At 51.0% G+C, this 121,896-nt stretch overlaps 4 protein-coding genes and 1 long non-coding RNA gene across 24 annotated transcripts; 3 read left to right on the forward strand and 2 right to left on the reverse strand.

The window, feature by feature from the left end:
- The first annotated feature begins 17,080 nt into the window (after positions 1-17,080).
- Positions 17,081-28,394, forward strand: Tbc1d21 (TBC1 domain family member 21). 4 transcript variants are annotated; one of them, XM_003462193.3, is made up of 11 exons: positions 17,081-18,993; positions 21,495-21,602; positions 21,734-21,837; positions 22,473-22,567; positions 23,014-23,124; positions 23,197-23,297; positions 24,162-24,258; positions 24,549-24,649; positions 25,351-25,467; positions 25,990-26,073; positions 26,401-28,394. In XM_003462193.3, exons 1-11 carry the CDS (start codon positions 18,934-18,936, stop codon positions 26,431-26,433), a joined length of 1,011 nt encoding a protein of 336 aa, XP_003462241.1. In that variant the 5' UTR covers positions 17,081-18,933; the 3' UTR covers positions 26,434-28,394. The 4 variants fall into 4 exon arrangements, with proteins under 4 accessions (XP_003462241.1, XP_063099555.1, XP_063099556.1 ...); XM_063243485.1 differs by having other exon boundaries at positions 23,014-23,297; XM_063243486.1 differs by having other exon boundaries at positions 25,990-28,394.
- A 123-nt stretch (positions 28,395-28,517) lies between these two features.
- Positions 28,518-50,775, reverse strand: LOC134474796 (uncharacterized). Its single transcript, XR_010045641.1, has 2 exons — positions 50,579-50,775; positions 28,518-30,016 (listed from the first exon to the last, which is right to left on the reverse strand). It is a non-coding gene; the product is annotated as an uncharacterized LOC134474796 (long non-coding RNA).
- On the forward strand, positions 47,906-66,818 carry Loxl1 (lysyl oxidase like 1). The gene is made up of 7 exons (XM_003462202.5): positions 47,906-49,376; positions 59,972-60,080; positions 62,388-62,525; positions 62,863-63,019; positions 63,481-63,576; positions 65,128-65,243; positions 66,500-66,818. The coding sequence occupies exons 1-7, from the start codon at positions 48,242-48,244 to the stop codon at positions 66,504-66,506; spliced, it is 1,758 nt and encodes a 585-aa protein (XP_003462250.3). The 5' UTR covers positions 47,906-48,241; the 3' UTR covers positions 66,507-66,818.
- A 9,803-nt stretch (positions 66,819-76,621) lies between these two features.
- Positions 76,622-83,438, reverse strand: Stoml1 (stomatin like 1). Of its 5 annotated transcripts, none has more exons than XM_003462194.5 (7): positions 83,232-83,437; positions 81,897-82,003; positions 80,510-80,659; positions 79,837-80,040; positions 78,165-78,360; positions 77,630-77,866; positions 76,622-77,330 (listed from the first exon to the last, which is right to left on the reverse strand). In XM_003462194.5, the coding sequence occupies exons 1-7, from the start codon at positions 83,362-83,364 to the stop codon at positions 77,137-77,139; spliced, it is 1,221 nt and encodes a 406-aa protein (XP_003462242.2). In that variant the 5' UTR covers positions 83,365-83,437; the 3' UTR covers positions 76,622-77,136. The 5 variants fall into 5 exon arrangements, with proteins under 5 accessions (XP_003462242.2, XP_005000134.2, XP_063099552.1 ...); XM_005000077.4 differs by having other exon boundaries at positions 76,622-77,333; XM_063243482.1 differs by lacking the exon at positions 79,837-80,040 and having other exon boundaries at positions 76,622-77,333; positions 83,232-83,438.
- A 2,063-nt stretch (positions 83,439-85,501) lies between these two features.
- Positions 85,502-121,313, forward strand: Pml (PML nuclear body scaffold). Of its 13 annotated transcripts, none has more exons than XM_005000082.4 (9): positions 85,503-85,749; positions 88,151-88,614; positions 104,029-104,609; positions 105,308-105,378; positions 108,266-108,403; positions 109,040-109,286; positions 110,338-110,390; positions 117,999-118,149; positions 119,013-119,239. In XM_005000082.4, the coding sequence occupies exons 1-9, from the start codon at positions 85,615-85,617 to the stop codon at positions 119,018-119,020; spliced, it is 1,848 nt and encodes a 615-aa protein (XP_005000139.2). In that variant the 5' UTR covers positions 85,503-85,614; the 3' UTR covers positions 119,021-119,239. The 13 variants fall into 13 exon arrangements, with proteins under 13 accessions (XP_012997122.2, XP_023416424.2, XP_012997124.2 ...); XM_063243526.1 differs by having other exon boundaries at positions 117,999-118,136; positions 119,008-119,239; XM_063243525.1 differs by having other exon boundaries at positions 85,504-85,749; positions 117,999-118,136; positions 119,013-121,313.
- Positions 121,314-121,896: the final 583 nt, after the last annotated feature.

The following is a 121,896-nucleotide window of genomic DNA, read 5'->3' on the forward strand; positions in this document are numbered from 1 at the left end:
CAGATATCCCAATAACATCTTTAAAAACACAGCCCAAGATTTAGCTATTATGAGCTGTGCTGGTATAAACATGGTATCCATATATCCCTGCAATACAATGTCTCAACTTTTCAGGAAGAGTCCTAGAAGAGGAATAGCTGGGTAAACTGGAATTTCCTGTTTGAGTTTCTAGTGACCATGGAGAAGGATAAACTTGAGTCATTTTGTAGGAAAATGGATGCATCTTAAAATCATAATGTTAAGAGAAATAAAGCAGACATGCAAGCTTACACATCACGTGGTTACTCTTATGTGAAACATACAAAGGGCAAAAAAGACAGAGAGGATAAAAAGTGGGGAGATAGATCTTTTTCAAACAGAAAGGAGATCAAGGGATGACAGATAGGTAGAGGAAGGAGATGGAAAAGGAATTGAGGTGCATTATGGACATGTTCCAGCTCCCCATGAGGAATGTGATCACTATGTACTACAAATGTGGACTAATGAAAATAAAAGCTGAAACTCAAAAACACACCCCGAGGCATACAATCTCTTCCCCAAATTCCACAGTCATCTACTCCCTCCATACCCCCACTCCTTCAGTCTTTCTTTTGCCCCGTCTGCTCCCTTTTTCCCTTCACCTCTGCTCAGCAGTAAAGTCCCTGCTCTCCCCAGGGCCGGTGTCACCTTCTCCTGTGTCCGCTACTGGGGTGCAGGGTGGGAGCTGGAGGGGTGTGTGGAGCCCAGCATAGGAAGCCACACACCTGGTGTGCATTTCACTCCAGCTGGGTCTTTTCTGACGACCTTGTAGCAGCACGGTCTGTCCTCAGTGACACCAACATGCTAGACTCAGAGAATACTGAATTCAGTCCCAATTTAAGGGCCATCTGAGGGCAGCCTGCTGGCACCAGCAGCTGCTATTCTGGGACTTGGTGAAAACTCTCTCTCTCTCTCTCTCTCTCTCTCTCTCTCTCTCTCTCTCTCTCTCCTGCTTCCTCCTCTTCCCTCCCTCCCTCTCCCCTGCTCCCTCCCCTCCCCTCCCCTCCCTACTCCTGCATCTCTGCTGATTTATTTTTCTCCTCTCTCTCTCTCTCCCCTTCTCCATCTCCACTATCTTGCTAGGCTTTTCTTCCTGCGTGTGCATTTTCTTTCATCTCTTGATTTCTCTGTCTCCATAATGGAGCTCCTTCTAGAGCTCTATTATCAAATCAACTTATCCCCACCTCCACTGCACCAGGGGCTGGGGAAGAAGCTAGGCACAGCCTCCACCCTGCTAGGAACCCTGGGGTGTATTTTACCTCTCTTTGCCTCTCCCCAACCCTCTCACCTGCTCACCATGCCTGGGACCCTGAGATTGCTTTTAAAAGCCAAAAAGATGGATTCTCACTTCAGTAGTCACCTCATGCTCTGGGTGCAACAGGAACCTATGGATTCTGTGCTCCCAAGCTATCGGGTTCCCAGTCCTACTCTTGAGGTTTGGGGACTTCTCTACTGGCCTTCCAGTTCCAGCAACAAAATGGTGGCAGTTCTGGGATGGGTCTGTGGCCAAAAAGGCTCTGGGAGGTCGAAGGTCCTGTTGCCCACCCTCCTGGCCCCAGAGAGACCTGGCCCAGGGCCTGTAGTATGTTTAGCCTCCCTAGATGCTGGGACTTGCATTGTAACTGTTCTTGAATTCTGACTCCTGAAAGAGACACAAGCCACTATCTAGAGGAGCCCTGTTGGGGCAAGAGTCAGTTGTGGGTGGTGTCAGTTGGGACAGTGAGGAAGTAAAGCCAAAATACAGGAAAGAGAAGAATGGCTTACAGGTTCCAGAGGGGCTGGGATGCCAATGGGAGGCTGTTAGTTCAGATGTGGAAGGGGGCTCTTTTTTCTCCCTCTTGCCCCTTTTTCCTCCTTCTTCTAGAGCAGACCACCCACAGGGACCCGAGGCTGGCACTACATTAAGCTTGGGAGGACATCTTACATCTGTCCTACATGGCTTCCAAACCTAACATCCTTCTAGGCCCATCCCTCCTCCCTGGCCATCTCCCAATCTCCTACCCTCTCCCACACCTGTGGAGCTCTGTCCCACACACTAGGCACCCACCGAGATCCTTGCACGGGCCTGCTGGCTGTATTTCACCTGGCCTGTGCTCTTTCATACCCAGGATGAAGCAGAGGGATTCAATGGATTCTCGAAGGTCCTACTCTCTATACCATCCCCTGGAAGATCTTCCCTTTCTGAGCTTCCAGTGTCCTAGGAAGAATGGACCCACGGTAATTCTTATGTGCACTACTGAATTACTTTAATACTCCCCATGTGGGAGGCATTCTGAGGTAGTTTCAGATGTATCACTTTATTCAGTTCATATGCCAGCCTGTTGAGGGCTCTCTCAATAATCCCATTCTAAGTTGTAAGAATGGAAGCCCAAAGAGGTCACCCAAAATCATCAGAGTTGAGCTAGGAACCCATGTCTCCTGATTCCACAGCCAGGACTTGTCTGGAAACACAGCTCTGCCTGTCTATAAGAGGGGAAACACACTTATGTAGGATATATACTGTTGGTGTCAGTACTGGGGGTCAAACTCATGGCGTCATGTATGCTAGGCAAGCCTTAGACCACTGAGCTTCAGGCCCAACTGTAGGAGAATTCTTGAGTCCCAGAGGCCCTGTCTCCTTAGCAGCTGCTTGAATGCTGGACCCAAATATTCAGGGGCAACAGCACACCGAGCCAGACTCAAACCCATGCTCTGTGCCAGGTGGGCACTACAAAAGACAAGTTCCCAGCCAATGGGAGCCTAGGGCTGGGCATGAGTCTTGGGGAGCTCCCCAAGCTAAGGCTCCATCAGAGGCTCAGTGTTGAGGACTCCAGGGCTCCCAGGTGACAACAGGGTGGCGTCCCTATGTCCAGGTGGGAAACAGCAGGTGGGCCCAGAAGGGCTGCCCTGAAGCTCCCCAGGCAGAGATGTGTCTGAAGCTGCTTTGAAGCTGAGGGAGTACAGATCGGGAAGGTGCTTTGAAGCTGCTTTTCCTCAGTGACTCTTTCAAGCCCTCTCTGCTCTCTGTTGGTTATCTGTCATGCCCAGGATGAGGTGGATGATGAGAAGAGGGTGGGGAGGAGGCTATGCCAGGTGGCTGGGCTCCAGAGGGACCAGCAGCCCTGCCTTATTACCTCAGCAGTCCCTGCAGAGTCAGGGACCCTGAGCCTGCACAGAGCCCTGACACCAAGCAGGTCTGCCCCTGTCACCCTGTCCAGAACCAGCCCTTAGACTGTAGAGATGCCAGCCTTGGTGACTTGGCTGCTGTCCCCTCAGCGTGCCACCTGAGATCAGACACACACACACCCACAGCCTGCCTGGCACACCACCTATTCTCATGCTATGCCTTTGCCCACATGATTCCCTCTCAATGCCCTCCTGCCTGCCTGAACAGCTGGCCTCTTCCTATTCTATTCAGCTCCAAGGCCTCATTCACGCTCTGCTTTCTCAGGAAAACCTTTCCTGGCTGCTAGGCTGGGCCTGTGCTTCCTTGGGTCTTCTCTGTGCCCCATGTGTGTGATCCTGATACTTTCCTGTCACCTCCATGGCCCTACAGACCAGCAGTGTGAGGGACAACAGAGCAGGCAGCCTTTCCCCAGCTGTGACATATGCACATGTATGCACGCACACATGCACAAACACAGACACACACAGACAAGGCAGTGAGAACTTAATGAAGGGTTGATCAGCTTGCAGTATTCCCTAGAAAAAAGCCAGAGTTGGAGCTCAGTTCTGGAGGCTTGCTCTGTGCCTACCCAGACTGCCTGTGCCAAGGCTGGGTAGCAAAGGACAGTGGTGGATGGTATTGATGACCCCAGTGTGTCCTGCTCCCACGCTCTTTGTGTTGTCTCTCCATTGTGAAAGGGTTGGCTCCCCCCAACCCTTGACTGTGGGCCCTGTGATGGGACCTGTGCTGGTCAACAGATACCAGCACCTTGAAGTGGGCTTTCCCGTCAGAACCCACCTCCTGGTCCTCTGCTGTCACCATGGGAATGTGTCCAAGCTGGCCTTGGGAGGGCATGAGAATGCTGAGAAGAGTTGCTCCCCTGCCCCTCAATGCAGCCAAGGCCAGTGTAGGACTGGCACCTGTGCCATCTGGCCAGAGCCCATCTTTCTCTCAGCACTACCTATCACCACTGTGTTCCAGCCTCCTGGAGCTTCATGAACCCTATAGGTGCCCTGCGTCTGCACACGACCTGTCCCTTCTTCTTGCACTGCCCATTCCCATCTTGTCCGTGATGAGTTGTGTTTATCCTTTAAAGACCGAATCGTACACTGAAACCTTGAGAACTCACAAAACACAGTTGCCATAAGCATTTTGGGAATAGCATGAGATTTCCCCTTCCTGTTCTGGTGTCCCCATAAAATCCTGGGTCTCTCCCCAGCCTCTGCACGGGGTCTGGTACCCTGTGCAGTGAAGAATCAACTTTCCAGCTACTGATTTTGAAGCACAATATATTGTTTTTAAAAACTGATACCCAAGGATCTTGCTCTGCAATTTTTGGCAGGGCCCTTCCCCTCTCTGAGCCTCAGTTTTCCCATCCATGCAATAATGGGTTATACTGGCTCCTTTCTTGTTCCCTGCCAAAGCCAAGTACTTATGAAGTGTGCTCATGTCTCTAGCACTTGGCCTGCCTCACTCTGGCCTGACTCCTGTTTCTGCTCCCAGGCATGTGTATGAGGCACATGTCAGAGCTTCTCACCCACCTGAAATCCTACACCTGGCCAGTCGTACACAGTGCCAACTAAGGAGTTGACCTGATTTCTTTCTTCAGCCAGCACCTCCCACTTCCAGAACCTGCCTGTAGGATAATGGGGCTCATCTCTTCTGAAAGCTGTGCTGGGACCCACTCAGTCCCTGCCTGTGACACAGGAAGCTCAGCCTGTCCTCAGATATGCACATGTACAGCATACACTCCACGGTCTCTCCCAGAAGCTTTTGCTGGGCCAGGAAGACAGAATGCTGACATGCTGTATTTTCCTTCTTTAGAGGCCCCTAGAGTTTGGTGGGGAAAGGAGAGGAAAATGGGCCAGTGAAAATTAACCAGAGAGGGTCGACCTTTTTACTATGGAAAGCAAGGCTGTGAGATCTCTGAATTCAGGCTGATACATGTTGAATAGCAAAGCTACACAGGACGCAGTGCAGGGGAGGTTGAGGGGACAAGCAGAGGGTCCTTAGCTCGTGGGTCCTCAGGTGATTGGCCTGTGTGCCGTACTCTGGCTTCGGCTCCCAAGTTGCTCAGGCCGTGCATCTCCTGGGTACTGGGAAGGAGCCTGCGCAGCAGTGCACGGGGTCTCCGGCTGCAGCCAGAGGATGCATGGAGGATGTGTGCTGGATCATGAGGCTTCTAGATGTCTCCCTCCACAGCTAAGAAGGGGCTTGACCTTTGCTTCCCCTGCTCTGCCTCCTCCCTCATCCGTGCCATCCCTCTGACAGAGGAGGCACAAAGGAAGCATGGAGAGGCTGTGTGGGTGCAGAAGGGCTGCTCTTTTCTGCTCTGTTATCACCCTCCCTCCTCCAGCCCCACCCTGCAAAGCTAGAGACAGAGATGCAGATATTGCAAGGCAGAAGCCTGAGCTTCCGGGCATTTGCCCTTGGGATCCCTGTGGCCTTGGGGAGTCCAAATCTTCCTTGGACATCTGGGTAACTTTTGTGTGGGTGAAAGGCAGTAATGGCCACTCCATTAAATGACCACAGGGATAGGAAAGGCCTTCTGCCACCATAAGCTCTGTACACACAGGAGATGTTTTCACTGCAGACCAGAGGGTCCCAAATACACTTGCAGTCTCATTGTGGGGCTTCAACCCCTTCCTTTGTGACCTTTTATTTTTCTCGTGGTCTAGGCTTTGAGGAGCACAGCAGCCAGGACCTGGCCTCTGCCCCTCACTTGTACTGCCCTAAGCCTATCATTGCTGCAGGCTCGAAAGTTCCTGTGCCCTTCCCAGGAATTGGCTGCTTGCAAGGTAGAGGGGATGGTGTCACCAGACCTTCCCTTCAGCTGCCTTAGAACACTAAGAGGCCAGAGCAGGATGAAATGAAACAGAAGCAAGTTTGTGGTTGGAGAGGTCCAGAGAGAGGGACTCGGGTAAGGAGCTCAGGATGTGATTGCTGCTGCTACGGTGAGTGACCTGTGGACCAGGTCACGTGGCCCCAAAGGTAAGAAAACCAGACTCCAGGGTTCATTCTTGCTAACCCATCACAACCTAAGGACAGAGTGCCACACATGGAGTTTGGTGTTCAGGGGACCCACAGCAGCTGGCAGGAGCTCAAACAGAGGCAGGGAAGGTGCTGAAAGCCCCAGGAGTCCCCCTTCTGCTTCTGTCGCAGCAGCATTCACTCCAAAAGTGGAAACACAGGGCTGATGAATGGAGGATTCAGCTGCAAGCCTGAGCGCACTGGCAGAGCAGAGGCTGTAGCCAGGCCAACAGGAGAAAAGGCCAGAGAACACGCTCCACATACACCTCCCAAGTCTGGCTGTGCAAATCACCCCTCACAACTCCTCTCCATACCCATGAGCCATTGGAGCCATGTGGAGCCTAGGGGGACAGAATGTGGATTGTCACGTCCAATCTAGGCAAGGAAAGTATGTCCCAGGGATGAGGAGGGACTTGGACCTGGGTCTTGTGAGGAGCAAGTAATATAGGTCATCAAGTGACATGGGTCAGTGTGGACACGTTAACTGGATTATCTGAGGCCAAAGGATCTATTTTGGAAGATGTACACCGTGGAGGCACAAGATGACTGTGTGGACATAGCCCATCCCGGGATGGGAGCTATGCTGGGCAGTTTAGAACTCAAATCTACTTCATGAGTTAAGGATCCTCAGCCCTAAAATTTGGGGATTCTGAGTAGCTTTCTCTGGCCTCTCAGGAGGAAGCAACAGGGCTGCGGACTCAACACCAATCTCTGTGAGGTTCAAGCTCTGTGTCTTTCAGCCACTGTCTGGTGACACAGGACACTATCTGCATCCTAAGCATTGGCCAGGCCATGGTGAAAACAGCTGTGCAGTAGGACAGGAGTTTGGCTTCTCAGCGCCTTTGCCAGGCCCAGTGCCAAGGCCTGGCACCTTGCAATTGGCTCAGAGATGACAGTCATAGTTCTGACTTTCAACTGCACCTAACTCCTGCCAAAAAGGCTGTGGCTTCCCAAGCCCAGTGTGTCACTCACATGCTCCACGCATGCACTGTCTCGTTGAATCTTCACGCGAACGTCCGACGTAGGTCTTTTCTGTTTGTATTTTACAAATGAGGAAAACTGAGGCTCAGACAAGTGAAAGGAACTCTCCAGGCTTCTGCAGTCTACACGATCCACAGTTTAGCAGAAAGAGACAACTTTCTAGTTGTGGGAGGTGCCTGGGAGTGGAGGCAGCAAGCAGCACCCCCCTCATGCAGTTTTTCTGGTATGTACGTGTGTGTGGGGTGCTCACAAAAATCCTATTTATAATCATCTTTTCAGAATTAATATTCGATTTATTAAGGATATGCATTTTAAAACATAGCTTTTTTAGGAATTAAGTTTCACTAGCTAATCTTATAGTTCTATTTATAAATGTAATAAAAGGAGAACGAGAACTTCACTCTTACTTCAATTAAAGTTTGATTAACTCAAGTTGAAAAAACTAAACTCTTTTAAACAATCAGTGCCATTTACAACTTAATTAAATTTTCTTAAACAATTTCAGCTATTTAAACATCTCATATGTTTGATTTTCCTGAGTAATTTAAGTATCTAATTGAAAAAGCAAAATCTTTTCATCATGTACTTGAAAAACTGCTGTAAATCTAATAAATTGCATTTCCAAATACAGTGACTTTCACATTCCCTTACATAGTGCAATACTGTTTGTAAAATTAGTCCCATATCATTCAACATAAAATTATATATCTACAGGCTTCTGATTACAGTTATGATGGAGTTAAGCGCACTTCTCTCTCCCTCTTCGACTGCCTATGAATAAATCCAGTATGAATACATACACTGTCTCAGGGCCCTGGAGAATAATTAATAGCAGGTGTATTGAAGGGCAACAACCCTCAAAAAAGCCAGTACTGTGTATGAATGAATTCTCAAATCCCAGGAACTTCACAGTGGTACAAACAAAAACGCCTCTGAGAGAAACTTTTTCTGCCACAGGACTGTGAACAGGGGCTCTGAAGGCAGAGAGCAAGAGGAGAATCACAGTTTTTTTCTTTCACTCTCCTGGCATACCTCACAGGAAGGAACCAACTGCAAAGCTACACTTCTGTCATGTTAGTGGCACAAAACCTAAAACTCTAAGGAAAAGTCTTCTTTGGCCAAAGGAACTGGAAAAGGGCCTCTGTGGGTAGATGGTAGGAATCCTGTTCATTTTGGCCCCTTACCACCTCCTCTTACCCCTCCCTCCCTCCCTCTCTCTCATCTTCTGCTCCCATCCTGGGGAAACGTGTGACAATATGAGTTTAAATCCCAAAAGATTTCTAGACCAAGATTTAGGAAAAGGGCCAGAGAATGCAAGGGAATTCATAGGGAGCTGGAGAAAGAACTTTCTTGAACCAGTACTTGACATACTGGCCTCATCCTGGACTGTGTTATGTCCAGAACTGACCCAAAGCAGAAGGCAAGTTGAGACTTGTGGTCTGAATCAAACAGGGTTGATTGCATAATATTCAAAATACCCCATGCTAATTCAGGTACAAAGAACCAGAAAAATCTACACTCCTCTCAAAAGGAGAGACAATTATCTCAACTGGCTTTGTTCTGTCTTGTTCTGTTGTACTTTTGCTACATTCAAAATAAAATTTTAAAAAATATGTGCAATGTAAAAAAAGGAGAGACAATTAACAGATGCTGGTCCCAAGGTGATCCAGCTGATGGAATTATCATACAAAAACTTGAAAAGACCTATTAATTACAGTCCATGAAGTAAAGAAGAATGACCTTGAAATGAATGGAAGATAGAAGTTCTCAGGAAAGAAATTAAAACTATTTTAAAAAAAAGAACCAGGTAGAAATTCAATAACTAAAAAATACAATAACTAAAATAAAAATTTACTCAGGTTGGGTAACACAGTAAAAATGACAGAGGAAAGAATTAACAAACTTGAAATAGATCAACAGAAACTATTCTAATCTAAGCAACAGAGAACAAAAGATGGGCAAGAATACACAGAATGTGAGGGATTTTCAAGACAATATCAAAAAGCCTAATATTCAAGTCATTAGAGTCCCAGAGAAAGAGCTTAGGGTGGAAAAATATTTGAAGAAATAACGGCTGAAAATTCCTCAAATTTGGTGAAAAGACAAATTCATAGATTAAAAAAGCCTATTTAATTCCCCAAAAGGACAAAGTCAATCTGACCCAAATATATCTTAATCAAACTGCTGAAAATCAAAGATAAAGAAAAACGAAAGTAACCAGAGGAAAGTGAGATGTTACATACAAGAGGACAATTAAAATGACTATAGATTTCTTGCCAGAAACCACAAGAGCCAGAAGACAGTGACAACATCTTTAAGGTACTGAAGAAAAAGAAATGTTGACCCAGAATTCTATATCCTGTGAAAATATCTTTCTTAAGACAACACAGACATTTTTAGTTGAATGGAAACTAAAAGAGTTCATTGCCAGAATGCCAGTTTTAAAAGAAATATGAAAGGGAATTCTTTCAGAGAAAGAGATAGGATAACTGAAGGCAACTTGGAACTTTATGGAAAAAAGAAGAGAATAAATTACAATAGTAGCTGGTGCTATAGTTTGAATCTTGTGTTACAAAGGCCCATTCGTTAAAAGCTTGGTCACCAGGCTGACACTGTTGGAGGTGGGCTTGATGAGAGGTTCCTAAATCTCTGGGGGTGTGTTCTGGAAGGAGATTGTGGGACTCCAGCTGCTCCTCTCTTGGGCTTTTTTGTTCCCTGGCTTATGACATCAGTTGCTTTGCTACAGTGGTGTGCTGCCTTCCCATAGGTCCAAGACAATGGGCTAAACAGTCATGGACTGGACTCTCCAAAACTGTGAGCCAAAACAAAGCTTTTCTTTGTATAAGTTAACTATCTTAGTATTTTGTTATGGTGATGGAAAGCTGACCAATACATAATAGACTATTTTCTCCTTCTTGGGGACTTTAAAATGTGTAGGTCTATTGGAAGGTAATAGTCCAACATTATATAACAAGGCTTTCAGTTTCCTTAGGTGTGATTCATGTAATAATTACAACATAAAGGAAGCAGAGATACAAGTCTTATGTGTCTGTAATTTTAAGTAGAACATGTCATGTTAGTTATGTATATTATAACCCTAGAATAATCACTTTTAAAACTACACAGAAAGATATAGTTTAAAAGCCAGTGGAGCAATAAAAATGCAATACTATAATGATATTCAAATAATCCAAAATAAGACAGAAAAAGAGAAACAGAGAAATTAGAAACAGAAGGGGGAAATAAAATGTAGACCTGAATCTAATGGTTATGGTTTAGATCTCAAACATCACCCAAACTTTTAATGTATTTAGAAATGGGATGTTCCAAGTGGGATTGGATTATGGGGGTGTAATAGTCATCAGTAGATTAATCCATTGATTGGTTCATAGCTGAAAGTGCCGTTAGAAGGCGGAGCCTAGTTAGAGGAGGTAGGGCACTGGGGCTTGACTTTGGTGTCAAGATGTTTTGTTTCAGCAGTGAGAAACTGATTAATACACCAACCATTTTAATAATTGCATTAAACACTGATGTTAAGGGACAGAGGTTGTCAGATTACATTTTTAAATCAACTCTACCATACCCTATCTAGAGCAAATTGCTTTAAATATAATGATACAGATGATTAAAAATCAAAGGATAAAAATATGTGCCATGAAACAGTTTTTTCAAAAGTTAGAATGGCTACATTAATACTAGGCAAAGTAGGTGCCATAAGAAGGGAATTTATATCAAGAAACTTTACAAAATGATAAAGGAATGGACTAAATGCACAGGCATAACAGTCTCAACTGTGTGTGTACCCCATAGCAGGACTTTAAAATACATGAAGCAAAAAACTAATAGAACTGGGAAAGAGGATGGACAAATCCAATTATACCTGGGGACTTTAACACTCATCTGTCACTAACTGATAGAAAAGCAGAGAGAAAAATAAATGATACAGAAGATCCGAACAGTGCTATCAAGCAGCTTGATCTAACTGACATTTGTGGAGCACTCTACCACCAAAAGCAGAACACGTGTTCTTTTTCAAATCGCTCCAATACGGGGCATAGTCTGGGTCATAAGATGAACTTTATCAACTTTAAAATTGAAATGATGTTAAATCCTATTCTCTGACTCTAATAGAATTAATCAAACATGAATAGCAGAGAGATATAATAGTCTCCTTTTAACCAAGTGGATACAATCAAGACTTCCCTCACCAGTGGGTGCCTGAAACTTGGGGTAATACCAAGTCCTGCATATAGTGATTTTCCTATCCACTCACACCTATGATAAAGTTAATTAATAAATTAAACATAATAAAGAGATTAATAATAGCTAATAAAAATTATAATAATATACTGCAATAAAAGTTATATAAATATGCTCCCTTCTCCACTTAAAATTTATTGTCCTGCCTAGCATGGTGATGCATGCCTGTAATCTCAGCACTCGGGAGGCTGAGGTAAGAGGATCATCATGAATCTGAGGCCACCCTGGGCTACGTGAGTTCAAGGACAGCCTGCACTACATAGTGAGACTCAAAAAAAAAAAAAACTAAACAATTGTTAAAATATCATATTTTCCTGTATGCCAACACAGGCATAATTCACATCTGGGTGGATCAAGGACATGTTTAAGCCCCTACAATCCAATCACCTTCCAAAGACCTCACTTATGATTGCATGAGACTTCAGGGGGACATGTAGATATAAACCATAAGACACACCTATATCTGACTTCCTGTTAGGAAGGGGAACATGATTGGGGGAAGAAGGTCACTAAGGATGTGACCTGGAAGGATTTCTTTTCCTTCTGAGCTCCTCCCTTCTCTCTGCTTCCTGCCAGCACGATGTGAGCAGCCCTCCTTTGCCATACCCTTCCACCTTGACTTCCTGCCTCAGATCGGCCAATGATGGACTAAAACCTTTAGGAAATGTGAGCCCAAATAGACCGCTCCTCTTTTAAATTGCAAGTGCCAGGTATTGTGTCTTGGCAATGAGAAAAGTAGCTAAAACATCACTCTCTGCCTCAGTTTCTCATCCGTGCCATGAGGATGATCTTAGTTTCCACAAGCCAGGTCCTCCACTTGGGCAGAGCTGCCCTGGACAACGGCTGGCATGGAGCTTAAACACTCTGCTCCTACAGCTACTGAGACCCTGGTGGGAAGTGGGGGTCTCTTGTGCAGCAGGACTTGGGGAGAGACCTCTGCGTCCCAAGGAGTGGGACTCCTGTCTCCAGAGCTGCAGTGGGCTGGGTAGGCACAGAACACATCCTCTGTGGAGACTTTGATCAGTAGCGATGACAGGATGGCTTCTGTTCTCTTTGAAGCAGCAGAAAGATCAATCTTCTTTCTTATCTCAGCCTCTCTGCACAGCTGTGTCATGAGCTTCTGCAGCCACTGCTCTACAAAAGACCAAAGCAGAGGAGGCAGTGCAAACACAAGCCCACCTGGCCTGCCTCCCTGCCCACCCCAGGATGAGGGGCTTGAACACAATCTGCTTCTCCATGGCCTGTGCTTGACCCTGCCTAGAGGTTAAGATGGAGCAGGGAAAGGAACACTTCTGTACTAGAAAGGAAGACTGCCTGCAATTCTTTCATCCAGGTTTCACATGGCTCCCCCTTCTGCGAGAGGCACTCCCTCTCTTTTCTTCAAAGTGTGGCTTTAAAACATCACCTTTTGCTGAGATCTAAAGCTCCAGGAGGCAGGATACTGTGTTCTAGCTACAGGTCTGCCTTTGATTTGCTGTATGACCTTGGGCAAGTTACTGCACCTCTCTGGAGCTTCCTTTCTCTGGGGAGCAGAGTTGCTGTGAATGTTTTCAGAGTCAAATAAAAACTCTGTGGTCAAGACCAGCCTGTGCCCAGGATCAGAGTTCTATGTGGCTTCAGATTGTAGAACTGTCCTTGAATTCTGTCCCAGAGGAATTGACCTTTTGACCTTGACCTTATTGGCTTTTTGTTTTGACATGTTTTTCCTTGAAATCCTGTTAGTGTTGGGCAAGTCATGTTCAGAGGGATTGCTACAGACATGTTTTCAAGGTGACTGTGCCCCAGGAGGCTGGAGAGGGACAGAGTAGAAGAGGCAGCAGATCCTTTGCATGCCCCCTGGCTCCCAGAGATAGGGTAAAGGTAACAGGAGCCCACTCCTCCACGTAGACCCATGAGCTGAGAACCCCAGCAACCAGACACATCCTTTCCCTGGGTCTCCCGGGGCACAAGGGACCAATCAGGGAAGAGTGAGGAGGAAGTGTGACCTGCCCTCCTGCTCTGCCTGATGGTGCTAGAGTGTTCCAGGCCAGATCAGGGAGTTTCTCCAGGCCACCAGGACTCAAGAATGTACCCACCTCTTGCCCCAGTACCACCTCAGTTCCTTTCCACCACTGCAGCACCTGGTCTTACCTTCAAGGATGTCCTTATACCCAATCACACTGTCACTCTGTCCCTGGCCTCCTAAATTTGAGGTCTTTCCAGAGAAGAGCATCGTGAACAGTGAGCCCAAGTATCTGTACCAGTGAAGCAAGTATCTCTCTCTGGGTGTGTCTCTGTGTGTGCATGTGTACACAGTGGCATGCAAGTTTTGCATAGATGCAAAGTCCTCCAGATTGCTTTGGTGCTGTGTCTGAGCAGCAGGCAAATGTGGGGATGTAGTGATGAGTTGTGTGTGTATATTTGTATGCACATCATGTGGGGGCTGGGTGTGTGTTTCTGTGTACCTAAAAATGTTGAGGAGTAAATATTGATGTATGGGGTCCTGCCTTTTTTGGTCTTGCGCAGTGCTAAATCCAAAAGGTGCTAGATAGTGTTTGCAGAACGTGACAGGTACCTGAGGGCAACGTATTTCTCCTCTTCTTCTTGGACAATAGTGCCTCCTCTTCTTCATCCAGCAGGGCTTCCTGCTGGCCTTGGTTTGCTTCCTCCTCTGCCCCAGAGGGACAGCTGAGCCCTTGGCATATAGCCCATTTGAGGTCAAGGGTCAGCAGCCACCCCAGTGATCACAACTGAGCCTGTGATCCTTCGCTACCTGGGCCAGGTAGTTGTACAAAGAGGAACTGGCAGAGGCCAGTCCCCTGGCCTGCAAGCCAACTTGGTGGAGTGCAAATAGCACAAACTGTCATGGGTGGCATTCTTGGAAGATGCTGGCCACTGTGCCAGTCATTTTGCAGACGTAATTTAAACCACACAACCAATGTATGCAGAACCCTATTTTACAGATAAGGAAACAGAGTCTGGGAAATTAAATGCCTTGGGTCATATATTAGAAGTCCTAAAACTGGAATCTGAACCTGGGTTTAACACTGAATCTCATCCTTCTCTCTCCCCGTTCTGAGGTACACCTTGTGCAAGAAAGAGTGGAGAACAGAACTCACCTTTCCCAAACCCCTCAGCAAACAGAGCCATTGTCTCACAAAAGCATTCACCTCTGCACCCTTGGTTTAAGGCTCAGAACTCCTTGGTGGAATAAGGGCATCCAGGGAAAATAACAGAGTCCCTGCTGAGAGGAGCCCTCTGGGAGCTGATGGATGAGGAATCCGCACCTGGTGTTCCTGCTTGCATGCAAGGCCCCCGTGGCTTGATCCGGTGGTTTCCATGACAGATGACATAACAGGTGCCTGGGGTTGAAGCACTGGGTGGGGTCCAGGTAAGGCATGCATCGGTGCCCGGGACACACACATGACTGCTCTTTCCTACACTGGGAGCTCTTCTTGATCTTTTCCAGATTGAAACTGCAGGGAAAATGCATTATTTTTTCATTAAAAATTCATTTTGGAATGGGTAGCCTTTCGAAATGTAATTAGGCACGTTATTTCTCTCCATTAGCAGTCCCTGGTGTTTGCTGGAATCTTGTCCTTTTTCTTCTCCATTTCACTCTTTCCAGCTCCCTTATGGGTGGGTTGCTGCACTTCTCCGCTGCCTCCACCCCCACCCTCATCATCACCACACTCCGTTTCCTGACCGAGGGACTACCTCAAAACCTGGACAGAAGGCAGAACCGGTCCCACTCCCCATGAGCTGGAGCTGTAGGAGCCCAGACCCTGCACCACTAATAGGACAGAGAAGGGCTGACACAGAGACACACGACACAGAGATGTCTAGCTATGATAGGGCCGGACAGAGCTAGGAAGATTCTCGACTCCCCACATACTAGCTGGGCAATTCCAGACAGGAGACTTAAACTCTCTAAGTTTCTGTTGTCCTCATCGGCAATGTAAACCAAATGTAAAGCCCTTGTCTTGAAGTATATAGCAGGTGTTCAATAAAGACAGCTGAGGTTAGGATTTCCAGAGGCCAAGTGAACAGGAGATGTGGGCAGGCAGCAGGCAGGACAGTGTCCTGGGCTGGGACAGGTGGCAGGGACAGCCATGAGCACTACTCTGGTGAGCAGTGCTGGGTGTATTAGAGCAGGGAGTGCTCCTAGGAGCTCAGCCTCCACTGCCAAGGCTCAGGCCTCCCTTTTGACCAGAGTGGCTCCTATGGGTCATTTCTGGCATCCTTCACAACTGGCTAGGAGGATGCTCCCTAGGACTTATGGTGTGGTCTACATGCAGCAGTAACTCAGGATGGCATTTGCTACCTCTATGCTCAGCTCTACTCTCTATGCATTCCACCCCCGCTCTCAAAAGCTTGTGATACATGATGTGCAGCTGTCTCCAGCACTGTCACAAGTACCCTGCTCTGTGGGCGCTAGGGCAGAAAGCCTGCTGCCAAAAATCTAAACTTAACTTGGCTCCCCATAAAGAGGGGTAGAGAGGAAACACAGCCTTAAGCATCAGAGATCTTTGGCACTTGGCAATGAGATGGAATCAGAGTGCATGTGATTTCCGTGGAGAGATGAGTGTCCTAGACTTTGGCAGGCCGGTCCAGACATCCTTTGAAGGGTGGACACCTGTTACCAGGGACACAGTTGCATGGCATTTCAGAGCCGTGTCCTGTTGTGTTGACATGAAGGGAGACTGGAGTCATCTCAGTTCCTAATACCAGTCTTTTATAGTAATCCTGGCCCGTCAGATTCCTGGGGACACGCAGAGAAGTAGAAACTGGCAGGCTCGTGGGATCTTTGAGCTTGGATGTGGATGTTACTACCAGGTTTGGGAAGCAGGTGGCTTCTTGTCTAGAGCTGAGTGCATAGGAGGAGATTTTCACAGGGAGGTTTATGGACAAGCCCCAGGCACTGGTAGCAATAAAGACCATGCTGGGGCTAACAGTGCCCATGCACCGGGTATATCTGTGCTCTTGGGCCACACTGGGCCCTTTGCATTCCATGGCTTCTTTCTCATTGGTGCCAGAGGTTGCTTTCCTCTTCCTGGCTCCACAGAGCAGGTGCTGGGACTCAGACAGAAGCAGAGATGGTGTCAAGGCAATGATGACTCGCCCCGCCTCCAGGGAGGAGTCTCATTGTGTGGAGGACAGAAAATGGCATAACAATGCCTGCTGCCAGGAGCAGCAGTCTCAGGTGTCAACCCACTCCATGGTTGGCGGTTGTCGCCAAGGAAGACACCACTCACACAGGCACTGGGTGGAATAAAGCTGAACTCATATAGAGAAGAAGCAGAACCAGGTGAGCTTGGACAGTGGGCATCTGGGCCTGTGGTTAGAGGCCTCAGCCTACAGTCAGCACAGGGCAATGGTCTGCAGTACCCCTCTCAAGGCTGCAGTTAAAGGATTTCCTCTCCCCCTCTCCTGGCACAGACTCAGCAGAGGCCTTGGCCAGGTGCCAGGTGACATGCACACTTGAGCAGAATGAGGAGCACACCCTGATCCCGGAGCTGGGAGCCACACTCCCACCTAGGGGATGAGCCCACTGGCTGAGGGCTCCTTGGTCTGGGCCACTCTGAGGAGGCCGAGCGTGGGAAAGGCTGCAAGCAGAGGCTGGCATAGGATCTGGATTTGAATCCAAATCCCCTAGGCAGTTTTTCACTTCATGGATACCCCCTGTCCCCAGACACCGTTCAGTGCATGTATCTGAGAAAAGATGGGCTGGAAGATTTCCTTCCTCCCAGGACTTCATTAATGCAAACACCAAGAACGGTATCCTACAACCTGGGAGTCCTACCCCCTGAAGAATCTCCATGCACAGAAATTTAAAGCAGAAAGCTGCATTCCCATCAGGGAGAAATGCATAAATGAAGTAATGCATGGGGCTTTAAAGTCCTACAGCAATTATGCACAAAAATGGGTGTGGCAAGGACCATGGAGCCCAGGAAAAAATAGACATGTGTAAGTCCTGCTCACAAATCTGACAAGAAGTGGAGAGGAGGAGAGACCAAGTTGCTTTTGGCCTGGGCGCGGGTCCTGCATTTCTGTTTTGCAGCCAAGCTCTGGAGCCTGAGCTTGCTCATTAATGGGGAGAGATATGACTTCCACTGTGCACATGGGGAGCCAGAGGTTAGAGGAGCATCAGTAGATGATCACCTAAAACGAACTACCATGTTCGTTTTAGAAGCCACTTGTTTAGCACTGAGATTTCTCCAGCTGCCTGGCTGGTGCCCATCTTCCTAGGGAAACTCGCTGTGCCTTCTCTGTGTCTTCACAGCTAATGTGGAAGAACAGAGGCAACTGTCACCCCTGAGAGTGGCTCCCACACTCTGTCTCCTGCCCCCGCATTTGCTTTGGAAACTTCCACAGATCTCTGCATGAGGCCTCCTGACGTGGATGGGGTCTCCTCCCTACTCCGTGCTGCCCATCTCCTGCTCTGTGGAAACCCCGGGGCAGCAGCACCTGCTTATACTGGGGTGGCTGGTGGAGGGGGTGGATTGTAAGGCACACCCAGAGCCTCAGGACAGCAGATCCATTCCAATGCACAAGACCGTGAATCGTATCCACCCAGGACTTCCACAGGGACACTGATTCATTGTGTTAACGAGACTTGAGCCAGAAGTTGACTGTACTCTGATTTCACGGCTGGAGAATCTGTGGCTCAGAGTGGGGAGAGGGCATCTAAATTGGAGGTCAGAATCCAAATTCCAACTTCGAGCTTCTGATTCGCATTTGGTTTGTCTCATTACTATGTGTGCTAATGATCAAGGATGCTTTCAAGTCAGAAGGGTCCTGAGAAATGCCCAAGGTGGAGAGGAGATGGGACATGCAGAAATCTTCACAATGCGTAGTGAGAAGTGAGATGTGATTCCAGAGAGCAACATTTATTCTCATTCCATGAAATCATTCATTCAGTTGGTACCCAGACCAACAGGCTTTATGTTAGACAAGATTTGAGTACTGTTTTAAGGGCTTTGGATATGAAGATAAATGAAATAAAATTGGCCCCTACCTCCAGAAACTACCATAAACATGCATTGCGAGTCCCCCATCCCCAATGAGAAGGACCTCCCAAACCTCAGAAGCCCAGACACTTGTCTGGTGAAACATACCAAGAGTCCAAGAAAGAGCCAGACATCTCCACCGTGCCGGACAACCCACACAGATCCCCACATCCTCCGAATCCAGTGTCCATTGCAAATCCCGTCATATATGGAAATTACCCTGGCTGGCCAGTTCATTATATCTCTTGGCTCCTGCATGTGTCTCTCCTCTGAAGCCCCCATGTTCCAAGATCATTGTGATGCGGGTTCCAGGGGCCTTGTGACACGCAGTTGTCCACTTTGTTCAAGCCTGAGATGTCCATCTGGAAAGGCCAATTCCTCTTGGGAATGCAACTCCTCTCCTAAAGGCAACTCACCTCACCCTGCTCATTAAGCCTCCCAAGGGCTCCAAGCAAGTGGCAAGTTCTGAGTTCCAGTCAGGGGCTGCTGTGAAGCCAGCCCGCAGGGGCCATGACCACCCTCTCTCCCGAGAACAGCCTCTCAGCCAGGCAGTCGGCCTTCTTCATCCTGGTGCGTGCACCTCACCAGCCCCCAGTCCTCCCTCCCCAGCCTTTGGGTGCAGGTGGCCCCCTCCCTCTGCTGGGTGGGACTCTGAGCTGATGCAGCTGGGCCGGTTGTATCCTGGCTTCTCCATTAAAACCACCAATAGTGCTGAGGTTCCTATGACCTCTTCCCCCTTATCCTCAAGCCAGTGCTGCTTTCTTCTCCCAGATGTGTCAATCTGACTTTATTGAGTTTCAGGTCCGCAAGTATACTCCTACATCAGATGCTGATAAATTGTTTGGTGCTTTTGCTAACAATTTTGGTATGCTGCCACCAGGTGGCAGTAAGGCTTTTGTTAGTAGGTGGTTCCAAACCCAGTTAATAAAATGCATCTATTCCTTAGAAGTCGGCTTCAGTCATAAAAATTTTCCATGCAGTATTTCTCAAAATCATAATTACTAATTATAATGGCCTTAACCAATCTCAAGTCTCATTAATCATAGTGATTAAGAATGAAACACACACACACACAAATGCAAAATGGGCATCTCTTTCCCTGAGTTTTAAATGTTACTGCTTTATTATAGATGATCACCAGGTCCTGATTTGAATTTTTTTGTCTTCTACTCTCTGAACACCAACAAGGCTAATGGTAATAAAAATAAGCTGTCACACAGCATTTACCATGCACAATGACTGAGCTGAATGCTTTATTTATAGTCATCCATTCTCATCACAACCTGGGAGGTGGCTGTCGCTGGTATCCTCATGTTATAAATAAGAAAACTGAAGCACAGAGACTTCATAATCTGGTGACAGTCACAGAGCTAGTAAATGGCAGAGCAGGAGCTGAGACCCAGGCAGTAGGCAGGGAAGCCCGAAGATTTGGCAAAAAAAGTAGTCACTGATGGTCACCATTGTGTCACCGTGTCAGGGACACCCTGCTTTCCAAAGGTAGGCCAAGGACACATTTCTTTCTACTTTTTTTCCCCCAGTACTTGGAATTGAACCTAGGGCCTGACGCGTGCTAAGCAAGCATTAGTCACTGAGTCACATCCCTGGCCCTTTACATTTCTTTGTACCTCCCTGGCCCCATGTCTTGTTTTGGTTAAGATAGAGGATCTACAAATTATTCAAGAATGTCTTTCTCAGTCCAATCCCTCCAAACACGCAGTGAATGGAATTATCCCCAGCTGTGCCTCTGGACTCTCATTATTACTTTCCAGGGCTGTACTTCCTGTGAAAGCCCTGATCCTTCATCGCCTACGGGCTAGCAGCATGGTCAGCCCCCCCAGAACTTATGAGGAATGCTTTGTTTTAGGCTGCACCACCAATTTTCAAGATTAGAATCAGCAGGTTAAGAAGACCCTCAAGTGATTTGTATACAAACTTAATTCTGAGTCACATCTGTCCATGTTTAGGGATGAAAGGGGTGTGGGGAGTAGGGTTATCATATGTGTCTCCACCCACCAGCACCTCCCTCTCTGCAATGTGCGTTTCAAGATATACTTCTGTTCAACAGGACGGGAGGCCCTAGGAAGACAGGCATCTCTCCCTAATCCAAAAGGATCCCTAACACCTCGTTATTATTTTGTAAACACTTCAAATTGTTTTGCATATGATGCACTTACTTCCCACCAAATCGTCACACACCCCACACACATACATATCCCCCTCTCTCTTTCTCTCTCTCTCTCTCTCTCTCTCTCTCACACACACACACACACACACACACACACACACACCTTATCTAAACTGGATCCCATTCTTCATGGCAAACTGCTTTACATTTCCAGGAAAGATAAACTGGAACACAGAAGTGTATTTCATTAGTGCTTATCTTATATTTTCTCCTGCTATCAAAGTGCCACATGACAGAGAATTTTGAAAATACAAGAAAAAGGGAAAATTATTTATAATCCTATTATTCAAAGGTAATCATGGCTCTTTTTAGAGAAGAGTTTTTCCCTAGTCTTTTTTTCTAAATTGTTACAGTGATAAATGCCCTGTACAGTAGAGTCATGTGATGCAGCAATGTAACAGACATAGCACATACCTAGGTATTACTGTAAGTACTGTGGTAGGATTATAGAGTGTAATCAACAATACTCTAAATACTGCAATGATGCTACAGAGCAGAGTAGACAGGTGATACTATAAATGCTATCATAGTACTATAGAGTATGGGATGTGGAATACTCAATATGTAATTTTGCATTCTGCTTTTTTTCTGTTAACATTTGTATTTTTCCAGATTATTATTCATCCCTTGTAAACATCTATTTATACAGCTTGCAATGCTCTGTTGAGTATTTATGCCATAGTTACCCATTCCCTTATTGCAGAACAGTAACGTGCAATGAAAATTATGGTGCATTCAGAATTTTTTCTACTTATTTCCAGTAATTTCCTTGCAAGTAGGAGCTGTAAGCTTTGATTCCTATTGCAAAGTGCAGAGGCTATCATTTTAAAAGTTGCTTTAAACTAAAAACAAACCAAAGATACCACCCCCCTACCATCCACACCAGGCAAAGAGAAAACTACCAATCGACAAGACAGAATGGAATGGCTTCTTTGATGAGGATGGTTACTTGGCCAAGTCCCGGGACTCTATTTGTGTTAACATCCTGGAAAGGGTAAGGTCCCTAAGCTCCTCTTGGCTTTCCCTGTGACTGGGGGGCACAGGAGGCAGGGGGCAGACGTGGCACTGGACAGAGCCATTAGGGAGGTTTCTGGAGGGCCCATGGCTTCCCACCTCCTGCACCAGGGCCTGCACCCTGGAGTCAGGACAGAGGCCTGGAAGTTCCTCACCGGCTACTACTCGTGGCAGAGTTCCCAGGATGAGCGACTCACAGTGGAGAGCTCCAGAAGGTAAAATGTCCCAATTTGCTACAGTGCAGTGATGGGGTCACAGGTAGCAGTGGGCAGTGCCCACCCTAGCCTGCACCGAGCAACCCACCAGCTCCATCCCTCTTAGCCCCTGCCCACATTTTGCACTCCCTAGAGCCTGTGCTTTAGGCCTTGAAGCTGCACAGAGCCATTTCTCCCACCTTTGTCTCTGGGCCTCAGCCCAGCCCCCACCACTTCCCCACCCCCACCCATGGCTGAGCTGCCTCCTGGGTCTACAGCTATATCTGCACTGACGAGTATACCTAACACCATTTCATCCACTCCTTCCAACCCTGAGGTGCAGAGGGGCCAGGACTAGCCCCATTCTGCAGACAGGAAACTGAGGCTCAGAGAGGGAAGGTGACAGCCCCAAGGTTTGGCCTCAGCTGCAGATGCCCTGTTATTAAGCTACAGGACCAGGATGCAGGTGCAGCATCTATACTGCAGCCTCCAGGAGGTGCCAGGCTCTCAGCAGAGGTGCTCAGGCCTGGCACAAGCTGAGACAGGAAAAGCATCACAGGTTGGGGGCAAAGTGGGCAAGGCTATCTTGTGCCCCCTTGCACTCAGCAGCGGCTACTGCACAGAGTTCCCCCACCTGAGCTGTGTCATTCTGGCAGGAAGAAATATGAGGCCCTGTGCCACATGTACGAGAAGATTCAGCCCCTCCTGGAGAACTTGCACCAGAATTTCACCGAGACCCAGAACAACATTGGTGAGCAGGGTGGGTAGGAGGCTGGGCAGAGGGAACAGCAGAGCTAGCCTGCCTCCTCCTCAGTCATTTCTGGGGACAGAAGGTTGTAGGATTTTCTCAGCCACTCCTTAGTTAACCCAACCACCCATGTCTGCAGATGCTCTGAGGTTCCCAGTGCCATTTCCCTGCCACTCGCTGTTCTTGCTGCACTGTCTTCCTCTCTTCCTCCCCTGGCCTTGAACCAGACTGGATTTGAGTTGGATGCCAGGGTGGGGGGTGCTCCCAGTAGAGGTCATGGCCTGGTCAGAGGTCCAAAGGTGGAGAGAAGCAGCAGCTCAGGGTGTCCTGTAGAGCTGAGCTCCTTTCCCCAGGAGGTCCCAGGGGCTGCTTTACCGGGTGAGGGATTGACTAGTCCATAAGCCCTCTCCTGGAAGTGGTATGGTGCCACTTACCTGTCCCCGACCTAGCATGTGACATCCAGAAACTCTACGACAAAGACCCACTGGGCAACGTCCTGGTGGACAAGAAGAGGCTGGAGAAGACCCTGCTGCTGAGCTATGTGTGCAACACCCAAGCAGGTGAGCAGAGGGAGGGTCATGTCTGGCCACCACCAGGTGCTACAAGCCCTCTTCACCATGCACCCTTCGCAGAGTACCAGCGGGGCTTCCACGAGATGGTGATGCTCTTCCAGCTCATGGTGGAGCACGATCACGAGACCTTCTGGCTCTTCCAGTTCTTCCTGCAGAAAACAGTGAGGCCTAGGGGGAGCCCTGGACCCAGCCCCTCCCTGGGGCAGTTATGCCTCTCCTCCAGCCCGCAAACACTGCAGCTTGGGGGTGGGGGTGTTCAAGAGGAGGCACTGAAGTGGAGGAGGCCTTGGAATGTGAGTGTTGCAGCCAGGTCTGGGATGGCGCCCTCTCCTGGCATCGCCCTCCCCAAATACTCTGCCGATCCTCAGCCTCCAAAAGAAAATCCACAGCCTCAGCCAGTCCTTCAAGGCCTCCTCTTTGCTCTTGCTTCCCAGTGCTTCATCCAGATGTGGCTTGAGGCAACTCAGCCCTGCCCAGTGTATCCCCTACTCTGCCCAGGCTGAGGGGCTTTGAAGGCACCGCTCCTGGAGCACCCCTTTCCCCAGGCAGCTTTTTCTCAGGACCTAGGAGAGACTGCCCACTCCAAGCCACTGCTTCCCTGCCTTCCCTGCTCCTCCCTTGCCCTTACCCCAACCTCCTCCTCCTCTCCTCCACTCTCCCCGCACTTCCTTTACCTCTCCCTCTCTCCCCACCCTCCCCCACTCCCTGTAATAGTGTGTTGTCTCTGTTCTCACTGGCTCTGGGGCAGTAGTGTGTTGTGTGTGTCTGGTGGTCACTGGGTTTTTATTAGATTTTGAGCCACTTTTCTGAGACATCTCTGCATCTCCATCACACCCTCCTGCACATACATTAAGATGCACAGACACACACACTGTGGTGTACACACATGCTGATGGGCACACCTACACACACACACAGGGACAAGGCATGTGTTTGCCTGCATGTACACACACACACACACACAGTCCCTCCAGAACTGAAGAGGAGGAGACTTAGTTTTCCTCCCTGGCCCCGCCCTGTACCAGGAGAACAGCTGTGTCATCACCATTGGGGTGGACAAGAACCTGGACATGCTCAACCACCTCATCGCCCTCCTGGACCCCACATTTGCTGAGCACCTGAGTGCGTGGACTCCATCTCCTGACCCCTAAGGCCCTGGCCAGACAAGGATGGGGGAGGGGGCAGCTGTCCTTAGTCACAGGAAGAGGGGCAGTGCTGGGGGCCTGTGCAGGCACTAGGAGGAGAGGGCTGGGGTCTGCACTGGTGACCACAGCCCCAGGCTCCAGGGACAGTTGCACAGTCGCAGCCAGAGTTACCTCATGTCCTAAGTGTCCCGCAGGCTCTGTGCATAGGCTTTGTTGGGTGTGTAGTCTTCCCAGGCCCCCAACATTGGCCTGCTTCTCTCCTCACAGAAGGGAAGGGCGCGGGGACAGTGCAGGCCCTCTTCCCTTGGTTCTGCCTCTGCTTCCAGCGTGCCTTCAAAACCTTTGATGACGTCTGGCGGCTCTGGGAGGTGAGTGCTCCACTGAGAACACTGGGGATGCTGAGGACGCTGGGGACAGGTCCCCACACTAAGTGGCCAGTTTTCTTTGTCTTTCCATCATTCCTGGCCTTGGATGTAGCTCAGTGGCTCAAGATTTTCTCACCCTGGCAGCCCTGCCCCTATTCATCCATTCTTCTCTTGCGAAGTTCCTGCAGCCTGAGCCCTGCTCCTTCTCAGTGGGCCTTCTCTGCCTCCATGGTGCTGATTGCACTTGGAGACTCCCTGTCTCCTGTGTCCTCAGGACACTCACAGTCCTTAGGCCTAGGCCATCAGCCCTAGGCCATCAGCAAGTGCATTTCCCTGGGAACAGCTTGCCACCATCACTATACAACTCTCAGCCTGGCATTCAATGTCCACCTGCCTCACACCCTTACCCAGCCTGCTTGTCTTCAGCCCAAGTTCCTGACCACCCTCAAGACTTGAGTGACACCCCTGGATTGTTGGGCTCCCACCTACTCTTGCTTTCCCTGGTCTCACTTGAACCCCCAGTCCTCTCTGCCATGAATTCTTAGAGGCCTTTACCGCTAGCACTGCAGGGTGAATGAATGAATGGATACATCAGCAATGAGGCCTGGGGTGAGCTGGCCCTGGGCACTGGTAGGTGGGTGCATGGTTCACCATTTCAGGGCATCAGCAGTCCAGGCCCACACTCCACCCGCTTCACTCCTCAGGTCCTGCTGACCGGGAAGCCCTGCCGGAACCTGCAGGTACTCGTGGCCTATAGCATGCTGCAGATGGTGCGAGAGCAGGCACTGCTGGAGAGCATGAGTAGTGATGCCATTCTCCTGGTGAGTGGCCACCCTCCCTCTACCGCCACAGGCCCTGTCACTACCCCCATTCCAGTGGAAGGGTCCTGGGCTCCTAGGCTTCCCTACCATCGCAGCCTCCAGGAGGGAAGAGCCCAGTGTCAGCTTTCCACCGAGAGCTTTGGAGGCATGAGCTCATCTGTACCTAACCAGCCCAAAACAGACAGAGGCTCTAAGTGGTTTAACCATTATGCACTCCTGCCTCACAGGCGGCACTTGGCCTCGGGATGCTCTTGCGGTGAAAAAAAAACCTGGTTTCCCAATGTTATAGCAAAAAGGGAAAATATCTTGGTTTTAAAAGAACTTTAGCTGTATCCTAATTAGAATCCAGTCCTCCTTGAAAGCTCCTGAGACATGTAAGAGGAGCCCCAAGACACCCTAGAGCAAGTATGGAAGCTATACTTACCACCACCCCAGAACGTACAATGTCAGCACTGTGTCAGGCAGGTTGAGGACACGCACACACACAAACACACACATATGTACACATTTCTCCCTGCTTAGGCCTGCAACAATCTCATTGATCTGGATGCCGATGAGCTAATCTCCGCTGCCTGCATGGTTTATGCTGAGCTCATGCAAAAGGATGTAAGTTGCCTTATGCTTCCTCCTCCTCCTCCTGCAAGAAGCCTTCCCTGATAGCTCATGGCAGGTACGATCAGCTTCAGAGGCAAAGTCTGTCCCACCAACCCATGGAGGTTGCTCCGCGTGGTCTTTGGCTGCTTCCATGTGGAACCCATGCTTCCTGATCATGCTGTGTGCCGAGATCATGGCCCTTGCCGCTTAACCTCTGTGTCATTCCCAAGGCCTGGGCAGACAGAGGCTCAGGAGATGTCACTGACTGGGTGAATCCAAGAGGGAAAGCAGTAGACCCTATCCATTTGCTTCACACCTGGGGGCCCTCCTCTTCCTCAGGTTCCCCAGCCATTGAAAGATTTCTTTCTCTGAAAACACCGGTGCCCATGATAAACAGATGCCCTGGATGGACAGAATGACCCTGAATGACAAGGTCAGGACCAAGCTGGATGGGGTGTGAGGATGAGGGCCCCAGCAATACAGCCAGCCTGCACGCAGCTTGCGGAGTGATGGTTTGCAGAGGGTGATTTGTGTGTCTGTTGATCCTGGAGCTGCAGGATGCAAGGGGGCTGAGAGGGGCCAGCTGGAGAGCTGCCCACTGTGCACCCAGAGAGGGCACAGGTTGGACAAGCTGGTATGCGCAGCAACTCTCCCGATGGAGAGCTTTCTAAGGCATTGCGGGAGATCTGAGCAAAGCTTTAAGGATAGCCCTGACCTTGAGATTCCTCCAGGTGTTTTGGGAAAACAATACTGAGCACATCTCAGAAGGATGAGTCTGCACCAGGACTCGGAGAGGCAGAGGAGGCTCCCCAGGCCTCATCCTGCCCTGATTCCCAATCATACAAACAAGTCCCTTCCCTGCTGTCTTTGGAAGGACTGGGCCAGTTGACCAGTAGGCAGGTCCTACGCTGGTTTCACAGCTGCTCATAATTGCACCTTTATGTCTCAGCGTACAAGAGTCTCCTGAAGCTGCCTGTGCTATGCAGCCTCACCCGCCTCTCCCCTGGGAATGCAGTGGGCCCTTGCCCAGGCAGAGTCCCCTACCCAGCCTGCCGGTGTTTGGGAGACTCTTTAAGACATAAGGATTGGCCAAAAACATCTTGTCTGGCTGGGTGTCACCGACAAGCACACACACAGACCTGCCCACTGGCCACACTTTTTTGGAGGGCAAGTGGTTAGGAAGGAGGAGCTCTGAGCCTTGTGACAATCTCCTAGCCACAGTGGCCTCAGAGTCTCTTTGCTGCTGTCTTTGCCAGGGCAGGTGTGAAGAATGGGGCCCTGTCCCATCACATCGCTCAGGCCTCAGGAGCTCCGGTGGCTGGGTGGTGGAGCATATGGGCAAACGCATACACCACGCTCTCCTGAGCTTTTTGTTCCTGCATGGATGGTTCTCCAAGAATGAAACTGTGTGTGTATTTTACCAAAGAACCAGAGTAGCAGAACAAGAGGTGTCTTGCTGAGCTAACTTTGGCCTAGGGAAGAGAAGAATCAATAAAACAGCAGACGTGCATTTTCTAATGTTTCTTCTGGCCTGGCAGCATGGGCTAGCCTATAATTTGGGGTTGGGGTACACACACAATGCCAGATAGCTACTGTGGTACCTGGTGTACTCATCATTAATTGGTTCCAGGACGTGTGACAGGTACCGTACACAATGAATGTCAAACGGTTTCAGCTGTAAAGGGACAGACAGTTGTGCAGGAGGCTCCACTGCACTTTTTTGATCATTCTGATACCAGGAATCAAACTCAGGACCTTGCACTTGCCAGGCAGGCATTTATGTCTGAGCTACACCCTTGCCTCTTCACCCCACTATCCTTACCTTTTCTAAGCCCTTTCCCTCCCCAGGAAGCTTGGGATGGTACCAAGTGCAGCCATGCTCACTGAGTATTATTTCTTTTTGTTTTTAAGAGGCATAACAGTAGGGGCTGGGGATTTAGCTCAGCGGCATAAGCTCCTGCTTTGCAAGCAGGCAGTCGTGAGTTCGATCCCCGGTACCGATAAAAAAAAAAAAAAAAAAAAAAAAAAAAAGACTAAAAAAAAGAGGCATAATAGGGAAGTTTATCCAGCAGAAATTAGAGAGTACACTCAAAGAAAATAGGTGGGAGCCCTCAAAACAGGTACATTATTTTCTGGAACTGGGAATATTTGTGGTTTTTCCAGAGGGTGTGGAAGCCTATGAAATTTGTGAGTCTATAAGAAGTTCCCTCTTGGTTACAGAAGAAAAGGATCGACGCCCAAAGACGACAGTGGCCCATGTCGCAGGTGAAATGCATGGGCTGCATCTATTGGTTTTGATTTTTAAATGGGTCATTTTAGATGTTTTGTTTAAAAACATTCTTTGAACTCTCAGTCAGTTCCTTTATCTTAAAATCAGGCTTCTGCTCTTTATCAGTTAATCCAGTGTCTTGGTTACTTTTCTCTCTTTGCTGGGACAAAATACCCAACACCCAAAATGAAGGAAGGAAAGGTTTATTTAGCTCACAGCTTTTGGAGGTTTCGGGCCATAATTGGCTCACTCCAGGGCAGGATGGCATGGCACCAGGGCAATACTTCAAGGCAGCAGCCAGAGCAAAAAGGGGAAAACAAGCCTCTTCTCCTCCCTTATATTGTACACGGCCACCCCAACTCCTCCACTCGAGGAAGGGTATAGCATTCACAAAACCTCTGTGTCCTCCTGTTGCACAGGCCGAGAATATAAAGTAAGGATCCTGGCTCCCTGCTGAGTCTCTCAGTTAAACTTCTTAAATTGACACAATGTATCAACCATAATAGCCCATTTATCAATTTATAGAATCTTTAAGTGATCTAGGGTGTGATGGGCCTGGGAGAAAAGGGGTATAAAACACATCTCAGGACTATTGATATGGGTAATCTTAGGTTACTTACACTGTCCTGAAGTTGCAGACTTTTCAAAAGCACAATTTTTAAATGATGATTTTCTCTCTCTCCTTTCTACTATTTTTATTTCTTCTATCTTAACTCATTCCCACCACCACCAGAATTTTTCCCTTAATCTTAAGGAGGGCAGGGGGAGCTGCAGGTCCATCTTCTTATGGCTCGTTCAGGCCAAGGAGGAGGCGCACCGACCCTACCTAGCCAGGTTTCGAAACTGTCACTCTAACTGATCTAAGGACACAAAGGAAGATGGCTTTTGTTGTTTGATGAGCCAACATCTTTTGATAGTCAGTGTCATAATCCTGATGTCTCTTCATCTCCCTGGAGCTGGCTCACCAAAGGAAATGTCACCAGGCCGAGTCCAAGGTGGTTCCCCAAAGTGGAGATAGGAAACATGAACTCTTCCCATTCACAGGGCAGGTACAGGTCCATTGACTTTCATCGCAAAGAACTTTCAGGATGCACCGGTGAGAGGCGTAAAGAGGTTTACAAGGCAGAAATCAGAGCGCACACTCAAAGAACTAGAGCACAGCCTCTCACAAGAGGCACTGCTGCGTAAAACCAATGTCAGGCTGCTGTGCGCAATGCTAGAGTCCTCCTCCAGCATGGGGGCTGTGCTGGAACTCCGGGATCACACAGCGACTGGGCTGAGGGGTAAGTGAGAGGAGCAGGATGGAGCTGCCAGTGGAGACGTGGAACCAGCAGCAGGAAAGCCCAGGCGGCTGACATGGGTTGAGAGTGTGCAGGAAGGGGTGGAGCTCTGGGGGGAAGGGGAGGAGGACAGCTGTATAGGGCTCAAGTCCTGTCCCTGCCCAGTACCTGAGGAGTCTGCTCTAGACACATTCAATGACCATGACAGGGAGGTGGGGTGGAGCAAGACCACAGCAGAAGGGAGGGAATTTTTGGTCAGTGCCAAGACTGTCCTGCCATAGGCTGGTTGTCAGAAGAATGATCCTTGAGGCCTCGGACAGCAGCACAATGTCGACCTGTTCTGTCTGACATTGAGGCCAGGTGAGCTGTGCTGCGAGGAGTCCCACGCAGTAGCTTTCAGTCTGGGCTACAAGTGAGAAAATCAGAAGAGGCTTTTAAAAATCACCAATGCCCAGGGCCCCCTGATTAAATCAGAATATCTAGCAGCAGGACCAGAGTGCTCATATTTTTAAAAAGCTTCCCAGATAATTACCAAACAGGGATGAGAACTCCTGGAACCTGATGAGTAGTGACCTGCCGGGCTGACCCCTTCCTTCTCCATACAGTGAGTCCCAAGCCCCCTGCGGACAGGGAGGGACTGGTTCAAGGTCTCCCATCCAGTGGACTTTGGCCCAGAAAGGACAGAAGTGGTTGTGCAGGGTACTCTCCTGAACTGAGATGGAGGAACAGAGGGCCCTCATCTGTGTTCGTCCCTCGGCCACTGCAAAGCTCCTGCTGCCTTCCCTATGGGTTCTGGACTTGGCCTCCTCACCTCCCCTTCTTAGAGCTCTTCTGCTGAATGACTCTGCAATCAAGCATTCCAAGCTCCTTCTAAAGCAGCACATAAAAGTATCTCTTTAGGGAGTTAATAAGCACCTGAGTCTCAAAGGCCTGACCCTCACCTGCAGAGATATGCAAATGGTACCCAGACACCCACAGTGCAGCATTCAGGGACTGGGAACAAATGAGATGCAAATATATGCATCATTATGCAAACAAGGGCAGCCCCAGATTAATGGCCTCTGTCCTTCAACCAGATAGCAGCTGTCTCTTTAGGTATAAGCATGACTGAAAGGGAGGGTTGAATCAATTCCTGTCAGAAGCATCTTGAGGAAGAGTCGCCTTGCAGGTCAAGAGGAGGCACTGTTTGGACACCTGGCTTGCTGATTCTCTGCTGTGAAAGGTCTGAATGGGGCATCTGTCAAACAGGCAGGAATGTTCCTTTCTGCTTGGGCTCCTCGTCCAAGTGCCAGGTTCAGTACTAGACACAGCTTTGGAAGAGACCATGGGGTGGTGGTGAGGATGGAGACAATAGACTCTCCCCAACTTTTGATGTTTCTCAATATGATTTTTTTTTTTTTGGTACCAGAGATCGAACTCATGACCACGCGCTTGCAAGGCAGACGCTTATGCTGCTGAGCTAAATCCCCAGCCCCTCAGCATGATTTTTTAAAGAGTGGTGCAAAAGTGATAGCAGGAAAAGCCCAGTTCAGAGTCTGAACTTTGGTCTCCCCTCAGGCTAGCTACCTGCAGTGCCATGTTCGCTCATGTTGCTGGGAAGCAACTGCTAGGCACATGGGATGGCGCGGGGGACACATCCTGTAACTCTAGAGCACATGCCTCGCTCAGCCATGGTGCTCAGCAGATTAGATGCGCTAGGTTCCAATTTAGAGGGTTTTCAACTTATAGTAAGTCAAGGTGTCTGTAGCTATTGCCATCTGGCAAAAGTGGAGGCAAAGATGGTGAACACCCTGGTAACAGCGGATATGTAAACAACAGAAATCATGCTGAGGGGGATTTAGCTCAGCAGCACAAGCACTTGCCTGGAAAGTACAAGGTTGTGAGTTCAACCCCTGGTACAAAAAAAAATCATGCTGAGAGCAGAGGTGAAAATGAGCTTGGAAGAGATGGCAATCATCAAATGACAAGGACAAGTTCAATCTGGGGGAGGTAGCATTGGGTCATTGGATGTCATCTGTGGAGGAAGTGGAGATGACAGAGGTATTGTTAATGTCATTGTGGAAAGGATGCCAATGAAGAGTTGAGGGTGGGAGTCATGAGGAGAAGGAGAACAGGGTCAGTGTGTAGGCTCAGGGCTCTCCAGAGAGACATAACTGATAGGGGATGCACAAAAATATATGCTAGGGTGACTGGCTCATGCAAGTACGGTGACAGGCTGGCTGTAAGTTGGAATGCCTTGGACACTGGTAGCATGGTTCAGGCCAGGTCCTCAGGTCACAGAAGCTGATGTCGGAATTCATTCCAAGGCTGGAAGCCTGAGAGCCATGGGCCACTGGTACAAATCCTGGAGCTACCAGGCCAGCAAGCCTGGTGTCTGGTATCCAAGTTGGCAGAAAAGAGTCCGTGCCAACTTCCAATGAGATCCATTCACCTTCCATACATGTTCTCCCTGGGCCCCCAGCTAACTAGATGATGCCCTTCCACACTGAGGGTAGATTATCGCCACCAAGTGTGTTCAGACTCGCATGCTAATCTCTGTGAGACACTGTTACACACCCAGCCAGGTAATGGCTTACAAATATCAAGGTTTTCCTCAATGCAGTCAAATTGACACCTAGAATTAACCATCACAGCCAGAAGACACTTCAGGAGTCAGGTGAACCTTTGTTGTTTAATCTGTAACCCAAGATGCCACAGCAGAGGACTTCTTAGGACCTGTGGCACCCTACAAGGTGCAGCCGCTAGAATGACCCACCTCCTCCTTCCCTTGGAGCCTGCATTTGCCCTTGACATCCTGCAGAGGGCGCTCCTCCTTCACAGGTAGGCAGGCTTTTCCCAGGAGGGGCAAGCTGACCTGGGTGAGAGTCACTGGACAATCAATCTCTACGCCCTGGCTTTGGAAGACGAAAGGAAGCAGGAAAGACTAAATGCCCAGGCTACAGCTGTTTGGGGGGGCAGGATGGGGCAAAGAAAAGAAACTTGTTCCTCGCTGTCAGAGGTCTTGAGCCCCTTCCCCCCACTCTCTTTCTCTCTCTCTCATACTCACTGTGGCCCAGCGTGATTCACCCTGAGTGGTAACAATCATCCTAATGGCCCATATGATGGCCTGCATCTACCCACGGCGGCCAGGAAGGGCAGGGACCTTGATGAGTCATCTGTCCGAATGGTAATGAGGGCCAGATGGAGAGCAGCCAGGCTCTTGCCTTCTGTCTGGGCCCACTGGCCCCTGCTCCCCATGCACACAGATGTCAGGCACAGCCAGGGAGCCACTCCACCAGCAGGGCCCCTGCCAGCCAAGCCCTCAGCCCCTGCTGGACAAGCCATGGGACCAGTGCCCGTCAGGAGGACTGGAGCCAGATGCACCTCTCTTAGCTCCAGTTAACTTTTCATCTTGAGACAAGGTCTTATTACGTAGTTCAGGCTGGCCTTGATCTCATGGCCCACCTCCTGCCTCAGCCTCCCGAGTGTTGGGATCACAGGTGCACACTATACCTGGAGTCTCCAATTTCTAAACACTGACCGGGAAAGGGAGGAAAGCAAGGGAGTAACCACTGTGCCAGAGACGTGGGCAGGGACACATCTTCTGCCTTCTGCAGCTGGCCAGGGGGCTCGGCCTGGGTTGGGCACTTGGGGTGGGCACCTGGGAATCCTGGGTTTTTCTCCTGGAAGGGTTCTAGTGACTCCACAGATGAGTTCATGGGATCAGGGGCTTCTGGGATAGAATTGTGAGATAGACATGTGTTACTTCCTGTCCCCAAACACACCTCACTACCCCTGTGCTCTGGATGCCAGGGTCTAAGGGCTGAGCTGCCAGCCCTGGGCTCCTGCAAAGCCAGCACGTAATTCCAGAACCATGGTGAACAGACATGGGGCTTTCATGAGCATTAAGCAAGGCTTCCTACTCTGGGCACATGTAGCCCTGAGCAGATGGTACACAGCGAAATGTGCCCAACGTGGGCTGGATTTTAACATTCACTTCCTCTTGGTGAAGCCAACACACAAAACACAGGCTCTTATAGCGGTCCTGTATAGTTCCCAAGGTTGAGAGGAACAGACAAGATTGGAAGAAAGGACAAATCAGACATGAAAACCACAAGCCACTAATGATGAGACCTAAGGAAGAGACAGCCCCGCTCCCTGTTGCTTAGTCCTCTCCCTAGACTAGAGGCCCAGGGCTTCTGCAGGCCTGATGAGGGAGACACAGGTGGGGCAAACTTGTTGGGGCCAGGGGGTTAGAGAAGCAGGGCACAGGCTAAGTGACTTTCCTTGCCACTGGGACAAAATATCAGGCACATACAAGTTGAAGGAAAAATTGATTTTAGCTCATGTTTCAGTCCACAGTCAGCTGGCTTCAAGGCAGGCTGCATAGCAGAGGGGCCTGGTGAAGGAAAAGCTGCTCACAGCACGGTGGACAGGAAGTGGAGTTTGGAAGGAGGAGCCAGGGAGAGAGCTGAATTTCCCAGACCAAGCCCCAGGGGCCCACCTCTTCTCAGCAGACCCCACCTCTCTACAGCACATTTAGCTATAAACTCTCCCAAAACCCTGGACTCTGGGTTCATGAGGTTTGGGGGACATCTAAAGAGAAATCAGAACACAGGCTCAGGTACAAAGCATGTGCACACGTCTCTCCTGGGACAGAGGGAAACGAGAGAGGCAGGACAGATCAGAATCATATTTCTAAAACAAAATCTGAGAACAAAAGTGGTCAGATGACCTGCTCAAGAGCACATGGCTAAGAAACAAAAGTGGGTAAGAAAAGGTAAAATACAGGGAAGGGGCACCAGGTAGGGACACCTAGCCCTGACCTTAGGTGTCTCTCTCTCTTTTTTCTCATCTGTATCATTTTTCTCATCATTTTTCTCATCTGTGAACTAGAACAGCAAAGGCCATTCCCAGGGCTAAAGACAGAAGTGTGGGTAAAATACTCCGTGACAGTTCTAGAAGCTGGGACCAATCCCCTTCTTGCTCAGGAAGAGGAATGGGTGCATCATGGCACTCCCCTGTACATCAGGATGCCTCGGATGGTAGAAAGCTGGCAAAGGACCAGGCCTGGTAGTCCCAAGGAAGAGGCACAGAGAGATTCCCCTGACATGGCTCTGGGCACACTGCACCACAGACCACAGTGAGAGTCTGAGTCCCTGCCTGTGCATGGCCCATGGGAGTTGCCACATCTGGGACCACCTGTCCTGCACAGGGAGCCCCATCCAATGATGTGTGAGTGCAGGAGTCAGACTCTCTTCCCCCAGCTGGGGTGCCGTTCTGCAGGGCACCGCAGCCCAGAGCTCCCAGGGAAGCAATGGCACCTTCATGGCATTTCGGCTGCCCTGGCCCAACTCTGCTATTCCAAGCCCCACAGGGAAGGGGATTCTACATTCACTGTTTGTTTTTTTGAGACAGAGTCTCACTATGCAGTCTAGGCTGGCCTTGAACGCAGGCCAATCCTGCTGCCTCAGCCTCCTGAGTGCTGGGATTACAGGTGTGTACCACACCCCTGGCCCTACCCACAATCTTGTGTGCAAACCTTCATTGCATTCTGCTTTCCAGGTGCGCTGGTTTCCTAACTATAACAAATTGCCACAAACTCAGCAACCTGCAACGACACTCTCTTGTGGTCCTGGAGGCCAGGGGTCTGGGCTGCAAAATGTGGGACTGGCTCGGTTCCTGGGTGCGCTCAATCCCTCTTCCCAGGCTCCTTTCTCACATCCCCGCCTTCCAGCTGCCCTTATCCTATCTCAACTTTCTCTTGACCTTCTGGTCTCTGTCTTGGGAGGATTCGTGATCACACTTATGGTTCACTTGAGTAACCTGGGGTACTCTCTGCCCATTTTAAGATCTCAAGAAAGGGCAGGAGTGAAGCTCAGTGGTGGCACTTGCCTACCGTGTACAAGGCCCTGGTTCAATCCCCAGCACACACATGAAATTGCTTTTTAATCCCCAGCACTCACATCTGCAACGTCCCTTTCAGGAAACAGTCCCAGATCCCAGAATCCACGTGGATGGGGGGGGGCCAGTGGCTGTCATCTTGGCTGACAGCCAAGAGCCTGACTTCCTGAAGCGGCTGCCTCCTGATGGTGGCCCCCCTCACCTTCTGCCAGGCGACTTCTCCTTGACCCCTCCCCAGAGAGGCTGTCTGCTTCCAGAAGACAGCAGGAGGGGCCCCATGTCCTGGGGCTGAATGTCCAGTGTCCAGGAAGGCAGAACAGAATAGATGCCCTCTGGAGCCCCAGGATGCCACCCCCTTTTTTCTGTCACTAAGTGTAGTCATTCTCCAAGGCTCTACTGCTGCTGAGAAATCGTTCCCCAGCCAAGTGGGAACAGCCCCACACCCGACCCTGTTGTTGCCTTGTTATGTGGACAGTATGTACCTGCCCTTGCACACACATCCACCGTTGTACCCCTGCACCTGCCCTGGAGGATGACGTTAGAGCTTCCTCATTTTCTTACCCTGGGTGACGCCTGGCACAGGGTCTACCACCCTGGAAAGCAGGGGCCATGTCTGCTTCCAATCAATCAAATAAATGCTTGCAGAACTGGGTCATGCCAAGCCTCAGAGGAAAGGATGGAAGTACAAGGTGGCAGCGGGGGACTCTGGTTGCTGAATCTGAATTGGGGTGATCTAGGGGAAATTCCCAACTATACTCTAATCCAGGTGAAGCAAGAGGGGGCTGCTCCTGTGGCCACTTGCTTGCTCTCCCTGGCTGGGAGCAACCTACAGCCAGAGCCCAGCATCTCTCTCCCAGGGTCGGGCTCCATCCTGTAGTTCCATGCTTTTCCAAGTAACACAGCAGCACAAGGCACTCCACCTCTGGCTTCTGCACCTGTGTCCCCAAAGCTGCCTTCCCCAAAGCCACCAACAATGCGATGCTGCTCAATCCAAAGGATGCCCCTCAGTCCTTATTACAGAGCCACTGTTCCTGGCTGGCACCAGGCCATCAAGCTTTCCTGGTCTCTTCGCAGGGCAATCTTGCTACCAGCCCACCTCCCTGCATCCTCTCGTGTGTCCCAGGTGAACCCTGTAGACAGTGGGAGCCCCTTTCCTGTCCAGCCTCTGCTAACCTCAGTTTGCAGGGCTTGGAAAAACCAAACACATGATCACTGCCCAGCCCCACACTTGGTGTTGTCCTCATGCTGAGAACTTGAAATTGGCCATGGAGAGCATTTATACCATGGAAACTGGCAAATCCTGCAAACTGGACAGTTGTCCCACTTTCCTCAGAAAGCTCCTCACGGCCTGTGGCCCAAGTGTAATGAGATCCCAAGGCAGCGGCTTCATAGTCCCCGTCCCAGGTCTGAATGACCCTTAAGAGCTGTCTACGTGATACCAGGGCACCAACATGGACGGGGACCAAAGCCAGAGACCAGAGAGCAGCCAGGAGAGAGGGCAATCTGAGTAAGGCGAAGCCACAGGACAGGACTATGAGGACCAAGGGTGGGCACTCACCTGTGTTCTGAAAGGAAGGTTCCAGCCACAAAAGGCTAACTATGGGCCAGGGATAGAGTTCAGCAGCACAAGCAACTGCCTGGCAAATGCAAAGTTCTGAGTTCGGTTCTCATACAAAAAAAATACAAGAACAAACTCCAAGTGACAAGACTGTTGGAGCAAAAGGGTCTGGAGGTGATCTGTCCAGCTGCTGTTGACAGTGGTCCTGCTTCTACAGCATCAGGGACCACGGTAAACGTGGCAGCCTGCAAGAGAGGCCTAGCATCCACCTGGGACGAGGTCTCCTATGTCCCCTGCCCCAGCTGTCAAGTGATACTTCCTTAGGTGTCAACCAACTCTTTTTAGAAGCAAATGTTTGCTTCCTTGATTTAGGCATTAAATCCCTGAGTAATTCCATAATACATTGCCCAATTACTCACATGACGAGTGCTTTTAAATTAGGTGAAAAATATTTAGGCAATTAAATTGCTAAATGTTTTGATTGTTTCTTGAAAATAAAAAATTCTCTCCTAATGCTCCCTTGAGTCTTTTTAAAATTCTCTTTTCAAATGAACTTGGGAAGGGGTATACAGATCTAGGGGTATATTGGTGGCTCTGCCCTGCTGAACTCAAGACATTCTTGAGGTCAAGATCCTTAATTCTGGCCCTCCCCCTTGCCTGGCCCTAGAGGGGGAGAACTGGCTGTCCTGAGGTGCTGAGGTCAGCTGACACTGGCGTGGAAAAAAAAATCAAATTTGCACAGCTTTTCCCAATCCGATGTTCAGTGCCATCATGTTGAGAGTTCAAGATTTGTCACGGTTGGGGAATGGATGCCGTGAAAATTAGAAAGCCAAGGTTTTTCTTTTCCAATTTGAAAGCCACCGTGGCCTTCACATCCCTCCGTAAGCCCACCAAGCTGTGGTACCTCACAGGATGAAGGCTGATCAGGTTTGGGGGTGTCTAGTATTTGCTCCAGTTCCCAGCTGAAGGGGCAGAGCAGAATCAGTAGCCTGAGGAAAGACAGTTACACTAGGGTCCTTTCCTGCCTTTGTCTCCAAGTCCTGGGCCTCCCCATCTAGGCAGAGTAGATAAATGTCAGGGGGGTCCCAGACCTCTGACAGGCAAGGACAGGCTCCTGGCTACCCACAGTATGGGCAGGGTGGCCTAAGTGAGTCCCCTGGGATCCAGCTGGGTGTCATTTCTGAGTCTAAGCTACGCAGACACAGAGAGGGAAGTTTGTCCTGTGCTTCAAAACAGAAAGGCCTTGTGTCTATGAATTAGTGATTCCTTACTGCCTTCTCAGGAAACTGAGTCCTGATCAGTTGGTGGAAGGCTCTGTGCCATCCACTTTGAAGGACAGGGAGACAAATTAGGAAGTGGAGGAGTTGGGAGGCAGGAGAAGCAAGGATCTACGGGGGAGAAGTGGGGAGAGCCTGGGGAAATGATCAGACCCTTGCTTCATCAAGTGGCCCTACCAACCACGGTTCCAGGCAAAGAAAAAGGACCGAGATCAGGCAGAGACAGTTAGTCACAGTGCTTCCCCCCCATGGTGGCTGTTTACTTCCCAGCAGCGAGCTTGCCCATAGCAAATAGCTAAATAGAGTCCCCTGTTGTTTCACTCCCAGCAATCAGTCATGAACTGTCCATCAACATTAACTTCTCAGATCAGCCATGCCAGCCACAAACCCGCTGCTCCTCCTAGGCTGCCCTCAAGTCCATCTTCAGTGGGGTCTGCCCAAGAGAGCAATGTTAGAGGCATAAACCTGGCATGCATTTTGGAATCAAAGAGGCTAGTGTTCAAATCACTTTCTAGCTGTATGGCTTCAGGCAAGTTACTAAACCCCTCTGAGCCTCATCATCCTTGTCCGTATAGTGGGGCTAATGTCACTTAGCTCATGAGACTGCTCAGATGGCCAACCAGAATGACAGACTTAAAGCTTCTGTCCAATGCCTGGACAGAATCAGCGGCTTTTTGGGCTTGATTTCTGAGAAAAGCTCTCCATATATAGCCCAAGCTGTCCTCAAACTTAAGCCAATTCTCCTGCCTCAGCCTCCAGAGTGCTGGGATTATGGGCATGCCCCACCAAAGCTCGGTAAATTAGTGGCTTTTAATAGACGGTGTCAGTCCCTGTGCCCTGACACTGACCTCCTTGGACAGTGTGGTGACCAGATGTGCTTCCTGGGGGAGCCAGACATTCTCTCTCTCTCTCTCTCTCTCTCTCTCTCTCTCTCTCTCTCTCTCTCACACACACACACACACACACACACACACACACATACACACACACGCGTGCGTGCATGAACACGTGCACACATACACACACGGGCATGTGCACATTTGCTGCCGCCTCAGGTGCAGGTGCAGAGACCCAGTGGTGAGGAGGCCCTAAAGAAGAACTGGCTGTCCTGAGACTGGCTAGCTTTCCCCTCCTGGGCCCTGTCTGGCCATACGGTGGGAATGGGATTTGGCGCCCTCTGCTGACCACAGCGCAGCCTGCAGCCCCCATGAAAGCTGGAGCTGGTAAAGCCTGGGTATATCAGAACAGGGGAAGGAGGTGAAAAGTGAAGAGGAAAAGAAGAAAAACATAAACAAAAATCCAACGCCCTCAAAAAACTAGGATCTATTTGGCCCTAAAAATACCAGGATGGAGGATTAGGTCATGTGGCTACTCATTGACCACAGCAGCTGAATACAGCTGTTACCTCCCTGGGAGTTCTCTGTGACTCTGGAGACCCTACAGTGGCACAGGCTCTGGGAGTTTCCCAGCTCCTTGACAGAGTGACAATGGATCAGGGTTTTTTTCTACTTCTCTGGAAAGGTTGCAGTCTGGCCACATCTCATATGTTCTCCAAGCCAGATATACACTTGTGTAAGTAGTCCCTTCCTTGAAATCTATTTAGCTAACCCATTTGAGGCAGGTGGGAGTTTCTTCTCAGAGTTCTGACTCAAACACTTCTCTGTTCTATTTGTAGAGTCAGAATAACCCTGATGCTAAAACCTGAAAATGGGACAGCGAAAGAATAAGTGAGTCACACACATCTCATTCATAGAGATCGTCAAGTCCTAAGAAAAACTTAATCTGATGAAATCCAACATATGTCCCACACTGCATTAAGAGAACACACCACAAGCAAATATTGCTGGAAGGCATGGGCAATTTTATAGCAGAACTTCAGTAAGGAGATTCTCCATAGCATTAGGTCAAAAAAGAACATGATTGGCCAGGAATTTAGCTCAATGGTGTAAGCGCCTCCTGGCAAGTGCAAGGTCATGAGTTCAATCTCCGGTACAAAAAAAAAAAAAAAAGAACGTGATCATTTCATAGGCCAGATGGACAATTGGTAAAATTCAACATTTCCATGGTGGAGAGCAAGATATACTTACTTCACATGATGAAAAATAATAAATCTCAGCTGAGTGTGGTGGCACATGCTTATAACACCAGCTTCTTGGGAGCTGGGGCAGGAGGATGGAAAGAGCAAAGCCAAAGTGGACAACTTAAGGAGATCCTGTCTCCAAATAAAATAAAAATGGCTGTGGATGTAGCTCGGAGGTAGAGTACTTGCCTAGCATGCATGAAGCCCTGGTTTCAACCCTCAACACCTCACAAAGAAGATAATTAATAATAATAATAAACCAACAGCCAATGCCAAGGTAGTACATGCATAAAACAGTCCTATTAAATATGAGAATAAGACAAGGGTTTAAACTATCATCTTACTTAACATTGTTCTAAAGATCCTAGCTAATACAAATAAAATCAAAGAAGAGGGGAACAAACTATTGTACATATGTTTGTTGTGAAACTGAGATTCTTGGCCTTTACCCTTCCTGACATACAATGCCTAATATCCTCCAAATCACCAGAAGGTTGTCTTTTACATGCTAATGAGTTGACTCTTGGCCAGGGCCCTTAGATGGGGGTTGGTCATAGAGGAACTGAGGCAGGATTAAAGGCTTGGGATTTTAAGCCCCACATGCCCAGCCTTGTGGGAGAGGACAGGGACTGAAAGCTCGGCCGATCACCGGTGGCCTATGTAATCAATCATGCTTGTGTAATACAGCTCCCTTAAAAACCAAAAAAGTCTGGGGTTCCAGACAGCTAAACATGTGCAGAGCAAAGGTCATGGAAACCCTGATTTAGAGTCTTGCTCAGAATTTCCAGAGGTCCAGATGTGACTGGCATCTTATAGGACTGAGCCTTCAACCTGTAGGATCTGACACTATAGACAGACAGTGTCAGAACTAAACTGAATTAGAGGGTACCCAGCTGGTACCCACTACAGAACTGCTTGCTTGCTCGCTGTTGGGGCACGGGGAACCCCATACCTTTGGTCACAAAAGAGTTCTGCATTGTGAGAAAACAGCAATAGAAACTAAGTTTGTTTTTGCTCTACACCCTCAGCATCATCTTCCCAGAAAACCTAAGCAAATAAATCTGGTACAAAACAACCAAAGTTGAAGAGCTTACAAAGTGGTCAGTTAGAAAATTACTAAAGAAATGTTAAATGTGCTTTCCATGCCCTAAAGACTTGCTAGAAAAAATTATGGAAGAAAAGGTTACATGGGATGTAGCTCAGTGGTACAGTGCCTGCCTGGCAAGCATAAGGCCCTGGGTTCGATTCTTGTCCCCCTCTAAAAAAAAAAAAATATATATATATATATATATATAAAGAAAAGGCTATATTAGTTACCGACTGCTGTATAACAAAATATGTGGAAACTTGGCCATTTAAAACAACAGCCTCAAAAAATAAAAATAAAAATAAAATAACACTCTCTACCGCCTCACAGGTTTTGCAGGGGAAGAGTCCAGGCACGGTGAGGGAGGGGTCTCGGACTCAGTCTCTCCCAAGACTATCACCAAGGGGTTAGTCAAGGCTCAGTTGGAGAAGGATGTGCTTCCAAGCTCAGCCCTGGGTATTTCAGGGTGAGGTTTCTCCCCAGTTTAGAACTTGAGTTCCTCGATGGCTGCTGACAGGATGCCACCTCAGATCCTTGCCACAGAATGGCAATGGATATCCTCAGAACAGTCAACCAAGAGGGAAGGAGGGGCTGAAGTGCTTTATGACCCAATCTCAGAAGCAACAACCCATCATTTCCTGCCACATTCTGTCCATTGGAAGCCAGCCATGAGATAGAGTGCACACACAAGAGGAGATGACACAAGTGACTTCCAGAAAGCAGAGCTCTGTGACAGCTAATTCAAAAGCTGCCTGGCACAAACACCATCTGTGACAGTAAAGCTGGTCTGTCTATATGATTGGGTTGAGAGTCACTTAAGAGATTAGTAAAGTATACTTATGTGTCTAAGTAACACAGGTGTGACTTTAGGGTCTATATATTATCCCTGGTCCTTCCTTTCTGGTTCCGTCTCCCTACTCTGGTTCCCTAACCCTAACCCTAACCCTAACCCTAACCCTAACCCTAACCCTAACCATCAGGCAACCAAGCATCTTTGCTGTGTAATGCCATTCCGCCATGATGGTCCAGCCTGGAGCCAGCCTACCATGGACTGAACTCTCTGAAACCATGAGCCAAATAAACCTCCTCAGAAGTGGATGTCAGGTGTTTGTCCAACAATAGGAAGCGGACTAACACTCCATTCCTCAGCTTCATGAGAGTGAGCACTAAGCAGATACCTTCTTCATCTATGGAATAAAGAACTATAATAAAAAGATCTTAACCATAGTAGAAATATACACCCTTTGGGGAAAACACACTCCATGTTGCAAAGAAGCTGATGAGCGCTCACTTCGGGTTCAGTACTGGAACAGGAGACAAGGTTCTGATAAAGTGAGGGGCTGAGGCTGGGGCCAGCTGCCTATTCCCACCAAGAGGGCATCTGAGGAAACAAAGGCCTGACCTGCTTGCATCTGAGGATAGATGTGAATATTGAAAATAGGTCATGGCACTTACCCTGACACCAGAAATTCTCCAAGCTATTATTACACAGGCTGTAAAACGACGTATGTGACGTGAACCCATTATCATTAAATGAGTGGGGACAAGAGCCTGGAACACTGGTGTTTTTTTGGCTCACAGTCAGAGCTGTTTCTTCTGTTTTTATTCTGTATTATAAACTTCCTCTAGTTAACATGTTTCCTTTGCAATACAAAAATTTAAATTTATTTAAAAATAAATAAAGGGGAGGAAGAGATTGCTGATCTCTACTCCTCTCCTATCGCCCTGCAGACCTTTCCTCTCCCAGAACTCAGCCAAGCAAAACCAGTCTCTAGCAAGGATTCCTGGGCTCAGGGGCAGGGAGACTAAGGAAATATCACTAGTAAGAAACCACACTTTGTCCAGTGATAGCACACAGTAGGGCTCAACCCACTCCATGTGACTCTCATCCCAACTCGCCTAAGAGCTGCCTGTGAAGGGACATGGTGCAGGGGACTCCTTGCTCACTGGAGCACAGGGTCCTGGTGCAGAACTGTGTCCTGGAGATGGTAGCCCTGTCCCCAGCTGTCCTCGCTGTGGGGAGGGACAACAACCTGGATCTTCTATTGCCCTCCCCACTCTCACCTCGCACCTCTAGACCTTCAGCTCCACCATGCCCCACCCCCAGGGTAACAAGCAAACTGTCGGTGTCCCACAGCTAGCAGAAAAAAGCCACCTCACAAAGATGACACAAAGTAGAGTTGTTGGTGGACAGAGATGAATGACCGGATGGACAGACGGACCAAGAGAAACAGAATTGCCTTTCAAAAGTTTCCAAGAATCAGGGCAAGTCTTTATCTTCTTCACCATCCACCCCCAAATCACCTTCAATAGACTGGGAGCTCTTTGGGGTCTGACAGGTGTGCGCAGGGTCCCAGGGGAACACATCCAATGTGAGTAAACTCATACAAAAAAGGCTGGAAGAAACATCAGCACAGTGAGAGAGAGAGAGAGAGAGAGAGAGAGAGAGAGAGAGAGAGAGAGAGAGAGAGACAGAGAGAGAGACAGAGAGAGACAGAGAGAGACAGAGAGACAGAGAGAGAGAGAGAGAGAGAGAGAGAGAGAGAGAGAGAGAGCCCAGGATGGGAGGAAGGGAGACCAGATGGAGACCTGGAGATGCAGAAAGGGCAACGAATGAATGGCAGGGAAGATGGAGATGGAGGAGAGTGCTGGAAACAACAGTTTAACAAGAGAAACTGCAAGAGAGCCAAGTGAAAGTTACAGATACAGTGCAAAAACAAAGGTGATAGAAAGGACTACCCTTAGCCTGCCACAGTCTTATTTATCAGAAACAGTGAGTTCCTACCTCAGTTTCCCTGCTAGTTCTGGAGGCCATTATGGAGCCCTAGCCTCAGGGCCTGACACCCTCCTTGATTTTGCAAGGAATACTGTGGCCTCCTTGCTGTCCCTGTATACTGGCTGAGGACCACCCCAGAGCCTGACTGTGGCCTGCAGGCCCTCCCATCCAGCAGCCCCCAGCCACCAACTCTGCAAAGTCCTTTCATCCTCTGGAGTCCTTCCTGCAATACCAACCACCCCAGCCCTGCTAGCTTGGCCCTGGGTGGGGTGCAGTGCAGACAGAGACCATCACTACCTCCCAGGCTCTAGGGAGGAAGCAACCTCCTGCTTTCCCCAACCCTGGTCTTCCAGACCTGGACTGTTTCATCAGAACAGGCCTTTCCAATTTCCTAAGAACCTGGGTGACCCCCAGCTCCTGAATTCCCCTGGGTCCCCTCCATGCCTCACCTCCCCATCTACTCTGACTTCTGAAGGCTCTGACTTCACCTACCCTACTTGCAGTCTTCTCCAGACTTCCAACCCCCTGCTAGGCCCCCTCCATGGCTGCCTTGGCTCTAGGGATTGAACCCCGCCCCCCGACTACTGCTCCAGATGTGGCTGCGGGGAAGGGGTGGGCGCTGGGCCCAGCTGGCAGTGGTCACTTGGTGGTCCCATCCCTGCAGAGTCAGCGCTTTCCATGCCAGCTTGTCCGGCCTCCTCACTCAGCACTTCCTCCAGCCCACTTTCTGGAAGCAGCTGGGTCCACATTGGCCGCTGGCAGGGTTGGGCTTCCATCCCCAAGTCAACACAAATCCCAACAGTGGTGGACTCTGCTGAGGACTCACCCAGGTGCCCCAGCTGGGCCGGCAGTGACCATGGTGTGCACTCAGCCAGAGGCCCCATGGCCCTCCCTCCACCCTTCCCGTCAACCACAGAAACACTGGTCCCAAAGTCCTTCCTGTTCCCCCAACCTCTGCCGGCCAGATCTCCGCACTCGTTTGCTGGTGGCTTTTCCAGAATCTGCAGGTGGATCTCATGATCACAGTAGGCGCATTAAAAATTACTGCAGTGGCTCTGGCAGATAGCTCAGTGGAACAGCACCTGCCTGGCAAGCACAGGGTCCCAAGTTCAATTCCCGGTACCAAAAAAATAAAAAATAAAAGTACTGCAGCATCCACAGCTCTTTCAGTTGTCTTCATCACCAGCCCTCCAAGGGGCCCTTGAGACTAGTTCCTAATACCAGGAGCGGAACCCACAGGCCTGGATCCTAAAGCCATAAGTGCGAGTCCCAGCCTGTAGGGACAGGGCCAAGAGAGGACTTCTGTCTCCCCAGGACAACTCTAGCCCCAGTGAGTCCAGGCTTGCATTTGACCCATGCCCTGCATCCTTTATACCTTGCCCAGGTCACTCTGAGGCCTCCACAAGGCCTCTAAGGGTGCCAGGTGGCAAGACATGCCCTGCATGTGGAGAGGCAGGCACCTAGACAGGAAGCAGAAGGAGGTGGGACTCAGGGAGACAGGAAGGAAGAGGCCTGGCCCTCTCTGCACAAGCTTCACTCTGGCCAAAGAAGGATGAAGACAGGGATGAAGCATGAAGGAAAAGGAGAAGGGAAACATGGGGTACAGGTGCCCTCCAGAGATGAACCCCCTCCCTTAAGCATAAGAGGAAAGGCAGAAAATAGGGGCCACATGTCTGGCACTATGCTGGGTGCTTTTTATAATCCCCTCATTCCAGCCCCAACTCTGCCACAAGAAGGAACAGAGGTGAGACTGGAGGGCTGCGAAGCTTAACAGCTTCTCTGGGGAGTGGCCGAGCCACCAGGCTCCTGGCTCAAGTCACTCCATGGGCCCTGGCTCCAGCCTCCGCAGGGCCGGCTGGCAAGGCCACAGTGCTGGAGGCCCAGCTCCACTCCAAGGAGAGTTTATTCAAACAGAGCCTAGCAGGAAACTTGGCTCTTCTGACTCACTGTGATTCGACCTTATTAAGAAAAAGAAAGAGGAGTCAGAGCCAGCACCGGCTAGGGTTTCACGCCAAGAGCTGGAGCACGCAGAGCAGCTGAGTGTGATGGCCATGCCCTGCCTCTCCACCCCAGAGCCCCAGGAAGCAAGCGCCTGCCCCTTGTCTGGCTCATGGAGAGGGGTCCTCCCTTGGGCTCCTCTACCTCATGCCACCCTCCACCTTCCTCCATTCCCTTGCCCATCCCCTCCCTGCCTGGGGGCACCCTGAGGCCTGTTTCCACTTCTCCTCCTCCTCTCTGCTGCCCATCTGGCTGGCGGGAGGGCCCTACAGGACCCCAGGGATTCCAAGCAGCTGAGGCCAACACTGCAGGGGGCAGCAAGAGGGAGGGAAGGCTTAACCCTGCAGGTTCCAGCCCTGGCCATCGGTGAGCCCACACGCCAGACACTCTTAGCAGGAATCCTGGCCCAGCCCTATACCAGGGAGCTAAAGTGCTGTGTTGAGCGACAGCTGGCCAGGAATGGATTCAAAGCCCCTACCTCTCTCGCTGCATTATGAGCATTTAATACCCAGCATCACCTGAATCCAGCCTCTGTGCTGAAGAACAGTTCAGTGCATGAATAAATGCTGCCTGGCAAGGATGGGGCTCAGAGGGCCCCTTGTCCCCAGTGAGTGACACTCTGGCTGTCTTATCCCAAGGTGGGTTCCAGGAGCTAATGGTGCAGAAGCCTCATACCTTCTTAAGGAGTATAAGAGGAGCAGGCCAGAAAAGGCAGCCTAGGCCCTGCAGCACACCATTTGGAGTATGATTTCTTGGACACCAAATAAGGTCAAATTTCTGGGACCCTTCTTATCGCTCTTGTTTCCAAAGAAAACAGAATTCCCCAAAACAGCTCTTAAGGGACCACATGGGCTAACCCTCCACTTGCATGCAGCCACCAGTTCAGAGAGGGGGAGAGTCCCACCAAAGATCACCAGCGGCTTTCTCAACCACAGTCTTCCTGTGAATCCCTTTTGGCTGTTCTATGCTTGCAGGCCTCTTTGGCTCTCAGAGACAGCTGCTGAGGTGCATTGTACTCACTTATATGTGCATTCCCATGCTACGCCCAGTCCAGGCAGAATCAAGGGATGCAGGACACAAGCCCCACGGGATGTATGAGGAGCTGGTTTCTCCTTTGGGCTCACTGGCTCTGTTCTGTTCTGCCTAGGGACACTCCTCATTCTACAGACACGGAGAATAAGGCCAAAGAGTTAGAGGAAAACTAGTTCCAGCAGCCTAGTACCCCTGCTCAATAACTGCAGGACCTGGTGGAGTCTAGATCTAGGTCGGACTCTGTTCTATATCTGCCCAAGGAGCTCCAACAAAAAGGAGGGTGTCTCTGAGCCTGAGTTTCGCAGAACAAGGGACAGGGGATCCAGGAGTCTAGGAAGGGAAGCCAGCAAGCAAGGTGGAAGACCAGGGATGCCCTGTGTACCACAAAGGAATGGGCAGGCTGGAGTTGACACTGTCCCATTCCACAGGCTGCAATCCCCAGGGCCCCCACCCACTCTGGGCCCCAATCCTTTCCTCCAACGCAGCTCTGCGGCTTGGCTGGGAGCGGTGGACCAGGCCACATAGCTAAAACCCGGCGGGCCATAGGGCCCCGCGGAGGAGGCCCCTGCAGGCAGACGGGCGCCTGAACCTCCCGTCGCCGCTCACAGCCTGTTGCTTATTCATTCAGAGTGGGAACGCGCCAGCCCAGCAGCCGCCAGCGCGGGACTGGCCATGTAAGGCCCCCAGGCGGTCCTGAGCGCCCCTTGACCCACGGAGAGCCTCGCAGCCCGGGCACCACCCCTGCCCTGCCCTGCCCCCTTGGCCTCGAAATGGTGTCATCGGAGGAGCCGTCCCGCTCGGGACCAGGCCAGCATGGACAAAGCTAGAGCTGGGGCAGGCAAGGAACCGTCCTGTCCTCGAGGCCGTGGGAAGAGCACCGCGCACAGGGGCGCACTCCAAAGAGCCTGTCTGTGCCCCAGGCCTCGGCAGAGGGGCCACCATGGCTCTGAGCCGCGCCGGCTGGCGGTTGTGGGCGCTGGTGTGGGGCATGTGGCTGTGTGTCCTGGTGCGCGGGCTGCAGGCTCAGCAGCCCAGGCAGGGTTCAGACCCCAACTCGGACCAGGGGCGCTGGAGACAGCTGATCCAGTGGGAGAACAACGGGCAGGTGTACAGCCTGCTCAACTCGGGCTCCGAGTACGTGCCGGCTGGGCCCCAGAGCGCCCAGAGTAGCTCGCGGGTGCTGCTGGCCGGCGCGCCCCAGGCCCCTGCTCGCCGCAGCCAGGGAGGTCTCCGGCGTCGCCAGGCGCCCTCGCTGCCCTTGCCCGGGCGCGTGGGCTCGGACACCGTGCGTGGCCAAGCGCGACACCCATTCGGCTTCGGTCAGGTGCCGGACAACTGGCGCGAGGTGGCCGTCGGAGATAGCACGGGCATGGCCCGGGCCCGCACCTCCGTCTCTCAGCAACGGCCCGGGGGCTCCGCCTCCTCGGTCTCGGCTTCGGCTTCGGCCTTCGCCACTACTTACCGTCAAGTGCCCTCCTACCCACAGCAGAACCCCTACCCACAGGCGCCCTTTGTCGCCCAGTACGAGAACTACGACCCAGCGGCGCGCACCTACGACCAGGGCTTCGTATACTACCGGGGCGGGAGCTCCGGTGCAGCTGCCGTGGCCTCGGCAGGGGTGCTGTACCCTTTCCAGCCCCGCGTGCGCTACGAGGAGTACGGCGAGGAGCAGCCCGAGTACCCGGCCCAGGGCTTCTACCCAGCCCCCGACCGTCCTTACGTGCCGCAGCCGCAGCCGCAGCCGCAGCCGCAGCCCCCCGACGGCCTGGATCGCCGCTACGCGCACAGCCTGTACAGCGAGGGCGCAGCAGGCGCAGAGCAGGCCTTCCCGGACCTAGCGCCCGACGCCGCGCAGGGCCCGCGCCTCGGCTGGTTTCCACCCTATGGCAACATGCCCCCCGAGGCCTACGCCCCACCGCGTGCGGTAGAACCCCAGCCCCCCTTCCGCGTGCTCGAGCCCCCCTACCTGCCTGTGCGCAACTCAGAGGGGCCCCAGCCCGGGGCCGATCGCAATGGCGCCCAGCAGGGCCGCCTCAGCGTGGGCAGCGTGTACCGACCCAGTCAGAATGGGCGAGGTGAGTACCCACCCCTAGTCACCAGTGAGCCTCACCGGGGCACAAACCTATCCTCCGTCCCACACCTGAGGGTTCCCCGGGGCTGCCGGACAGACCCCCCCCCACACCCCCATCCAGCAGCCCCCATTGTGCCAGGAGTTGGCAGACCTAGCCTCTGAGCCTGACTTGGGTGAGGCAAGGGCTGGAAGGATGAGCCAGACTGGGAGGAGGCACCTTCCAGAGCCGAATGGGTCATCTAGGGACAAAGGGAAGGAGCCCTTTTCCCTGCCTGGCCCTTGCTTTTCCACTTGAGATGCCTCTATACTAGCTCACGTGGTGAGGCCAGAAGCACCAGAACCCCGAATCTGCAGGGTCTGAAAGGACTTAGGGAAGGCTGGGGAGTAGAGGGCAATGGGGAGCCTTGTCCCAAGCAGGACTCTGGACCAGTGAGCCTGAACTCCCGGGGTGGGGGGGGAGGAGGGCATCCAGACCGGGACTGGTGAGCCTAAGGAGGCCCTAGCCTGGGTACTCAATTTAATAGGGGATGCAAAAAGACTCAGCAATTGAGATAAGTAATACCTCAATGCGTTTGAGGGCTGTTGAAATATCTATACGAAGCAAATGCACCAAGGTTTTAAATAGAACCAGTAAGGATGCCATAGCCAGCCTGAGGTAAACTGAAAAACTCAGTGTGGATCCTGGCTTAATTTGAGATTTAGATATTGTTCGTTTCAGGATTTTGGGGGGGATTAACTTTTGTTTTTAACACTATTACTTTTTTTTTTATTGGTACTGGGGATCGAACTCACGACTGCCTGCTTGCAAGGCAGGTACTTATGCCGCTAAGCTAAATCTCCAGCCTCTATACTATTACTTTAAGGACCAGGGATGTCCTTCAGTGGTACAGCCCTTGCTTAACATGTGTGAAGCTCTGGGTTCCATTCTCAGTACCCCTAAAGTAGCATTGAATATTACTTAGCTACCGAATTTTTTTTTGGTGGCCCCTCCCAATGCCTCCTGATGTCACTTACCCTAGTCCTCACCCTAGCACTGTCCCTGGAGAGAGTCCCAGGATAGGCCACTCTCTGTCTTTTCCCAGGGTGATCATGTGGCCTTTTGGGGAAAGGTACAGCTGTCTGCACATGAGAACATGGAGTGTAGAGGGAAGCAGATTTCCTTTGTCAGATGGTAGCCTCCACACACGCCCTCAGAGACCGGCCTACCTTGACAAGGGCTGGACACCCTTGCATCCCCTGGTTGCTTCTCTGCCTGTGGACATCAGCTCCACAGCCCACCCCTTCCCGTCTCTGCTAGCTGCCATGACCGTCTCCATCTGGGGTTCTCTGCTCCCCACCTTGGTTGCTGAGCCAGGCCCATCAGGTGAAGGTTGAGCCTTCAGTGAGCCCCACTAGCCGGTGCCATAGCCTGGCCTCTGTCCATGCAGGGACACTGCTGTTCTCCAGCCAAGATGGCTCAAGGGTGATGCCAAGTCCCACCTCGAGAAGGCAGGAGCTTAGGACAAGTCAGATAGGGACCTTCTATGGTGTCACGAGAAATGTGTCCTTTCTGTCTGGTCACCCTTAGCATCTCACACCATCCTGTCACAGAACACAGGAAAGCAAACTGTGTCTGGCTTTTGCGGCATTTTTTCTTAGAATGCAAGACCTCAGGGTAAGCTCAGCCAGGAGGGCCCCACCCCTGGGCAGAGAAGACCGAGGCCTCAAATGCCACAATGTTGGCACAGCCAGGCCTGAGACCAGGCTTGTGGGCTTGCAGCTAAGGGCTTGTCGAGGGCCAGAGATGGGGCAGAACAAGGCCATGTCAGGAGGAGGAGTGCTGGGAGCTCAGCAGAGCCTCTGCCCACTGCCGCAGTGCCCAGGCCCACAGTTCATTTCAGGTCAGAGCCACTTCACCCCAGCAAGGCAGTGTCCCAGGTGCAAGCTGAGCAGGCCGTCATGCCCCAAGTCCAGGCCTCCCTTGGGGGAGGACAGCTGGGAGGACAGTTCAGCCCTGGCACTGGGCAAGAGGCTCTGGGACTCGGGGAGATTCCACAAAAGGAGGGTCAGTGACCCCATGTCCCCCAGGGAATGGTCATTAGCTCCCCTGAATTGTGGAGAATGGGGTGGGAAAGTGGGGGTCCTGCATAGTTTGGGGCCCACACAGAGGCCTCTGCTTCCTCCCTTCCCTCACCCTGCTCAGCTGGGATGGTAAAAAATCCCAGGGTAGAGATATCCACGCCTTGTTCTTGAGATCAGACCCCCACGCCTGGTGCGGGAGCGCAGGGTGGATTGTCTGAGGCTGACTTCATTGGTCCTGGCCACACACCCAGGGGTCTGAGACCGGCCTGGCAGGCTGCGTGTGGGTGTGGGCATGGCCGCCAGCTCCCAAAGGGCCTTACCCAGCCAGTTCAGCCTCGGCCACCAGCACCCCTTTCCTTCACTTAGGCCCAGAGAGGGTCTCATCCAGTGCCCATTCAGCAGCACGTTCTGGTAGAGGGTGCCCCATGTCCCCTGCTCTGTGCCAGCTCCCCTGGGGTGTGCCCTTTTCTGATGCTCAGCCTCCTCTCCTGCCTCACTCAGCACCTCTTCTCTGCTCCCCTGGGTTTAGTCCTCCCTCTTCACTCTCTTCTATATGCTTGCCAACTGACTCTCCTGCTCAAGAACATTCTGTGGCTCCCCAGGGCCATAAGGACCAGATCTCTAGCCTTCAGCCTAACACTGAGTAGACTTGAGTGTCCACTCTTCCCTTTCCTTTCTCCTCCCTCTCTCAGGTCTCCACCCCCTCCCATGGATGCCCTTCCTGGGCCTGAAATCACATTGCCTTCCCTACATTTAAGGACATTTCTAGGGTTTACTCCTCTCTCTCCAGCCTTAGTGTCCAGCCTCAGGCCAGACCAGGACGTAATCCTGGAGAGCCGGCCTGACCGCAGGTGTCCTCCCACCTTTCCGGCTGCCTGTGCCTCCTGGTCACCTGCCCTTCTGCCTTAGTGTGGCTGCAGGGAGGAACAGAAGCAGGCTCCACCCAGAAGCACACGGACTCAGAACCCTAAGGCAGGGATAGTGGGGACAGCGATGACCTTTGGCTAAGCTTTGAGACTTCCATATACATGTATGCATTCTTCAACTTCACAATCTTCTGATGACAGGAGATTTCAGGCAGAGGGGGTGTCAGGGCCTGCATCAGCTCTGCCTGGGCCTCAGCACCCTCCACATCCAGGGCAAGAATCACATTCCACTGACTTAACACTTTATATATCATCTCCTTGACTCCCAGCCCCAGGCCAGGCACCGCCATTTGTCCCATTCTGTAGATGGATGAGGTCATCATTTGCTGACAGTTAGTAGCAGAACTGAGATTTGAGCCTGCATGGCTTCACATCCTGTGTTCCTCATCTTTTTAGATAGTGGGGGTTGAATCAAAGGCCTTCACTTATCTGCAGCCTTTTTTGTTTCATTTGAGACAAGGTCTTATTTAAGTTGCCCAGGCTGGACTCAAACCTGCAAGATCCTCCTGCCTCAGCTTCCCAGAGTGCTGCGATTACGAGTGTGCACCACCAGACCTGGATCCATTCCTGGTTCTTGGCGGTGATTATTTTAAAATGTTTTCTGTGTTTCATTGCTTCTCCTGGTCATGGAGTCTCTTACCAGTTGGCTTACATCTTCCAGGCACTGGTTGTGACAGGGAGAGGGGACAGGAAGACAGTGGGGGCCAAGAGTCCATCCACAGCATGGTGGTCATTGTCCCGGAGGGCCCCAAAGCATGCATTTAACACACATGCATAGCACGAGCTTCCTAGCACCAGCTGCTGCATCCTTGCAGTGGCCCTATCCCCAGGTCCCTGCATCTCCAGTGAGGAAACTGAGTCCAGAGAGGCCAAGACACTCGTCCTAGAGCCAGCACCACAGCTCAGCACCTTTTTTCCTCCCCCAGGAAAAAAATGATTTCCTCCCTCCAGGCTGAGGAATCTGAGAGGGCCAGATGATGGGCAGTGGAAAGAGAGGGCCTGGTGTCAGGGTAAATAGCAGTGTCCCCAGCAGCCTCGTCCCAGGCAGACTTCCTGTCCCATCTGTCATAGCCACTCCCAGGCTCCTCTTTTTCCCAGCTCCTGATCTGGACCACCCCGGCAGGGAGAGACTGCAGCAGCTGCCAGGGTGGACTGAAGCTACGCTAGGCGTTTTCTTTTCTTTTTCTCCTTTCATCTTCCTGGCAGTGCTGTGAGAATGTCGTCACTCTGATGTGCAGGACACCGAGGCTCAGAGAAGCTAAGGAGCCCACCTAAGGTCCCCGGACCACGGTGGCCAAGTGGAGACCTAGGTGCATTGTTCGCCCCATAGCGGCCCTCACTGTGCTGCCACTCTCCAAAGTCTCTTACATTCTGGGCCACCTGCCAGTGTCCGTGTCACTCTCCTGTCTAAACTTCCAGAAGAATCCCAGAACTTGAACTGCGGTCCCAAATGTGCTGACCCCTGAATCCGGGTCACTGGGCACAGTGGCAGAGCAGGGTGGGAAATCATTAGTGCCTCTGCTGGCACCAGGCTGCCACTGAACTTGGCTCCCCTCCTGCGTCTCTCCTGACCCAGGGCCACCGTTGCAATGTCCTCTGGTTTCCAAAGGGGCACCCCTCCCCCCAGCTCCCAGCTGGTGTCCACCCCATTTCCTTTCCAAGCCCAGAACACATGGAAAACTCCCCAGGGCCATGGCTTCACTGGGCAGGAGAGAACACGAATGGGAGGAGGTGGAAGGTGGCTCAGGCAGCCCACACCTGCTTCCAATTCCTGTGCCCGGCATTCCTGCAGAGCCGAGGGTGGGTGGGCAGACGGCAGCTGTCCCCCTCCCCCGGCTATGACCAGAAAGCCACCTTGCCACAGGCAGCTGGACAGAGAGGACTTTAGGTGTGGAGCCCGGATTCCAGAGTGTCCTTTTCCTCCTTGCTGCTGGACACCCAGAGAACCCGTCATTTCACTGTCACCTGCTAATGGAGAGGGTGGGCATGCCATAGGGACCCGGATGGAAAGTTAAGAACCTGGAAGCCTTTGCTGTCAAACCTTGGGACACACCCTCCCCACTGCTTGGGGTCCAAGTGGAACAGGGTGCTTCCCAAACCTAAGGTGAAGCTTTTTTTTTTCCAAAAAAAGGACTTAATATCAAACTGTAATGTGATACCACAGACGAGTGATACCAGGGCTTCGGTGCAGGCTTTGCTGAGGGTGCCCCCAGCTGGACGCCCCACACCCACCCTGCCCTCAAAAGCTGTGCACCTGGGAGACCCTGCTTGGCAGCTGGGTTCAGGCAAAGGACAGTGCCACCCCCGCCTGCCCTCAGGGATACTCATCCAGCTGAGGCGGCAGATAATACCTCAGGAATAAGTGCAGCCCTTCAGCAAATGTTTCTTGGTGCCCTACTTATGTGCCAGGCAAGAAGGGACGAAATCCTAGTCTCTGCAATTCTCATACTTTCTCATATAACATAAAAAATAGGTAATAACAGAAGCAGGTATGTGGTGTGGGTAAAATAGAGGTAGGTGAGAAGATCAGGAGTTGGGGAAAGGGTCAAGCTGCAGAGGAGACATTGGAGCAAAAATCTGAATAAACTGTTGGTGAACCTTGTCACGGCCTGCTAATCCTTAGGGTTAAGAATTCTGAAAGGCCAGGTTTAGGCCTCAGTTGCTGCCTAAAGGCCCAGGCTTGATTCCATGGGCACTTGGGAGCCACTGAGTGTTCTATTCCAGCTTTGTAGCCATCCCTGCCCACTTGCCAGGGCTGGATTGCCCCTTCCCCAAAGGGCATGTGGTTTCCACAGTCACCTTACCCATCCACTTGACACACAGGTGAGGCTCCTCCGGGCCAGCACTGACAATTTAATGTTCTGATTATTGGCCGATCACTTCCTAGGTCTGAGGGCTGCCGGCTCTGCCCTGGAGGCCCCGTCTGGCTCATCTTTATTCAAGGCCACCCTCCGTCCAGCACTGTGCTTCCCCCCACCTAGGGGCTCCTCTGGAGTCTGGCCACGTGCAAGCCAAAACATCCCGCTCAGCACATATTTCACAACCGGCTGATGGGTTCCTGCTGGACTTTGTTTATCCTCCAGCCCTGGCTCAAGAGATTAGGGCTTTCTCCCATTTTGCTTCTCATTGTCTGCTCTTGGAGTAGGAACTCTGAGGAAGCCAGATTTTAGATAGGAGGTTGATAGAGCCCACAGAACAAGTGAAGCCCCCTGACAGCAAGCAGGTGACAGAAACACGGTCCCCAGGCCCCCCGCCCCCCACAGGAGTGGACAGATTGCTAATGAGCAGGAAGGGCTTTGGACAGAAAGTGGGAGGATTTCCTGACTGCTGAAGTATGAGCTGCAGAGGTCTTCAGAGGTCGAGAGCTCTTAGCCATGGCTGGGGAGTGGATTAAATAGGACTGAAAAAGTATTTTAATCTGCAAGTGTTTGTGGATCCATGCAGCACGTGTTCGAGGGTCACTTAGTCCCACCTTCTCCATTGTTCAGGAAGGGAAACTGAGTCTCAGAAAGGGCAAGGCACTTGCTCCGTGGGGAGATTGGGTTTGCGATGACATGAAGCTGCCCCATAGTGCCAGACCCAGGTGGGCTTATCCGGAGGCAGCACGGGGAATAGGAGGTCCTCTCATTGAGCCTCTGGGCCCTAGATGCCTGCAGAGAAGCCAGAGGGGTGGAGCTAAAATGCAGAGTCCCAGCCTGTCCCCTGGCTCCGAGTCTCTTGCCTCAGGGCCTGAATGTCTCCTACCAGCCCCTCCCAGGCCAGCAGCCTTGGCTTCCACCATCCCTCAGGTCTCTGTCACCCTCTGACTCCCTCCCCACCACATTGGCCAAGGTGGTGAGCAGCCTCCAGCCCCATGGTCCGCAGCTTCCTTCCGGGGAAGTGCTCCCCATGGGGCCATGAGTGGAGTGGAGTGGAATGGAGTGTGGTAGGGGCAGCCAGAAGTGGATGCTGAGGTCTGGAGAGAGCTTTAGTACCCAGGGACACCGAGAAACTTGACAGTAGAGTAAGGGTGTAAGTGTCTGCTTTGAGGGTGCAGGTGGCAGCCACTGATGGTACCTAGGACCAACCCCACTAGCCAGAAGCCAGCCCATCCACCCCACCTTAGGGTTGTTGGACACACACACACACACACACACACACACACACACACACATACACTAGTGATGCTGGCCCTGGGAAGAAGCCAAGGATGGCTGGAGGTGCCCAGAGGTCAGACCAGAACAGGATCTGCATCCTCCTCCAGCTGGTCACTCCCTCTTGGGTGTGGAGCAGGAGTCAGGGGTTCCTCCAAGGAGCCCAGCTGGAGGGGACATGAGGGAGGCACACTGTAGAGTCCTGGGTAGCAGTGACTGCTGTGAACTTCCTTGGAAGGTGTCAGAAGTTTCCATTGACTGAAAAATCAAGAGGCAGAAGCTGCCTAAGGCCATCATTTATAGACTTTAAAAACACACACCCAATCTCAAATGCATTGCAGACTGGAAGAGACACACAGGTGTTTGGGGACATGAGTGAGGGCCAAGGGGGAAGGAAGGCTAAAAGCAGGATGTGAGAGGGGCCTTGCAGAGACTTTCCCTGGGCTGAGAATGTGATTAATTCAGTTCTCTGCATTTATACAAACAGGGGTCTCACCAGAGCTCACTGTCTTAGAGTAGAGGACTGTGTGTGTCTGGGATGTGACCCGGGCTTACCCCAAAGCACACCTATAACTCCTGGTTCCCCCTGGCTCTGTTGAGGAGCTCTCTCCCCTGTGCACACTTTCGGGCTGAAAGCTGATCTCTCATGTTGGCTACCCTGCCTGAGGGCGGGCTGTGCCATAAGAGCCAGCACAGCAGGCAGGACCCCCCCCCCGCCCTGCACCCAGTCCTTTCCAGGCTGCCTTGCTCCCCTTTCAATGTTGCCCCCACACCCCAGCCCTGCAGAGCGGCTGAGCCCACTGCCTGCCTGGCTGTTGACGGAATGTCCCTTGGGAGGGCAGTGAGGAGGCCTGGTTCCTCCCTGGAAAAACATACCATCTCAGGGAGGGGGCCACTGTTCCCGGGGACCTCAGCAGGGGAGCCCGAGGGGGATGGTCTAAACTCTGGGGCAAAGAGGGCCTAAGTGGGGTGGGGCACAGCTGGGGTGGAGTATCAAGAGAGTCCCCAGGAAGCCCTGGTGATGGTCAGAGCATGCAACAAAGAAAATCATAAGTGACTTCATTTAAGGACTAGAGACTAATCCACAGCAGTCCATGAACAGATCAGGGGTTTGTTTCCTGGGGGATAAAGGGGAAGAGTCTCCCTGGGAAGGAGCCTAACAAATGACAGAATGAGTCCCTGGCTTCTTTGATGTGGTCATTACACAGCTGAATTCAGCTGTCAGAAATTCCCAAGCCATGTGCCTGGAATTTGTGCATTTGATTGCATATAGATTATATCTAAAAAAAAAAAAAATGCATTCTTAGAAAAAGAAAGACAGGAGGAGCCCTTGGGAGGAGTCAGGCCCTGGGATTTTCCTCATGTGGCTACTCCACTCATGACCATGGGCCAGTTCACTGCCTTCTCTGAGCCTGTTTCCTACACACTTCCAAAGGCATTGTGTGCTCTGGTAACTCAGGGGACAGGTGTAGAGCACACTTAGTCACATGTTCAGTGCATCACCTGCAGGCCAGGTCTAGGGACAGTGAGATTGAGATTCAGAGTTGCTGCTAGGTATCGGGTCTCAGTCTGTGACCCACAGTCAGGCCTTGGTGTGGAACTGTGGTTAGGGCTCCATCAAAAACTCAGAGTGGAGTGCCTGGCTCCGAATGCCTTGGCCTCTCGCACTGGCTCTCCCAGCTTTTCGCTCTGCACAGCCAGCTCATGACGGCCTGCAGAGGAGGGGTCAGGCCGGCAGAGCTCTCTGGACCATCTGTGCAGACTTTATTAAAAGAGACTGGGCTGGGATGGGGGCGGCAGACTGTCTGGGGCTGAAGGTTGGGTCCTGTGAGGCCTTGGCCCAGCTGCCCCAGCCCTGCCTGTGAGGTGCGGGACCCTGGATGGTGGGAAGGGACTGACCGCTCCTCTGCCTACTCTGAGGCTTCCAGGAACCGGAGGGTGAGGACCAGCTCCCAGCTGGTTTGAGGCCCAGGGGTCCCTTGGGAAATGACGGCAAACATTCCAGGGGGTGCGAGTAATAGGGCAGAGGCTGGCCAAGATGTCCCCCACTAGCCAGAAGCCACCTCATCCTCACCCACCCTGCACTCCGTACTTCCTCTCCATTCCAACTAGGTGAAGTCACTCTGGCTGCCTGGACCAGGCTCCCCTGGGAGGCTGGGCCCCAGGGAGGGAACCCAGGGTATGTGTGTGTGCGAGTGCTGCAGACACCTTGGCAGAGGCTCAGCCACCAGATGCCCCCCACCAGTCTTCTGCCTGGAGGTGGGAGCTAAAAGCCCCTCCATGGGACTCCAGTTCCCACCATGCCTGCCTCTTCCCCTTACCATCCCAAGAGCAGAGCAGGGGCTGGAAAGGAGCTGGGTGGAGCTTCCAGCCACATTTCATCATTTACCTCCCAGGAGCCTGAGCCTGGGGACAAGAGGGGAGGCTAAAGTCCCAGGCCCATTCCAAGCTGGTGGCCAATCTGTGATGGAGCACAGAGTGCTGGGGTGCCCAATCTGCCTCTCACCCATCTGTGCCCCTTACAACAACTTTGGGGTTGTTCTTTTCCCATTCCATTGTGGGATCGGGTCTGGCACCCGAGTTTAGTTTCTGCTTATTCCTAATAATCCTGTGGGGCCTCATGCAGCCTGGCCAGGGGGTGGAGGAGCTGAGGCAGGAAACAGAGCCAGGGGGTAGAAGGGGGCTGAGGCAGAAAGCATGGCCCCTGGCTCTGGTTTGGGCTGGGTTCAAGAGCTCACAGTGCTGGAATAGTCTCTCTCTCCATCCTCCCCTGGGCTCTGCAGGGTAAGAAGCAGCGTCCTCCCCATGTTGGGCACGGAGGCTGCAGACTCAGAGGGGGACCAGATCCTGGGGTGATGGCCAGAAGTAATGAGGTGATAGTTGGGGAGGAGGAGCTGTGCCAGGAGGAAGCACCCTAGGCAGTGCAGGCTGGTAGCTGGTGGGCAGCTTCCTCAAGGGAAGTGCTCTGTACCCAACCCACCCACCTCCTGCCCACTGGCATCCATCTGGCCCTGCCCTGTATCTTCCCCCACTCTGGGTCAGAAACCCAGGGTTGCCCTGGTAGTTCATGAAGAAGGCTGGAGTCAGCTTTATAGCTCAGGGGCTTAGCACCTGACTGGCAAGTGCAAGGTCCAGAGTTTGATTCCCGTTACTTCCATACAAAACAAGGCTGGCCACCAAGGCTGAGGGGTGATCCTGGGAGTAAGTGGCTGTCAAGAGACTGCTTCCTTGCTTTTTTGACCCCTGGCCTTCATTCACGCCATGCCATCTCCCTGCCAAGAACATTTACCCTCTTCAGCTCTCCAAAGACCACCCTGTCTCAGTAGTCCCCACCCCAAGGACTTTCTGCCTGACTCCTCTGACCTCAGTTCAGAGCCTGGGATCCCCTCACCAAGGAGCATTGGTGGGGATCCCTGGATATTAGCACTGACATCTTGAGCCTCCCATGCTTTCCCTGCTTCTTCCACTGCCCCCTTCAGGTCTCCCTGACTTGGTCCCAGACCCCAACTACGTGCAGGCGTCCACGTATGTGCAAAGAGCCCACCTGTACTCGCTGCGTTGTGCTGCCGAGGAGAAGTGCCTGGCCAGGTAAGGAGCTTGGGGCGGAGCCAGAGCACAGTGACTGTCCCCCACAGCCATCCAGCCCAGTGCTCAGCCAGCCAGGCTGCCTGCAAGTGGCCAAGCCTTTCAGGGCTCTGCCTGCCTCACTTGCCCCAAGAAGCCAGGAGGGGAAAGGATGGAATGACAGCCACCACATCTGTGCTATGCAAGAACTTGACTTTAATCTGCACACCAGCCCAGATGGAAATGTGTTCCCTGTCAGGAAACTGAGGCACTCTGAGAGAATGAAGACATTTCCCATCTGAGCTGTCCAATGAGGACTAAAATTTCCATGCCCAGGGCCCAGAAGGTCCTGTGGAGTGGACAGGCCTGCAGGAGGAGCATAATTGTGGGTTTTGCTGGTCCAGGCTGTCCCTACCTGGTCTCAACAGAGACCTCAGTTACAGGTTATGCTGAAGATCGGTCAAAGAGGCCAGTTCATAGGAGCCCAGGCATCGAGTGTAGACAGTCGTTCCCGGAGGCTTGGAGTCATACAGAACTTGCCTCAGAATTGTGTGTGCATGCCGAGGACATAGTCCCAAAAGGACTAGGTAAAATGGCACCAGTCTGCTGCATTCATGGAGTGCCTGTGTTTCTTCATGACATATCTATATCTATATCTGACCTCTCTTTAGACCCTTATTTTTTGTCTGGAGAACTATTAGGACTCTTAGCATTTCTCATTTCTAGAACTGAGAGTCCAAAGCCATTCAGAGTAGCTGACCACAAAATGACAGGAGAAAGAGCTGGTACCAAAATGTGATTCAGCTCATTGCTTTTTTCATCGAGGAAGTCTGTGGCTGGCTGGCTGGTGGCTGGATGAATGGATGGATGGATGGATGGATGGATGGATGGATGGATGGATGTTCATTGGGTCAGTCAGACCATTGAATCAGTGACTGATGGTATGATAGATTTGTATTCTGCTGCAAGTTCCTTAATCTCATCACAGATTGGCCACAAGCATTGTGCAAACTAGTCCTGGCCCAGGATTAGTGCCACTGACTGGCCTGCCCCCTTGGGTCTTGTGTCCTGTTTGTTGTCGTCCTTGGGTAAACAGCACATTCTTCTGGCTGACTTTTCTCCACACTGCGACACACACACAGAGTCTCAATGGCAGTCTGTCTGACCAAGGGCAGATTGTCATTGACTTCACGGCATCCAGGTGCCCAGACCTGAGCTCCCAGCAGAGGAAGAGGAGGATCTCCCCGTCTGGTGGAGCAGGGGGCCCTTGCTCGTGCAGCAGCGGCAGGACCGAGCCTACTATCCCTGCAGAGCTTCAGGGCTGGAGGACTCCAAGCCTCCCCCAGTGTGGGCCGCAGCCTGGGTAGAACCCAGGGCGGAGGAGGGATGTGCTCCAAGTCTCACCATGACTTGTGGCCAAGCTGGGCCTCAGACCCAGACCCTGCTGGTTTCCCACGGTGTGCTGAGCTGAGCAGCAGGGCAGGGTTTACCCGAAAAGAGGAAAGGAGGATGTTTTGTTTCAACCCAGACGCAGACAGATTCCAAGCCGCCTCCCCTAGACAACGCTTTGGGCCTTAAGTCCTGGCAGACGGGAGTCACAGCCGCCTGCTCCAGACAGACTCTCGGGGAGAGCTGATCCCACAGCTGGCCACTGCTTGCCTCTGGCCTTGCAAGGCAGACCTCAGTGGGAGGCAGGGAAGAGCCCCGGGGCCGCCAGGACAGCTGTCAGCAGTCAGCAGGAGGAGGAGCCATAACCTGCCATCCTGTCCCCGCCGCCGCCCCTGTGTGCACACACGCAAGCATGTTCATGTGCACACGTGTTGTCTCTCTGCTGCTTTTCTTTGGTTTCTTGCCCTGCAAGGCCTGCCTCAGTAGGGCACTGGGGCAGCTAGAGAGCTGTATTCAGGCTGTGCACAGCAGACTTGTGCTCCCTGAAGACAGAGCAGCTTGCTGGCCCTGAGTCTGCACCAGCAGAAGGAGGTGGCCTGGTTACCCTTGAGCCAGCACAGGGCATGTGCGGCACCTGAGTGGGCTGCAAGCAGCGCTCGGAGAGCTCCCAGGCAGGTAGGCAGGACTTCCAAGCAGGGCAGTCAGGGCAGACTTCCTGGAGGCAGGGCGAGTTAGGTCTCTGAGGCTCAGTGAGCTTTGCACTTCCGGGTCAAACCAACAACGTGGGCCCACAGAGACCCTGGAAAGAGGGAGCTCTGCCAGGCAAATGGACTTTGGGTCAATGCCAGGGTCTTTGGGGCAGGAGGGAGCTGGGGGCGCCAGTGGCCAAGGGCAGTGTCCCTGTACCCCAGTCCCATTGCAGTCTCTCCCATGTCCCCACAGCACAGCCTACGCCCCTGAGGCCACTGACTATGACCTGCGAGTGCTGCTGCGTTTCCCCCAGCGTGTGAAGAACCAGGGCACAGCGGACTTCCTCCCCAACAGGCCTCGGCACACATGGGAGTGGCACAGCTGCCATCAGTGAGTGCCTGCTACCCCAGCCCCTCCTTGTGCCCCCCTATCCACACCCTGCCCTGGGAGAAGCAGGTGATGACCAGGGCCCCAGGGGACGCTGGCTGCAAGGATACTCAGACCCTAGTGAGGGATGGAAATGCTTAGAATTCAGAACAGCTGAGAGCCAATAAAGGAAGTGAGGAAGTCTCCTCAGAGTGACTTGGTGAGGTATCGGACACCAGAGATGCCACCCCAAGAGGCTCAGAATCCAGCCTGGTCAGAGGCAGCATCCTGGCCCATCCACAGGGCAACAGGATGGGGGCCCAGGGAACACCGGGTCCTCCTCTACCTTCCACCCCTCCAGACATTACCACAGCATGGATGAGTTCAGCCACTATGACCTCCTGGACGCGGCTACGGGCAAGAAAGTGGCGGAGGGCCACAAGGCCAGCTTCTGCCTGGAGGACAGCACCTGTGACTTCGGGAACCTCAAGCGCTACGCGTGCACCTCTCACACACAGGTTGGGCTGAGCATTGGGTATGGGGTGCAGGTTATGGGGAGGGTCTTCTGTCCTGGGGCTATCAAGGGCCCTGCAGGAACTGCAACCCTTGCCCAGTCCCCTCCCTGTCCCTTTTTCCCAGGGGTTTCATCTCCTTGAGAGTAAAGGTCACTGCCCATCTGGATATCATGAAGCCCACCAGCTGGTTGTCACCCTGTCCCTCTCCTATCAGTTCATCCGCACAGCTGGACTGTCTCTCTGTTGTGCCTATCTTTCCATCCATCCCTCAGCCTCCCACCATCCCTTCCTCCGCCTTCTGTCTTCCCTCCATCTGTCTGTCCACGGGTCTCCGGAAGGGGCAGTACCGCACTGGCTGGGCTCTGGGGAGACGTGTGGAGGAAAAGTTTCCCCAGCCTGCTGAAAGGGAATGGTGGCCTCCAGGAACCAGCACCACCCCAGCTCCCCCTTCTCCCTTGTCTCAGGGCCTGAGTCCTGGCTGCTATGACACGTACAACGCAGACATCGACTGCCAGTGGATTGACATAACCGATGTGCAGCCCGGGAACTACATCCTCAAGGTGGGGCTTGCGGTGTGCACACCGGTGACCCCACTGCCAGGAGCTGGGTGTGTTCCCACTTCCCCACCTGTCCATCTGATGGCACAAATCTGAAGGAAGACCCCAGTGGTCCTTCCCTTGAGCTGCGGGGCCATCTTTTCTGTGGCCAAGGCAGGCTCTGTGCTACCCTGAGGGAGAGAGCAGAGAGACCTCTGCCCCGCCATGGGGCCCCTGCAGCCCAGAATCTCTCACAGGGTGGTCCCCTCTTGCCCAGTGGCATGATGTGATCCTACTCCATCACCCTTGTACTTTGTGGGGGGCAGGCAGAAAAGCTTAATATATGGGGGGACACCATCATGGCTTTCTCTGTGTGGGAACAAAGTGAGGGTGGGGATCCCTCTGCAGGTTCCCTGGACCTGTGAAGCTCAGGGCAGGTGACTATCCCTGCAGGAAGATGGGCTGGCAGGAAGGCTGCTTTCAGGAGCCAAAGGAACTCCCTGTGGCCCTATCCTGAGGCCCTCTCTCTGGCTCCGTACCCCTCACCTCCCTGGGCCCAAGATGTCAGGTGTGTTCTCTTCTGTCCATTGTTCAGCCACTCATCAAATATGAGCAATGAAAGCTTCTGTAAGGTCTAGGCTTCAGGAATGCAGGCCACATAAGAATGTACAGCTCAGGGCTGGGGATTTAGCTCAGCGGCATAAGTGCCTGCCTTGCAAGCAGGCAGTTGTGAGTTCGATCCCTGGTACCGATAAAAAGGAAAAAGATTTAAAAAAAAAAAAAAGAATGTACGGCTCCCGACCATAGGGAGCATACTTTTATTATTGCTTCGGTACTAGAGGTTGAGGCCTGGTCTCACTGAATTACAACTAGAGCCTTTTCTTTTTCTTTTTTCTTTTTTAAAGACAGGGCCTTGCTAAATTGCCCAAGCTGGACTCAAACTTTTGATCTTCCTGCTTCAGCCTCCCAGAGTGCTGGGATTACAGGCCTGTGCCACCTGGCCTACCTAGTATGGCCTCTGTTCCCAACTGCTCTGCAAATAATGCTGGTCCCATTCTAATGAATCTAACCTTGTCAGCACGCTCTCCCCGTAGCTCCTTTTTAGACAGAGTCTGGGTCACGCCTGGGTCATCATCTCAGCAACTGTTGCGTGCCTTGGGTTCCAGGGCAGAAGCTGCCACCTGGCATCAAGCCAGCCCTCCATGGGTCACCTGGACAGGGCTGCACTGGGCAGCCACAAGCCCTGGAGGTACATAGAGGAGGCTTGACTCTCACTTAGTCCCTCACTTCCTCTCTCTTAGGCAGGATCTGACCTCCCTGACCCCGAATGCCCTGTGCAGGGTCACCAGGCATGGGTTCCACAGCTGCAGAATCTTCTGCTTTGCAATAACGGGGACCAGATGACGTTTTCACCACTGCCCCTTTGCTCTCTGCCCATCTCCCCATGTGTGTCTCTCTTGGTCTCTGATATTTCTGTGTCAGTCAGTCTGTCTGTCTGTCTGTCTCTTCACCCTTTCCCTGGTGACCAGGCAAAGCTCAGCCTCCCTGATTGTCACCCCTCTGTCCTTTCCTCAGGTGCACGTGAACCCCAAGTACATCGTCTTGGAGTCTGACTTCACCAATAATGTGGTGAGGTGCAACATCCACTACACAGGTCGCTACGTTTCCACCACAAACTGCAAAATTGTCCAGTACGTGTGTGCACCCTGCTCTTCCCGTGTCCACCCCCCTCCCCCGGAACATGTGAGGCACTGTGCTCTGGGTCACCCTAGTGGCCAGACACAGCTGTTCCTGGGCCTGGTAGCAAGAATCTGGTCCAGACTGAGCCCAGTGTGCATAGTGGGGCTCAGGAAGGGGCTCAGTGTGGGACCAGGACCGGGGCTTAGAGTCAGCGCTTTCGTGCTTAGCCTGTACTGCTAACCTGTTCGGAACCCCCAGCAACACATGAACACATGTACACACGCACCCGTCCCTTACTGCAGCAGCCAGTTCAGTAGAGATCAGGGTCCTTATAAGCAGGGTCTGGGCCTGAGGTACAGGAACACAAAGGGCACTGGAAATGACTGACACCTGCCCAGCCCTGGAAGGGCGGCTGCTCTAGAGCCTGGGTTCCAGCACCTTCAGGCTCACCAAGGCCTCTCTCAATGAGCCATTCAACCTTCCCTGCAAGGTTCCTGGGAAGCAAGTCTAGGAGAGGGTGAGAGAGGGGAGGAGCGCGGAGAGGAGGGAGGGGAACAGCGGAGGGGCATGCAGGACACAGAAGACTACTGATGTGGGGGAAGTGGGTTCCCTTATCCCTCTCCAGCTCCCACGTGCTGCTGCCAAGGGGCATGAGGACAGCACCCTTGTCCCAGCAGCACCCTGGGCATCGTGAGGACTGCAGGGAGGGCAATTAGAGAGGCAGCCACCTCCCTCCCACTCTCATGGGCCTTCAGGCCACGGAGGAAGCCAAACCTTTCCTCCGAGAGCTCTTTACATAAGTGCTCAGAGAGACCCAGTCTTATTAGAGCAGCCCCGTGATCCTGACCGCAGGTGGGCGGCCGGGCCAGCGCACACAGGAAGCTGGACAGAGCATTCCCAGAAAGGCCATAGGACTGACGCCTGTGGGTTTCCATCGTGTTCCTGAAGAGGAAAAAAGAGGCTTAAGGAAGAAAAAAAAACCGAGTTAGAAAAAACAAGCCGGAAAGTATTTCCAGACAGTAGCAGCTCTGCTAACGGTCTAGGAAACAAATCCAGGATTTGGGGCGCAGGGGTGGGGGTGAGCTGAGATTGTGCCCGGGCGGGTGGGGGTCCATGGAGCCCTACCTTTGGAAGCTGGCCAAGGACTCAACCCAAATTCCTGCGGGACACAGGCCTGTATCTGCCCTCTATGAGTGTTCCTGGCAGGAAAGGCCATGGGGACCCCGACTCGAGCCACCGCTGACCTGCTTTTCCCTTCTTTCTTTAGATCCTGATCTCTGGGAGGGACACACAGCCAATCTCTCTCCTTCCCAGGAGGCCCTGCTCCCCAGGCAGCCTCCTGCCCAGGAGCCAAACCCCACAACCCACAAGCCGGGGCGCCCGGACACCAGGGGCGTCCTCCCTGCCGGCCTCAGGGAGCGAATGTGGGCCGACACGACAGGGATTCCGGACTCCAGGCCCCATCCTGTACCTAATTTTTCTCTCCAGCATCATCTGAGTGGTTGTTGGTTTTTATTTTTTATATTTTGGCCATCACACAGAGCAAGATTGCCTAGCTCTTGGCTGAATAAAACCAAGTTTTTCTACTCTGGGGCTCTGTATGTGGCCTTTTGACAGGGCTGCCATGGCTGAGCTGGCCTCTGGGAACATTCTTGGGCTTCGGCTTTCCCCACGGAGATTTGGAAAGGGCAGCCGCCAGCCTGGGGGTTGTACACCAGTGTGGAAGGCATCAAGGCCTTTATGGGGTTTAGCTCAAGGCCAGTCCGACTCCCTGGAAGAGGCCCTTTCCCTAGCTGCACACCCTGACTCCCACCCGTTGTCCCCTCTCTTTTCAGCCTACAGCCTCCTGCTCCCACCAGCCACGTCCTTGGGTGATGTCACCACGCTGCTCACTCAGCAGCCACTTGCCCTACAACCCCTACCCTTGCCACTCCTAAATGTCAGGTGCAGAACTGGGCACACAAAAGCCAGCTCCTGCCCTGAGGGCTCACAGAGCCACTCAGGGACAGGGCTGGACAGTGTGGCTCCCCGGAAGCAAGAGAGAAGTGTATCCTTGGCTAAGGGGACAGATGGCACTGAGTGTCATGGGCCCGGAGTGAATGGAGGAAGAACTGTGGGGTCCCCATCCCCTTCCTGCTCCGCTGTGACATCCCGGAGGTCCTGGACACAGGGCCAGGCCAGGAAAAAGTGGAAGGAGGGTCCTGCCCCTCTTGCTTCTCCTGCACCTGCCCCCGGGATTCCTGGCACCCCCACCCCCATCAGCTTCCTTCCTTCCCCTGAGATGGACTCAGTTCTAGGACCAGAACTCGGGACCAGGCCAGTCCCCCTGGCTGTGCACTTTGGGTCAGGCATGCGGCACCTCTGAGGCTGTTTCCTGGCAGCAGGATGGGGGTGCTGTCCTGCCCACCTCCCCCAGTGCTCCCCTTGCCTCATGCTTCCTGGCAGCAGAGAGAGGGCTCTGGGACCCGATGTCCCAGCCCAGGCGGCAGGGTGGGGTTGGACACAGCTGCAGCCCCTCCTGCTTCCTCTCACTGAGGCTGCTCAGATTGGGCTCTTCTTGGCATGAGCAGATGTCACAGCCTGCCTCTCTCCACCAGGCGGGTGGAGACCAAGCAGGGCAGCTGTGACCTGTGGTCCCCAGTCACTGTTCTGCCACCCCCACCAGCCATGGGTGCGCCATGCCCTTGCCTTTCAAGGGGCACCCAGGAAAGAGCAGGGGGAAGATGAGACAAGGCCATCTGATTCTAGACCATCAGAAGGACTGAGTGGAAACACAGCATCCCCAAATTCTAGGTTTGAGAGCCAAGGTCCACAGTGGGAGCACCTGTGTATCAGGCTGCTCCCACAACTATCCCCAGTGTTCCAGGGAAAAGAATGTGGGAACCAGATCTCTGAACCCTCAGCTATAGCCATCATGCTGGCTGCAGTTTTCTGGGGAGATCTAGTGGGAGGTGGAGAAGCCAGGTCATGTTAGAAGAAGCGGGGAGACACACACACACCAGGAGGCTCCTAGGTCCTGGGCTCCCATGTACACATGAACCTCTCAGTCAAGAGCTTAGGTCCCAGGGGTGTTGGATGTCCCCAAGCCTGCTTTCAGGGGTAGATACACCTGCCCCATCCACGGAAGTCCACCTGTGGGGAAAGCGTGGCAAGGCTCACGTCAGAGAGATGCCATGGCAAAGGTGTGGCAGGGCTGGCCCTGTGTGCCATCTGGTGCTGGCAAAGGACTGAGATCCTTTCCTAGCTGCATGGCCAGGGATGAAGGGCTGGCAGGCGTGCCCACAATGCCATGCAAACAAGGCCTCCAAAGTGGAGCCCTATAGGGAGGGCCAGGGCCCAACTCCTCCCTTTGTGTCTCCCTCACATTGGGGTTTCTGCCTGCTCCCCTGGCACCCGCACCAGGCCCCAGGCATGGCTCGCTCTGGCGCCTGCCCCATGGTCCAGCTGGCATCAGCTGGGGCTCCCCCTGTGCTTCCAGAGGGAGGTTGGCATCACCTGCCCTGTGCCTTGGTGGGGCCAAGCTCCCAGCCTCTGCCTGGTACCTCCTCCCTGTCGTGGCCTAGGCAAGCAAGACCAAGGCTCCACGGATGCCCACCCACCACTTCTGAGTCCTGCCCCCTGCACTGCCAGCTGCCTGGCAGCCCCCTCCAGGGCAGCACTGGGTGCACACAGCCCCCGTGTGGATTAGAAAGTGGTCACTCACCTCCCCACAGCCCAGGCTGAGTCAGGCAGGCGGTGCCCATGGGCAGGCCTGCTCGGGGTTGGCACCAGCTGATCAGGGGCCCAGAAGGCACTGCCTACATCCCATCAAGTTCCCAGGGGCCTGAGCATGAGGGTCAGGACAGCAGCCAGAGCCCAGGTCCCCAGGAAGCTTGCCACATGTGCCCCACAGGGAGCTTTAACAAACTCTGCTCTTGGAAAGCAGGGGAGCAGGGCTGAGTCTGGAACCTGGGCACCCTGGTTATGCCAGGCAGCTTTGCTTCAAAAAACCTTTCCAAATTCACTCTGGAGGTGCATGCCTGCCATCCCAGCATTCTCAGAGTCTGAAGCAGGAGGATCACAAGTTCAAGCCCAGCCTGGGTAATTTAGCTATGCAGCAAGACCCTGTCTCAAAATAAAAAATAAAAAAAGGGGTAGGGATATAGCACAGTTCAAAGGCACTGGGTTCCCAAGGCCAGCAAGTACAGTCCTGTGCCAGGTACAGTCCCGGATCCCTGCCAGGGCAGAGCTGGGAGCCGAGTTGAGGTGTGTTTTTTGTGGTCCCAAGTGCCCCTCTGGAAACAGAGATAAAGCCATGTGCAGAGCCTTGCAAAAGATCGCAGAGAGGTCATGGCACAGATCGCTGCTGCCAGCTGCCACGATTTGCTGGAACATCCTGTCAGCTCGGCCATCCAATATTTCTCTTCCTCTAAAGGGAAGGTCTTTAATTATTCTAGCTCTTTTTTTTTTTTTTTTTGTCTTTGTCATTTTTATCGGTACCAGGGATCGAACTCAAGACCGCCTGCTTACAAGGCAGGTGCTTATGTTGCTGAGCTAAATCCCCAGCCCCAAATTATTCTAGGTCTTTAAAAAATATTTTTTAAATACTTTACTTTCTCTGTTCATCTCTCCTGCAAGGATGAATAACATCTGATGAAGAAAATCAAGTCCAGGGGCAAGCAGGCAGTTGTGAGTTCGATCCCCGGTACCGATAAAAACGAAAAAGACAAAAAAAAAAAAAAAAAAAAAAAATCAAGTCCATTTAGCAGGGTGTTTAACATGTGCCTATAGTCTGAGCTACACAGGAGGCTGAGGCAGGAGGGTCCATCCTGGGCAACTTAGCCACACTCCCCTCTTAAAATCTGTGGACCCTGCAGTACCCTGACTAGGAATACTCAGGTCAGCTAAGGGAAGGAGGCATTGCCCTCTACCAGTTCCCTGCATCCTGAGAGAACATATTGTACTACATGCAAGCCCATCAGGAGGAGCCGGACACATCTCCCGGATTCTCTCAGGTGACATCAGAGACTCATTTCTGATTCCCAGGTCCTTGTCTTTTTTACCTTTTCAGTATGACTCAGGCAGATTTAGGGAAAAAAAATTTTTTTTTGGTCTTTTTGTAGTTGAGGTTGGTCTCAAACTCACTTTGTAACCCAGGCTGGCCTCAAATTCACTAGTATCCTCCTGCCTCAGTCTCCCGAGCGCTGAGATTACAGGTGTGCACTACCACAGGTGTCCTACTTAGGAAATTTTACATACAGTAAAATTCACCCTTTTTAAACTCAGGTTGATGAGTTTTGACAAATATATGCACAAATCCATAAATCTATAAATACTCCACCGTCGAGATGCAGAAACTCCCACCACGCTTTCCAGGTCTCCTGGTCTACACCCAGCAACCGCTCAGCTGCTTCCTGTTCACCTTCCACCTTCTCCAGCAACTCATATCAACGCAACCATTTAGGATGTAGCCTTCAGGATCTGGCTTCTCTCACTTAACAGCACAGCTTTATTAATTTAAATTTTTACTGTTTAGCAGGCCCATAATCCCACTAACTCAGGAGACTGAGGCAGGAGAATCACAAATTTGAGGGCATTCTCAACAATTTAAATAAAAAGTGAAAAGGACTTAGATGTGTAGCTCTGTGATAATTTGCCCCTCAGCTCTATCCCTGGTATCACAAAAATAATTATTTTTTAAATTGTAAGTTGAAAAAAATATAGCCATACATATTTATGAGGTATGAAATTAGGTTATTTATGAATATGTTATGGAATAATTAAATTAACTTAATTAACCCCAAATATCATTTTGTAGCCAGAACATTTGAAATTTATTATCTTATAATTCTACAAATGTATGTTACATTGTTATGGTATAAGTAATAAAGGTAAATAATGTAAATAATTTACATTATTATTTATTTGAAGTATACATTATTATTTATAATTTTTATTTTATCATAGTCACTATGATGGGCAATATATCTTAAACAATATGGATTCCTGTTTGACATAATGCTTTCGAGATGCATTTGCATTGTTATATATTCAGTTGCTGTATACCTACCTGTTCCTTTATTATTGTTAAGTAATATTCCATTGCATAGACATACCACAATTTGTTTTTCTGTTTGCCAGCAGATGAATATTTGGATTGTTTCCAGTTCTGGGTGACTATGGAAAAAAACTGCTGTAAACATTGACTCTTTGTGTGACCAGACATGTTTTCATTTTTCTCAGGTGTACTGAGTCACGTGATGAGCATAGGTTTAACAGTATGAAAAATTGCCAGTGTTTTCCAAAATGGCTGTTGTCCCACAGGCGTGGCTGCATGCTGTCTCCACACTCCACGGCCCTTAATAGTTATTGGCTGCTATCTCACAGTGGCTTTAATTTTCACTTCCCCAAGGACTAATAATGTGGACTTTCTGTTATGTGATTATCAGCCACTGTCCTCTTCAGGGCAGTCTCTACTCAAATCCTTTTGCTGATTTTTCTTTTTGTTTTTGGGATAGGGCCTCACTGTGTAGTCCAAGCTGGTCTCAGACTCACAGTGATCCCCCTGCTTTAGCCTCCTGAGTGCAGGTATTACAGGTATGCACCACCATGCCTGGTGTTGTGTGCCTTATTATTCAGTGGGAAGTGTTCCTTGTCTCTTCTGGTGAAGTCTTTTATCAATTATGTATTTTGCAAATATTTTCCCCACTCTGTGATCTATCTTTTCGTTTTCTTATTTTTTCTTGGCACCAGGGATTGAACTCATGACCTCACACTTGCCAGGCAGGTGCCACTGAGCTAAATCCCAGCCCTGTTGTGACCTTTTTAAGAGCAGAAGCTTTCAACTTTGGTGAGAGCCCATCTGTCAGTGTTTATTTTCTTTTCTAGAATGTGCCTTCTAGCCTAAGATTTTTTTTTTCTTTTTTTTGATACAGGGTCTTACTGTATAGTTCAGGTTGGCCTTGAACTCCTGTGATCCTCCTGCCTCAGCCTCCTAAATGCTGGGATTACAGGCATATATCACCACATCCAGCCCTAATCTAAGAAATCTTTATCTAAACAAAGTAACCAAGATTTTTTTCCTAAACACTGCTTTAAATTGTATCCCCCAAATTTTGATGCATTGTCTTTTTATTTTCACTGACTTAAAATATTTCTAATTATTCTGCTTTCTCCTCTTGAGTCCTAGGTTACTTAAAAAGTATGTTGTTGGATTTGCAGATAGTTGGGGATTCTCCAGATGTCTTTCTGCTTATTGATTTATAGTTTAATTTCATTAGCAGGTTAGAACACACTTTGTATGATTCCAATTATTTTTAATTTGTTAAGAATTGATTTATGGGCTGGAATATGGTCTGTGCTGGCCAAGTGCCCCGAGCCCCAGTGCTGCTGCAGTGGGGTGGGCGCCTATAAAAAGTTGACTGGATGAAGCTGGTTAATGGTGATATTTAAGTTGACCATAAATAGACTGATTCTCTGTGTGCTCGTGCTGTGTAATAAAAGAGTGGATTTGTATTTTCTTCCTTTAGTTTTTTTGTTTCTTTTACACAGTGTAACACAGGCTGGTCTCAAAATTGAGGTGATACTCCTGCCTCAGCCTCCTGGGATGATCAAAGGGGCTCTTCCTTTTGTTCTGCATTCTGAGTTGTCTGTGTGCTGAGCCTCTGTTCCCATCATACCCGCTGGGAGCTGAGAAACGAAACTGAATCTTTTACACCATTTACATGGTTGTGGTTGGTATTAATCTTCTTATTCTTCCTGTAAATTTGTCCCCTTTTTAAAAACTCTATATCTACCGTGAGTTTCAGCCAGACACATTGGCACACACCTGTAATGCCAGCTACTCAGAAGGCTGAGGCAAGAAGATAGTCAGTTTCCAAGCCAGCCTGGAGCAAATTAGTTAGACCCTGTCTCAAAACAATAAAAAGCACCGGGGATGTAGCGCCATGGTCGAGTGTCCCTAGGTCCAATTCCCAGTACTGAAAGATACTAATAAACAATTTTAAAATGCAGCGATCAACAGTGGCGCCAGGGCCTGCAGTTCTCAGGGCTCTCGCTCGCCCCCTGGTGGAGAAATCTGCAATGTGACAGACTGTTGGGCTTCAGGTCGCAGGCTGAAGCTGTGTAGTTCAAGCGCTCAACGGTGTGAGGCCCAGCGCCCGGCTGAGGATCAGGTGGCATTTGAAGCCAGTTCTCCTCCTATAGTGACACCGCCAGCTTGCGTCGGCCACCACCAAGGGGTTCTCCTGTCCCTGAGTCTTTCTCCTGCACATCCCATGAACAGTGTGGAAGAGAGCTCTCTTCCTTTCTTAGTTCTTTCCTCCTTTTAAATTCGTTCTCACTGACTTTGAGAACTTTCAATCCCCCTGCCTCAGCCTCCTGAGTACCTGAGAGGAGAGGTGCTAAAATGGGACCCCATGTCTTCTGGACTAAGGTAGTCCCTGAGGGTCAGCCCAGTCAGTGCCCAACTTTCTTCGGGGCCTAAATAAGAGTTGAAATCTAAGAAAGTCTCCACTCCAAAGTGTAAGAACTGCAGAATGATCCAAGTTAGCGAGCGCTTCATCAACTGCCTCTAAAGGGCACTGACTGTTAGTGTACGCCATCACAGTAATTCACCGTCAGTTTATTAAATACAGTGTCTATGATCATTTTCTTACTTGAAGAGTTTGTGCATCAGATGATTTTAAATTCTGCAGGCACATAAGGGTACAAGTGGCTCTGGAGGCCATGGTGCACACCTGTAGCCCCTGGGGAGGCTGAGGCATAAAGACTGTGAGTTTGAGCCCAACACAGGCAAGTGGGAGACACAGGGACCCGTTTCAAAAATCAAAAAAATACAAAAAAGGGCTGGGGATGTAGCACGGTGCCGAGGACCTGGGTTCAACTCCCCAGTATAGGAGAGAGAAAAAAGAATGCTGAGAGCCGGTGGGTAATTACACCACAAATGCACAACTTTTGGCAGGGTGATCCCCAAGGAAACCTTGCAAGATTTACTTTACACTGTTTTATAATATTGTTATATTTAGTGTAGGAACGTTGGACATTTTAACGCTTAGCAAAATGTGCAGAGGGACCCCGGAAAGCTACAACTGAAAGGGAATACTTGTTATAGCCGAGGGCCCGCCACAAGGTGGCGCGGCGAGCTTAGGCCGCGAAGCTCCAGGTTCGCACGACCCAGCTGAGTGGCAAACTTGGCCTCTGTGGCAGGGTCGCAGTAGGGCCCAGAGCCTGCGGGCAGCACAGGTCCCTCGCGGCCTCGTTCCTCTGTCCCCAACCCCACGGCTAGTGTGGGGTGCAGTCTGGATCAGAGGGCGCCCGCCACTCTTCCTCCTGTCCTTTCCTACCTGCTACCTCCCTCTCTTTCCCTGGCCTGTTTCATTAGTCTTTCCTTGGTCACCAACCTCCTTCTCTCCCTCTTCCCCTCTCCCCCTCCTCCTATCTGTCCTTCCCCTCTCTTTCTCAGCTAATCTAAGATTTCTGGCAGTGGAACCCTGGGCCTCAGCCTCACACACCTTTCAAGCCAGGCATGGTGGCTCATGCCTGTAATCCCAGCACTCAGGAGGCTGAGGCAGGAGGATCACTGTGAGTTCAAGGTCAGCCTGGGTTAAACAACAGCTTGAGGGCAGCCTGAACTGCTGAGACCCTGTCTCCAAAATAAAAAACCAAACCAAAACAAAAAAGAAGCTTCCCTTTCATGGTCATTTTGACTTTGATGAAAGCCTATGCCTTACAGGTGTGTCAGGCCCAGTGGATATGGTGGGTGAGGACCCCTCAGAACGCTTTTATGTGACTTTCTGTTGGATGGCGCTGGGAAGCAGCATTCACTGTATCTTTTCATACCTGGTAAAGACAACTCACAAAATAGCACTTCCAGACCCGCTTCAGAAAGCGGTGAAAGTGGTACGATGTGTTCAAAGTGAGAATTTTGGGGGAAATTGATGGCAGTGTCTTTCATTGTAATAAATTTTATTTAAACAGTGTGTATTTCGATCTCTGTAGTTTCCTTATGTAACAGTGTGCTTTTAAATAACAGAAACCGTCTGGGAGAAAAGCTGAGAGCCGAACCCATGGCAGAGAAAGCAGCCATGAGGGGAAGGTCGTCACATGTGCTGGAGCTGAGTGGGCGAGGGGCGCTTTTCATAGAATGCCTTTTAATCTGTCGAACAACGTGGGGATGTATGAACTACTCAAAGTATACTTACTTCAAAATAATGCACTGCATATTAACACACTAATTTGCATTAATTACCCTCTACTAGATTCTGAGGAAAATACTGGAAGCGGCTCATTCAGTATAGGGACATATTTGGCACACAATGATGGTTACTTCTGCCCCCTTCCCACAAAGTCCCTGCACACAACACTGTCACCTCAGAGGTACCAGCCTGCCTGATCTGCCTGTGCCTGGGCAGGGACTTTCCCTCTGCCCTCCAGGAAGCTGTCCCTGATTGACAGGGGCCCATACTCTCCTTTGGGGCCTGCAAGAGCTCTCTATCCTCCCTCCCTGTGCAGCGTGGGGCATAGCAGCGACACACCTCAATCTCCCCTGGCACAGGCATAAGTTTCACTTTCCCCTAAAAGCTCTGCTGATTATTTCACACCTGCAAAGGTCTGGGAGTTTCTGTTTCCCTAGGGGTGAGCTCATCGTGGGGGAGGGAGCCCAGCACAGGCTCTGAGAGAGGTCCTGGGCTCCCAGGGTAGCGGCCTTGGAAGGCAGCTGTGGTGACCAAGCCCCAGGGCTTGCAACCCACAGGAACAGACTGGTGGCAGGGCACTCAGGCAGGGACATCTCTGCGAGGCCTCAGGGTGGCCATGTGGTGAGTGGACCAAGGAGAGGCCTAGAAAAGGCTCCCAGGAAGCACAGAGGCTAGGGCCCGAGGGAGGCCCAGAACACAGCAGCAGGGACTACACTGGGCTCCAGGGAGGTGGCCCAAGCCAGGTGAGGACCTAGAGGAACAGGCAGGGACTAGTGCTGGCGAGGACAGCGAGGGAACTAGAATGGGCCTGGGGGACAGGCCTGAGTCACTGGGCTGCTGTGCCTCCCCGGAGGACTGGCTGTCATGTGTGGTTCTGTTTTCTCCTGCCAGGGCTTCCCCTTCCTGAGAGCCAAGGGTCCTCGGGTGAATATGCTGGCACATCATGTCCCAATTTCCTGACAAACCCCCACCCAAATATTAGAGGGACAGAGCCAGGAGTGGATATGTGTGTCTACAACCGCAACACTCAGGAGGCTGAGGCAGGAAGGGGACTGAGAATTCAAAGCCAGCTGGGGCTACATAGTGAGATCTTGTCTCAAAAAAAAGCCAAAAAGGGAAGAGAAACAGAAAGAACCATGCCCACGCCTTTGTGGGGCCTGGCTGCGTAGACACTAAGCCCATCCCACACCCACAGTCACAGTCCACGCCCCACATTCTGTGCCCCACTGAGTGCCATGTTTATTGGTCACAGGGGTGGAACCCGGAAGCAGCATGAACATCAGCGCCCCTGTGCGGTTCTGGGCCCCAGGTCAGACACGAAGCGCAGAACAGGCGGAGGCAGCCCTGCTGTCGTGTGTCCACAATGGCCAGGCTGGAATGCTGCAGGGCGGGGAGCTGACCTCAGGGGGCAGCAAATTCTTCCTGGGACTCTGCCCTCCCCAGCCTCTCTGGTCCCTGATCACACACTTGGATCCACAAAGCCTCAGTCCTTCGTGCAGGTCCAGACCCAGGCCAGGTGGCATCAAGATGTTCCAAGATGGGCACTTGGCAGGAGGGAGGGCGGGACAGAGCCTGCCTAGGGGCCACCACAGAGGCAATGTGCTGGATGGCCTCTCCCACTTCCGCCAGGAGCTCCAGGCTGGCCCTCCACTGTCCATCCTCGTTGCAGGATGGAGCCTCCTCCTCCATAAAGCCTGAAGGCTGGGTGATAAGTGGCTCTTGTTGGCTGCTACTTCAGGGCCTGGAGCACGGCCTCCAGCTTCATGGCCACAGCCAGGTCACCCTTCACCTGTAGCCGCCCGCTCATGTAGGCACCCAGGGGCCGCAGCTCCCTGCACAGAAGGGCCTGCAGGTCGGCCTCAGCCATCTCCACCACCACGTCCGGCATGCGGTCAGGTGTCCCTCGACCTACCCTGCCTTGCCCTGCTGGGAAGGAAATCAGCTTCAGTGGGGATGGCAACAAAGGAGGGGAGATGCACAGAGGGCCCACAGAGAGGAAGAGGACACACAAGGCTCAGCACACACCAGGCACAGAGGAGGCTGCCACATGCAAAGGCTTGTGGGCTGGGTGCCCACAGGGCAGAGCTGCGCTGCCTATGGCAGGGATGCATTTGAGCCACCGCCTGTCATAGATTCACCCTGAAGTACTGCAGTCTAAACCCTGGGGCGGGGGGCAGAAGCGAGCGGGGTGGGGGGTGGGGGCAGGACAGGCACAGCAGCACCTGTAGTGAGGTCCAGGAAGTAGGTGCTCTGGGTGCCTCCAGGTAGGATGATGTTGAACTGGTAACAGGCGCCAACCTGGCTGACTAGGACCTCGGATAGGAAGGGCTGCAGGGCCGTCAGCAGCCCCTCGGCCACGGGTTGCATCGGACTGGGCCCGGTCCAGGCCTCAGTGTGGATAGCTGACTGCTCAACCTCCCTTACCATCTCCAAGGTATCCACCGGGGTGGCAGCCAATGCTGGCAAGGACATGGGAAGGTAAGTGGGATGCCAAGGGCAGGCTCATGGTGACCACTGTCACTTCAGACCTCTGTTCAATGTCCTCTTCTAAGCTCTCCCCCACCACTATGTCCAGCCTAAACCCCAAATCCTGTCTCTAAGGCACCCTTACTCTTTCCAGTGACCCTCCTAGAGTGCTGCCTGCCCTAAAGAGGCTGCAAGGAACCTGCCCTTGCCCACATACCCAGACTTGTACACTGCACAGAGGTGCTCAGTTACAGGGCTGGCAAGCATGGTCGCCCTCTTCCTGCAGCTCACCTGGCCTTGGAGGCAGTGCACCTCCTGCCATCGAGTTCGTGCCTCTGCCCAGCAGGTGCAGTGTCAGCTGCTGCAGGGTGCTGTCCAGGCTGGGCCCAGCTGGGCTGTCGTGGGGTGGCTGTAGCACAGCCTCTACTGCCAACTCCACTCGGTCCACCTCCAGCCCCCAGGCCCTGGTCACCTCGTTGATTTCCAGCTGAGGACAGTGGGGAATTTAATCTTGAGACACCACATCTGCCCCAGAGAAGCTGCTACCCTGGGATGTATCAGTGCATTAGAGCTGAGACGGGAGGGGGGCCACACAGGCAGGGGGACAGGGACCTTAAAGGAAATGGGAACAGCATATGTAAAGCCCGGGCCAGAGAACCTGGAATGTTCAGGAATCAACTCCATTTTGTTGAGCCTACAGTGTGGGCTGGGACAGTGGGGACAGCTGACAGGTCCAACACAGCCTCTTCCTGCTCAGGGGTTTATTCTGGGCAGTGAAGAACTGCAGTCGGGGTCGGGGGTACACAGAGCAGACCCGCTTTTAGGAAAGAAATCTGTTGGCTGCTGTGTGGGGACTGGATGCAGTGGGATGACCAAGGGTAACAGTGTCCCAAACTGCAGACCAGACAGGAAGAAGATCTGGTGGAAGGTATGAGCTGGGGTGAAGGCGACAGACCCTGAGGCAAGGGACAGAGAAGGAGCAGAGCCAAATGCTGCCACCAAGTGAAGGGTATGCAGGACTTAAGACAAAGGTCACCATGACCTGAGCCCAGAGCCTGGGGATGTCTGGACCCAGGGTGGGAGGGGAGAACGGCAGCCTCCAGCAGGAAGTGGGGTGGGGGGAGCCAGAGAGAGTATGGCTGAGGGAAGAAGGGATGTGGGGAGCAGGGCTGAATGCAGGAAGGAGAGGAAACAGAGAGATGGAGAAAGGGGGCCCTGGAGAGGTGTATCCCCAGCACTGCTTGGCCAGCAGACGTGCTGGGGCAGGGGGGTCCTCTGCAGCAGGAAGACAGGCCCAGTCCAGTCCACTCGTGTGTGAGTGGCTGGAGGGTTTGCACGCCTGAGCTGAAAGGTGTGGAAGCCAAGTGAGAATGGGAGATGCAGGCCTGCGCTGGGGCTGGCAGGAGGGCGCTGCCGTCCTAAGCTTCAGTTGCAGCCTTGAGCACCGACCAACCCCTTCGATGGACAGGCCACCATGTGTGCACCCATTTCTACCCCTGCTGGCGGCAAACAGGAAGTCAGGTAAACTCCAGGCACTTTTTCACATACACGGAGAAGTCAGGGAAGGGAGCCCAGTGTCCTCGTGGACCTTCCCAGCAGTGACTGGGCGGGGGGCTCTGCCTGTTCCCCACACCCACCTAGCACGGAACACACAGGATCTCAGAAGTCCCGGGTTGTCATAGCAACAGTAGCAGCAGCCAAGGGTGAAACCTCAGAGTCAGAGTCCTGAGCATTTCCCCAGGCACTTCCCCTGCTTAGGGATATCTGGCCCATGGTGGCTGTATGGCCACCTTAATGCATAGCACCCTTTGGACCCCTAGTTTTTTGAGCCTAGCTACCCTCTAGGGACACGTGGTCAACTGACACCTGCAGCCATCTGGCTCTTGCTCAAAGTAACCAGGCAAGGCAGGGAAGCCAGGCCTGGCGCCAGCAGCCAAGCTCTCCCCCAGGAGGAGCTGCCTACCAGGAGCTGCTCACTAATCTTGGGCTTCTCCATCTGGATCTCCCGTAGTGACCTCCGGAGCAAGGCCTTGGTCATGGCGTTCTGGGCTGTCATGCGCGTGGCCATGTTCAGCTCCTTCACAGTCATCACCGACAGCACCGGGTCCCAGATGCGGAACTGGACATCGGCCCCGACAGACAGGACAGCCCCGTCCTTGGAGGCCAGCTGGTGGGGCAGCCAGGAGAGAAGGTGCTCAGGGCCTAGGGCTGCAGGGACCTCAGCGTGACCCACCTGCCTGACTCTGAGCTCCTCACAGGCCAAATGGCATCCCCAGGGACATGTGGTCAGGGATATGGAACAAGGGTACTCTCCCAGGCGCCACCTCAACTTCCCAGTCTCTTTTATCCCACTGCCCCAGACAGCTACCGGTAGACCAACTAGTATTCACAGTACACTCAGCACAAACTCTACTCTCTCCACCCAGGGAGGCAGCCAAGAAGCCTTTCACACACACATGGACTAGAGATTGAACTCAGGGCCTTCGTGCCAAGCTATAGCCCAACCCTTTGAGGCTAGGTCTTGCAAAGTTGCTTAGCTGACCAGGCTGGGTTCCAACTTGAGATCCTCCTGCCTCAGCCTCCCAGAGCACTGGTATTATGAGTGTACACCACTACATCAGGCTAAAGCCCCTCACCTTGCAAGGAGGGATGTTGAAGGCTCGTGTTCTCAGATCTACTCTCTGAAAGGAGTCAATGAAGGGCAAGAGCAGAACCATACCAGGCCCCTGTGGGTTGCGGATGCGGCCCAGACGGAACACGATCATCCGTTCATAGGTGGGTACAATCTGTCCAGGTAGCAAAGAGAAAGGCTAGAAGTGGTTGGCCTAGGCTGGCCAGTGACATTTGCCCAGGTCCCTCCTTCCCCTCCGCCTTGGTCACAATCCAGTATCCTTAGCTGTTTCTAGATGAGAAAACCGACTCAGAAGAGGTGCCCAGGAATCGCACAGCCCCTGCAGGAAAAGGGCATGATTTGAATGCAGTCTGAATGACTCCAAAGTCCACTGCATTGATGTTGCCCCATGAAAACTTCACCTCTAGTGGCAGCTAGCCATGACTCCTACCCATCTCCCTGTGAATTCCTAGAGGAAGAGGCTGGGAAGATCTTACAGTACCTGAGCAAAGGTTCTGCCACTGCAGATTCTTAGAGCCCTGCGACATGAGCCCTGTTCATTCCAAAGGGCAAAGTGACTTGCCCAAGCTCACACAGTGTGTCTCCATGGCATTTTAGAACTAGTTCCCAGGACAATCCAAGGACTCCTTTCCAGACCATCCCAACCAGAGGCTTTCTAAAGCAACAGGTGCCTAGGGATCTTGGAAGGGTAAAGCCTGCCTGGAGCCTACGGTTAGCTACAATGCTGAACAGCAGCTCTACCAGCCATTCTTTCCCTGCCTGCACCACTTTTGTTGAAAGCAAGCTCTGACTTCCTACTGCACATGATCTTCCTGATTTCTAACTTGGCCTAACACAAAGGGAGGATGATTGGACAGGATATCTGTGACTACATCCCAAGACTCGGGAGTCTGGGAAGACTTGTTTCTATTCCTTCCTGGCTCCCAGAATGACTCCGGGTAAATATGGGTTTCAGTAACTTTATCTGAAAAGTGGGACTTTGGGATGGTGACTGGCTCAAGCGGACACTATCCTCATCAATGGATGAGTCCCAGCTTGTACCCTGGCCCAGCCCCTTCCCTTCTCTGACTCTTGCCTTGTTTCCTGGCTGCCATGAGGTGAGCAGCTTTCCTTCCCCAGGCCCTTCTTCCATGATGTTCCTGCCTTGGTGTGAGCTGACCATGGACTGAACCCTCTGAAATGGAGTCAAAATAATCCTTTTCTCTTTCAGATTGTCTCTGACAAGTATTTTGTCCCAGCAACAGAAAAGCTCACAGGTGGCACCTCCCCTGCCCATTTCAGAGAAATATAATAATATTTAGGGCAAAGTACAGAATATGGGGAATTGATGCATCAATTCCAGAGACTTCATTGTGGCCTGACCATGCTGGGCCTGAACCAGCCAGCCTTACCTTTAGGGCAAACCAGCCAGAAATGGGGAAGGTGAGCAGCAGCAGCAAGAATCCCAAGAAGCTGATGATGCCATGGCAGAGACAGGAGGACCAGCTCTGGGGCACATCTGGGGGCAAGACAGCAGAGGAGTCATGGCTCTGGTGGAGGCTGGCAGAACAGCTGCAAGCATAGTAAGCACCCATCAACCACCTTCCCCTTCTTTCCATTTAGCTCTCAGTTTAGCTCCTTGCCTATTAGGCCCGGATCTCTGGAAAGGTGGACATCAGGGATGGTTCTATCCTCCCTCCAGCAAAACTGATCTGTCTAAAGCACAACCACCTTCACAAAGGGCTTGTTCTCTGCTAGGGGACAGCCCCTGAATCTGAGAATCCATTTCCCAGCCTGCTCTCCTCATTGAGCAGAGTCAAGGCCTCGTCTTCTATTTGCCTACACATGCTTGGCACAGAGCAGGATGTACCTGGACATCCATAAACACATGCTGCAGTCAACTGAATACTGCTGGAATAACACACTCCCTCCTCCACCAACAGCACCAGACACGTGCTTTCGAGGGTTTCTTATGGAGATGATGCCTCCGTCTACAGCACACACCATTAATTTGCCTATTAATAGGAGTGAAACACAGGGCTAAGATTTCCTTTTCTAGTCCTCATTCCGTTTTATGCCTGAAGAATCACTAAAGTTTATATTTCAATTCAAGCAGCTGGGGGTGAGACCTAAGAATTTAAGTCTCATTCAGGCCAAAGAGAGATCCAAGAGCCCAGGATTGAAGTTGACAGAGCCCCAGAATTAGGCCTGGGCTTATTCTCTGCTCCTCTTCTCCTCTTAGTCTTGAACATGCAGCAGACAAGAGCCTGTGTTTCATCTTTTGGAAATCCCAGGCCCCAGGGCACTGGGACTCTGCTTCTTGCCTGGCTGAATCCTTAGACAGGGTAGTCATCCGTGCAGGGAGGGCCCAAATCCTCCTGGGTCAGGCTGCGACGTGTGGGATCTGGCCTGAGCCAAAGGAGCTGCAGGAGGCTTTGGGGCAAGACAGGACCGGGACAGGCACAAGCGGCAGCCTTTCTGCTCTTTGCATCTTCATTAGCCACCAGGGAGGCAGCCGTCAGGTACCGGTGACCTCCTCTGCCTAGACCTGCTTAAGGAAACTAAGGGTCTCTGCTCTGCCAGAGAAACATGCTGGGATGAGATTCGGGGAGATGAGGACCCCGCGAGATCTGGGGCTGTCGGACCTTATCCACACCGCACATCTCATCTCTCGGATGCCCAAGAGGCAGAGACTGGGCCTGGGAGTACCGCAGTCCCCCGGGCCCGCCTTGCTGGGGGCCACTCACCGGCCCCTGGCCCCACGCTACCCCGCTCCGGGGATAGACAGCCCTTCTGCGCGCCCAGAAAGCCTAAGCTCGACTGCTGGAAGCGGTCAAAATCGCCCAGCGGCAGCGCCCGATACCCGGCCCGGTCCAGCATGGTTGCTATGGGAGCCACACCCAGCGCATGCGCAGCGCCAGAACCCCGCAGCTTCCACCCCGCCGTTTCCGGGTTCACCCGCGGCCGCAGGATGGAGGGAGAGCAGGAAGTCGGCGGGATCGGACCCACTTCCCACAGCGCCCCCTGAGCCTGGAGGACCGAAGTGTGGGCGTGGGGGAAAGGTCTGAGTTCTGGGGAGCTTGCAGGGGTCACTGCCCCCTCGTTCCTACTTTCACCTTAGAAAGTGAGGGACTGGTGGGCTTCCCAAGAGGCTGTCAGTAGCCACATCTCCAGGATCAAGGGAGTGAGATTATCAGCACCCCTTCTCCAGACTCACACGCTGGATTAAGGTTTCTCCGGGGCTTGTAGCCGGCAGAGAACTCCTTGTGCCCCTCCACAGCGCAGCAAGCAAGGCTGTCACGGGGCAGAGTGCAGTAGCTATTCGTTGTGTCATATATCGTCAGCTCACCGTGGAGACGGTGGAACAGAAAGGCTTGCATTTAGGCAGAGGGATCGCTCAGGGAGCCCACCCAGAGCTCTGAGGGCAGCTCCTCCGACATCACACACAGCAAACATTTTACCCACCAGGATGTTACTGGGGCCGGCTTTCTTTCAACTTAAGCAAAAAAACTAATAAAGCTTTCCCAGTTCCAAATCCTCAGTCCCCTCAGCTCCACCCTCCATCCTCATCACAGCGCATTTGTTTTTGTTTGTTGGTTTGGGTTTTTTGGTTTGTTTTTTGAGACAAAGTCTCACTGTGTAGTTCAGGCTGGCCTTCAACTCGCTATATAGCTTAAGCTGGCCTGGAACTCACAGAGATTCACCTGCCTGGGCCTCCCAAGTAGTAGAATTACAGGTATGAGCTACCATGCCTGACTTTTTTTTTGTTTGTTTGTTTTGTTTCTTTTGAGATAAGATCTTGCTCTATATTCCAAGCTGGCCTCAAATTCACAGGTATCCTACTGTTTCAGCCTCCTGAGTGCTGAGATTATGGATGTGCACCACCACACCTGGCTCATAGCCCATTTCTAGATCTCTCATGCAGATGGCTGCCCTCAGGTTTGAGTTTTCCTGGTCCAGTGGATTGATTTCCTGTCAGGAGGTGCTGGCCAGGTCGGCAGGATGGCATGCTCCCCAGACCTCTCAGGTCCCTGGATGTTGGATCTCATTCCAGCCTCATGTGCAAGGATCTGTCACCACCCTTTTTCAGTTTGTCCTCCTTGGAACAGAACACAGAATGGGCACATAAACCAGCACAGCAGTAGTGATGGTTTGAAGTTTGAAGCCAGGGATTCTCACCCGATAAGGCTGTCTATAGGTGGGGTTTAGCCTGTATTTCAGGAACCAAGTCCTAACTTGCTGTGTTTTTACCCTCTTCGCACTGCTGTCCTGCTCCCCCTCCCTGCCCCCACCCTGCCTGTTCGCCTCCCTTCCTGACTCCCACTCAACCTATCATCCTGTGCCCTCGTCTCAAGTGACTGTCCTCCCAGTGTCTGCCTCAGGTTCTTTTGCATCCTACATCCAACCTACTAGGCTAGGTCCCCTGTCCCTAGGCTGTCAGAGTCACTGTCCAAACATGCAGAGCTGATCCTGTGGTTCCCCATCTCCAAACCCCTTACTAACTCTGTCACCTCCATAATGGGTCCAAACTCCTTAGCACAATCCTACCTTGGAATATTTGTGAGTCACCTCTTCAGTCTGAAAATAGCCTAAACCCTCCCCAAACAGGCTGTCCCATTGCAAACTCCTTTTGTACATGCCGGTCTCTCCTTTCTAAGTGACTCCCACCGCAGAATCTCTGGTGCATTCTTACTGCTCCCACAAATCCCAGCTGAGGGGTCTCGTTTGCAGCCATTCCCAAAACTGCATGAAAATCTCCCTTTGGGGATCAGCTCTTCCACTAGATCAGGTTCCTTGAAAGCTGTGTGTGGTTTGTCTCTGTGTCTGGCCCCAGCTAGGGTGGACTCAAGCTGTTTGGGGCTTCTTCTACAAAGGCAGCTCAGCTCTTCTTTCCACGATGTGACATCCTCTGTAAACCCACCGTTTCTACCTCCAGGCCTGCCCTGCCGTTTCACTTCCTCTCAGGAGGCGGGCCCTGAGCAGGCACCTCCCTTCTGGACAGCTCCGCCCTGCTAGTTCCTACTCTTCCTCCCACCCTGCGAATCTAAGCAGAGAATCGAAACTGAGCTGATCTCGGTGCAGCTGGAAACTGCGCTGACTTCCGTGCAGCGGGAACCTGCGCTGGGCTCCATGCAGCAGGAACCCGCAGTAACCGGATCTCCAGGCCTCCAGCAGGACCCTGGCCCACCCAGCCCACCCACCATGCCGTCCCCGGAGGCCCTCTCTGAAAGGCATCAGGCCAGCCCCAGCCACAGTCCAGCAGAGGTACTAATGGGTCTGGGGACAGGGGGTTAGGTGTGATTGGTGTGCTGTGGCGGGAGAGTTGGGTAGAGGCACACATCGTGGAGAATGTGGCGAAGCACCTTAAAGTGACACTCAGCAAGAAGGCCACACACACGGGATCCTGACCCTCCTGGCTAGAAGAGTGGCAGAGCCAGTAGGACATAGCAGACGGGGTCCATAACTGGCCACACACAGTCCTTTGGGCAGATGGAACAGCCCCCCCCAACTTGCCTTCTAACCCCAGCCCCCCCCCCCACGGGCCCACATTTTAGAGGGAATGAATGTGGCATCCCACCCCACAGCCTGGAGCAAGGGGCAGAGCTCAAGCATGACCAAACCAGAACTCCCAAGTTCCCAAACCGGAAATGGAGACCTGTGAACCGGACCGGAGATGTACTTGGACAAAGGCCTCCACACAACTTCCTGGCTTCTGCCAGGCCTTCTATTGAAACCCCTTCGGGCCACTGTGCACCCCATAGGGCTTGTTAGGTAGCCCTCGTGGAAAACCTGCCTTAGCCTCAGGCACCCCCTTCCCATCCCAGTAGGAGACACTTAGCTCCTCTTTGTTTTGTTTTTGCTCCCTTTTGTAAAGGCACGAGTCACACGGTGTGGCTATATTTTTGATTATTAGCACTGAGAATAATATTACTATTAAATGCTAATTAGCATTAACAGCAGTGGCAGTCACCAGGCACTGTAGTGAGCACATTTTGGGGACTTCCTCCTGTATGACGGTGAAGCACACAAACCGACGACTGTTACTATGCTAACCGTGTCTAAGTGTGCAATTCAGTGGCATTAAGTCCAGTCACATTTGTGTGTAAACGTGACAGCATCTATTTCCAGTACTTTTTTCAACACCCTGAAAATGTTGCCCCTTTAGCACCTCATTTCCTGATCATCTTTTATTTTCTTTTTCTGTGTGTGAACCTGGTTATTTCATATAAATGGCATCTGTGATAACTCGGACCCTGGTATAAAATCCAAGGAAGCAAGAAATTAAAATTTGGGAAGCAAAAAGGCTTTATTTCCAGGCCTGGTGACACAGCCTCCAGGAACCAATTTGGAGACTGAGCACCTGACAGCTAAAAGTAAATCCAGAAACAGCTGCTGGTCACACAATGTAAGGAGGGGGCTGGGGGTGTGGTGCAAGATCAGGTAAGGGTTGTGCTAACAAGCAAGTCTCCCTGCGTACAAGCAAGTTTAGATAAGAAGAAATCTTGTTTTTCTTAGCAAAGAATATGGAAGTCTAACAACAATTAACAACCTTAGTTACCTTACTTTAGCACCACAACTGTTATTTTGTGGAGGGCAACAATGGTTAACATATCAATTAGGTAAGATTTTACAATTCTTTACAGAGGAGAGCATTGATTAACATATCAATCCTTTACCCAAAGGGAAAAGGAACACACAGGTATTGCTATGATACAAACGAAGCTATTTTTGTGAAGAATAGTACAATCTAATGCAATTAACACAATTTGGATGGGCTACCAGGTAGGGAAGGGGGTTGTCGGGAGCTATTACCTCAGGCCTTTGTTTTATGGCCTTTCGGGAAGTTAAAACTTAACCTAGTTAGATGTGAAGGGGGAAAGGGAGGGAAAGCAGCAGGTGGTGCTTATACAGAACAGAACCCACCTTACGATAGTTAGGGGGCCTTAGTTATAACATCATCCTATGGTTATTATTTATGATTTAGTCCACTTAGCATGCAGTCTTGAAGTCTAGTTGCATGTATCAAAATTTCTACCCTTTCGAAGGCTGAATAATGACCCACTCTCTGTGGAGACCAAAATCTGGCTACCTCCTCCTCTGCTGGGGACACACTAGTTGGTTCTTTTTGGCTGTGGTGATTAGTGCTGCTACCTGCAGGAGGGTACATTAGACTACAAATGTCTGTGTCTTTGTTTGCAGTTCTGCGGGGTATTACAGCTAATGCTGCCACATCAGCATTAGAAAATCCCAATAGAAGTATCTGGGGTTTTCAGTGCTCTTGGCTATTTTATCTGCAAGGAGTCTCTGAGTCATGTGCTAGCTCTCTGTTCAACCTTTTGAGCTCCTCCTTGACTGTTCAGCATTGTACATGAAGTTGGTAGTTACTGATCTATTTTCACACCCAGCTCCTTGACAGCAGGTGTGTATCCTGTACACTCTTATCTCTCAAGGTGCTGGTCTGAGATTGATACTAAGGAAGTAGATGCTGAACTAACTGAGCAGTGGAGGTGGGACGTCCTGAGCAGATGATTGTTGAGCCAGGATTTTGCATATCTGCCTATGCCCGGGTGTCAGGTTCCACTCCAGCCCTGGCTAACGGGCAGTGCCAAGGGCAGAGACTGCTGGAACTTCTCTGGGCCTTACCTCCCCCTCTCTGAACCCTCAGGAAGCCGAAGAGGAGGAGTTCCAGTTCCTGAACTGCCAGAACTGCCAGACCCAAGCCAAGTGCCCCAAGCTGCTCCCTTGCCTGCACTCGCTGTGCTCTGCATGTGTAGAGGGCCCAGGTCTGCAGTGTCCGATCTGCCAGGAGCCCCAGCCGGCAGGCTCCGTGCCTGTCCTGGACAACGTGTTCTTCGAGAGCCTGCAGCGGCGCCTGACGCTGTACCAGCAGATCATGGACGCGCAGGCCGCCTGCACGCGCTGCAGGGAGCTGGCCGACTTCTGGTGCTTCGAGTGCGAGCAGCTGTTGTGTGCCAAGTGCTTCGAGGCACACCAGTGGTTCCTTAAGCATGAGGCACGGCCGCTGGCCGAGCTCCGCCAGCACTCGGCACACGAGTTCCTGGACGGCACGCGCAAGTCCAACAACATCTTCTGCTCCAACCCCAACCACCGCACTCCCACACAGACAAGGTCAGTGGGTCCCCAGGGTGGAGTGCGCAATCCCGAGACAGGGACAGATGGGGAGAGCAGAGACGCAGAGAGGCGCTGGCCTCTGAGGTGCTACATGTGGCCTAGCATCCACGGACCTACAGCTTGCATATTAGGGACCTCAATCGAAGAGGGCTGTCTCCGGTGCGAGTGGATTCCAGTTGGAATCTCCAATGCCACCTGTAGTATGTAATTCTGCAGAAACAGCCTTGCCCAATAATTTCTTTAGGGCACAATTTTTAGTGGTACCATTGTGAGGTAGATGGGTATAAAAATTGTACATTCTGAGCAGCGCATAGTGGTGCATGTATGCTATCCCAGCGCTCAGGAGGCTGAGGCAGGAGGATGGCTGGCAGTTTGAAGCCAGCAATATGGTGAGCTCAAGGCCAGCCTGAACCAAATAATGAGATCTTGTCTCAAAAACAGACATTGTACATTTTGACACATGTCACCAAACACCTTTAGGAAAGTCTTAATTGTTTAATTTTCTGTAAACGCCAATAGGGACTTTTCAGTCAGACTAGATTCTTTTTTGTTGTTGTTTTCACTTTTTTTTCTTTTTCTTTTTCATCGGTACCAGGGATCGAACTCACGACTACACACTTGCAAGGCAGGCGCTTATGCCGCTGAGCTAAATCCGCAGCCCCAGTCAGACTGGATTCTAAGGATCCCTTTCTAAGGCTGGATTCTAGGATTAGATGGAGCTAGATAGTTTCTGTCTGAAAAGTCTAAATGACTTCTGGGAATATCTATGTGACAAGAAAAAAGGAAAAATCAAGCTGACTTATTTTTATTAAACAGGTTTTAATTCCATTTTTTAAATAGAGAATGCATTTTATAGTTCACAAAGTTCACACAAAGAGCGAGGTCTCCTGTCCACTGCCGTCTGATTCCCTCCCCTCCCCTCTCCCTCCTCAGCAGCCATCGTTACTCGGAGTATTTCTTTTCAGAAACATGACACAGAGAGAATGGATGGCCTCCGAAGGTCTTGCTTCCCTTTTAACCAGGAAGAGAGAGCACATGAGTGAACTTCCCACCACTGGGAAATAGTTAACCCTCTCCAGAGGCTTCTCAGCGCTTCCTTGAAATTAAGAGTTCTTGGCCTGTTTGACTCTCAACTTTCTATGCTTACCTCTTTTTTTGTTGTTTTTATTTTAAAAGAGAAAAAAACAGTAAAAACAAAGATACAGGATTTCTTTCTTTCTTTTTTTTTTTTTTTCTTTTTCGTTTTTATCAGTACCAGGGATTGAAAAGATACAGGATTTCAAAAAGAAGATCCCAAGATATAAGCATGTATAATTGATCAAACAATATAAGCACAAATCATTTTTTTCCAATGAACTAATAAGAGATATTGGTAGTATAATTAGCTTAGCTATTATATATATATATATATATATATATTTGCTTTCTTCTGTTATCTTTTCACTCATCTCAGTTTTTCTTTACTTTTGTGCTGTTTCTTTCTTCCCAATATATATTGTAGATTTTGGATCTTATTTACTTTTTCAGTTTCTTGCACTAGGGAGACAATATGATGTTGACACATGTGGGTCTGATTTATTTCACTTATGAGTATGGATTCTAGTTTCATCCATTTATCTATAAAAGCCTCAAGTGTATCCTTCTTTACAGCTGAGTAGTACTCCATTATAGAAGAATGTGTCTTTAACCTATTCCTCTGTTGATGGGCTTTTGGGTTGTTTCCAAGACTTAGCTACTACAAATTGTACTGCTATACACATGGGTGCACATGTGTCACTGTGGTATGATGTTTTTAATTCACCTGGGAAAATACCCAGAAGGGGAATAGCTGGGTGGAATGGGACCTCTAATCCTAGTTTTTTTGAGGACTCTCCACAATGGTTATATCAGCCTATACTCTCACCAACAATGGAGAAAGGCTCCTTTTCCCCCATAACTCCACCAGCATTGTTACTGGTTGATTTTTTGATGATGGCCATTCTTTCTGGGTAAGATGGAATCTCAATATTGGTTTAGTTTGTGTTTCTCAAATGACCAATGATGTTGAACATTTTTTCATATATTTAATTTGCCATTTGTATTTCTTCATTTGAGAAATGTGTATTCATCTCTGATGCCCATTTTTGGATTGGGTCTTTGAATCTGGGGGAGTCTTGAGTTTTTTCAAATCTTCATTGTTCTAGATAGAAGTCCTTTGTCTGAGGTACAGTTGGCAACAGAAGAGCTCTAGAATAGCAAAGGCAATCCTGGGCAACAAAGACAAGGCAGGAGGTATCGCAATCCCTGACTTGAAATTATATTACAAAGCTACCATGATAAAACTGGCATGGTACTGGCAAAACAAGACAAAACAAAAAAACAGGCCTGAGGGCCAATGGAAAAGATTAGAAGAAGTAGACACAACTATAAACATTTAGTCACCTTAGCTTTTTTTTTTTTTTAATTGAGAATCAAACTCAGGACCTTGACTTGCCAGGCAGGCACCATGGCACTGAGCTATACCCCTGGCCCCACCTTATCTTTGACAAAGGGGCCAAACACATTCACTGGAAGAAAGATAGTCTCTTTAATAAATGGTGCTGGGAAAACTGACTCTGCACATGCAAAGACTAAAACTAGACCCATGTCTATCACCATGCACTAAAGTCAAAATAGATCAAAGATCTAAATATAAAACAGAAACACTAAGTCTACTGGAAGAGAAAGTAGATAGAAATCTTGAAGACACAGGGGTAGGCAGACACCTCATAAACAAAAACCAAACTTCCTGGGAAATACTTCACAGAATCAACAGCAGGAATCTCATCTTATTAAAAAGTTTTTGCAAAAGAAATCAACAGTGTGCTTACCTCTTAAGCTTCCTTCTCCACAACCAGAATGATTTTTCAGAATCCTCAACTGCTTAGACTATTGGTTTATTTACATTTCTCTGTTGTTAAAGATGAGTGGCTTCTTAGTCTGCTTATTGTTGTTTATTGGCTATTGTTAGTGTTTTTCCCTGTGAGAAGTGCTTCTTTGAACCCTTGGTTGGGATTCCTCACTTTGGGGAATGGGTCTCTTCGTCTGTAAGAGCTTCTATAGTGCAAATATCTTTCACAGTATTGACTTTTGTTATTTCATTTAGTATGTGATTTGGTATTTAAAATATAAGTCTTGTTTTGTTTCCATTTTTTGTTTTTGTTGGTACTGCAGATTGAACCCAGAATCCTCACACTGAGCTACATTTCCGGTCCTATTGATTTTTTTTTTTTTTTTTTTTTTTTTTTTGATTTTGAGGTATCATCTTGCTAAGTTGCTAAATTGCCCAGGCTGAGCTCAAACTTGCAATCCTCCTGCCTCAGCCTCTCCAAGTGCTCAGATTACAGGCATGAGCAACCACACCTGGTTCAATATCACTCATCACTTTGTTTCATTGTTCACTGAACCACCTGAACAATATTGTATAGCAGTGTTTAGAGAAGGGAACTTTATTTTGTTCCTGTCTTTAATGAAAAAGTTTATGTTTTCTTGTTCGCCATATTTATTTTTGGCTTAGAAAGTTGATTTTTGTTCCCCTCAGGTATAGGTGTGCTTTGGCATTGTATGAAGGTATCTTGAAATTTCACCTTTTAGTATGATGAACTAAATCAAAATGTTTCTTTGTGCAGAACTTTTTTAATTGTCAGAAGGAAAAACCTTGTTTGTTCATGATATATTATTAAATTCATAGGTAGGTTCCATGTAGGACATTTAAATTACACTATTAACAATACTCATAAACAGTCAAATTTGGGTGAAATACATGTGCTTTCTTTGATAGGTTTATATACTCTATGCTGATCTCTATTAATGAACTTGTAAACTTTTCTTTTGACATAATATTGACACAGGTATCAGACCTCCAAATATGATATAAGGGGACCGTAACTCTCAACCTGTTACATTTCTAACACACCAAGTTCCTGTTCTCTAAAATCAAAGAATGAATTGTAAGAACAATGGAGGTTAAGAGTAGAAAATCCTTAATGAAGGATAGAAAGCTTCGGACTGAGAGGGACAGGAGGGGATACCCAGGACCCCACTTTTCAGGGGAAGTTTTAGAGAGCACAACCACATGGGTGCAATGTGGGTTACCGCTATGATCAACCAATAAGATTATAAGTATGACAGCTTAGGTAATATTGAGCCAATGGAGAAGCAAGTCACATAGGGAGTGGGCATTGGAAGAACAAAAAGCTTCTCATGTAGGTGATGGATCAAGGGTCTTGCTTGCCCAGTGAGGTGACTGACCCTTAGCTAGAGTTTATTAGACCAGGTGTTGTCACTTATCTCACCCCTTGGGGAATATGTGGAATGGATCCTTTTATGGTTATCTTGAGTCCTGACCTCCAACTTCATGTGTCACCATCTATAGTTATATGCCTTTTTTCCACCTTTTGTCTTGACTTTCTAGAGGATCTAGCCCTCTCTGTCTATAACATTCCTACCCAATGTAGTTGTATAGAATAATGATACATTTGGCTGGGAATATGGCTCAGTGGCATGGTGCCTGCCTAGCAAGTGTGAGGTCCTGAGTTCGATCTCTGGTACAATAATAATAATAATAACAATAATAACACATTTGTCTCTTAGTATTTGGGGATGATTGGTTCCAGGACCCCCTCAATCAGGCAGATACAAGCCAGCCTATCATATACTTTAAGCCCTCAGTGACTCACAGTGCATAATCCAATGTGAATGCTATGTGAGCAGTTGTTATACGGAGTTGTGTAGAGATGAGTAGAATAGAGATGAGTCTGTCCTTCTTCAATATAGATTTTTAAAAATATTTTCAATCTGGTTGATTGAAACTGTGGTTTGCGAAACCCTTCAATACAGAGGATAAAGTCTGTAATGTTTATGTATAAATGTATATATCGATATCAACATGAGTATATATGTAAGTAGGTTCACATGTACACACACGTATACACACACATGAATACGCATTCCCTCTATCACCGTAAAGAACAGAATATAGCTTTCCTTCCAGATAAAACTTGTTGTACTTTTGTCTTCTGCCTTCTTTCCTTTACCATTTCATGATTTAGCTCAAGTAATGAGAGCATGTAGTTCCAAGTTATTACCAAAATTTTAAACCTTTTCTATTTTAAACCGTTTTTTTTAATTTTCAATCTTTTTCTCTTGGTACCAGGAATTGGCAGGCACTTGTGCCACTGAGCTGAATCCCCAGCCCCAAAACCTCCTTTAAAAAAAATCATTTATTCCTTTTTATTTTGTGAACTGTTTATTTTCTAGACTAAACCTCCTTTCTTAATAATTAGTAGGCTTCCTAGCCAAGTTATAACTTCTTAGCCATAACTTTAGACTCTTTCTTTTTGCTCTTACTTTGAGACTCAGAGGGGCTTCACGGATGTACTTCAGTGGTGGAGTGTCCTGGATTCCACCTCTAGGATCACAAGACAAAAGCAGGCAATGAACAAAAACATTTCTGCAGCTCATTCTCCCGCCTTTCTTGGATTATTTGATGTATTTTCCATTTGGTGGCAATAGCACATTAAGTATTTGATTTCTCAGTTGACTTTTAGAGACCCCAGGGTCTTATTTGCATGTTGTCTCATTAATGGACGGTTTAGCTAGCTATGCAATTAGGGCGGGGATCACTGTCAGTCATTTCATCACAAAAATACAAAGGCTGCTTTATAAATTTCTAGCCTCTGGAGTTTTGAGTGTGAAATCCTGTTTTTCCTTTGTGTGTATTGTTTTTGTTGATTAAGGATACACAGTTGTTTTCTCCCTGGAAATGACAGAGAAAGCCACGCCATGTGGGGGATCTGTCTTTTCTCTTTTCAGTTACTGTATCTTCTAGGCCTGTGTTGATATGAAGACCTATTTTTTTCCCCATTAATCATGTTGCTTTGTGGGGCTGGGGATTTAGCTCAGTGGCATAAGCGCCTGCCTGCGCAAGCAGGCAGTCGTGAGTTCGATCCTTGGTACCGATAAAAAATGAAAAAGACAAAAAAACATCATGTTGCTTTGCTTTTTTTCTTCAGATTTTCAAAGAGTTCCTTGAATTGATTTTCTGATTCACTAATATTTTTTCAGCAGATTCCTTTGTACCTTTTTTGTGGGGGTGGTCTCACTGTGCAATTCAGGCTGGCCTTGAACACCCTATGTAGCTCAGGCTGGGCTTGAATTCATGGCAAACCTCCTGCCTCAGCCTCCCAAGTGCTGGGATTACAGATGTGTGCCACCATGCCCAGTTTCCTTTGTACCTTTTATTTTCTAGGTTGAATTGTTTTTACTCTCCCAGCAACCATATTTTTTGTTTGTTTTGTTTTGTTTTTGTTTTTTAGTGGCCAAAAGAGCTTCATGTTCTTAATTTTCCTTTTTGGGCTGTTCTCATCACTCAACGTATTATGTTCTTAAATCTCCCCTGGAACACACTTGGCGAGTGCAGAAGGGGTTTGCTTTTTTCTTTCTTTTTTTTTTTTTTAAGTGCTGGGGTTGAACCGAGGGCTTTCACACTGAGCCATGTCTACAGTCCTTTTTTTTTTTGTTTTTTTCTTTTGAGACAGGGTCTCACTAAATCACTAACCTGTCCGGGCTGGGCTGGAACTTGGAATCATTCTGCCTCAGCCTCTCAGAGGGTCCTGGGATTACAGGACGGATGACCATGCCTGGCTTCCCCAGTGTTAAGGAGAAGAAAAAGTCTTTTCTCTACCCATTTAGGGCCTCCTGCTGGGCCCCGACTTGTAGACTAGCAAGACAGTTTTGTAGCATGTGCATTATGTTTACACGGGGATAAGGGAGGGTGTTCGGACTTCTACATCTGCAGCCTCTTGACAAAAGAAAAGTTTTTGGGATTTTAGGCTTTCAAAAGCAGTAGACTAGGAGGAAGCTGTTAAGTAAGGACTTTAGTGCAGGCCCAAATTGGCATGGACTTTTTTTGCCTTCTCTGTGGCCAAAACCCTTGCCTGGAGAGATTTCTGGCTGTCCTCATTTCTCTGGACCTTCTGCTTTTGGTCAGATGGGGGAAGTCCTGGGCAAACTTTTTTCCTCTCTGCATTTACTGATTCTTGTTCACCTGCAACTCAAAACAGTCAAATGCACAGGTAACATATTTTGATTGGTTTTTTTTTTTTGAGACACGGTCTTGCTATGCAGCTCAGATTAGCCTTGGACTAGCCTTGCACTCGAAATGATCCTCTTGCCTCAGCCTCCCAAGTGCTGGAATTATAGGTATGTACTGCCATGCCTGGTCTGTCAGTGACATTTTGGAGTTCACATGTTTTGGCTCCTGGCCACAGGGACAAGAGACAGGGCCAATCCAGCCAGGATTCATGTCCTCTGGACACAGCAGATAGCTTCACCCTGATTTCCTTAACAATCTCATGTCGACAGCTGTTCATGCTGCTTCACAATTTGCAGATGGCTACTGGAAAAACACGTATCTTCGCAAACACTCAGTGCCATAAATAACCCGTAACTTCCTTGATTTGGTCAGAGGTCAGTCATCAACCACCCTGCCCTTTGTGGCTGAGTTGATGTAGAGCCATGCTAAGAAACTACTCAAAAGGTGGCTTTAAACCCTGGGCTGGGAACTGTGTGTGTGTGCTCTCCAGGTGTTGGCACTTAGCCAATATATCTGAGTCATTCTTGTAAGCCCATATTCATGCCATGGATACCACGTGGTATAAAATTCTTTGCCAGCTACTGGGGTCCCAGCCCCCATGAGGTCACGGTGACCGTGTGACACTTGCTATCTGCTGTGCACACGTTTCCATCACTGTTCCTAACCAGTGTCCCTCAGTATCCTGCATGTGCTTCAGCGGCTGTTCCAGAGCAGGCTACGAAGCCATCTGTCCGGCCTGGAGTGATGGGGAGTCACCGTCCCACAGGAGGGACATAAGGAAAGAAAAACCCGTCAAGAGGGGGGCTGCAGGTGCAAGGCAGAGTCAGCTGTTCCTCAGAACCGTAGGATAGGCACATTGAGGGGGACTGAGGTCAGACTTCTTAGGAGGAGTGGAGACTCCATCTTGCAATTTCCAGAACGTCTATCAGGGAGATAGGGTTTGTTTCTTTGGCTGCATTTTTGTTTGAATTTTACCCCATTCCACAGAGCTTTGGATAGGCTTCACTGCTGTGCATTTAATGTGTCCAGAAACGAATCTGGACCAGGGCAAAGGTCAGTGGCTGTGGTCCAAGCAGGGGTGACACTGACAGAAAGGCAGAGATGGAGCACAGTGGAAGGTGCCTCAGGGAGCACTATGGAGGCCTGTTCCCAAGAGTGATATCTGAGTCCAGACTGTAGGTGACACTTGAGGTCCCTACCTGTCTGGGTGTGAGCTGGGTCCTTTGGGTTGTGTGTGGGGTTAATCCAGGGCCATCAAAGCCTGTAGGCAGGAAAAGCTTTGACAGATGGGTTGTTAGTGACGTTTAAGAAGTGTGATGGGGATTTAGCCCAATGGCATAAGCACCTGCCTGGTAAGTGCAAGGCCCTGAGTTTGATTTCTGATTACCCCGCCCCAAAATCTCTGCTTATAAAGTAAATGACTTTAAGAAGTATGATGAGGCCATGAGAAAAGTTCCCAAGACCAAAGGCTGTAGTGATTAGCAAGGGTGGCTCAAAGCCCTGCCCAGGGCAGAAGTCAGGATTGAGTGGTGATGACACTGCTGAAATGCCAGGGAGGGGCTTAGGGCTGGGCCTTGCTGCGGGAGGCGGGCCAGTTGCCAGGGGTGCAGTTTGAAGAAGACCCTCACCCAGAGTAACCTTGCTGCACTCCAAGTCCTGGCCCTGCCTGCATCCCCTGCCCCATGCCATTCTCTGTCAAATGTGTCTCACTGGGGATCAGAGATAGGATTGGGATTTCATCCTGGCTCTCGAGGAAAACCCCATGGCAGAAGAAAGGGTGCTGCAAGGAGTGGGGGCAGCAGGACAGGACAACAGTAAACCACCCTTTTCCCAGTGTTTCTATGAATTCACCCAGAGGACTTAGTTTTCGAGCCAGGAGCAATAGCTGCTTTGCATGGAAGAAACAGAGGTCAGTTTGGTAGAGTAACATGTGATCAAAGGGACTCCCCTCCTCCATCCCCTGGGAGCTTTTGAAGAAAATAGGGAAGCATGTCAGGTAACCTGAGCCAAGATCAAGGTCAGGCTGATCCCCTTCCCATTTTGTGGAGGTTGAGTAGGTGGGGGGGATGGAGGCCTGGACCCTTTAGTAGAAGACCAGAGAGACCCCACAGGTGCAGGCTTTTGTCGTTGATTTCTGACTGGTAACACTGAATTACCCTACCCCCATCCCGCCCATCTGCGCTTCCAGCCATCAGAAAGCCACTCACGAGACTGGCCTTGAGACAACTGTTGCCAAGTGAACAAAAGCTGGTGTCTTCGAAGCCAAAGCTACAGAGGTTTGTTCTGTGGCAGGGCTGGCCTTGCAAGGGGTTCCTAGCCCCCAAGATGCTGTTCAGATCAAGTGCAGACTTTCTAATTTTCAGTTACTTAGTATACATTAGTAGGGTAGAAGAGTGGTGTTTGTTTGGTGCCTTCAGATAACACAGATTGGTTATTGTCAGTCCCTTGACACCCCTCCCTTTTACTTTCTCTCTTCCCCTGAATGTTTCTGTTTTACTTGTTGGGGGGAGGGACTTGTATTTAATGGGGACCTAAGGAAGCTTTGAAGAGCTTTGCTAGTTTCTATGAATTTCAATGAAAAAAAAAAGATGGACCTAGATTGAGCTGGTCTCCAATCTGCCCCAGTTCCACACTCACACTGTGTCACCAGAAAGGGCTTCTCTGTATTTCTTGTGGCTGGCCTTATGCTGAGGCCACTCTATTCAGTAGATGGGTTCTAGCCTGGAACTTACAATGTAGCCCAGGCTGGCGATTCCCCTGCCTCAGCATCCAAGTGCTGAGATGACAGGCATGCACACAGCACCCAACTTGTTTGCCATTCTTGAAATTTTGAGTTAACTCAGCTGCCTCAGTGTGGAGCAGGTTGGAGCAAACTATTTGAGCCCCTCTGCTCCTTCAATCTAAAACTTCTGTTTTGCTGAAATTGTATCTTATTCTTGTTTTCCTTCTCTTGGTTGATCATCGTCAGTGTTACAATTTTTAGTGAATCTGTTGTAAATATTTCAGATAAGTATTCTAACAGTGCTGCTACAGTTGGAGGGGAACTTGGTGACCAGGATCTGAACTACCATTATACATTCAAATCGTTTGGTAAAAATACTTGAGAGTACCAGAGTTGTTTGTGTTACATAGGAGCTCCTGTCACTAGGTCCTACCTAACATTTAATGGTTAACTTTAATTGTTGAATTTTGTAACAAATCCCTGCTGTGGCAGAAACCTACAGTCTGCATGTGTTCTGCCAGAACTGGTGGAGGGGGGAAGGTTTTTCAAGATAGGTGCTCCTAAATTAAATAAGAGACCTGCCTATTTTCACCGTGCACCACTTCAATAGTCTTATTTATTTTAATTATCAGATCTCTTTTCTTATTCATGGCTTTAATGAACTGCCTATTTTAGATATTTCCATCTGCTTTCCTATTAATTTGTTAAGAAATAAATCAGATTTATGTAAAAATAGCTCAATAATCACTGTATTTTTCTTCCCCAGTACTGGAACTGAACCTAAAGCATTTGCTCTGAGCTACATCCCTCACCCTTTTTATTTTTAGACAGAGGTTTGCGGAGGTACCCAGGTTAGGCTTGAACTTGTGATCCTTCTGCCTCAGCCTCTCATGGTACTGGGATTGCAGGTATCTACCACCAGGACAAGTTATCACTGTGATAAACTTTGTTCTATTTCTTGCAACCTCTACTGCCTGTAAATCTGAATTGTGTTCCAGTTCACCAGTATTTAATACTCTCATTAAAGCACATGAGGATGAGAATGAATTTTCCTAGGTAAGCTGTCATTGCCCCAAATTTGAATTCCTTCCACTAACACAGATTGCGTGTGACCCTCTTTTCGTTGTGTAAATAAAACTTTAAAATTGTTTTATTTTCCACGGTGCTGGCAGTGGAAACCAAGGCCTCACACATGCTAGGCAAGCGCCCTTCCTCTAAGCTACAGCCCCAACCTTTTTTCAAGGTGGGTTCAGTCTTTTCCTTCCTCATCTTGGCAGACAGCAGTGAGAACTATAGTGCTTCCTCTCTCCCCTCTTCCCTCTCTTCTTCTCCGACCGCTGAGATGTTTCCCTCCAGGACCTGAGCTTTCCTGTCTCCACAGTATCAGCAGGAGGGTAGGCCACTGGGAATAATGCATTCTGTCTTTAAGCAGCCCAGGCTCTGGAATTACACATCTTCTCTGCTGCTTCTGGAATCTTGCTTCCTGCCTTGCATCCACTAAGAGCATGAAAGCACTGTGGTTAAATGCCGTCGGGCTCCTGTGTAAATGACCGCCGGATCCCTTTGGTTGCTTGTGGAGTTTTAGCGAAGGAGAGCAGTTTTAAGGCTGCCACTCAGGCAAGCCAGGACCTGCCCCTGCATCCCACAGCAATGCCAGCACCCTGGTGGGTTTTTTTGTTTGTTTGTTTTGTTTTTAGACAGGAGCTCCCTATCCTATGTAGTTCAGGATGGCCTTGAACTCCTGGCTCTGGCACTGAGTTGAGCACTTTGCACCCACCAGTGGTCTTTGTTCTTGCAGCAGTCTCTGAGAAAAGGGAACACTGTTATTCCTCTTTTACAGGGGGATGAATGAAGACTTGGAGAAGTTGCTCAAGGGCTCAGATAGGAACTTGCAGAGCTCAGATTCAGGCCAGACTTTGTCTGCTCAGGAAGCTGTATCTTTTCTTCTGTCCACACACATGGCATCTGCAGGGGTTGTGTAGACCCTCAGCTGTAGCATGGGGAGTCTGAGGGCCCCAGGAAGCGCGATAAGGCTTCTGTTAAGGTGTCACGGATACACTGAGGCCAAGACAAGAACATTGCAATTTCAAGTCCCGTATGGGCAACTTAGCAAGGACCTGCCATAAGTTAAGAATTGAAGAAAAGACTGGAGATGTAGTTCAGTGGCCGAGTGCCCCTGGGTACTTAGTATTTAGACTGATCCTTAGTACTGGAGGCTTGGGGGATCACTGAAGTAGGAAATTCAGTGATGGGCCGTAAAGGCGTAACCAGCGTTCTACATGTCAGGGAGAAAGAGGAAGCCTGGTTATAATGCTAGAAAAGACATTCTTGAGTGACCCTATCAGCTGCTAAGGCCCCAGTTCCTTTGATTAGAATTGGTTACAGAAACTTTTGCAAGATCTAAATTGGTGAAAGGAGGGAGAAAGAAAAGGGGGAATTACTATTGCATTGCTATAGAATTTTCCTTGTCACTCTCTCTATGATCATTCATTTATTTGTACTTTGCTTATCCATTTTGTGGTGCAGGGGATTGTGCCCGAGGCCTTGAGCTTGAAAGGCAAATGTTTCGAATTGGAGCTACACCCTACCCTCACTTGATGTCCAGCTGAAGCAAAATGTACCACACCTGGTGTTGTCTTTGTTATGTAATAGTAAGTCATGAATGGCTTTGCAAAAAAAGGTATCCTTTGAATTTTTCAGCGGTGCCGTCTATGCATTGTGTGATTTCTCCTAATTCTTGGGGAATCATAGATTGTTTTGCAGTACTAGAGAGTAAACTTGGGACATTTACACTGACAGGTACATCCCCAGCCTTTTGTTTTGTTTTGTTTTGTTGAGACAGGGTCTTGCCACATTGTTCAGGCTGGCCTTGGGCTCACTTTGAGGCCCAGGCTAGTCTCAAATTTGCAAAGATTCTCTTGCCTCAGCCTCCTGAGTACTGGGATTACAGGAGTGTGCCACCACGTCCGGCCTCTCTAGCCATTTTTTAAAACTATTTTAGAGACAGAATCTTACTAAGTTGCTTAGATTGGGCTTGGATTTGTGATTCTCCTCTTTTAGTCAGAGCGTTGGGATTACAGGCCACACACATCTAGTTTGTAACTCAGACTTATCAGAGGACCGGGGGCTTTAGAAGATTAGAGACCTGCCAAGCACCTGGGCAGATGCCTGTCTGCTGAGTCCTTTTTTGCTACAGCAGCCGCCTATCCCAGCTACCATCTCTGGATAAGAAGCCTCTATTCATAGATCAGGTTCCCTAAGGCTGAGGGGAACTCAGTGTTCTGTACCCATCAGCAATGGCTCTCCAGGACCTCTGCAGGCTAGCAGTGGTCTCCTGGGTTTGGTCAGGAGGGTCAAGCTGTGGGACCTCACCCCTCGGGTGGCCTGGGAAGGTTGCATACTGGTATGGTTGAAGAACAAGGCCTGGCACCATGAATTGGAAGTCAGGTTGGTCAGCAGGCATGAGTCATACTTCCAGGACGGTGATCTCAGTAATTTCAGCCCCAGTGGCTCAGCTAAGACCTCTTCATTTCAAGCCTGCTGGCATTTTCCGATCATTGCTGATGATAGTAAATCACTATAGCAATATCTGTGGGGAAAGTAACTAATGTCATTTTTCTCCTAACATTTGAAAAAGCATTGTAATTTAAGATCATGGACTCCAAGCCTGCCTGCTCAAGCTTTTATATTAGTTTTCTGTGGCTGCTAAAACAAAATTAAGAATGCTACAAATTTAGAGGCATATAACACTACAGTGGTAACATCTTTTTTTGAGGGGGGTGTGAGACAAACACTCACTATGTAGCTCAGGCTGGGCTTAAACCACTGTAATCCTCCTGCCTCAGCCTCCCGAGTGCGGGCATTCTGGGTGTATATCACCATGCTGACTGAACAGATAAAGTCAGGAAGGTGAAAGGATCCTGAGATCAAATCTAGGGACCATGGGTGCTATGTCCCTTTAGAAGTGAGCTCTGTGTTCTTGCTGTTTGTTCTCTACTTCTAGAGGTTGCCCACATGCCTTGGTAGCAGATCCCTTCTGTCTTCAGAGCCAGCAACACAGCCTCCCTGCAGCCTCTGCTCACATCACACATCACGCCTTCTCTCCTTCACCTGCCTCACCCCTCTTTCTTGTGTAACCATCTTGGACCCCATTGGACCCACCTAGATAGGTTAGGATCATCCCTTTATATCAAGTCCCCTTTGCCTTGGACGGTAACATATTCGCAGGGTTGGTAGGAGGATGAATATAGGAAAAACTATGAAAGTGTCTGCTAGCTTTAAAAAATACCATATATGATATATAATTTACAAGTTGTACACATTTATATATAGTATATAGACAAAATTTATATATATACAGTAATTGTATATAGTTGTGTATATGTTATGAAGGACTAAAGAATATATCCATTACCTCACATACTATCCTTAATTAAAATATATTAAATACATAAAATATTAAGTAGAAATATGCACTCTTTGATTTGTACTGTTTCATAGAAAGCAAAGTATTAGGCTACCTAACATGATTGTTACCAAATCATTGTCCACAATGGCAAAAAAAAAAAAAAAAAAAAAGGAAGAAAGAATACCAGGAAAAAGAAATGCACCAGCAGGTTGTTACATGAATGCCTGTCAGCTGTACAAGGGCTCGTCTGTTACCCATCTGGAGCAGAATGGAGCTGTTAGACACAGTTAATCCACACCTGGAGAACCATCCTGAATGGCAGTGAGAGTAGAGGAGGAAGACACACAGAAATGATACAATTGGAACTGATTTTTTAAAGGAATTTTAAATATCAGCCCTTTGCATTGGCGGTCCCCAGCCTTTTTGGTACCAGGAACCAGTTTTAGAGCAGACAGTTTTTCCATGCTGGGGTTAGGTAGGGATGGTTTCAGGATGATACAAAGGCCTTCATGCCTTGCTTGCACAGTTCTCAGTAGGATCTGCGCTCCCCTGAGGCTCTGAGGCCATGCTGCCTGGTCAGGACAGGGCTCAGGCAGTGGTGAAGCAATGGGAGAGGCTAGAAACACAGGTGACGCCTCCTGTCTTGCTTCCTGCTCTTCAGCCTGACTCCTGCTGGGGTCAGGAATCCCCTTATCCTAGCAGGTTTTGGTATTTGGCTACTGATTTAATGTGTGTCTGTGTGTGTGTGTGTGTGTGTGTGTGTGTGTGTGCGCGCGCGCGCGCAGTTTCCCATCCGTGAAAGGAAGTCAGTGATTCTTCTCACCCAACGGGCTCTGGCAAAGGTTAAGGGCAATGATGAATGTCCATTGTGCTCACCGATGGCCTTGGATGGCCTTGGTTGCGGGAGCGCAGAGGTGCAAAGAGGTGGTTACTTTGTGTTTACTTCTGCATTGCTACATAGATGGAGAAATTGTTACTGTGGTAAGGTTTTACACTCAGTTTTATTCATAGTTTGGGTACAATCACAACCATACAGAATCCGGGACAGCACGAACCTGGAAACATCGTGACAGAATGGCAACTTTGAAAAACAAATTTAATAATGAAGGTTGAAAGGGAAAAAAAGACGGGAGAGCCCTGACTCAGACTGTCCCTGTTTGTCCTCAGCCTGTACTGCAGAGGCTGCTCCAAGCCTCTGTGCTGCTCGTGTGCGATCCTGGACCGCGAACACGGAGACCTCAGGTGCGACATCAGCACGGAGGTCCAGCTGTGGCAGTCGGAGCTGGATGCAATGGCGCGAGCGCTGCAGGAGCAGGAAGGCGCCTTCCAGTCGGTGCACACCCAGGTGCGCTCGGCCATCAGCCAGCTGGGCCACGCACGTGAGGACACCGAGGAGCAGATCCGTGCTCAAGTGCGCCAAGTGGTGGCGCACGTGCAGGCGCGGGAGCGCGAGCTGCTGGAGGCTGTGCAGGCACGGTACCAGCGCGACTATGAGGGCATGGCTGGGCGCCTGGGCCGCCTAGATGCTGTGCTGCAGCGCATCCGCGTTGGGGGCACGCTGGTGCAGAGGATGAAGAGCTACGCCTCCGACCAGGAGATGCTGGACATGCACGGCTTCCTGCGTGAGGCGCTGTGCCGCCTGCGCCAGGAGGAGCCCCAGCACCTGCAGGCCCCCGTGCGCACCGATAGCTTCGATGAGATCAAAGTGCGCCTCCAGGACCTCATCTCTTGCATCCCCCAGGGGACAGGTGAGTGCCCAGGCATCGGTCCTGTAAAAGATTACAGATACCTGGCTGGGGGAGGCGGCACCTGCCTGTAATCGAAGAACTCTCCAGGAAGCTGAGGCATGAGGATCACAAGTTTGAGCCCAGCGTGGGCAACTTAGCAACTTAGCATAATCCTGTCTCAAAATTTCAAAAGTAAAGGACTGGGCTTGTAGCTCAATGTGAAGGCGCTGGATTCAATCCTCTTACCTCAAAAAGGTGTGTGCTTTGTATTTCTAGGAGAATAAGCCCCAGTGAGTTAAATAGCCTGCCTTGCATATTGTAACTGGGCAGCAGAGAAAGAAGTTATTTTATTCTGAAGTAAGCCAGGTTTACATTATGCTAATAAAAGTAGATCAGGAAGAGCAACATGAAGCCCTTACCATGGAGACCCTGAGCAGGAATGGCTTTAGGGTTGTCCCCATCTTTCCCTGCTGGTGACCTGGAGATAGAGAGAGGAACACGTGGGTGAGGGCTCTGAGATGCCACCCTCTCTCCCTTCCAGCCAAGTCCCTCCCTCTGCAGTCAGGAACTTTCCTTCTGACTGCCAGCTGTCTATGGATATCCAGAAGAAAGTGTGTCTAGGAGAAACAACAAAGCCCTCTTACCCATCCCTTTCCCAGGCCAAAATGCCCCGCTCTGGGGTGTTCCTGAACTGCCTGTCCCTTCTCTGTGTCCTCCAGATGCATCTCTGTCCAGGAGAGTCATCTCAGAGGCCTCCGGCACTCCAAGTGACTCCTCAGTGAGTGACCAGGTGAGAGAGTTGGGATGGGGAGATGGTCAGGTGCAGGAGAATTGGGCAGCCTGTGTCACAGTGTCTGCAGGGAGTGTGCTGGGGAGGGACAGTGAGTGGCCAGATGGGAGTCTCCCTGGGAAGGGTAGCAGAGGACATTATGGAGAGATCACTTGCCCAACACCGAGGTCCTGAATAATAATGTCAATGGACTATGAGCCAGCTTCGGGAGAAGTGAGGCTGGGGGTAGGCAGTGAAGGAAGTGGTCACTAGAATGACCCTGATGACTGTGATACGTGACCTCCCTTGTCCCTCAACCTGACACTAATGTGTCACCATTTCCTGAGACCTCCACAGGTGGACCTTCTCTCCTCCCACACATGGTTCTGGAACTGGAACAGAATAGAGCCAAGAACCAGTCTTCCCTCCAGCAGCCTGCCTTCTGTATAGTACAGGTCACCGGATACCTGAGAACCAGTTTCTTGGCATCTTGTGTTGGCATTCCTCCTGCAGTGCCTGTAACCTAAGGGCATCCCACCTTCACAGTGGTCTGGGATAGAGGTGTTCACAGGCAGGGTTCCCCTGCAGTAAGATGAGCTCCCATTGCCTTCCTGGCCCTGGCAGCTGATCCCATCCCCAACCTGGTCACTCTGGTCAGTGTGCTGCCTGTCAAGGACTGGGCCCAAGAATAAGCAGTCCTCCCTGAAAAGGAGGCAGGGTTGGGAAGCTTTCCTAGATTTGCAGTAGTGTGACCCATAGGATTTGTATTCTTGGTATTTGCTGTGCTGAGTATTCCCCCTCCTTTTTTAAAAAATTTGTACGTGATTGTAATACTTAGTTGAACACACTCACCATAGTGGAACTGGTGTGTATACATATCACATCTTTTTTGGGGGAGAGGGGTTACTGGGGATTGAACTCACGACCTTGCACTTACCGGGCAGGTGCTTACACCACTAAGCTAAATCTCCGGCCCCTTTTTTGCTCTTTTTGAGATAGGGTCTCACTATGCAGTTCAGGCTGGCCTTGAACGCACTTTGTAGCCCAAGCTTGAACTCAACTTTGTAGTCCAGGCTGTAGTCCTCAAATTTGCAGTAATCCTCCTACCTCAGCAAGTGCTGGGATTACAAGCATGAGCTACCATACCTGGCTGCATATCACAGTTTGATCCTTTTTACTTCCTCTTTCCCTCCCCTCCCTGTCATCTCTTCCCATCTTCAAGCCCCCTTTCTGCCCTTTCAAAGAACCAACTCTTTGATACATTGACCTTCTGTATCCCTACCACCACCATCAGCAGCAGCATTATTGTGCTGTTGCTGATTTCTGGCTTCACTGTGCTATGATCCAGCAGGATGCCAAGGATTATCTCAGTTCTTGTGTATTTATTGAAGGGTGCTTTATGGCCTAAGATGTGGTCTATTTCAGAAAAAGTTCCATGTGTTTCTACAAGAGAGGTGTGTTCTGCTGTTGGTGGATGAAACCTCCTGGAGATGTCTCTTAAGTTCATTTGTTCAATGGTGTGGTTTAACTCTGATGTTTCTTTGTTTGGGTTTGTTTGTTTGTTTGGTCTGGCTGACTTGTCTGACTGGAAGCAGGAGGTATCAAAGCCACCACTGTGACCATGTCAGTGTCTGTCTGGCCTTTTAAGTCCAGTAGTTTTTGTTTTATGAAGTTAGGGGCCCCAAAATTTGACACACAGATATTTGCAGTTGTTACATCTCTTCTTGTTGAATTGTTCCCTTTACCAGTGTGTTAGTGGCTGCTCTCGTGTCCTCTGGCCCCTTTTGGCTTAAAATCTCCTGAGTCTGAAAATAAGACTCCCCAGATGAATGGCATATCATTTCTACCCTTTCACTTCAGTCTGTAGCCTTCTTTTTGGATGAGTTGTGTCTCTTATATGTAATAGAGGATTGCATGTTGTTCTCTGATCCTGTCTTTTAGTCTGTCTTTTGACTGGGGAGTTGAGACTGTTGAAATTGAGTTATCATAAGGCATTTATTGAATCCTGTAATTAGCAGTTCTTAGTCGCTGTGAAGCCCTTGGGTTCAATCCCCAGTGCCACACATATAACTATATAATATATAATATATATTACATATTTTTTTAATTTAATTTTTTTTTTTGGTACTGGGTATCGAACTCAGGACCTTGCATTTGCCAGGCAGACACTGTGCCACTGAGCTATACCCAGAGCCTCATTCATGCTAGGCATGGGCTCCACCGTTGAGCTCCCAGCCCTGTGTGTGGGCTTTCATCTGAGTCTGTGGTGTGCATGCTGAGGGGTAGCTGAGTCTCCCTAGAGTGTGTGCTGAGGAGTAGCATTGCTGGGTTGTATAGCCATGCTTCGTTTCACCTGATGAGAACTTGCCCACCCACTCCATGGATTGCAACGCAGATGCGCAAAGTTCTCAATGCTGAGAGAGTGCTGAGTTCTCAGCATGGAGTTGTGATAAAATAGCATTTATCTCCATCTTCCTCATCATCGCCAGCATGAATAGCTTCCGAAGTGCTTGGTGCTCTTCCTGACATGGTGCCTGTTTCCAGGGAGAGTTAGGTGTGTAGGGCTGGGGCCAGGATTGTTCTCACCAATGGAACTCTATGTTGTTGTGGGAGCTACGATCCTTAGCAGTGAGCCCCTCCTCCCTGGGCGCTTGCACTGGGCTGTTTCTCGGGCACATCTTGAGGAGGAGCTGGGTAGTGTGCACCCCGAGGTATCAGGAGACATGAGAATTGACATGTGGCTGGATACCACCCCTGGGGTCTGGAGGAGGTGGTGTCATGGCGGGCATAGGGAAGGTTCCTTGTCTCCAGTGAGCACCAAACTTGGGACCAGGGAACCTACACCTGAGACTGGCTGCAGGCTTGGGGTCCCTGGGTTGTTTCTGATTCTTATGTTCCAACTTTGCAGCCCAGTGAGGCACAGAAGGCACAGGCCCTGGCCCTAGGGCTGTCTGAAACCCAGCCAGCTCAAATGGTACAGATGGTGCCCAGAGCGTACCCCGTGCCCATCTATGCCTTCTCCATCAGAAGCCCCTCATCTGGAGAGGTAAGGCCCTGCTGGTCATGCCTCCCACCCCCAGGCCCAGCTCCGGTGGAGCAAGGGGAAGAATCCTGGTTGTCACTGGCTCCTCATGAGGCAGGATCTTCTTGACACTCAGTCTGCCCTCTCCCTTGCCCTTGGCTCCACCCTCAGGAAGCTGAACATGTGTGACTTCCAGCCCAACTGGCCACTGAGACCCCAGGGCTCTCAGAGGCTGGCAGGGCTGGCAGAGGCTGGAAACCAGCACCAGGACTAATGTGCATGGCAGCCTGAGAGGCTTCCTGAATGTGAGAGGCATGGTTTGAATGGCAGAGAGCAGAGGAGAGGGCACAGTGGCAGAGGGAAGAGGAACAGAGATGTGACTACAGCACTGAGCATGGTGACACAAGCCTGTAATTCTAGGTACTCAGGAGGCTGAGGCAGGAGGATCACACATTTTAGTCCAGCCTAGTCAGCATAGTGTTTTATCAAGACCTTGTCTCATAATTAAAAATAGAAGGGCTGAGTATGTAGCTCCATGGCAGAGCACTTGCTGATATGCACAAAGTCCTGAGTTCAATCCCTAGGACTGAAACAATTAAAGAAGATATGGCCTCAGGCCCTCTGATACCCAGTCTGGGTCTGTGACTCCTAACCATGCAGGTCTCCAGTGCAGCCTCCCCGACCAAAAGAAAATCCTGCCACACGCAGTGCTCCCGAAAGATCATCAAGTTGGAGTCGGAGGAGGACACGGAGTTGCCCTTGGCTCCCAGCCCCAGTGAGCAGCCCAGGCCCAGCACCTCCAGGGCAGTGTCACCCCCGCACCTGGACAGGCCTGCCCAGCCTGAGAGCCCCACCATGGGAAAGGAGGCCTTGCAGCTCAACAGCACCCATGTTGCCACAGAGGCAGGTAGGGTGAGGGTGGGATGGCAGGGGTAGAGCAGGGCCCCCTGTGTACTCTGACCCCCAGGGAGCCCACAGCCACAGGATCCTCTTGTGGGTCCTACTCTGGCCCACCACAGAAAAGGGGTGGCCCAGGGGTGGGAGTCTGAGCTACTGTGTGCCCTGCTTGATTCCAGTTCAGGGATATGGAGGGCTGAGGTGTATTGTTCCTTGAGTCCTTTCCCCAGCACGCTTCCAGTGCCCACCCAGGGCTCTACACAGGCGGCTGTGGTACAGGAAATACTTGCATCTAACGCTCCCAGAGGAGACTGGGTGAAATCTACCCATGCATTTCCCCAGTTTGGCAAATGCTACCCACCTAGATATCTCCTTTGTCCTCACTAGTATGTTTCATGGACCCTGTCAGACAGGGAGACTGAGTCCTCAGGAAGGAGTTGAGGTCAACCCTGAATATTCTGGAACTAGAAGGGCTGTCTATTCTGCATTGCTAAGGTTCCTGACGGAGCCCCAACCCTGCTCACACAGGGTACCCTGCCTGCTGTTCTTGGAGATTGGAACAAATCAGTGACTCCTAGTGAATCCTTTTTCAGGATTGCAAAATGTGCCAGCCAGGGGTGGTGCTGCAAACCTATAATCCCAGTACTCTGGGAGGCTGAGGCAGTAGTTACCTCAAACTGGTGCCCAACCTGGGCAACATAGTGATTTAGTGAGACTCTGTCTCAAAACAAAAAATAAGGGTTGCATTCAATCCTAGTACCAAAAAAAAAAGAACTCATGGCCTACTATGAATACATATTCACAGATGAGGTACAACTGGAAATGATAGAAATCTATTTGTGAAAACCCAAACTCAAAGCAGATCCACTGGCACACAGAGTGCACATTCTCATTGCTCCTGGCAGAACACTGTCACCTCCCAGCTCACTGGTCTGCAGGGACCCTGCACCCTGACCTGTGACCCTGATCCTTTCCCACCCCATGACCCCCGTGTCCCAGCTAACACTTTCTCCAGGTGTGCACCCAGAGTGCCCTAATGTGACCCCTGATTTCCATTCTAGATGAGCCCATCGTGGTGATCAGCAGCTCAGAAGACTCTGATGCTGAGAACTCAGTAAGTGGCCCAGAAAGCTGGCCCTACATTCCTGCCTTCCCCTACCTTTATGGCTTAGATGTGTTCTTCCAAGATGCCTGGTAGCATGATTCCTTCCAGAGCCTACTGTCCTCTGCAGTGTCCCAGGCCTTTGCAACTTCTTCATACATTTCCTGTTCCCTAAATCCTCCATGAGGAGGGCTAGATGAGAATCAACTCCCTGCTTGTCCCAGGCAATGAGGACTGGTTGGGGAAAGGTGTGAGGTCACAGGGGCCACACTAGCAAGTTTTGGCTTTATGTACAAAAGAATTTTAAATCCATCTTGTAGTCTTATGGGTAATGACCTTTCTGTCCCTGGTAGTGTATTACCAGAGCTGGGCTGTCCCTTTCCCAGGGAAAAGGATGGGGTAGAACAAAAGGCTGAACTGGGTGGCCCAGGGTCCCTTGCAGCACTCAGGCTGAGGTTCTGTCTTGGAAGTACCCGGAACCACCAGAAACCACCGAGCCACCCTCCTTGCCAGCCTCTTCCCTGCTACAGAGAGCACAAGGGGCCTCCCGTGAGCCCTCCAGCACATGCTGCCCCCCAGCTTGGCCTCCCTGGCATCCTGCCCAGCCAGCTGCAACCCCCAACGCCGAGGGTCCCCGCCAGCTTCTTGATCGACAGAAGTTCACTACCATCCTCCGAGGGATCCGCAGGAGGTTGCGCAGGGCACAGAGCGCCATCAGCCTTCACCGCATCCTCTGCCACTACCAGGCCACTGTACAGACTCTGTCACCCACCATGGCCCAGGCCACCACCCCTGTCACCACAGCGCTCCCCAGGCATCCTCCCAATATCCAGGAGCACATTAGCCGGCTGCGAGAGATCTTTGGCCTGTCCTGCCAGACACTCAGGGCAGCGCCATCCTGCAGCCGTGCCCTCCGAGGCTCACCCTCCTAAGCCCAATTGCTCAACAGACTTTTTGCCATCCTTCTCTCCATCACAGCCTCCCATCCAGCTTAATATCCTTCCACAGTGGGGACACAGCGAGGCTTAGCAGTCCTGACTCTAGGGGGAGGGGTTTCCCCCAGGGATTGGGGCAGGGATTCGGGATTACAACTCCCCGTCCCAGTGGATGGATGCCTCTCCAGTTGCATCTCTACCCTTGCACAAGTGCAAGAGGCTCCCCTTGGCCAGGCCTCTGAGACCCCCAAGAGCCTCCCCTCTCTGTAGCTGTTTCCTCACCTTGTAACCAGACCCCCTGCCTGGGGCTTCCAGCTTTGTGGACCCTGCCATGGCTGAGGTTCAGGCCACACTGCCTCACAGGCCTCTTTGACCAAGAAGGAAGCTTCTCTCACTCTGTATGTTCTTCAGTGTCCCCAGTCCATGTCCCTGCCTCAGCCTTTGCCTGGGCATCCTCTCAGACTCCACCCCGTGTAAGCTGTCCCGAGCCCCAGCAGACACGTTGTCCAATAAACACTTGCTGAACAAGCACCGTTGCAAGCCCTTATTCCACAGCCAGCAGGCTGCACTGAGGCTCCATTTCCCTTGGGGACACCAGGTCCCCACTTCTTCCTACACTCCCATCCAAGGCAGGGGTTGAGCAAGGCTCCAAGTCTGGTGAGGCCCCTGTGCCTCTGAGATTCAGCTCTCAAGGGTCTCCCACCCTGGGTCTATTTCAGAGGTCCACCCACTTCCCTTTAAGGAAGGCAGAAGTGAGCATAGCCTCCTGCTCAGTCCTGCCTTCCTCCTGGGTGACGTTAACATCACCCCCATGACCTCTGCTCCTTGATCTCCCAAGGGTCATCATCCCCTCCCATGTTAGCCACCAGTCCTATGGCCACCCCATCTCACCACCACATCTGCCTGCCTCCAGACTGTCCTGTCTGGATTCTGAGCACAGCGTGTTCCTTAAACTCTTGGTTCCATGTCATCTCCCCCTGCAGGCACTGTCCCCATTTTGGTCATTCATGACCAGGCTGTTTGCTCCCTGTCCACAGCCCAGGAGGGACTCAGGTGCCTGCTGCCTCTGTGTGTCCCCTGGAGGCAAGATCTGTCAAAGCAAAGCCACCAGGAAGACAACTGCAAAGGACTTTCAGTAGCCTCTAAGGACCTCGGGGTGCCTGGATGCTCCTCCCTCCTGCACCATGTGATGCCCTGGGTCTCATCGGACCCTTGTGCTCTACTGGTGACCATGCCATCTATTGTAGGGAGAAAACAAGAGCCCTGATGACCTGGGATTGTGGACACTTTGCTGCCTGACTCTAGATTCACCTGTCCCCATCCAGGCCTTCTCCTGTCCTCTGCATTAGATGGAAGGGCCATCGGCTTGCTGCTGGCACTCAGCCCTGTGTCCTGGCATAGCCCTTAACTCTGGGAGCCTCTTGTCTCTGTCTTCATCTCTCCCACGTCTTATGCTTCTGCTTCCTTCTCAACACCCTGAAAGATGTCACCTCCTCCACCGACCTTGGCACCTTTTGTTGGTGCTTCCTGCTGCTCCTTCCTCGCCACTCCCACCTCTGTGCCTCCAGCTCCACGCCCCTGAGCACAGTGTCCCATGTAGTCCTGGGAAGCTTGGTTACACTCTGGGCTCATGCCCTATGCCCCTTCTGTACTGCTTTGGTCCTGGCCCTGTACTCTCTCTTGCCTGTGGGCTCTCCCTGCCCCAGCCACACCCTCATTGCAATTACTATCTCCTGCTACCTGCCTGACCAGTGTGACTGTGGCCTTTCTACAGCTCCAACTACCTCAGCCCCAGGCTCTCTTCCTCCTTCTCTGAAAATGGCTGCACTGTCCACATGATTACACAGGCTGAGCCCTGAGCCACCCATTCCTTCCCTATTCCCTATGTCTATCCCATCCAGAGGCATCTTTTCCTGGCCTGCATCCTAATACCTGGCTGCTCTCCATCCTTTAGTTGTGATAAAGCTGAAGCTGCCATTAACTAGGGAAGGAATAGTGGAGAAAAGACAAGTGCCTGGAACTTTATCAGGTAGGGGGAGAGGGGCACTGAAGAGTAGGGTGGGGGACATGGGAAGAGAGAGGGACACATTCAATCCCCAGCTGTCAGCAAGGAGTCTGGAGGGGATGTAGGGTTAATCACAGGGCAGGATGGGTGTGTTTCAGTTTATAGAAGCATGCATAGCTGGAAGGTGGCACTTACTCTGGAGAATAGACTCAGGGTGGGAGAGAGCACAGCCCTCTGCTTCTGTATGGATTCCTTGGAAGTGCCTGAAGCAATTAACCACCACAGTCCCAAACTTTCAAGCAGAATGTTTTGGTTTTTTGTTTTTTTAAAGTGGTTGGGTCTTCCTGGTGCATTGATCACCTACTTTCTGAGTCTTTCAGACCTCTGGTCCCTTTAGGTATCCCACAGCACTCCCACTGCAAACGTCCACTTCCCAGGCTGGGGGATGAGGTGTTCCAGGCCATCTGGTCCCATGTGCTCCCTGTCTATGGCCTCTGTCAAGCCTCAACTGAAAGCTGTGCAAGCAACACCCCTTCCAAGTGTCCCAGAGCTTGGAGGAGCCATGGCATGGACTTCCTCTGCTTCTGTGCTGTCTCTGCCTGTCTGGGACTCAGGGAGACACGGAGCAAGGAGGGACACTATGTAGCACAGCAGGAGTTGGGGTGGAGGGTGAGTCCCAAGCCTGCCTTTGGAGTCCCTTGGATAAGGACTGTGCTTACTATGTAGCACCCAGGGTGGTTGAGCTGTATACCTCTAGCAGGGCCTGTCAGGGCCTAGTGCTGAAGGGGATAGGTGCTCTCACCCACTTTTGTGACAGATGCCCAGCTCCAGAGCCTCGGCAGCAGTAGGACTAAGTGGAAGTAGGAAAGAACCCCACCAAGGGGGCAGTCCAAGAGAGAGGTGGCAGAGGTGACCAGCCAGGAAGGGAGGCCAGTGGAAGCATTGGTCCTGGGGGGCCATGGTGCTGGTGAGTGTGCATATCAGAGTCAGGCTGCTTGGTGGAAAAGATGGGGCACATTGCCACCTGCAGGTGGGCCATGTTGCTGGTGAGTGTGCATATCAGAAAGAGTTGGGGTGCTTGGTGGAAAAGGTGGGGCACAGTGCCACCTGCAGGTGACCACAGAGGGCATAGGCTAGCACTGATACATGTGGCTTGTCTGCTGGGCCATTGCAAGAGCTGGAAGTTTGTGGCTGCAAGAACCAGAAATGTGTTCACTGAGGCTTTTGCACTGAAAGGGGCTCTCAGGAGCTTGGGGACTCACTGCGTGTCACTGTCAGAGGCTAGATATCACAGGAGGTGTATACTGTCCACCAAAGAGGTCTGCTTGGCTAACGACCAAACATGGGACTAATCCACAATGGTTTAGTGGGGAAACGATGGTTCCCAAGCCTACCTGGGCACTGGGGAGTTTTACAACTGTGCATTCCTGGGTCCCACACCAGGAGATTCTGATTCAGTTGGTCTGTGATGCTCTTCCAGGGCTTTTTAGTGCTACTAAAGTTATGTTGATGAGTCTTGAATGGGGTTAACGTGGCCTGCAGGGTGTGATACAGTAGGACACCAGAGAGCCTAGATGCCTCTGGTAAACCTCTGAGGTTCTGGGAAGCTGGCTCCTTCCTGTGTGCATGTGTGGGGCCATTGTCAGGCCGGCTGTGTTGAGCTGGGCTGCAGGTGACTGGCTCAGGCCGTGGGGTCTGTGATGGAAATGAGCCAGGTGGACACAGCTGGTCAGCCTGATGGAATATGTGTTCTGGGTTGAACACCTCCTGGATCCACATCGTTCCTTCAGTTTGCATTCAGAGAAGTACAGCCCAGGGACCCAGTCTAACAGAGTGACCAATTCCAGTGTTTAGTCGCCTCTTTCCGAGGCCATTAAGAGCACCCAGCTCCAAATCCACACTACCACTTTTCAATTCTAAGCCTCCCATACTGAGTTCTGTGTTTCCCACCCCACTGATTCTCAGACCTTTTCTTCATCTTCCCTTTCCTGCCCTCAGCCATTGATCTTTCTGCATCTGTTGCCTTCTTCCCCTCTGCTATCTTCTTTTAGCCTTGTCCCCAGATTGTCCTTGCCTGGGCTCCACTCCCCCCCTCACAACCATCCTAATCCATGAAATAAAACTGGGGCCGAAGTGGGATGGGAGTCCCCTCAGAGGGCAGGGAGGGGCAAGACACCAATGCCTGGCCTTCTAGGTGCCCACTACTGTTCTTCCTAGTAGCCCTGGGTTTTTAGAAAAGTCTTGCTTCCGTGTCCTGGAATTCTCTGACTGTGTTGCTGGGATTTAAGGGGAGAGGGAATTGTGGGTTAAATGGGAGGTGTTCAGTGATCCAGCAATGTGCGGTGGGTGTCCAAAGGCAAGAGGGATGGTGGATGAAGAGGTATCAGGCTGTGAGACCCCACCCTTCCTCCTTGGGAAAGTTCAGGAAAGGTATGTTCCCATCCATGCCAAGCCCCAGCATGCCCTTAGGGAAGGAAGCCTCAGGTCCACAGCCCCCAGACAATGGGAGGCTCTAAAATTGAGGCTCTGATGGCTACCATATGTGAGCTGAGGTGACGATGGGGTAGGTGGCTCTCAAGGTTTGTATCTGGACACTCACAAACCTCATGCACTCAGGTGGGGCTTGGCAGGTTGACTGGATAATGGAACTGTGATAATCTTAGGTGAATCAGTCTGCTGATAAGTTTAGAGCTACTTGCTGTTGGGAGGTGGGGTTTGGTTGGAAATGTGAATCACGGGGGGCGTGTTCTAGAAGGGTTTCTCTCCCTCTCCCACTCTTGTCCTCTCCCTCTGCTTCCTTAGTGCCATGTCATAGGCAGCTCTCCTGCGCCACGCCCGTCCTGCCTTGGTATCAACCAGCTGTGGACTGAAACCTCCACAAACTTCGAGCCAAATAAACCACTCCTTCTTTAAGTTGTGGGTGTTGGGTATTGTGTCTGGCTGACTAGGACAGTGACTCAGAGGTGCAGCTATGTTGCCCTCTGGGGAGCCTTTCCCTTGGAAACGCAGGTCTTACAAAAATGACTCTGGGGCCTGCAGGGACACTGCCAGATGGAAAAAGCTAGGAGGAAATCCTCAGGGCTTCAAAGGCACTTTCAGCAGTTACATTTGGAGTGAGTGGAGAAGGAAGAGAATGCCCAGTGTGTTGTGTTGGTGAACGGTGCAATGGAGCTGCAGCCCAGGGTGAAGGAGCCAGCTATTGGTAAGAGGGAGCTGGAGCCATGGAGGACACAGTGGGCAGCCCAGCCCTGTCCATGGCTCAAGTGTGGGAGCTCCCAGAAGGCTAGAGATGGAAGACAACTTGTGTTGCTCAAAGGGAAGAGGTCAGAGGCCAGGGTGCTGCAGTCGGCAACTAGGAAGATTCCTCAAGGGAGGCTGAATGGGAAGGAGACACTCAGAGCAAGATGGAAAATCAGCCTGGAAGGTGTGGCAGAGTCAACGAGGTGGAGGTGCAGGTGCATTCAGCAGACCCAGCCCTAGACAGCTGTCTCCTTGACATCTGATTCTATCAGTTACCTGAAGGATGCTGGTGAGCTTGGCACAGGCCCCAAAATGCATATAGAAGAAAATCCACCCATTTAAACCTGCTGGGGGGCAGTGGTGACTTCCTCTTGGCTGAAGGTTTGTGGAAAACACATTTCACCCCAACAGTGGATGGCCTGGCGAGTATGCGGATTGTCTCCCAGGCCAGGCATGTCAGCCAGAAGCCAGAGGAAACCAAGGCACTGAGCTCAGTCCCCAGGACACCTTTCTCTTGGTTTCTGGGTAATGTCCACAGGGTGGCATCCACAGGAGGTTCCCCAAAGGTTGGATATTCGGGCTTGGTGGATGTGCAGGTGATGGGCCATGGACTCTGTGTCAGACGCTCCACATACTGCATCACCCTGCTTCTGGGGATCTGTCAAAGTGGGGCTTTTCCAGCTTGGCTCCCCACCCAGGACCTCTCACACAGGACCAGGGTTGCTACTAGAGCACCGGGTCTCGGGTGCCAAAGGGCTTAGCTCCTCTGCTGCTGGGGATAGGTGTTGAGCCCTGAGCTCCCTCACTGCCCCTTTCTGCCAGGGACCCAAGTGTCCACCCAGAGGTGGCATCCAGGAAGCTGAGCTGTCTTCCTCCTGTCCTTTGTGCAAGGTACTGGCTTTGGGAACAGGCGAAGCCAGGCTGGCTTTGGGAAGAGGCGTAGCCAGGCCCCTCGCTCCTTTTAGAAACACCATCTGGGGCTGCTTCCTCCCGTCCCATATTTCTGACATTTCTACTGAGTGCGTTCACAATGACTGTCCCTTCCCAGAATCTCCACAAATGACACAGCTTTTCCCTGTACACACCCATTCGCATCTTTAAAGTTTCACACACTTGTGCACCAGTGTGCTTCCTGCACACGTTCACTGCCACCTATGCAGATCCACACACAGTGACACTTCTCTGTGTGACCTCGCCCCTCACACCTGCTCCCTTAGACATGTGCCTTGCCTCACACACGAGATCCTTACACCTGACCCACACTGTTCACAGCTGTTCTTCACTTACACATTGTATCGCACACATTTCCCCATAACCCACCCCATGTGCACACAGATGCCCCCAGTTGTGCTGGTTTGCTCATACACTCACTCATGTGCACAAGCTGCCAGCCTCCACAGTCCCCAGGTGACCTGACCTGTTCGTTTTTTTGTCTTGCAGTCCTTCCAGGAGCTAGATGACAGCACCAGTGAGTCCAGTGACCTCCAGCTGGAGGGGCCCAGCTCCCTCACTGTCCTGGACCAGAGCCTCACCGACCCTCAGGCAGAAGAGAAGCCCCTGGTGTTCTTTAATCTCAAGGTCGACAATGAAAGTGGGTTCTCCTGGGAACGTGCTGTCCCATTCTTGCTTAGCTTCTGAGTTTCCAAGAGAAGAGCAGGCAGAGCTGTCTGCAAGGCCTGTGCGGCCCTGACCCCTGGTGGTAACAGCTAGGTAGACAGCCCACCACAGCTGCCCTCTGCCCCCAGGTGCATGGGTGGGTGGCCTAAACAGGGACGCCAGCTGAGAGTAGGTCCTGGCCGTTGGAGGGAGGCAAGCACCCTGTGCATTCACCTCCGACCAGTCCTCCTCTTGGACAGAAACTGGTGGACTCCTTGCCAAGGCTGGTCATCCCAGCTTAGCTGTGGTCCTAAACACTGACCTGCAAGAGAGTGCACAGGAAGCTGACAGAGCCAGGGCCATAGGGGAGATGACCCCTTGCCTCTAGCACTTGCCCTGGGCCTGCGTTGTCCGCCTGGAGCAGGACCCCTGGCCCTGGCTTGCAATGTGGACTTGACATTGGTGTGAGCCCCACCAGCCAGAAATGGGAGTATAAGGTTGCACAAGTACAGTGTGGACTGGAAGCCTTAGCTAGAGGATGGGGTGGGGAAGAAGCAGTCTCTGTCTCTGGTATAGGTGACAGCTGAGAGAGAAGACAGATAGGAGCAACTTTGTTCCAACGGGTTTGGCAAACTCCATGGTGGGACATCCAGCTGTTGGTGAGGTTTGTGGAGGACAATCTGGCCTTTCTTGTGACCCCAACCTTGGAGTTGGGTCAGAGCTGCATTTGGAGGCTGCTGCCTGGTTCTGCCAGCAGCCTAAGAGCAGGATCTCTAGGGGGTATGGGTCAGGTGCTCCTTCCACAGCCTTGGTGATGCCCCTAGGTCTCACCATGCCCTTTTCTTTTGCCCAGCTCAGAAGATTAACCAGCTGGCGGCTGTGAACCAGGAAAGCAAGTTCCAAGTGCTCATCCAGCCAGAGGCCTTCAGCAGCATCTACACCAAGGCTGTCTCTTTGGAGACAGGGCTGCAGCATTTTCTCAGCTTCCTGAGGTCTCTGCACCGCCCCATCTTGGCCTGCTATAATCTGTGGGGACCCGGTCTCCCTAACTTCTTCAAGGCCCTAGAGGACATTAATAAGTTCTGGGAATTCCAGGAGTCCATCTCAGGCTTCCTGTCTGCCATGCCTCTGATCCGGGAGCGGGTGCCTGGGGCCAGGAGCTTCAAACTCAAGAACCTGGTCAAGACCTACCTGGCAAGGAATATGAGCAAACACAGCGCCCTGGCCACCGTGCTGGCCATGCGTGACCTGTACCGCCTGCTCGAGGTCTCACCTGGCCCGCAGCTGGCCCAGCATGTCTACCCCGTCAGCACTCTGCAGTGTTTCTCTTCTCTGCAGCCCCTGGTGCAGGCAGCAGCCCTGTCCCGGGCTGAGGCTCAGCTCCTGGCACTGCACAGTGTGAGCTTCCTGGAGCTGTGCAATGCATACCGCAGTGACCCACAGCAAGGCCTCAAGAAGTACAGCCACTACCTGAGCCCACAGAGCACCTCATGCCCTGCACCCTCACACCACCTTCAAGCCCTTAGGACCTACCTGGACCACCTGCTGAAGGAGCCGGCCTAGGCCTGCGTGAAAGGCAGAAGGCATCTTTTCCAGTCTTACTGGCCCCAATCAAATCCTGAGCCAGGCCCCACCTACCCAGCATTCCTAGTGCCTGATTCCTACCTAGTACTCTGTAATCCTTTGGCCCAAAATCAGTTCCCTTTCTCTGGGACCAAATTCTCCTTTGCTAAAAACCCTACAGAGGAGGCCAGGCACCCACCCCAGGAGCACCCAGGTCCCCTTTTGAGGAGCCCAAAGCAGGGAGGACCTAAATGAAGAAGTTGTGTCCTCAGATCTCTGAGGCCCTGTGGCCTGTCCTTAACACCCACACATAGGGTGCCCATGGGTACCCAAAGTGCCTTCCACACCAAGCTGCCCCCACATTAAATGCTAGTTCTGCCACTCCCTGCCTCCACTTCCACTCTGTTTTCATCCTTTATGGAGCATATTCATCCAAAAGGGGCTTCGAGCTACAGAAAGCTTCTGAAATTGTGCGCCATCCCTGTCCCTGCCTGCGCTAAAATGCTTTTTCCTTCCCACAGTTTTGCTTACAGACCCCTCCCAGCACTGCCGCTACCACAGCCTCCCAAGCAATGTCACCATCCATGGCCTGCAGCACTGGCACCCTGGGACCCATGGGCTCTGCCGTGGGTCTCCAGAGCAGGGCCTCTGCTGATAGGGCCAGTAGTTCCTCTCCAGGCAATTCGATGCCCACTCGGGTCTGAGAGCCTAGGGAAAGCCTTTGCCCTGTTCCTTTCCCACCTGGAGCACCAGTGTCCCCATCTGTGAAAGGGGATGATTGGCCTGTGGCTGCAGAGCCCAGCTCTCCCATCTCAGGCTTTTAGCCATGGGCAGCAGGCCCCCAAATCAGTAGGTGAGTAATGTTCTCATCCCAGAGCCAGGTAGGGGGGAGCATACCTATAATCCCAGCACCAGGGAGGCTGAGGCAACAGGATTGTTATGACTTCAAGGCCAGCCTGGCCTACAAAGTGAGGTCAAGGCCAGCCTGAACTACATAGGAAGACCTTGTTTCAAAAAACCCAGCTCCTAAATTAAAAAGAAAAAAAAAAAAAAAAACCCAAACTCATCAGCCCCAGCTTGTGGTACTTCAGAGATCAGCAGCAAAATGGGTGTTCAGGGCCATCCTTTCCCCCAGTGTCCCCTCTCCCCATTCCTCCTCCTGAGAGCCCAGGTGCCCGCCTCAATGGTGGTAGCCTTTGCTTTCATACAGGTAAAGGCTGAGTACCCATAGCCCTCCCTGTCTATTGGACGCTCCTATATCCACACAGACCCCCTGCAGGATTTGCTCCCAGCTCAGGTGTGCCTCGAGCCCACAGCAAACTCAGATGTGTTGCACACATAGTCCTGTTTCAGCTCCACCTCTGAACAAGTGGTCGAGGGAGGGAAGAGTGAGAAAGAGGGGCTGAGACCTACCCTGGCTGTGCCAACCCCATTGGCAGCTGTGAGGGCAGCACAGGGACCCTCCTCATCTCTTGCCCTCAGCCTTGACCACTCCCATGCTGGCTGTTTTGAGACACAGTTGATCCCAGATTTTATAATAAAGGGGTACTCTGATGCTGCCTGCACTGTCACAGCCTTTAATAAAGATAGAATCTAGCTGGGTGTGGTAGTGCATGTCTGTAATCCCAGCACTTGGGAAGCTGAGGCACTGAGTTCACGGCCAACCAGACAGAAATACATAATGAGACCCAAAAAGTGACTCTTAAAAACCTGATTCTCCAATTATAAACTCCACTTAGGCCAGTCCAGAGCCACTAAGATGCCTCTTTCCTGGACATAGCCATGCTTTATAGGGTACTTCAGAGCATGACAGAGCTGAGACACCCCCCCCCCAAACACACACACACATGTTCAGTGTCTCCAGAATGTGAATCCCCTATTTCAAGTAGGGAGTCCCAAGGTGGGCTGGGGCTGGGGCAATTTCCAAAGGAGGAAGCCACAGGTGAGGAAAGAGATACCGGCTTAACAAATCCCCTCAGAGGGAATCAAGGTGTGGAGCAGCTTGGCCCCAGCCCCTGCTGGGCAGTCATACCCTTCTGCTGGTCCCCGAGTAACCAGTGGAGGGGGGGGGGGGCTAGGTCATGCACAATGTGTAGATGTCCCAGGCAGAGCTTGCGCTGCCACCAAGCCCAGACACTCCTCCCATGCAAGCTCTGTAGTTCAGCCTTCATAACCTGCA

The sequence above is a fragment of the Cavia porcellus genome, unplaced genomic scaffold, assembly GCF_034190915.1.
Source record: "Cavia porcellus strain 051 isolate PalLab524CR breed Dunkin Hartley unplaced genomic scaffold, mCavPor4.1 scaffold_38, whole genome shotgun sequence".
Classification (NCBI taxonomy): Eukaryota; Metazoa; Chordata; class Mammalia; order Rodentia; family Caviidae; genus Cavia; species Cavia porcellus.

Excerpts from the sequence above, each read along its gene's own strand:
- Pml (XM_003462203.5), top strand. The coding sequence starts at position 85,615 with ATGCAGCAGGAACCCGCAGTAACCGGATCTCCAGGCCTCCAGCAGGAC. Across the intron at positions 88,615-104,028 it reads CGCACTCCCACACAGACAAG|CCTGTACTGCAGAGGCTGCT; the intron begins GTCAGTGGGTCC and ends GTTTGTCCTCAG. Across the intron at positions 105,379-108,265 it reads ACTCCTCAGTGAGTGACCAG|CCCAGTGAGGCACAGAAGGC; the intron begins GTGAGAGAGTTG and ends CCAACTTTGCAG.
- Loxl1 (XM_003462202.5), top strand. The coding sequence starts at position 48,242 with ATGGCTCTGAGCCGCGCCGGCTGGCGGTTGTGGGCGCTGGTGTGGGGC. Across the intron at positions 62,526-62,862 it reads GAGTGGCACAGCTGCCATCA|ACATTACCACAGCATGGATG; the intron begins GTGAGTGCCTGC and ends CCACCCCTCCAG. Across the intron at positions 63,020-63,480 it reads CGTGCACCTCTCACACACAG|GGCCTGAGTCCTGGCTGCTA; the intron begins GTTGGGCTGAGC and ends CCCTTGTCTCAG.
- Tbc1d21 (XM_063243484.1), top strand. The coding sequence starts at position 18,934 with ATGACCACCCTCTCTCCCGAGAACAGCCTCTCAGCCAGGCAGTCGGCC. Across the intron at positions 23,298-24,161 it reads AGTTCTTCCTGCAGAAAACA|GAGAACAGCTGTGTCATCAC; the intron begins GTGAGGCCTAGG and ends GCCCTGTACCAG. Across the intron at positions 24,259-24,548 it reads CACATTTGCTGAGCACCTGA|AAGGGAAGGGCGCGGGGACA; the intron begins GTGCGTGGACTC and ends CTCTCCTCACAG.
- Stoml1 (XM_005000077.4), bottom strand. The coding sequence starts at position 83,364 with ATGCTGGACCGGGCCGGGTATCGGGCGCTGCCGCTGGGCGATTTTGAC. Across the intron at positions 77,867-78,164 it reads TGCACTGCCTCCAAGGCCAG|CATTGGCTGCCACCCCGGTG; the intron begins GTGAGCTGCAGG and ends TGTCCTTGCCAG. Across the intron at positions 77,334-77,629 it reads CTTCCTGGACCTCACTACAG|CAGGGCAAGGCAGGGTAGGT; the intron begins GTGCTGCTGTGC and ends TTTCCTTCCCAG.